The sequence below is a fragment of the Sciurus carolinensis genome, chromosome X (genome assembly GCF_902686445.1).
Source record: "Sciurus carolinensis chromosome X, mSciCar1.2, whole genome shotgun sequence".
Lineage (NCBI taxonomy): Eukaryota > Metazoa > Chordata > Mammalia > Rodentia > Sciuridae > Sciurus > Sciurus carolinensis.
Window position 1 is genome coordinate 65,679,654 of NC_062232.1, and position 121,896 is coordinate 65,801,549.

The 121,896-nt window shown below is 34.4% G+C and overlaps 2 protein-coding genes across 3 annotated transcripts; one reads left to right on the top strand and one right to left on the bottom strand.

Moving 5' to 3' along the window:
• Positions 1 to 40,045: 40,045 nt before the first annotated feature.
• Apool (apolipoprotein O like) lies at positions 40,046 to 99,806 on the top strand. 2 transcript variants are annotated; one of them, XM_047536546.1, is made up of 10 exons: positions 40,088 to 40,107; positions 46,161 to 46,282; positions 63,379 to 63,483; positions 69,016 to 69,135; positions 71,946 to 72,000; positions 75,069 to 75,167; positions 81,789 to 81,880; positions 87,558 to 87,671; positions 87,873 to 87,984; positions 95,437 to 99,806. In XM_047536546.1, the coding sequence occupies exons 3-10, from the start codon at positions 63,379 to 63,381 to the stop codon at positions 95,523 to 95,525; spliced, it is 786 nt and encodes a 261-aa protein (XP_047392502.1). In that variant the 5' UTR covers positions 40,088 to 40,107; positions 46,161 to 46,282; the 3' UTR covers positions 95,526 to 99,806. The 2 variants fall into 2 exon arrangements, with proteins under 2 accessions (XP_047392501.1, XP_047392502.1); XM_047536545.1 differs by lacking the exon at positions 46,161 to 46,282 and having other exon boundaries at positions 40,046 to 40,107.
• Satl1 (spermidine/spermine N1-acetyl transferase like 1) lies at positions 97,394 to 114,211 on the bottom strand. The gene is made up of 6 exons (XM_047535260.1): positions 112,637 to 114,211; positions 107,898 to 107,949; positions 100,477 to 100,557; positions 99,973 to 100,074; positions 99,377 to 99,417; positions 97,394 to 98,752 (listed from the first exon to the last, which is right to left on the bottom strand). Exons 1-6 carry the CDS (start codon positions 114,209 to 114,211, stop codon positions 98,582 to 98,584), a joined length of 2,022 nt encoding a protein of 673 aa, XP_047391216.1. The 3' UTR covers positions 97,394 to 98,581.
• Positions 114,212 to 121,896: the final 7,685 nt, after the last annotated feature.

The following is a 121,896-nucleotide window of genomic DNA, read 5'->3' on the forward strand; positions in this document are numbered from 1 at the left end:
AAACTATTTCTCCAGTGTATGTTTCCCAGGCACACTATCTGCTTTACCAAGATATTTAGCATTTTTCTAACTTCCAGGTATCCAAGGTCAATTTACTAAATATCACCTTTATGTGCACTATAAAAATTGTGGTGTGCCAGGTGATATGTTGGACAACAGTAAGATTGTCAGTGTTCTAGGATAGGAAGTCAATGTCTTGACCAAATAATTTGTGTCTCAGAGCAGGATAGTTGGCATATCCCTTGGATAAAAGAGGAAAGATGCACGATAAACACTGTTAAGTGAAGGTAGATTGCTTTAGTTGATAACCTAGTGGACAAGAACAGAGAAAAATATATTATCTATATTAATAACTGCATATGAAATTCAAGAAGTTCTATTAATTTTGTTCAAAAGGGAAATAATATCCAGGCTAGAAAATATAGTCATAGCCATCACTGGTTATATTCTCAAGAAGTCTGAAGGCCCACTGGTCTTTTAAAATAGCCAAAATGGAAAAACAAATGGGAAATATCATACAAATCTTTGAAAATGGATTTCCCCTGGACAGGTAATATTATTGCCTTTGTTTTTGTAGTTTTTAAGTTATATAAGTGAAATTTATTTTTAATAAATAAAAATAATGTATCACTTATAAAATGAGAGGTGAATTTTCTACATGCACTTTACCTACTATTACTCTCTCATCTCCTTTCAGCCTTGGCAATTCTTTTTCTACAAACTCTCACTTTCTGCAAGTTCACTCCTTTTGTAATATAAACTAAAACTTTCTCATGCAGGGGAAAACTGAAACTTTGCTCTGACCTTGTATCTGTGTCTAGTTATCACCCTCTCTATCTTTTGGATACAGACATGATACAGACTCTTCAGTCCACTGCAATCCAGTCTTTGTACCAATCCCTCCACTAAAACCAGGTCACCAATGTTACCAATGATCAATTATTGATTGATACACTGTTTGTTTCTCTGCTCTTGTCACACTCTTCAACTTCTCCTACGTGTGAAATTATCATTTTCAGTTTTTAATTTTTCCATCTGGTTGAGAAATTTTCATGTTATCGTATCCATAGTATTCTCTTACTACATCATGATTCTCAGATTTTCAACCTCTAGATATATGTTAATGGGAATTCCTCCCACAAAGTTATTATCAATTTTCACTAAAAATATTGAAAGATTAATTGAAAAGTTTTCACTGAAAATGAAACATAATATTTCTGAATGTAATAGCAGTTTCATATCAGTAAATGTAATTATGCATGTTGTAATATGTGATGAAAATATCTAGAACCTACAAAATTACAGATGGAGTTGCACATCAGTCTCCTTATCCCAGTTGAGTATCATTTATTCTTTCCTTTTCATGGTTACAAAGAGTACTATGTAAAAAAACTCTGTTGTAGGTGAAAAAGCATTTGTGCTTTGCTTCTTTTCTATACATGAGACAAAGTCAAATACATTTTTGTAAGGCATTCTATTTTCACTCAATCACGTGTCTTAGAGATGTTTTTAAATGTATATATGGAAGAACCTCATTTTCTTTAAATGTTTTATAGTATTCCATAATAATACTATACCAAAATAGGTTATAATTTCATCTACATTTAGGTCACTTACCTTTTCTTTGTCACAACAAAAAAGATGCTACAAGATTATATCCACTTCCTTATATCTTGTGAGAGAGCATCTGTAGAATATACACTTGGAAAATGAAACTGCTAACTTATATGGTATGAATATTCTAAATTTTACTAAGTATTGTTGAATTGCCCCTCAAACATCCATATGAATTTACACTGCCTCCAGGATAATCCTTTCTCCATATCCATGTAAGTATCCGAATTGTTATTGCAAGTATGCCATTGCTGTTTTAATTTGCCTTCCTCTCTTTACTAAAGAAAATGTTCAGCTTTTAAACATTTATATTTTCTATTTTGGAAATTTCCCATCCACAGTCTTAGCCCTTAAGTCAGATTCTGCAAATTAAACTTAAGATTAGATTCTTAATCACTTCCTACTTTATTCTTTATTTCTACCAAATCAGAAAGTCTTAACTCACAATTTATAAGTCATCAGTAACAGTAAGATGACTTTCCTGCCACTGTCAAATAGCTTTTGATATTTAGATGAAATATAACCCAAAATTTATGGCATAATTTCTCACTAAAGAGTACTTTTAGTGTCCCATCTGTCACTAAGGAATACATACATTAGACTAAAATGTTAAAAAGTTAAATGCTTAAATTTAACCATATGCAAATATGCAAATTAAAGTAATTTTAAACTATCTATAAGTGTAATGAATGGACTGGAATAATTCATTCCCAGAGCTGAAATCAGTCAGTTAATATAATATGAGAGCTTTGTCTAGCTTTCTAGAGTCAGCTCTTTTTAAAACATATTACCTCTTTCTTCTGATAGTAGTTCCTAAACATTTATTTGTAAATAAATTTCCAAAATTATTTTAAATCATATGTTTATGATATTTTGAACATTTTTATGGTACCACCATAAAATTATTAAATTATTGCTTAGTGACATTTTTTTCAAACAACCTTTACTATCATCCCCTCTACTGTCCTTATATTCCCTATATAATTGTCTCCTTTTCTATATTTAAGTTGACAAATATTATGTATATATATATGGTGTACAATATGATGTTTCCGTATATATGTGTGCACAAATATGTGTGTGGAAAGGCACCAATTAAAATGTGCAGTACCTCACATACACTAATTTTGTGTTTTGAGCACTTAAAAACCATTATCTTAGCAATATATTCAGTTTTTCTATTATTCAAGTTTGGAACTTAATAATATTCCCATGCCTTGATTTTTTGCTGTGTTAACTTTCAAAATATCTTTATGAAAATATTGCTTACTGCAGAGCTACCAAATGTTATAACTTATTGTTTCTTGCTTGTAATACTTGGTTTTTTCCTACTGAAACCATCTGTACTCTTAGCAAAATGTATACATTACCATGGTCTTACTATTCTACTCTCCCATTAATAGAACATCACTATTCCAGATGATTCTTCATAACTAGGATAATAAAATTTGCAAAAAATTTATCGTTAATTCCCAAAACTTCCTGAAAGATCCACCAATTCTTTATAATTAGCACCAAATAACAATTAACACCCATAGATTTTAATCCCCTTACCTTAAAAATCCTTACTTTGTTTGTTCACCAATCAAAACTATTATATCATCATTCATCATATATCATCCAAACAAAGCCTGCAGTGTTGAAATATTATTGACTTGAATGAAACAAAACTCTCAATAAACTTAAAAACAAGAAAATGAACAACCAGATTAAAGCAATGATCCGAATAGGCACTTCACTGAAGAAGATATAAAAATGGCAAATAAGTATGTAAAAAGATGCTCAGCATCATGTGTCATAAGGAAATTGCAAAGTAAAACATTAAAGGGGTATCACTATACACCTATTAAAATGGCCAAAATCCAAACCAAATGCTGATGGAAGTGCAGAGCAGCAAGAATTCTCATTCTTTGCTGGTGGGAACACAAAATGATATGACCACTCTTAAAGACAGAATATCGCTTTTCTTTAAAAATTACACATACCTTATCATACAATCGATTGTACTCCTTGATATGTACTAAAATTAGTTGAAAATTTATGACACACTAAACCTGTGCACAGAGGTTTATAGCAACTTTATTCATAAATTGCCAAAACTTGGAAACAATCAAGATATCCTTTTGCAAGGGAAAAGATAAATACACTGCAGTACATTCAAACAATATTGTATTATTTAGTAATAAAAAGAAATAGATATCAAGTCAAGAAAAGATTTGGAGGAAATTTTAAAACATATTATTAAGTGAAAGAAACCAATATTAAAGGATTGCATACAGTAAGATTTCAACTGTATAATATCCTAGAAAAGGCAAAACAATATAGCCAGTAAAAAATCTGTGGTTTTTAGAAGTTGAGAGAGGGAGGGATGATAGAACACGGAGGATTTGGGGGACATGAAATTCTCCTGTATTATACTTTAGTAGTGAACACATGTCAGTAGGCATTTATCAAAATTCATATAAACCTGCTCAGTGGTGCATATCTGTAATCCCAGCAACTCGGGAGTCTGAGACAGGAGAATCACAAGTTCAAGGTCAACTTCAGCAACTTAGAGAGACTGTGACACAAAGTAAAATATATAAATTACTGAAGATGTAGCTCAATAGTAAAATGCCCCTTTATTAGATCCCCAGTGCCAGAAAACAATGACAACAAAAAATAAACTTATACAGTATGCAACACCAAGGTGACCACTCCTGTGAACTATGAAGTTTGGATAATAATGGTATACTAGTGTAAGTTCACTGATGTTTATAAAAGTACTGCTCTAGTGCCAGAAGTTCATACTAAGGGAGGCAATGCATACTTTGGGGCAAGTATATAGGAACTCTTCATATTTTCTACTTAATTTTGCTGTGGTCATAAAACTGCTTTGAAAAATTAAAGCCTATTTAAAAAATTTAAATAAGCACTATGGTCTGGATATGTTTTGAGTGTACCCCCAGAGTTTATGTGTTAGCTAGCACCTTGGTCCTCAGTGTTACAATATTTGAGAGGTTGTGACACTTTAAGAGGTAGGGACTTGCCATTGGGCAGATACCATCTGCCCAAGGTCCTCACTAGAGTCAATGTGTTGCTAGCATCATGCCATTGAAGCATGAGCTAAATAAGCCTTTTTTAAAACATAAAATATCTGACCTCAGGTGTTTTGTAATAGTATAGTACAAGAAAACTGACAGTATTATGACTCTGACCTTTCCCCCTCTGATACAGTGTTAAATTTCTATTGTGGCAGTACTCTCCCTTACCTCAATAAGAAAGAAATTCAGGTTTGCCTTGTCAACAGGTGATATTTTCCATGGCAGTATTTTGAGGAGTTAACCTTACTTACAGATTTGGGAATCTCATTGAGATTCAGACAAGACTAAGACCTCCTCATCAAAAATGGTCCACAACAAACATGTTGTTTGTTCATACAAAACTGTATGTTCCTCCAAGTTTCCTTGAGCCTCCTGCTTGTGGGTTTTCAGACCTTGAGGGAAGGAGGTCTCACATTGGATGGCACTATAATTACGTCTAGTTGAACTCTCCAAATACTGAGTTCATTTCAAGATCTGAGGATCAGGAAGGCTTTTTAGGTATTCTTTGGCTTATCTCACCACATTGGAAAAATTCTTAATTCTTTAATATAAATTTAACTTAGAATGTACAACACTGCTTGCCTCTGTCTATCCTTGTCATTTTTATTGTTCATATACAAGGGGAAGAGAAACAGATGCAGAAAAAAATACAAGCCCAAATAAATCTTTTCCTCAATTGCTTCCCAGGGAAAATGTGTTCAGTTTTTTTCTCAGAATTGCATCTATTAGTCAGGCTTTGCCTTGGTTCATTCATTAAAATTTTATGAGAACTATCCTCAGTATTATCTTATCCATCAGAGGCTACTTATGGGAGAGCTATCCTTGTTAAACATTTCAGTCTTCTCTGGTAATATAAATTTGGTCAGGGTGTATGTTGGAAAATTTCAGGCATTAGATTGGTGGGTTGAGACACGAAGTGCATAGGCAAATCTTTAGATTGATTGTTCCCAGATTCTCAAGCTTTTCTTTCAGCCTAAACGTAAGTTTTCCCCCTTCTGAACTAGACTCCTGCTTCTTGTTTTTTATGTTATAATCCAAATTCATGTACTTATTCTAAATGGCATAATTTCATCAAGGATAATTTTGAATTATAGTGGCCACTTCAGAGAATTTTAGATGAATAAAATTATACATTTAAGAGGTACTTTAGAAGAAAGGAGCAGAATTTTAAGCATTAAGTGATCTATATTTTACTTGTATGAAAAAAATGTTAAAAGAGAAATTCAAATAAAAAATCACTGCCCTGAACATGGAGGAAAAGGAAGATTTTTTTACATTTTGGAAAGGCTGCTCATTCAACTTGTAAGAAATTGCCATAAAACTCCATTGTTTACACAGTTTTCCATGTGTTTTGTTCATTTTCCAAGAAAAATTTTGCATCATGCAAACTTACATTAGTAAAACAAATAACTCCTTTCACACACGCAGTAAAAATGCTGCTTTGAAAAGTACTTTGGCCAAGACAAAAGAAAAATGAAAAACTCAAAATAATCTTTTAGAATTCCCCTATATCAAAGCTTGGACATAAGAGTGTTTGTCCTACTATTCCTCTTTCTAATTCTATGATTCTCAATTTCTCTCTGCCCCTATCTCTCCCTCAAACCCACTTCACTCCTTTTTTTTGCCAGTCAGAAACCCCATAATTTAATTTCCTCCTGGAGTTCAATACCATAAGAACAGAGAAAAAAAATAGAACTCTTGAGGTTCTGGTTCCATTTTGACCCATGAGACACAAAGACTTTCCAAAGCCTAAAAAGAATGGAGGGAAAATAGCAGATGAACTTGTAGTAGTTATAGAAATATGTAGTCCGAGACTCCCAGATCTGCATGAATTAATTCATATATAATGGTGAATTTTTTTCTTCTTGTTCAAAGAGAAAAAAAAATGGAAAAGACAAAATAAGAAGGCATTAGGTTACACCAATTTGCAGTACCACCAAAAATGTATGAATGCACCTTTTTCTCCACATCCTCGGCAACATTTATTGTTACTTGTGTTCTTGATAATTGGATAATTCTAACTGGAATGAGATGAAATCTCTGTACTTTAATTTGCATTTCTCTAATTGCTAGAGATGTTGAACATTTTTCGTATATTCATTGACCATCCATATTTCTTCTTTTGAGAAGTTATTTAGCCCATTTATTAACTGGGTTATTTGTTTTTTGGTGTTAAGTTTTCTGAGTTCTTTGTATATCCTGGATATTAACACCCTAACACTTGAAATAATCTGAATTGCAGATGAAATCAGAGGAATTTCTAAAAGTTGATTTGGGGCTATGCCCAAAATCTTTCCTGTAAAACTAGATAGCTAGAAATTGATGATGTTTTAAGCAAGCCCAACATAAAATGGTCAATAGCCTCATCATCAGACCTCTAACAACTTAGCAAACATTTTCAAAAAGTCTTAAAACAATGACAAGTAAGAATTATAATAAATTGATGTCCTTATAAATAAAGCAATGTGGTGTTCCCACTCCAGAAATTAAATTCCAAAGGAGAGATTCTCTTAATTAAGATGCCAATGGATACTGTAAACAGAAAAGACACTGGAAAATGAATTGCTCTGCACTAGCTAAGGGAAAAAGAGGGAAAATTAAGTCATGTGATTGATGAAGTGTCTCCAAGGGGAATCAAGTCCACGATTTTCTATTTTACCCTTTGCTTAGTTGGAATTTTCTATGGCACTTCTACACATGTTGTGAAAACTTCATTCCATATTATATTTTCGAGGATGTTTGTATAGCAAATACACTTAGAAAATAGTCATTTGAGGGTAAATGTTAGATATTTTTGTTGACCTGTATAGTGAAGACAATGACAACCTCTAAGGAAAGGTTACAGCACATTCGTTAGCATCAATTTATAAGATTATGGGTCTCCTCAGCTGTGACACAAACCCATTTATGCACAGCATCCACCTAGGCTGTCCTCCATCATCCTCATGGGACTGTGGCAGGAGCAAAAAAAATCTAATGTGAGCATGAAGTTCATACTGCCTGCTATGCCATGAATAATAAACTCTTTTTCTCTGTCACAGGAATCTCGTACTTTGTGTCAACATCTATGAAACTGACAAGCTCACTTGTTAAATGACAAGTATGGTAAAATTGCAGACTCTGCACAGCTCTTCAAAGTTTTAGCAGTTAGGATGTGTTGCTGATAAGGGCATGAGTTACTGCAATAGGAAAGTATGAAGGCCTTCTTGTCTTCACAAGCTGAACTAAAAGAGAAGAGAAAACTCCCCAGCATTGAGAACTGAATGCCCTTACTTAAATTGCAGTGGTGGTGGTGGAAGGGGATAAAAGTTCCCACTGTCCTTGTTAATGAGACTGAGGATCAATAAGGAAGTAAGATGGAAACAAGAAGACTGAAAGATGCTTTTCTTTGTTGGTCAGTCTCCCCCAGTGAGAGAAGGAAGGGTCAAAGAAGACACAGTATTGATCTAGAAGTTTAAGTGGACCAAAAACACTAAATGTTTATTTCTTTGTGGGATAATCTCTACTGGTATTTGCCACCAGTAAATGGGTTAATATTTGGCATGACTTCCTCTGATGTCTAGAACTTTTAGATATGTCCTGAAAACATTCAACTCTGAACAGCTATTGGACTGTGTTAAACAAAGCAAATGGGATGACATCATTTTGGACTAGCTTTCTGCATGTGGTCCCAGCAGACCTGATTGAATCAAAATGGAGCCAGTGCCAAACAGACCATTTTTTCTTGACAAAAGAAGATTCCAGCCTACCTGATGTGTCAGTGTAATAGGGCAAATTCCCTCTGCTTCAACCCTTACAAAAAATAGTCTGAAGTAAATTGACATTAATTAATAGTTTCTATTTTTCTGTTTTCTTGTTCCCACCTTACAAACCCAGTGTTTTGTTACTGCCCAGCTGGAGCTCTCATTCTATTTTTTAGAATGGAGACTATCTTCATCCATGGATCATGAATAAACATCAGTTAGATCTCTAATTATTTTTGCCAATTCTGAGTTAAAGGAAAATTTTGTCCTTTGGCATGTGCTTGAAATTAAAGTATATGTGCCTTGATCATTGATGTAGAATCACTTTAACTCTCTGTGCTCCATGATCCCTTTGTCCCCCCTCTACCTTCATATCACCTATGTTAAAGATAAACATGAATACACTAGAACACTCCAGGAGGGGAATGACTCAAGTTTGTGTAACTATATTCAGTACAGAAGCTCAAGTCACCTACCCAACAGATATGTTGGTAGGGAGATGCCCCTTAATTCAGTGTTGGGTTTTGGGAAAGATTCATAGTGGGGGAGGGAAGTTAAAGAAACTTTATGTTGGGTTCTCTACACAATGTTCTAATTTTGTTGGTTTTATACCTGAATAGGTGGTAGAATTTTTTTTTTTTTTTACTTATCCATCAATGAATACATAAAGGGATGATTTGGAGGGAGTTTTGGGGATTGAACCTAGGGCCACATGCATGCTAGGCTTGTGTTCTACTATAGAATTATAACTCCAGTCTTGAAAAGTGATCATCTTGATCCATTTTGAGTTGAGTTTTGTGCAGGATGAGAGATATAATTTTAATTTCATTTTGATGCATATGGACTTCCAGTTTTCCCAGCACCATTTGTTGAAAAGATTGTCTTTTCTCCATTGTATGTTTTTTCTCCATTGTATGCCCCTTTGTCTAGTATGAGATAACTGTATTTATGTGGATTTGTCTCTGTGTCTTCTGTTCTGTACCATTGGTCTACCTGTCTATTTTGGTTCGAATACCATGCACCAAATAGAAGAAATAGTGGACCTAGGACCAGACTTACTTAAAAAGACTCACACATTGAAAGAAATAAAATCAAGAATAAATAAATGGGATGAATTCAATTGAAAAAGTATTTTCTCAACAAAGGAAACAATAAAGTCAAGAGAGAGTCTACAGAGTGGGAAAAATCTTTACCACATGAACCTCAGAGGGAGCAATAATCTCCAGGATTTATAAAGAACTCAAACTTAACACTAAAAACACAAATAAACCAATCAATAAATGGGCTAAGAATCTGAGCACACACTTCACAGAAGAAGATATACAATTGATCAACAAATACATGAAAAATGTTCAACATCTCTAGTAATTAGAGAAATGAAAATCAAAACTATCCTAATATTTCATTTCACTTCAATTATAATGGCAATTATCAAGAATACAAGCAACTATAAATATTGGCAAGGATATGCAAAAAAAGGTACACTTGTACATTGCTGGTGAGACTGCAAATTCGTGCAACCACTCCGGAAAGTAGTATGGAGAGTCCTTTGAAAACTTGAAATGGAACCACCATTTGACCCAGCTATCCCACTTCTTGGCCTATACCCAAAGGACTTAAAATCAGCATACTACAGTGATGCAGCCACATTAATGTTTATAACAGCTCAATTCACAATAGCTAGATTGTGGAACCAACCTAGATGCCCTTCAACAGATGAATGGATAAAGAAACTGTGGTATGTATACACAATGGAATATTACTCAGCCTTAAAGAAGAATAAAATAATGACATTTGCACGTAAATGGATAGAGTTGGAGAATATCATGCTAAGCAAAATAAGTCAATCCCCAAAAACAAAAGGCAAAATGTTTTCTCTGATAATTGGATGCTGATACATAATGGGTGTGGGAGGTAAGGGAAAAATGGAGAAACTCTGGATTGGGCAGAGGGGAATGAGAAGAGGGGAGTGTGCAGAGAGGTTGAGAAAGATGGTATAATGAGATTGATATTATTACCCTATGTACACACATGATTGCATGAATGGTGTGACTCTACATTGTGTACAACCAGAGAAAGAAAAAGTTGTACTCAATTTATGTACAATGAATTGAAATGTATTCTGCTGTCATGTGTAACTAAAAAGAACAAATAAAAAAGAAAAATGATAATCTGTATCAGGGGAGAACTATAGTTAGGCAAATGTGCTAGTAGGGCAAACTCTTCTGGCATTTTCCACCAATGCATGAGTCAATATTTATTATGTCTTTCTCTGATATTTAGAGCCTTTAGATAAACCCCAAAAGCATGCATGGGCCTACTTGATGTATCTTTGACCCCTCACTAGCAAACAGGAGGCTCATAACATTGTTAGTCTTTGGATTCTGATGATAATACAAGTCTTTATAACTATTGATTATGAAAATTGGTAGATCTGGCAAATTAAGGCAGTCTCCACCATAAAGTTACCTCCAGCTACACGCACTTCTTCTAATTCTCTTGTCTGATGTTTCCATTTTGTTAATGGGTCAATGAGTAACAGGGTTGAAAGGATATAAAGTGTCTTACTTATCAAATGAAATTGATATATTTTAAAAGCTGACCCTAACCAAAGGTCTTTACATAAAATTGTGACCACTATTTCTCTAGGGGAAATATTAAACCTCTCTGAATCCTGAAGCAAATTCACTGTGTCCAATTGACCTGTGAATTCACAGAGATTCTGCTAAATGCCTGGACTTAGGTTATGGATGGTTCAACTGAGTTAAATCCCAATATCCACACGAATTCTGTGGCTGTTCACCTTCAGAACCTGCTATACAGAATCAAAAGTGAATGTGGATGCTTCACTCAGAAGGCAGAATTTAGGTTTCTGAGTTATTACCAATAGTCTAGGAGTTTGGTCTTCCCCTTGGGAAACCACAGAATGGCAGATTTAAAACACACCTCACTGGTATTTTGAACTGTGAAAAAAAATTGTAGCTGCTGATAAAATCGAGTCCCACATTTGTTAGATAGGTTTTCATTCCCAGGGTAAAAATAGCCAACAAGAATAACATAGAGGAGAAAAAGTTTATTTGGGTTCATGGTTTCAGATATTCAGTCCATTGTCCATTGCTCTAGGCCTGAGGTGAGGCTGAAAATTATGGTGGAAGGGTGAGGCAGAGGATGGCTGCTCACCTCATGGCAACCTGGAATCAGAGAGAGTGGGAGGAACCAGGGACAAAATATATAATCTCAAGGGAAAAATACATAATCCCCAGTGAAGCACTTCCTTCAGGCTCACCCCACCTGCCCATCTGCCTATGTTTACCACCCAGTAATCCATTCAAATTATTCATCATTTAATTAGGTGATGATACTCTTATAATTGAATCATTTAATCTCCCACGTTGACAGAGGAGTTTGGGGGGCTACTTCATATGCAAACCATAACACTCATATAGATGTCCACAGTGGAGTTCTAATCTCTGAAAGGACTGAATCAAGTTGTTGATCAACCCTGAACCTGTTTCTGATGGAGATGCTACCATGACATGTCATATTTATTATCCCCATCTAAAGTTGACCTTTTAAATCTCAAAATATGAGAGAACATGGACATGGTCTCCCACCTGCTCCTGGCAAATATATTACAAAATATGTTACATCAGATCATAGATCTCTTCAAGACTGTTGGTGGTGCCTTACCACTGTTGACATTTTCATGTAGAGATCAATTGATTCCAGCCACACTACTGTTGTCCTTGAAATTCATCTATGTCATATATTCAGATTTCCAGGCCATTTTCAATATGACAAATTGCACCTTTTATTGAAAATTTTACTTTAATCAATTATAAACTTAGTTTACCTCTCTCATTTCCTCCTCATCCACACATGTTCATAAAACAGAGGAAATAAGCAATAAACTTGGGCTATAATCCCTCAAGGATTTCCTGAGGCATACTCCTACGTTTCATAAAAACCTCAAGGACTTTAAGTTTCCAAGGGATTCTATGAATAAAATATGTGGATGACCTTTGTTGTGCTTAAATATGAAGCAAAGTGTTGTAGTTTGGATCTTAAATGTCTCCCCAAATCTCCTGTCTTAAAATCTTGGTCCCCAATATAGTAGTGTTCAGAGGTGGGACCTTGGGGAGGTATTTAGATCATAAGGGTTATGACTTAATGAATGTAGTAACCCATTTATGGATTCATAACTTGATGGACTATTGGGAAGTGGTGGAAACTTTAGGAGGTAAAACCAAGTTGGAGGAAGTTTGTCATTGGGTGCCTGCCCTTGAAGGGTATATTTTGTCCCCTACCTCTTCCTCTATCTCTCTTTGCTTCCTGACTCCAATGAGCTGAGAAGCTTTGCTTCACTACATGCTTCCTGTCATGATGTTTTGCCTTATGACAAGTCTAAATCAATGGTGGTAGTTAACCATGGACTTATATCACCAAAAGCATGAGCCAAAATAATATCTCCTCCTTTTAAGTTGATTTGCTCAGATATTTTGTCATGGTGACAGAAAGCTGACTCACACACCATATATCTGCTCAATTTTTTAACCCAGAAAGAGCATAAGGTTTCAAAACTAAAGTTATAATTTTGTCAAAATACATACGGTTTATGTATTTTGACAAAATTATAGGATTTTATCTAGGATACAGTTTATCTCATAAATCTTTTACTTCTAACAATGTGTCAGAAATAAAAAAGAATATTTCAGGTCAATAACAGGAATAATTAATAGGATTTCTAGGTCTCACTGTGTTATTCAGCTTTGTATCACTGTGACAAAAATACCTGAAAAGAACAACTTAGAGGAGGAAAGAATCTTTGACTCAAAGCTTCAGAGGATTAAGTCGGTGGTTGGTTGGTTTCATCATTCTGTCCCTGTGGTGAGGGAGAACATTATGGGAAAAAAAAAGATGGAGGAAAGTCTCTCTTCTCATGGTAGGCAGGAAGCAGGGAAAGAAAGACAGGAAGGATTAAGGGAGAATATAATCCCCTGTGCCATGCCCCCAGTGACTCACTTTCTCCAGCCATGTACCACCTGCCTACAGTTTTCACCACTTCCCAGCAGTCCATTCAAACTATTAATCCAAAGCCTTCATGATTCAATCTTTTCACCTCTGTAGATTATTACATTGACCAACACATGAGCTTTTGAGGAATATTCCAAATCCAAACCATAATACACTGGCTATTTCAAGTACGGGGAACTTAATTTTTCTGAAATCACCAAGCTACCATGACAACAAAGTATTCAGTAACCAAATATCCTCTCTGAAAGCATAAGCATAAATAGGCTTTTGGTTATTCAAAATGAGCTCTTCGATAACTCCAATTCTGGGCCTTTCTAATTGTTATAAATCTTCATATCTACTTGTACATGAGAGAGTTATAAAAGCTTGGTATTCTGATTTTAACTTTGTGGGAATCATTAGAGATTTTAAAAAGGAGGAATAAAAACTTATAATAATCTTTCTCTGGATCCATTCTCTTCTGAACAATTAGCCATAGCAGCCAAACCAGTACAGTCATCTCCTGACATATTTAGAGCACTCTTTAAATTAGATAATTGCTACTAATGTACAGTCTTTGTTGCTCACTAACAATATACATCTGTCAGTAAGTAGCTTTATCTCTTATATCCTATTGCTTTCTTCTTCATGTGCTTCCGTTTATCAGAGTAATGAAATACTGCTTGTATTCTTCCATTGTCCAAGTAGGAGTAACTTCTTACTGTCCATATTCAAAAGAACTTGTTAGAGACCACTTTTGAAATCCTTGTTTTAACTTCTCTTCTAAACTTCTTTATTGATGGGTTATATCTTAAAACTGAGATAGGAAAATATCAAGCATGATATACTGTAGTAGATCTCACCTCATCTCTTATATTTGCTCCCTTGCCAATGGGAAAATCTTAGATGACAGAACTCACAGCACTTGCCAGGACTGGCCAGTCACAAAGAATTAAAAGCACTAGCATATATAATAAGAGTAGCTATGATTTGGGGGTAATCCTTGATTTGGAAATGCTTTGAAAGCAAGGTTCTTGACCTCAACAGGAGCCTCAACTAAAAACGTCAAGTAGTTCCTAAAGAAGTGACTATTATCCATCATAAACATATAAGTAAATGCCCTGGATGATGTATTGCGCAGCCCTCCACCAAGATCCTAGCCATCTCAGTACCTCAAAAGGCTAAATCTTTGATGAGGTTCAGAGAAGTTATCAATGAATCCTCCAAAATTCCAGATTAAGAAAAGGATGTATTGGTGTAAATTCCACACAGGTAATATTGGCCCCTTACAAAATGTTATATGTCTCATTGGTCACCATCATAACCCAAGAAAAATTATCAGGTTGTAACATGGTCCCAAATCTTAGATCCCTTTGAACTCTTCCAAATGAATTTCAGAGTGATACTTTCTGTGTGGGTTTTGAATATGTCTTGGTTACTTCTCATTTATTCTTAGAATATATTTCCTACCCACAGAGCTAGGGCTCTAATCATAGCCCAAATTTAGTCAATTTTTTTTCCTCAGCCTTGAGAATTTTACTATCACTCTAGTGATAGGTGCATCCATTTGGGGGGACTGTTATTAAAGAGCCTTGCAAACCCTTGGAACTTAATAACTTAATAACTGTCCATATCACCACCACTTTTCAGAAAAGGTAGAGAGAACAGATAGGATTCTAAAACTCAAGTCAGCAAAACTCTGAGACTCTTAAAGAATCATGGTTTAAGACAGTATTATTGGCTTCAATAATAATGAGATAAATTCTTTCTAAGGTATATCAGTTATCCTTCTATAAGTTAGTAATCATCTGATCCATGAATTTAGGAATATCAAGTCATATTCTATACTCCACACTATTGTAAGCAAACATAGTCAAATATTATAAGATTCAAGTAATAGAATTAACAGATCAAAGCAGTCTTTCATCAACATCATCATTAATATCCCTTGCATTACCTATACTCAAAAACCTAGCTATCTGGAGGAGAAATGAGATAAGGATGGTCCTCAAAGTCTGATGAAAAAGTTGTAATTGGGTATTGTTACACAACAGCAAAACCAATTAATTGATTCTCAAATTCACATCTCTCAATTTAAGGGGCATCAATTCTACTGAAATCCACAAGTTAGTCCCAATCATAGACCACTGCATTTGGTTCCCCTGTAATTTTCTCTATGATTGTATATGTGTATTCATTTGAATCCTCAACGGTTCTTTGCAAGTAATGTGGCATGTGAATTGTTATTCAGATGCAATTTCTTTCACAAAAGCTTATTTGGTGCTTCATAAGTGTTTTTTTTTCTTTTTTTTTGTACATTAATTCTTTGACACTGTTCTCTAATTCTTCTCAAAAATTGGTTTGTTTGTAGTTTCTATAATTCAGTCAATTTTGGTATACTGTTTTTCTATGACATTACACATCATCTAGATTTTCAAATTTATTTCATTGGAAATCTTCAAAGCAATCTCTTAAATTTTAATATCCTCAGTATCAATGTTAATTTCCATTGTCATTTCTTCCTTTATATTTTTGCATTTTGACCCTATTTTTCTTGATTAAATCAGCTATTATTTTGTCAATATTTTTTAAAGAATGAATATTTTGATTTACATGTGATCTACTTTTTATATTCTTTACATTAATTTAGATTTTAATATATTCTTGCTTCCTTATACTTTCTTTGAATTTCTTGAATTACCAATATGATAAAGTAAATAATTTAAGCTTAATTTATTTCTGAAATGTGTAGATGTTGATTATAACATATCTCATAGAATTTGATACTGATTGTGATCTAATGTGATCAATTTTTGTGAATATTCCATGTGCACTAATAAGAAGGTACATTATCTGTTATTTAGATGTATTATTAAGGACATATCCGAAAATATCTATGTTACTGCTTATGCTGTTCTACTTTCTATGCTGAGTAAAACAAATTAGTACAAAATTATGGGCTTAAAAAACACACCTTTATTATCTGACAATTTTAATGATTCAAGAGTCTGAGGATGGTCAAGGTGTCTTCTTTACTCAAGGCATCACAAGACTTTAATCAAGAAATAAATCAGTTACTGGCACAGAGGCATACACCCATAATACTAATAACTGAGGAGGCTGAGGCAGGAGAATTGCAAGTTAGAGACCAGTCTCAGCAATTAAGCAAGACCCAGTCTCACATTTAAAAAAAATTAAATAAATAACAAGGGCTGGGAATGTAGCTCAATGGCACCCCTGATTGCAATCCCTATTACCTAAAAAATAAAAATAATAGAAATAAGTCAAGCTAACTTCTCATTCAGAGTCTCAACTGGAAATGAACTAGTTTCCCAAGTTAATTTATTGTTGGCAGAAGCCTTTGTGGATGTACAACTGAGGAACCTAGCTTTTTGCTGGATTTTGGTTAGAGTACAGTTTTAAATTCTATATGCTGCTATGTGGCAAGATCTTTTATATCCTCATTTTTATCCATATAATCTGCTTTGTATTTCATCACATGATCTTTATCTTTTTATGTACAAGTTATATAGTACCTTTAATCTTTCTTTTGACTTACCTTTTACTAGCTGGGTACTCATTTTTAGATGTGATTCTTTGACTCTCACCTATTACTTATAAAAATCAATGATTATATTTTATTTTCTCCATTTCCTTTCTTCTCTTATTTTAAAATAATATTCTTTTTAATTTGTCATAATATAAGATTGTTCCTTTACCAATGGCCCCTCTTATGTTTTAGTGTTAATTCTATAATTAAATATATTAATATATTATTATATATATCATTATGTTACATATTATTATATATTATATTAATATATTAAATATTTATCATAAATTATCAAATTTCCATTAGTTATCTATTAGTTAGACAAGTTTCATATTCCAAAAGATTCCTCAGCAAAGGTTCATGTGTGCTATATATATTCTTCATATTTTCCTGCACTCTCGGTAGCTGAACAACCACCAACATTTTCATTCCTGGAGTTTCTTGAATGCTACTCCATGGATATGTATGTTCTTCCTGAGAAATAAGATTCTAAAACACATGAGTCATATGTGGTTTTAGCAGTACTCTTTGGATTTTTTTTTTCTCTTTGGATCTTGATATTTTTGTCAAAGATTCTGTGGAAGAAATTAGATTTAAGTGTCTTTTAATATCACACTCCAATTATTCTTTTCAAATTTATATCATAGCTTGCAATATAATTGTTAACTAATCAAAAGATCTCTACTGTGCAATACATTTTCAGTAACAGATCAAAGAATGTAGTTGAGCATCTTTCTCTTCCATTAACTCCACATATTTCAAGAAATTGTTCATGTTCAATATATTTGTTGTTTCATTCTACTATAAATTAAAATATCTAATGCTATACATTATTTTTTACCAGTTTTATTAACATAATTCATATTCCTTGGCATTTACAATTTGATTTTAGTTTATTCATAGATTTGTGAAATCATTGCCACACTCAAAAACAAAATTTGGTTCTGGACAGGGAAACTGGAGCCTTGTATATGCTAAGCAGGTGCTCTACCACTGAGCTACACCCTCAGTCAGCATAATCTAATTTTAGGGCATATTCACAAGTTCCAATGAAATTCAGTAGCTATTAGAATTACTTTTTACCCTCCATGCCTCAGTCATAGGACACCACTAATCTAGTTTTTGTTTCTATAGATTTGCCTATTTATGGTATTTCATATAAGTGGAATCAAATACTATGTGAACTTTTGTGACTGGGTTCTTTAAGTGATCATATTGTAAATGTTCATTCATGTTGTATCATAAATCATTCTTTTTTATTGCCAAATAATATTCCATTAAATGTACATAACATGATGTGTTGATCCATTCATCATTTGATGGGCACTTGTTTCCACTTTTTAGCTAGTATTAATAATGCTGCTATGAATATCACAAGTCTTTGTGTGCAGATATTTTTCATTTCTCTTGGGTAGATAACTAAGAGTCTTATGTCATATGATATAACAATTTGAGGCACTGTCAAACTGTTTTTCAAAAGATCTACACCATTTCACATTGTAATCAGCAGTTCAGAAAGATTCTAATTACTGTATTTTGACACCAATCATTACTTCTGACTATCTCTTTGGTTACAGTTGATCAAAAGTGAATGGGAAGCAGTCCTTTATTGTGGTTTGCATATGCATTTAGCTAAAGTGTTTGAACTATTTTTCATGTTCTTATTGACCATTTGCATATGTCTTTTGTAAAAATGTACATTCAGATCTTTTGTCCATTATTAATTGGGTTATCTTTATTATTGAGTTGTAAAGTTACCTATTATAGATAGAAATCTACTTTGTGATGTGGTTTCCATATATTTTCTCTTATTCTGTAGTTTAACATTCACTTTCCTGATGTTGTCCTTTGAAATACAAGAGTTTCAAAATTGGACAAAATATGCAATTGCAGTGGCACACACCAGTGATAACAGAGACTAGGGAGGCAGAGACAGGAGAATTGCAAATTCAAAACCAGTCTCAGCGATTTAGTAAGACACTGTCTCAAATTTTTTTTAATATAATTAATTTGAAGTTTGGGATGTAGCTCAGTGGTTCAATTTCCAGTACCAAAAAAAAATAAATAAATAAGATCAATTTAAACCTTTCTTTTTATTAATTTCTATTTTATCTAAGAAACAATTGTCTAACATAAGATCATGAACATTTAATATGCATGAATTCTTTGTATAACTGTTCTGTTACATTGTATATGTGTTGGTTACTATGCAGTGTCTAAGAGTGTTGTTTCATAGAGGAATTTTACCAATAGTATGTTCTCTGTAAAAATGGTTAGTATCTAGATTTACACAGTGTTATACTTTAAAGGTGTCCCCCAAAAGCTATTGTGTGGGACAATGCAAGAAAATTTAGAGTTGAAATGATTGGGTTATGAAAGTCTTAACCTCATCTATGGATTAATCCACTAATCAGGGTGGTACAGTTACAGGGTGTACAGTTACAGGGTGGTAACTGTAGGCAGACAGGATGTGACTGGAAGAAGTAGGTCACTGGGAATGTGCATTTGGAATTTATATGTTGTCCCTGGTGAGTGGAGCTCTCTCTGTTTCTTGTTGCCATGTCCTGAGCTGCTTTCCTCTGCCCCACCCTTCTGCCATGATGTTCTATCTCACCTGGGCCCAAATCAGTGGAGTCAGCTAGCTATGGTCTTAGACCTCGAAAACCAGAAACCTCTCCTCCAATTGTTCTCATTGGGTCTTTTGGTCAGAATGATGAAAAAGCTGACTAAAACACAGTTATTAGCAATAACATATCTTTTTCTCCTTTTCCTATAATACGTATAAACTTTAAAGATACCATTTTTTAAAAAATCTTCTCAACATTTAGAGAACTAATAAATTCTATTTCACAAACATTATTTTGTATTTATTTTAGAAAAACTCATTTTGTTTACCAAAAAGATGACTGTGAACATGGCACAAAAATCAATAAATTCAATCCATTATTTTCTTAATTCTCATTGGATAGCATTCCAGGGGTTTGAAGTGAAAAGATTACTGGTCCAATAAAAATCTAATTTTTCAGATACTTATCATTGTAGTTTCTAATTTCATTTTTCTTCACCTTTTCACTTTTTTAGTATTTAGGCAAAATTTTCACATCCTTTGTCTCCTTTGTTCCAAGCACATAATGGCTAACAATCTATATTTGTAATGGATTACTGACCACTGCTTTTTTCCCTTATAGCTACTGGTCTGTCTCACCTGTTTACAGGAAAAGAATTGGTTATGCTCATTTTCTCTAATTATTAATTAACAATTTCCCCTCTTATATGAATATATAATTATTAAGAATATAATGGAATTTCTGCAAGTATATTTATCTTTGATTTCAAATTAATAAAAAATATGGACAAATTATTTCTTTGCATTTTCCTTCTGAAAATTCCAAACAGTCTTAAAAGATAACTGAGAGAAATACCACTTTATGACCTCCCTGAGCAATCTCATCTATTATCAAGATTTTGAAGGGCGCATATATAAGATTTCTAAATCTTTATAGACAATTCATATTTCCCATCTGAGCTAATTCTGCACATTGCAAACTAAACTCATATTTACTCACATCTTCCCCTATTCCACTACAAAGTTTACTTTGTTTCCATAAAATCAAGTATTTGTTTTTCTGTGCTTGGCTTATTTCACTTAGCATAACATCCTCCAGGTTCATCTATTACTGCAAATGACAAAATTTTCATCTTTACAAAGGCTTCACAGTACCCATTGTATATACGCTACATTGTCTTTATTTGTTTGCTAATGAACATCTAGGCTTCTTGTATATCTTATCTAGTGTGAATAATGCTGTGATGAACAATGGGGGTGAGGGTATCTCTTTGACATACAGATTTCAATTCCTTTGTATATATACCCATTTGTGGGAATATTGGATGAAAAAGTTGTTCTTTTTTTTTTAATCTCTTTCATAACATTTTTTTTTCTGTTTGTACATGGAGTAAAGGCATACCATTTGTGTAATCATAAATTTACATAGGGTAATGTTGTTTGATTCATTCTGTTATTTTTTTTCTTCCCCCCCACCCCTCCCACCCCTCTTTTCCCTCTATACAGTCCTTCCTTCCTCCATTCTTGCCCCCCTCCTTAATCCTAACCCTAAACCTAACCCTAAACTTAACGCTAACCCCTCCCACCCCTCATTATGTGTCATCATCCGCTTATCAGCGAGATCATTCTTCCTTTGGTTTTTTGAGATTGGCTTATCTCACTTAGCATGAATGAAAAAGTTGTTCTAAAAGTAGACACTAAATATCATCTCCATAAAAAATATAAATAGATGAGTTGAAGGATTTATTAATTAACTTCATTTAGTCATTCCACAATGTAAACATCTACCCAAATATTACATTGGATTCCATAAGTTTATACAATTATCTATCGATCAAAAATAAAATTTTAACAATTTGTAGGTCATTATGAAAAATAGCATGCAGATTTCTCAAAATAATTAAAAAATAGAACTCCCATATGATCTAGCAATCTCACTATTGGGCATATATCCAAAGAAGATGAAATCAAATAGAGACATCTGCACTCCATGTTTACTGCAACACTACTCACAATAGCAAAGAAATGGAAATCATCTATGTGTCCATCAACTGAAAAATTAAAAAATATGGTGCATAAATACAATGGAATACCATTCAACCATTCAATGCAATCCTGTCATGTGATAATATGAATGAAACTGGAGATCATTATGTCAAGTGAAATAAGTCAGCATAAATAGACAAGTACAGCATGAGCTCCCTTATATATGGATTTTAAAAGTTGACATCGTTGGAAGTTGAGAGTGAAATGGTTGTTACCAGAGGCTGAGAATAGTAGGGGAAAAGGAGGGATGGGGAGCAGCTGATCAATATAGACATAAGAAGTTTTGATATGCTATTGCTCAGTATTGTTACTATAGAAATCAATAATACACTGCATAATTTAAAAATCTAGAAGAAAGAATTTTGGTGTTTTCACCTTAATGAAATGATAGATATTTGAGGAGGTAGATATGTTTAACCTGATTTAAATATACATTCATGGAAACCTCATGTGGTATTTTATTAATACATAAAATTTTTGTGTTTTATATGCCAGTTAAAATAAATTTAAGTTAAACAAAAATTAAATTAAAAAATAAATTTGTCTTAGGACATATATGTTTGTAAGAATCAGAAGTCTACTCAAAGTTGTTCAAGAATATTAAAAACATAAAGCTCAGTTGCAGAGCATAATAGTTATAGGACTTTGTTTTTGTGATTTAATACTTATTTTCTCTTTTCTCCTAGATTGAAGGACACTAATGGCAAATGCATTAAACATTTCTTCTCCCCTATTTTGAAGGAAAATTATATTTCCAAGAACTTGAGGGAAGATTTTTTTTATTTACTACATCAGGGCTTCAAATGTAGCTCACTAGTAGAATCCTTGCCTAGTATACAACAGGCCCTGGGTCTGTAAAATGAAAGATATGTAGAAGGTGAAGGAGAAGAAGAGGAGGGGGAGAAGGAAGAAGAAAAAGGAGCTCACACGAGCACCACAATCCAGAGAAGACTCACCTGCATAGGCTATACAATCTGAGTAGGAACCTTGTTCTATAGTGCCTCAAGGTGCTGCAGTCCAAATAATTACAGAACTTATGATTTCCTGTCACTAGCGGACTGTCTGAAGCTCAAAGATAGCTTTAAGAAGAATAAATGGATTTAGGAATCAACTCTACAAAATTACTAGTTGAAGTCACAGGTAGGGTGAAATTATCTAGTGTATAAGTAAAAAAGTAAAACACTGTGAAATAGATTCCTTTATTCATTCTATCTTCTGTATTAACAGAACCAAGTTTTTTCTTTCTTAATCTGGAAATATCACTGTTGCAGTTATAGAGTTAATTTCCTAGACTCCCTTGGTATTAAGTCTGGATACGTAACTAGGTTCTGGCCAACAGAATCTGAGCAGCAGCAATAAGTCTTGCACTGTTGAGAAACGCCCTTAATGTAGGGAGTGAATTCTTCTTGTTCCCCTTTTATCCTTCCAGCTTATTGAAATTCAACTGTAATGACTAGAAGTGGAGGAACCATTTTGAACCAGGAAGTAGATATATATGTTGAAGATGCTAGAACAAGAAGATAGAAGGGGTTTGGTTTCCTAAAAATCATGAAGTTCACATATCATCCCTGAACTGCCTATGTGAAAAGGAAGTATATAATAAATTATTGTTGATATGTAGAATTTTGTTACTTATAACTAAACCTAACCAAGAATTAGTGAATGGGAAAACAAGAAGTCCCCAAAAGAGAATGCAACAGCAACCAGTTTAAGTTTACTGAGAGAAGATTTAAAATAGCCTCCATATAGAAGAGAATGAGCTGTGTAAGTACACCTAAACTGAGGCAGAATGTAAGTTTATTTTTTCAGGTGGTAAAATGAAGCTGTTACAGTGAGACTGAGTAGTTGAGTTTATTGATAACAAAGTGATTGAAGAGATGTATCATGAAGTGCATGCTGGTTAGAAAAGATAAAGGATCAGTGATGATAGTAGATAAAAGATCTACTATCAGTGGATAGTAGAAAAAAAGGAAAGATGTTTAAGTCTTTAAAAGATGTATAAAATCCCTTGATAGCCCTCATTTTAAAACCAAGGGCTTACTTCCCTTCCTGACGAGTATGGGGTTTACTTTGTGACTCATTGTTAATGAATGTGGCTTAGGAGACAGCCTGTGACATCCACAATTGGGACATAAAAGGCAAAGTAGCTTCCTCATTGTTCTTTCTCTCATATCACTCATTTCAGAGGAAGCTAATTACCATGTCATGGAAACAATTCCCTATGGAAAGATTCACATGGAAAATAACTGAGGTCTCCTTCCAACAATGTTGTGAGTGAACCAACTTGGAAGTGGTTCCTGCAGATCAAATCAAGAATTCTTATAACTGAAGCTCTAACCAGTACTTTGTCTACAGATTCATGAGATCCCAGGAGGAAAAGTCATACATCTGAGTTGTTTCTCAATTCCTGACCCACAGAACCATGAGATAATAAATGTTTGTTTTTTTATATTGCCAAATTTGAGATAAATTTTTGTCTGGCCATAGATAGTTAGTACAGACTTAAGGCCTAGAGATCTAAAGGAAACCAAAGAAAAGGTAAAGGTAAAAGAACTCAAAGGATAATAATTGAGGTCTGAGAAAAATAAAAGTTTGAATTTAAATTTTCAGAGATAATCAGTTTTCTAATGAAAAGAAAGTTAAAGATATGGCCATCATTGTGGATGGTGAAGTGGAAGTGGAGTTATAGTCATTGGAGAAAAGGGGTATTCTGCTTCTCTTCCTTCATTATTCTTCCTATCATCTAGATTTCACCAGGATCCATTTTCTCTGATGGTTACCCATGGCCACTCACTTCCCCAAGCAGTTACACACCTGTTACTTTGTTTCTATCCTATGAAGAAGCAGAATAGTGCTGGGTGCCCCTATTTTGTCATCTTCTGACTTACTGTTTAAAATCTTAAACACAAGTCATTCCAAGTGCTCACATAAGATGGCAGAACTGAAGGAACCCAAGTTCTGTTTATCTTTTTTATCTACAAAATGTTTTCATTACTACCTCTACTCTTACCATACTTTGTGAACTTTTAAACACCTAGAAAGAAAAGATGTTTCAAATAAGTACTTAAGGTTGTCCGCTACAATCAGTGTATCCAAAACTGAAGTTGCCCAGGATCACCAAATAAAATTAAATGAGAGCCCTTATAAAAGCTTAGAATATCAAAGCTGGAAACAAGATACCATTATAAGTCATGGATTTAATCTAATTGGAACTGACAATTATCTCAAAATGTGATGAAAATACCCAACATTAGATATACATGAAACACTCTTTAGAACACCTCTATATAACACCAAACAAATACTAACATGTAGGGGAGGTATTCAGAAATCTGCATTTTATCAAATCATTCAGGTGATTCTTATGTACACTAACTTTGAGTATCTCTGATCTAATTTGTTCCCTTATAGAACTCCTCTTTTAGAAGTCAAAATCTTACTTTGATTCTAAAACTGCTCATTAAGCAAAGCTTAATTTTGTGATCAAAGTAATCAGTAGCAATTGGTAAATCTACAATAAGTTTATCAATATTTAAAAACATATGTCCTTCAAAATATAAATACAAATTCTTTATATATGATTTGGATCCTGCCTGACTTCTATATCACTTTCTACTTCACATGCAATGCAGTAAGTTTCTTAACACCTCAGAGTATTTGTATATGTTGTTCCCTCTGCCTGGAACACTCAGATAATTATGTGATTGGATTCTCTTTTTACTCAAAAGTCTGATCCTTGAAGAGGTTCTTTGCCCTCCTAATCTAAAGAACCTTTCCTCTCAACTCAGTCACACTCTATATTATTTATCAGTATTTAAAATTATCTTATTTGTTTTTTCATTGAAAAATGTATGCTTAGTTTGCACCAGGTTAGAGATTATGTCTGTTTTGTAGAAGAATTCGTACTAGTAGTGTACCATGGGCAGAAGTGGGAGTAGTCAGACCTGAGTGAAGGCAATAAGAGGAAGGAGTATGTGTAGAGAATTTTTCAAAAACATAATAAAATCATCCTACTTTCTATTATCACTGTGCCTTGGCAATTCTAATCAAATGTGAGTGAGAAAATACTCCTTACTTTCCTTAGACTTTCTTTGTGTCTAAATTCTAGAGAAATTTTGTGGATACTGTTGAGATTTAATCATATACATATATGTAACCTAATAACAAGTTTTATCATTGTTTAGCAGACATTTTACTCTTCATAAAGATTGGAGAATTCCCAGTTATGTATGCATTTGGTCTCTACCACATATCAATCAAACTACATGCATTCACTTGGAGAATAAGTTCACAAATTTTATTAATTGTTGGAGCTCACCTTTGGTGTAATTTGTGTCTCCATCCCTGGTGGTACTACATATCCCTGCATTTTACCAATAGATTCTAAATAAACAATCATAGCACACTGATTGTAGTGGACAACCTTAAGTACTTATTTGAAACATCTTTTCTTTCTAGGTGTTTAAAAGTTCACAAAGTATGGTAAAAGTAGAGGTAGTAATGAAAACATTTTGTAGATAAAAAAGATAAACAGAACTTGGGTTCCTTCAGTTCTGCCATCTTATGTGAGCACTTGGAATGACTTGTGTTTAAGATTTTAAACAGTAAGTCAGAAGATGACAAAATAGGGGCACCCAGCACTATTCTGCTTCTTCATAGGATAGAAACAAAGTAACAGGTGTGTAACTGCTTGGGGAAGTGAGTGGCCATGGGTAACCACTGGAAATTGACAACAGAGAAAATGGATCCTGGTGAAATCTAGATGATAGGAAGAATAATGAAGCAAGAGAAGCAGAATACCCCTTCAACTAGCATTTGGCACCTCAGTCAGAGAAAGAGTACTCTCCCTTCAAGGGGAGTAAAGGTGAATGAGAAAGAATCATGGTGTGATTCAGAAGGCTGTATAGCCAAGCAGCTTAAATAAATAAGTGACCTGGATCCTACACAGCAAGTTAGGTTTAGGGAAACATTTCAATGCATCTTTCAAAAACTTTCAGAGTGCTATAGCCAGGAACCATACTAAGAACAGTATTATCATCTGAGACCATATTGCTGTGAGGTGGGAGGTCATAAAACTCAGCATAACCATATCTCAGAGTCCATATGGACACCCCACTGCAATGACTGGGCAGACCACAGCCACAGGAGACAATCTTGTCTTGGGGGAGTGTCTCTGACAATCCACTATGAGTTTTATGTTGCAGGGAACACAGGCGGAAATGTGGAGGGAAGAAGAGGGCACTGCCTTCTGGAACCAGTGGTTAAAATAAACCTGCCATCTGTGACTGGGTGCAACATGAGTAGCATATGGCTCAAATGGGAGCAAGGTTCCAAGGTGCTGGGGTTGAGGGTAACAGACTTGTTCCCACAAACCCACTCTAGCACAAAACTCAGTGGTTCAATTACTCTTTTTGCCCTCAGAAGTTTAAACATGTGACAAGGCAAATAGTTTAAAAACCTCTGGAGTGAATTTAGGCCTGAAATTGGTCACATTATAACCAAATTCAATTAGCCTGAATATCTTGGCAACTATGGCCCTACCACTTGCCACACCACTCAGTGCACAGATTTAAAACTCTGGAGAGAGCCTACGGAGTGGGAGAAAATCTTTACCACACCCACCTCAGAGAGAGCACTAATCTCCAGGATATAAAAAAGAACTCAGAAAACTTAACACCAAAAATACAAATAACCCAATCAATAAGGAGGCTAAGGAACTGAACAGACACTTCACAGAAGTTCATCAACAAATATATGAAAAGATGTTCAACATCTCTAGTAATTAGAGAAATGCAAATCAAAACTACCCTAAGATGTCATCTCACCCCAATTAGAATGGGGATTATCAAGAATACAAGCAACAATGAGTGTTGGCGAGGATGTGTGGAAAAAGTACACTCATACGTTGCTGGTGGGATTGCAAATTGGTGTAGCCACTCTGGAAAGCAGTTTGGAGATTCCTTAGAAAACTTGGAATAGACCCACCATTGACCCAGCTATCCTACTCCTTGGCCTATACCCAAAGGATTTAAAATCAGCATACTACAGAGATACAGCCACATCAATGTTTGTAACAGCTCAATTTACAATAGCTAAACTATGGATCCAACCTAGATGCCCTTCAATGGATGAATAAGTAAAGAAAATGTGATATATATACACACAATGGAATATTACTCTGCCTTAAAGAAGAATGAAATTATGGAATGGATGGAGTTAGAGAATATCATGCTAAGGGAAATAAGCCAAAGGGAAACAACCAAGAGCCAAATGTTTTCTCTGATAAGTGGATGCTGATCCATAGTGCGGTGGGTAGGGAAGAATGGAGGAACATTGGATTGGGCAGAGAGGAGTGAGTGGAGGGGAGGAGTGTTGGAGTGGGAAGGATGATAGAATGAGACAGACATTATTACCCTATTTATATGTATGATTACATGACTGATGTGACTCTGCATCATGCATAGTCAGAGGAATGACAAGTTGTGCTGCATTTGTGAACAATGTGTCAAAATTCATTCTACTGTCATGTATAACTAATTAGAATAAATTTTTAAAAAGAAAACAAAAACCTCTGAAGAAACTATATCCCTGGTGTGGCTAATATTTTGCCTTTATGTGTTGGGCAAGAAATGCCTGGCACGGCCTACATTACACCTCAGCTAGTTTGGCAGGTACTGGGAGTAATCCCAACAAATTGTAGCTGTAACCCACTACCCTATACCTACCAGATTCCAACTTTAGAAACACATGGAGAGAAGATTAGATTGGTATAACCTCTGATCAGGTTACCTTTTATGTTTCTGAGTTCCTTAGCTAGGAAGAATTTATGACTGATTATTTTATTCATCCATTCTTTCATTTTTAATTTTTGTTTTTAATTTTTCTTTTATTTTCATTAATTTTTTTCAATTTGATTTTTATTCTTCCCATTTATCCTTTTTTCTTTCATTTTCTTTCCATTATTTGTTTCTTCTTTCTCCTTGTTTTTATTTATCTATTTTATTTTTTAATTTTCTCTCTTTTCTTCTGGTGCTAGGGATTCAGCCCAGGGTCTCATGCACCTTTGGCAGACAATCTTTGAGCTTTACTCCCAGATCAGAAGAAAGCTAAACTCCAACCAAAACCCAGTCCTGCTCAAACCCTGGTATATACTTCTGCTTAAAGAAAAGTGGGAACATAAATGCCCAGCTGTTTATCCATACCGAAATGGGCACAACTAGGAATAGGCTGAGATTAGGCTCCTGGGCAGGCACACTATAATAACAGGAGAATGAAAAACACAACAGATGTGGACACTGCATCTGTGGGGTTTCTCTACATCAACTGCAGCCATACTTGGTCTGATGGCATAGTGCTGGTAAGACTGAAGGTGAATTTCACAGGAAGGAAAATGTGATTCCAGACACTGACCCATCCCATGAAGCACCTAGATCCACACCAGTCTCCAACTGGAGGATAAAAATTTTAGACCCTTTATCGTGACTATAGCAACCACCATCAGAATCACTTTCAAGTAACTACTACTATCAGCAGTGCCTATGGAAATCCACTACTCCTGATAAGAGTCTCCCACTTCTATAATAAGAGTAACTTCAGAGGGTGCATTTCACATAATCTGCTGCCTACAAAACATCTGCCTAAATTATCAGAGTGTCTCTATCTTGCAAGGTTTGAAGAGAGCGTAGGTCTCTCAGACTCCAAAATGGTACATATCTGTGCCCTGATCCATGAATTGCAACAAAAATGACATGGAGAGTGAACAATTGAGTCAAGTTGAAAACAAATTCAGTAATACACAACACACTGATATCCTGAGTCATATTAAAGCAGAAAGCCACATACTGTGAAATACACCACATAATAATGGAAAATATATTCATCTCAACAGATGAATAAATCTCAACATAGAAGCAAAAGAAATATGAAACAAGATAGTATATCACTTCTTAAGATTCATAACACCATCGTAACACATTCTAAAGATTTTGAAATGGATTAAATTCAAGACAAATAATTCAAAAGAATAATTTTTAAAAAGTTCAGTGAAATCCAGGGAATACAAATAATCACTTGAATAAATTGAGGAGGACAATGCAGTTAATGAGCAGTTCACTAAAGAGAGATTTTTAAAAAGAATCAATCAGAAATCTTAAAAATGAGGAGTTTGGTCAGATAAAAATCTCAGTTGAATGTCTCAAAAATAGATCAAATCAAGCAGAAAAGAGAAGAGTATCAGGGCTTGAAGAAAACTGCCGTATTATTACACTCAATACAATTTTAAAAAATAAGAATGCAGAGAACAAGATCTCTGGAATACCATTAATAAATCAAATATCTAGATAAACACAGAACAGATGGAGAAGAACTACATGCTAAGGCAGATAAAATGTACTGAGTAAAATAACAGCAGAAACTTTCCAAAATCTTGGGAAAGACATGGACATCCAGGTGTAGGAGGCATTTAGAACCTCAAATAGGCATGAGTAGAAAAGAATCTGTTCACAACATACAATTAAATTGCCAAAAGCAAAGAATGAATAAAGATGTTAAAAGTTGAATCTGTATAGCACTTTAGGTAGTATGGCCATTTTGACGATATTAATTCTGCCTATCCAGGAACATGGGAGATCTTTCCATCTTCTAAGGTTTTCTTTAATTTCTTTCTTTAGTGTTCTGTAGTTCTCATTGTTGAGGTCTTTCACCTCTTTTGTGAGATTGATTCCCAAGTATTTTATTTTTTTTGATGCTATTGTGAATGGGGTAGTTTTCCTAATTTCTCTTTCTGAAGATTCATCACTTATGTATAAAAATGCATTGGATTATGGAATATTACTCAGCCATAAAGAATGATAAAATTATGGCATTTGCAGGCAAATGGATGAAATTGGAGAATATCATGCTAAGTGAGATAAGCCAATCTCAAAAAAACAAAGGAAGAATGATATCGCTAATAAGTGGATGATGACACATAATGGGGGGTGGGAGGGGTTAGTGTTAGGGTTAGAGTTAGGGTTAGGGAGGGGGGCAAGAATGGAGGAAGGAAGGACTGTATAGAGGGAAAAGAGGGGTGGGAGGGGTGGGGGGGAAGGGAAAAAAATAACAAAATTAATCAAACAGCATTACCCTATGTAAATTTATGATTACACAAATGGTATGCCTTTACGCCATGTACAAACAGAGAAACGACATGTATCCCATTTGTTTACAATAAAAAAGAAATGCATTGGATTTATGAGCATTGATCTTGTAACTTGCTACTTTACTGAATTCACTTATGAGTTCTAAAAGTTTTCTGGTGGAATTTCCAGGTTCCTCTAAATATATAATCATGTCATCAGCGAACAGGGATAGTTTGAGTTCTTCTTTTCCAATTCGTATCCCTTTAATTTCTTTGGTTTGTCTAATTGCTCTGGCTAGAGTCTCAAGGACGATGGTGAATAGAAGTGGTGAAAGAGGGCATCCCTGCCTTGTTCCAGTTTTTCGGGGGAATGCTTTCAGTTTTTCACCATTTAGAATGATATTGGCCATGGGCTTAGCGTAGATGGCCTTTGTGATGTTAAGGAATGTTCCCACTACCCCAATTTTTTCTAGTGTTTTGAGCATGAAGGGATGCTGTATTTTATCGAATGCTTTTTCTGCATCTATTGAAATAATCATGTGATTCTTAACTTTAAGTCTGTTGATATGGTGAATGACATTTATTGATTTCTGAATGTTGAACCAACCTTGCATCCCTGGGATAAAACCCACTTGATCGTGGTGCACTATCTTTTTAATATAAACCAAGAAGTGCCAAATCACATTCAAAGGCAAACCTATCAGACTAACAGCAGAATTCTTAGAAGAAATTGTGAAAACCAGGCGGGCATGTAATAATGTATTGGAAGACCTGAAACAAAACTTCTAAGATTACTATAATAAGCAAGGTTATCCTTCACTATTGAGGGTAAATAAAGATCTCCCAAGATATACATAAACTTAGAGAATTCATGACCACTAGCCCAACATTAAAGATGACAAAGGGAATCTTACACCTGAGAAAGGAAGAAAGATAAATACTCATGAGAATGCATGAAAGAAAAAAGAAAAATATTAGAAAAGGAGTCATGCAAATAAAAATAAAAAACAATCAAAAGAATCAAACATTAATGCAGTAAACCATCAAAATCCTAAAATGATAAAGGGAGGAAGAAACATACACCTAATTATTAAAACAACCAGAAGCAAATCAAGAAAATGACAGGGATCTGCACATACCACTCAAAAATAACTCTGAAATTAAATGCTCTTAATTCTCCAATTAGAAGACAAAGACTGTCTGAAGGTATTAAAAAACAAGACCCACCCATATGTTGAATATAAGAAATTCATCTCATGTGCAAAGATATACACAGCCTGAAATTGAAAGGATGGAAAACAATATTGCAAGGAAATGGAATCTGAAAGCAAGGAGGAGGAGGTACACTTACCTCTTAACAATAAACTTTAAGACAAAGTTAGTTAGAAGGGTAAAGAAGGTCACTATGTTTTTATAAAGGGAATAATACACCAAGAAGACAGAACATTATAATCATATATACACTGAACATCACAGCACCCGACTTTGTAAAACAAATTCTACTAGAGATAAAGTGAGAGAGGACCAATATAATAATAGTGAGTTATTCAAATCACACTTTTTCCAATACATAGATCATCCAGACAAGAAATTAACAAAGAAACGTGAGAGATAAATTATACTATAGATAAATTGAAATACATAGGTGTCTACAGAATATTCCATTCAACAGCTGCAGAATACACATTCTTTTCATGAACACATGGGACTTTTTACGAAATAGACCATATATTAGATCTCAAAACAAGTTTTTTTATTTTTTATTTTTATTGTTTGTTCTGTTTAGTTATACATGACAACAGAATGCTTTCTGATTCATTGTACACAAATGGGATGCAACTTTTCATTTTTCTTGTTGTACATGATGTAGAGTCACACCATTCGTGTAACCATACATGTACATAGGGTAATGATTTTTGTCTCATTCCATCATCTTTCTTTCCCCCGTCCCCTCCCCACCCCTCATTTCTCTCTACACAATCCAAAGTTCATCCATTCTTCCCTTACCCCTCCCTGCTCCCCACCCCTGTTATGTATCAGCATCCGCTTATCAGAGAAAACATTCAGCCTCTGTTTTTTGGGGATTGGTTTATTTCACTTAGCATGATACTCACCAACTCCAACCATTTTCCTGCATATGTCATAATTTTATTCTTCTTTAAGGCTGAGTAATATGCCATTGTGTATATGTACCAAAGTTTGCTTATCCATTCATTTATTGAAGGGTATCTAGGTTGGTTCCACAATCTAGCTGCTGTGAATTGAGTTTCTATAAAGAAAGAAAGAAAGAAAAGAAAGAAGAAAAACTGCTGTTCAATATCCATGACAAATAGATGCAAAAATCCTGAACAAAACACTTGCAAATAGAATTTAAAAGTATATTATTAAGATCACATATCAAGAGCAAGTTGTTTCCATTCCAGTAATGAAGTTCAGTGTATAGAAATCAAAACATGTAATGGAGCACATAACTAGAATGAAGGATGAATATCACATATTCATCTCAATGGATGTAGAAAAATATTTAATAAAATTCAACATCCCTTCATGATGAAGCCTTGAATAGCATAGGTATTGAGTGATCATCCCTAAACATAGTAAAGGTTATATATGATAAACACAAAGTCAACATCATACTGAATGAGAAACACCTGAAACCATTTCCTCTAAGAACAGAAACAGGACAAGGGCATCCTCTCTCATTACTCTTATTTAATATAGTAGTAGGAATTTTAGCACAATCAATTAGGGAAAAGAAAGAAATAAAATGTAAACAAATAGAAAAGACAAAATCAAATCATCACTGTTTGGAGATGATGATTCTATACACAGAAAATCTATACATGAAAAATCTATAGATACAAAAAGATGTTTAGGCATGATATCAAAATCAGTGAAGTTGCAAGATACAAAAATCAACATAAAAACCACTAACTTTTCTATATACCAATAGTGAACTCACTAAGAAATAATTCAGGAAAGCAATTCCATTCTCATTTTACACACACACACACACACACACACACACACACACACACACACACAGATCTAATAATAATCCTAACAATGGATGTGACAGACCTCTATAATGAAAATTAGAAAATACTGAAAGATGAAATAAAAAAAAACTAGAAGTTTGAACCATCTCCCATACTCATATATTGGGAAAACACAGTTAAAATATCTATACTACCCTGAACAATCTACTGATTCAATGCAATTCCCATCAAAATACTAATGATATTCTTTATAGTACTAGAAATAACAATCTTAAAATTGATATGGAATCCCAAAAGACATGGAATAGTGAAAGCAATTCTGAGCACAAAGAGGAATGTTGGAGACATCAAAATATTTGATTTCAAAACAAACTACAGAGCCATATTAAAAACAACAGCATAGCATTGGCATAAAAAAAAAAGACAGGAATGGTAACTGAGCAGAATAGAGGACCCAGAAATAAACCCATACGACTTCAAGCAACTGATTATTGAAAAAGTTGCCAAAAACATATTGGAGAAAGGACAGCCTCATCAACAAATTGTACTGGCAAAACTGAATATTCACATGTAGATGATTGAAAATATATCCCTAATTTCCATTCTGTACAATATTAACTAAAAATGGACTTCAGACCTCAATATAAGACATGAAACATTGAAACTAGTAGAAGAAAGCATAGGGGAAACATTTCAAAATATTGACCCAGGCAATTATTTTGGATAGTATTCCTATAGCCCAGGAAATGAAAAGCAGGAATTGACACATGGGATTACATCAAATTAAAATCTTCTTCACAGAAGAGGAAACAATAAAACAGAATGGGATAAAATCTTTGCCAGCTATTTACCTAACAGATGATTAATATCCAGAATACATAAAGTAGCCCTAAAACTTCTTGGCAAAACCAAATAATCCAATTAATAAGTGGTAATATGATCTGAATAGACCTAGACAAATGAGGGAGTATAAATGAGAACAATAAATATATGAAAAATTATTAATATCTTCAGTCGTTAGGAAAATTGAAATTAAAACAGCTTTGAAATTCCACCCCACACCATTAAGAATAACTCTTAGAAAACATCAAAAAGCAAACAAAACAGATATTGGTGAGGTTGTGGAGAAGAAGGAAACTTTATATGCTGTTAGTAGAAATGTAAATTTGTACAGCCACTACAGAAAACCTCAAAAACTTAAAAATAGAGCAACTCTATGATCCAGATATACTACTCCTGGTTATACATTCAAAGGAGATTAAATCAGCATGCAAAAGAGATACCTGCATATCCATGGGACTATTCACAGTAGCCAAGATATGGAATCAGTTTATTTGCCTGTCAATAGATGAATGGATAAAGAAAATATGCTATTTATACACAATGAAATATTACTGAGTCATAAAGAAGAATGGAATTATGGCCTTTGCATGTAGATGGGTGGAACTGGATACTATCATGCTAAGTGAAATAAGCTAGACCCAGAAATTCAAAAGTTGAAAGTTTTCTCTGATACTCAGAAGCTAGACCAAAATAAGGCAAGCAGGAAGGAAAACAAAGAAAGAGAGAGAGAAGTGGGGCAATTCCATGAAAATAGAAGACAGATCAGTGGAGTAGAGAGGGGAGGAAAGACAGAAAAAGGGAAGAATGGTGGTATGAATCTGATCAAAATTTCCTATATACATATACGATAATACCACAGTGAATCTCATTGTTATTATATCCACAAAGCACTAGTCTAAAAAAATACTCTAAGTAAATAGAAGATCAGTGGAGTAGAGGGAAGAGAACTGGGGGAAGGAGGAGAGGGAAAGGGGAAGTCCTGGGGATTAAGGGAGAGCAAATTATTTTCCATGCTTGTATAATTGTCAGAATGAAACCTAGTATTACACATAACTAAAATGAACTAATAAAAAAGTACAAAAAAATAGATGACCTGAGGGCACCCTCACTCAATAGGAATTTGGAGGAAGTTAGGTTGCAGGGGAAGGAGGTTGGAGAAGGAAATGTGAACAAAATCAAAGCTTGATATATGCATAAACAGAAATGCCACAGTGAAACCCATTAATTTCTACATTTAATATATATTAATAATTATAGTAATAAACAAGTAAGTTGTTTTTAGAACATTTAAAACAGTGGAATAATGTAACCTTAGAAGTGTAATAATATTTTTGCTTGGAATGAGAAACTTTTGATTCATACGTGAAAATTTTACTGAATTTGAAATTTTCTGTTGTTAACTTTTTAATGATATTCATCAGAAAAATATTTGAAAAACATAGCCTTGAAAAACTAAAAAAACTAAGTGGAAAATTAAGTTTTAAACTTTAAAGACTGGATTACAGAAAAAGTGGAGAAAGTCATTTACTAGGCACTAATATAATGTAAAGAAGTGAATGTTTAAATTTTAAGAAGTCAAATTTTACAGAATGATAGCAGGATGAATGAAAAAAGATTCTTATTTGACATTGGAAGAAATAAAAAGAGTTGTTATTGAATATTTTTGTCATTTACATCAAGAACTGGACCTTTTTCCTAAGTAATCTATTAAATGATGTCAAAGTTTCAGTAAGACATTTTCAATGATTTGAGGGGAGAAGGAAATTAGGTTTATTTAAAGCCAACTTTGAAGGTATATACAGGAGAGTTTTTGTCTCAAATCATTTTTGAGAATTCAATGTTGAGGAAAACTGTAATAAGTGAAGAAAAGGCAAAGTGAGACAAAAGGCAGGAAATAAGCCTATGTGGATTCAGTTAGCCAGAGAATTCTGTCAGGCTCAACTTCCAGGGCATCTGCCCTCAATAGGAGGAAGATTACATTTTAAGTATGAGGAAGTTCTGGAGATAAAACAATTTGAATCTTTATTTTCAAGGCTCTGTTTCAATTTCTTCAGAGAAACAAATTATCAAGAAGTTGCCCTTATTTTCAGAGAGGTTCTGTATCAAGTCCCCTCTCCTACCCCACCCAGTATCCTGTTCATCCTGTTCATCCCTCAATCTGTTCTTTTTTTTCTTTTTGTTTTTTATTTTGATTTGTTAGTATTAGGGACTGAAACCATGGGTATTCAACCACCGCTGAACTACATCCCAGATTTTTGAAAATTTTTAATTTTGATACAGGGCCTCACTAAATTGCTGAGGCTGGCTTTGAACTTGTGATCCTCCTGCCTTAGCCTCCTAAAGTCACTGGAATTACAGGTATGTGCCACTGTATCTGCCTCATCTCTCCATCTTGAGGGAGTTGGGGCTTCATGTCATATGACTGACAGTCCATTGTTGGATATATGTACAAATCCCATTAAGGAACTTGAACAAAGAGTAAGATGCTTACTTCTGAAGAGGCAAAGTCTGAAGTAAATAGTAGCTCCACTAAGGTGAAGGATTTTGGTGTTATTTCCTTTAAGAACTCTCTTTCCATAGCCTTCCAGCTGATTATTTTTGGTGTGTTTGACAAGTGACTCCATGTGAATTTGCTCCCAGCTTTGAGTGTTTTTCTCTGAAGATACTGCTGATTATTTTCCAAGCACATTATTTGTCCCACACTGTAGGAGCTTGTCCTGTTCTTTGAACAGTCTTTCCATAATCCCAGTGAATCAGAAGGCTGAGTCAGAAGAATCCTAAATTCAAAGTCAGCCTCAGCAACTAGCAATGTTCTCAGTAACTTGGTGAGATCCTGATATAATTTTAAGTACCCTGTAAATCTGATTTTTCTTCAAGAATTTAACCTTTGTTTTTCATTTGTTTTTTATGTGGTGCTGAATCTCAAATCCAGCGCCTCATTTGTGCTAGGTCTGCACTCTACCCACTGAGCTACAACCCCAGTCCAGCAACCTGTAAATCTTAAATTTGCATTTAGCTGAGGCTGGGTATAAAATTGACATCTCAAGTACTCAGACCAAGAAACATATAAAGTGTTTTATTTCCATAAACAGTTCATGGAGCATGCTTGTAATCCCAGTGTCTAGGAACATTGAGACAGGAGGACTGATAGTTCAAGGTCAGTCTGGAAATTTAGCAAGACTGTTAATTGCTTTTCTTCTTCAGTTACAATGCAAATTCCTTTGCCTTAAAGATTTGCTCTATTCACTTTGCTCTATTCACAGCAGTCTTATCAGTATTGGTTTCACAGGTTCATTCCATGGTCAGTTTACACCATAGCTCTAGATCCTAAATGAGGCAGAGCATCACAACACAAGGCCCCTGTATCAGAGAAAAGCAGCCCAGAACATGACAACCAGGAAACAGAGCTCACTGATTTTTAAAGAATAAAAATTTCTAAAGTTGTTACCAAGTATAACAGAATTTATGATTAATTTCTGGTGAAGATATTTTGTTTGAAATTTCCAACTGTGGAAAATTTGAATGCCTTCATATTTGATTCTAAAGAAACAACGATATAGGTGGTATTATAATTCCTGGAGTTTGGGGAAAATAGGTTTTTTTATGAATCTATCCCAAACTCATACAAATTTTTTTTTCTTTTATTGATACTAGGGACTGAATGCAGTGGCATTCTACTACTGAGCTAAATCCCCAGCACTTTTTTTTTTCTATTTTATTATTTGTTTTTTACTGGAGACTGAACCCAGGGGCATTTGACCACTGAGCTACATCCCCATCCTTTTTATTTTTTAATTTTGAGATAGGGTCTTGCTAAGTTATTTAGGGTCTCACTAACTTGCTGAGGCTGGCCTTGAACATGAGAGCCTTGAGAGTTGTTGAGATTATAGGTGAGTGTTATCACTTTCAGCTCATCAAAATTTTTAAAACTTTTACTATTTGTATATCTGTCCTTTAATGAGAAAATTAACTGATTTAAAATTTATCAAAAAGTATTCATCAGTCAACAATCATGTATGAACAAAAATAAATCAACAAAGCTGTCTAAAGTATTAAATATTCATAAGTATTAAACTTTTGATGAAGTCATTAACAAATATGCAGATGTTAAGACCCAAAACAAGAAATTACTATTATTCATTTCTCTGGTAGATATGAGGTTTTTTTCTGCTGTAAAAATGCATTAGCGCAATTTTAAATATGGTTATCTTTCCTGTATTCATTGTGTCATACTAATTGCTTTATTTTGTGTTTTATTTTGTATTGTCATTTTTATATATGTTTATGTGTACACATATATACATGAAGTTCAATAAAAGAAAAATTTGACTTTATTTTTAGGGCCGTTGTTACTAATTTAATTTCATCATTATTTCTTAAAAAATAATTGTGTCATATAAAGGAGCTTCTGTTAAAAAAGAATCTACTTTGAATATCAAATGTTGTAGGTACACTACTAATGCTTGGTATATAGTTTGTACCTAATAAATATTTGTTAGACAGCTGAATGAATTAACATTGAAGATGTTGATGGACACATTATAAATATCTTATTTATTTAGAAGAATTCACTGGAGGTTTTAGGGAGACCTTGACCCTATTGAGATTGTTGTAGCCACCCATAGTATTGTCTCCTGACAACACCCAACTCAACCTTTCAGAATGTAACAGACCATGTCACACGTTGCTCAAAACCCTCCAATGACTTCTCATCTTATTCAGAATAAAATTCGAGCCCCTTATGGTGACACAAACCCTATATAGTATGTTTTTTCTCTACTTCTGAATTCATCACTCCCCCAGGCTGAACTTTTTCATTTCTATTCTGTCTTTAGGGAACACTCTTCACTAAATTCCTTCAGGATTTTCCCAAATCACCTCATCAGCGATTCTTTATCTAATCTATAAAAATCAACAAAAACCCATCCTGTCTCCACATTGCTTTACTTTCTTTCATAGCATTTGGCACTATGCGGTATTTGTTTTCTTTTGGCTTCTGTAAGAATAAGCTTCATGAGACGCCACGAAGTTTAATTCTGTACTCTGAAGACCTGCCTGGCACAGAGTCGGTGCTCAGTGACATAGTTTTAGAATAAATGAACATGTCCCTCTATGGTAGACATAAAGTGTTCTCCATGTGACTACATAGTTATTTTTTAAGGCAGTTGGACTTCGATTTTAAGTTCTTATCTAAATATCATGTATGCCTGAAGAAAAAAAAATAACGAAAGTTATGTACCCAAGGAAACAAACTTCAAATGACCTATGGAGAATATTCTGAGAGACTTTATTAGGGATCTGGATGGTCAATTACAAGGATAAAACTTGTCTCCGGAAGAAGGGTCACAATCTAATTGCAGTAGCTGCCAAAGCGTTTGTAAGAGGGCAGAGAAACGGCGGGAGCCTGCTGACAAAGGGCAAAGCAGGGCGGGGTTCTCGCGAGAGAAATCTAGTTGAACTACTTTGTCCCTCTGCGTTCCCCGTATGAATACTGGAGCCGAGGGGGTCATAGAGATGGCGGTCGTTAGGGTGAGTGAAAATAAACTTGCTTAGTTTCATTTTACTTTTTCTTCATTTCATTTTCCTTTTTTCTTTTGGTGCCGATGACCTTCCAGTAACTCTAGAAAGGCTCTCTCTTCGGAAGGTAGTTCCACAGAAACTGGAGGGGTGGAGATGTGGGTGTGAAGGACTTGGAATCATTAACATTTGAAACTTCTAGACCCCTGCCCCTCCAAGAGTTTCCTCAGCCCGGAATACTGCCCTCTCCTTAGTCCCCTGTGATTGATTGTTTATACAGCAGCATGATACACACTGGGAACCGCTGGGTGAAAATGGCCAGGCTAGGAGCTGCTTGCAAGAAAGAGAAAAGAATCCTTGGCGTTTGTCTCGGCGCCCAGAGCAGAGCCTCATGACTTTATCGAAGGAGTTTGTTCAAATATTATTTGGGGTTAAAAATATCCAGTATAGAGATGACCCAGAATCTTTGCAGAGTGCGAGTTTGTACGTGGTGTTGTTAATCTCCGTGTTCTAATAACAACTTTATTTGAGTTTTAAAGTGAAAAAAGGTGTGTTTACTTAGGAATCTGAGTACAGGAAGTGACGCAGCTGGCTGCAGTTACTTAAGAAGGTTTCAATAACGGTAGTCTGCAAGTATTTACGTAAGATGTTTTAAGTATAAAATATTTTTGCTAGACTTGGAGATACAAATACACATAATTAAGTTCAGCTGCAGTTGATTTTAAGTTGTCCCAGTGTCATCTTGATTTACCATTCTCACTTCATTTCTGCAGTTCTGGAGCTCATACTTCATCTGAATTATCATAACATCCTCCTAACTGAATTCTACCTCTAGTCTGACTCTTGTGAAATCCATCTTCCCCAGTGCTGCCATAGTACTTCGACCAAAATGCAAATCTGAATATGCTCCTCTACTAAAAAGTCTTACCGGTACTTCTTTACCAGCCTTGTGGGCCCAGGTCACATTCCTATGTCCAGATCATCTCATCCTGCCTTGACTCTCCAGCTTCATCTCCAGACTCTTGGAAAAATTTCTGTCCTCAGTACTAAATTACTTGCTTCATCCCTCCATGTCATTTTTTTATCTCCTCTTTTCTGATGGTCCTTAAGTGCCTTTTCCCATCCTCATCCAGTTACTTTCTACTTACAGTTCATGTATTCATTTGACAGATATTTTTTGAGCAGCCTCCCCATTTGCTGTGCAAGAAGTGCCTTTTATAAGAGACTGTACCTGTTGTCATCAGCCTACTTTAAATATTTTCTCAATATGCTCTCAGAGACCCTCAGGATACTCTTGACATAGTATTTCTTACACTACAAAAAATAGGCTATTTACTTGTCTCTTCTACTGTCCTAAACTATAAATTTCTTAAGGACAGTAGTTATAGCATCTTAGTCTTTATATTATTAATAGCCAACACAGGTCTGATTTATATTTGATATTTAAAAATTATATTTGAATTCATAAGTACCAGGCAAAGAGAATGAAAGAGACTAAATTAAGCAGTGGAGATGCAACATAATACAAATGACTATGATTTCAGAGAAAGGAAAGTGCGTTATATCAAGAGAAGTACAAAGTGCTCTCAGGGTTCGAAGGAGAAAAAGCTTACACATAGTTTGAAGACAATAAAAAACAGCTTCATGAAGGATGTGCAGAGACAGAATAAATGGTCAGTGGTTACTAGAGCAAATTAGAATAGTGTGCTATTAGTGAAAACTAGAGAAAGAAAATCTTTTGATTTGACCATTAGTTCATAGTCGGGCTCTGTGCTAAAACATTTTATATATGTTAATTCATTTATTCTTAAGAAACTTTAAGTGGTAGATATTATCATTTTATAGATGAAAAACTAATGTTTAGCGAAGTCAAATAAATGCCCAAAGTCATTATGCTAATGAGAGCTAAAATGAGATGAAAAGGTATTAAAGTAATAGAAAGAGAGTCTAGATTGTAGGAGGTTAAAGAAAGGATAAGAGATGGAGAAATGGCATTCGCTTATCACCCACTTCGGCTATTTGCTTTACATGTATTTTCAATTTAAGCGTTTTGATGGCCTTCAGAAAGGGTCATTGTACTCATTCTGCAGATGAAAAACAGGCTTAGAAAAAGTGTCAGTTGCAGGTCTTACAGCTCCTAAGTGGAAAAATCAGGCTGAAACACAGGCGTATTTGGCTTTAAAGTCTTTGCACTACTCCCTACTTTTTATGGAAACAAAGTGTATGTTTAGAGAAGTTTAGTGGTGAAAGGAAGGAAAGATATCTTGGGATGGGGGGGCAAATTCCCGAAGTGTCTTTTAATTAAAAACAGGAGCCTTGTTGCAAGTTTGAAGAGAAGGACGATGTGCTAAGAGCTAGCATAGATTGAAAGATAATAACATTAATCACTGCCATTATGTTATATTTAACATTTAATATGAGGCATGTATTTCACTAATCACATTCCTGTGACTTTCTCTTTTGTATTTCAGTGGCCCTTGGAGTACATACTGTTACTTATCACCTTTTTAAAGTAAAATAATGATGTCACCTTTTTTTTAATAAAATCCTTTTTAGTTATGATACAATGCCGGGATACACCTTGACATAATTACAAAACATGGAACCCAATCCACTCCAATACATGCCCCAACACTTCACCCCTGCTCCCCTCCCTCCACTCTACTGATCCCTCTTCAGTCCATTTACTGAGTTTTTGTTTGTTTGTTTTTTAAGTATTCTGTGCATACACCGAAGGCTGGGACCTAATGTCCACATCCATGCATGCACATGTGAAAGTTTCCACTGTTCTTCCCTTACCCCATCCCTTCTTCCTCTTCCTTTATCTCCTTTATCTATTCTACAATTCTTTCCTCTATTTTGATGGAATTACCTCTCCCTGCCCTTTATTCCCCTTTCTCTCTTCCTTGTTATATTTTATCCACCCCCCAATTTTGGATTAGCTTCTGCATAACAGAAAAAAAATATTTGACATTTAATGCTTTGGGACTGATTTGTTTTACTTAGCATGATAGTCTCCAGTTCCATCAATTCACTGGCAAATATCAAAACATTGTTCTTTATAGCTGAGTAATACTCCAGTATGCATATGTACCACATTTTCTCTTCCCATTCATCTGTTGAAGGTCACCTATGTTTGTTCCATAGCATATTATGAAATATGCTGCTATGAACTGGCAGTACTGCATCACTGTAGTATGCTGATTTTAAATCTTTTGGATATATACTGAGGAGTGGGAACCATATGATGGTTCATTCCTAGTTTTCTGAGGAATCTCCAAACTGCTTTCCAGAATGGTTGTACTAATTTGCACCAACAGTGTATGAGTGTGTATTCTCAATAATTGCCATTCTGACTTGAATGAGATGAAATCTCAGTGTGGTCTTAATTTGCCTTTCTCTAATTGCTAGAAATGTTGAACATTTTTTCATATATTTGTTGACTGCACTTCTTTTTTTTTTTTTTACAAGTGTAAAGAAATAAGTAGTTACTTCTTCTGCCCATTTATTGATTGGATTGTTTGTTTGTTTTGGTGTTAAGATATTTGAGTTCTTTGTACATCCTGAATATTAATGCCCTACCTGAGGAACAGGTAGCAAAGATTTTCTCCAATTTTGTAGACTCTCTCTCTATGCTTGTTTCCTTTGCTATGCAGAAGCTTTTCAATTTAATGCCATCCTACTTATTGATTTATTTTCTTTCTTGTGCTTTAGGAGTCTTGTTAAGAAAATTGGTTCCTTTGCCAACATGTTGGAGTTTGGGGCCTACATTCTTTTCTAGTAGTCACAGGGCTTCTGGACTAATTCCTAGGTGTCTGATCCACTTTGAGTTGACTTCTGTGCAGGGTGAGAGATGGGGTTAAATTTCATTCTTCTACATATGAATTTCCAGTTTTCCCAGTACCATTTGTTAAAAAGGCTTTCTTTTCTCCAACATACTCTTTTGGCACCTTTGTCTGGTATCAGATAAGTGTATTTATGTGGTTTTGTCTCTGTGTCTTCTGTTCTCTTCCATCGGTCTTCATGCCTGTTTTGATGACAGAACTATACTGTTTTTGTTACTTTAGCTGTGTAATATAATTTGGGGTTCCATATTGTGATGACTCCTGCTTCACTTTTCTTACTAAGGATTGCTTTGGCTATTCTGGATCTTTTATTTTTTCACATGAATTTCATAACTGTCTTTTCCAGTTCTTTGAAAATGCCATTGGAATTTTGATAGGAATTTTGTTGAATCTATATAGTGTTTTTGGCAGTATGGCCATTTTGGCAATATTAATTCTTCCTAAGGAAATGTGAAGTCTTTCCACCTTCAAAGGTTTTCTTCAATTTCTTTCTTTAAAGTTACATAGTTTTCTTTGTAGAGATTCTTCACATCTTTTGTTAGATTCCTTCTCAAATATTTTATTTTATTTTTTTGAGGATATTATAAATGGGATAGTTTTCCTAATTTCTCTTTCAGCAGATTCATCATTGGAAAATAGGAACACAATTGATTTATGGGTGTTGAGTTTATATCCTACTTTGGAGGATTCATTTATGAGCTCTAGAAGTCTTTTTTTTCTTTTTTTGTGGTGCTGGGGATTGAACCCAGGGCCTTGTGCTTGCAAGGCAGGCACTCTACCAACTGAGCTATATCCCTAGCCCTAGAAGTCTTTTTGGTTCTTCTAAATAGAGGATCATGTGAGCAGTAAACAGAGATTATTTGCGCTCTTATTTCCTATTTTTATCCCATCGATTTCTTTATTTTGCCTGATTGCTCTGACTAGAGTTTCAAGGACTATTTTGAGTAGAAGTGATGGAAGTGGGTATCCTTGTCTTGTTCCTTTCTTTAGAGGAAATACTTCCAGTTTTTCTCCATTCAGTATAATGTTGACCTTGGATTTATCACATATAGCTTATGCAATGTTGACGTAAATTACTTCTATCCCTAGTTTTTCTAGTGTTTTAATCATGAATGGGTGCTACACTTTTTCAAATGCTTTTTATGCATCTATTGAGGTAATCATGTTATTCCTTTTCTTAGGGTATTTATGTGGTGAATTACATTTATTGATTTCTGCATGTTAAACCAGCCTTGCATCCCTGAAATGAAACTCACTTGATCATGATGCACTATCTTTTTAATGTGTTTTTGTATGCTGTTTGCCAGTATTTTAACAGGTATGGAAAACAAAACTTAGAAAGTTTAAGTAACTTGCTCAGCAGTAAGTGGTAGAAGTAGATCTGAAATAGTATGGTCTAAATCTAGAAGCTGCACTCAACCTTATTTCATAAAGAGATGGTAAAATTAAAAGGACAAGTGGAAGGATTAACCTTGGAAAAAAGGAATCATTGACTTTGTAGACCAGGACAGGTAGATAAAAAAATGAAGAACATACAGAGAGATTTTGAAGAACAGAGATGGGAAATTGGAGACCTCCTATTGGATGTCTGTGTTTTCTCAGTATAAGGTCATCTAAGAGAGGAAAAGTAGAACATACCTTTAAGAATTCAAGAATGTAAAAGACTTGGAAAGGGCATTATAGGCAATTTAGTGAATTTAGTAATTTAGAGATTGAACAAAATACTTGCATAGAGGTGAGGGCCCAGCTGATATTATTTTTATTGTTATGACTTTCTCCAGAACTGCTCACATCCTAGAAAAGCAAAAGGAGAGAATGGGTATGCTAAAGTTCTGAGTGTTTGGCAAGGTGGGAGTAATACATAACCTGGGGAATTTATCCAAATAGTTGTCCAAACTGGATAAAGATATAAATGAAAAAGAATAGAAGTGATTGCCTAGGGTACTAGGAGTTTGTTGGGCATAGTGAGAAAGAACAAGCTGCAAGAACAAGGGAGATGCAAATGGCATTTAATTTTAATGGGAAATTTTCAGGTACTTAAGATCTTGGAAATGAAAGCATTTCTAAATTGTAGGGTAAGTACTACATTAGAAATGACAGATTTATGGAGCTCTTAGGGCTTAAGAAGCTTAAGGAAGCATCTGTGATCCAAATCTCAGCTTAGAGGTGGACATAAGCAAGATGACAGAATATGACTCTCCTGCTCTTGTCCTTCTACAGATACATCAATTCAAACAATTGTCCATGTATGAAAGTAACTTCACCAGAGCTTAGGAAACCATAAGATACAGCATCTGAGTACAGCACAGAATTAAGAAAAGACAAATCGAAGAGGGTTGAAGGTCAGTTTTACAACACCTGCCCAATCCCTTCTCCAGTCCCAGAAACTTTTAGGAGGTGGGGCCAGGTGGGAGGGAGTTAGGTCATTGGGGGTGTGCCCTCGAAGGAGATATTGGAACCTTGGCCCCTTCTTTCTCTTTGCTTTATGGCTACCATGAGGTGACAGTCTTTCTTTTCTACATATTCTAGCCATGATATAGTGGGCTACCATAGACCCAAAGAAACAGGGCCAAGCAAACTTAGAGTAAAACCTTGAAACTGTCTATCAGTTGTCTTTAGCTTACAAAATAATTTCTTGATAATTAAGCAAATTGCAACAGAAGACCCATATCAGTCTCTTTTTTCTTCCTGGAGAAGTCAGCAGGATAACTGCCTCCTAAGGGCTTCTTTCTGTGTTGAATCTGAAAGGTGGGACAAAAGAAAAGCAGTCTTTCACTCCAAACTGTGGAGGTAATGTGTAGAAAAGTGTTCCCATTTCAGTATGAAAAGTGTCTGAATAAAAGAAGCAGGACTACCCACTCTAGAATAGAACATAGAAATATCTGTCATGTCCTGAGTTCAGAATTTTGTTTTGAGATGAATATAAAAGCACCTAAATATCAGGAAAGTGTTTGTTCTGTGTGATAAGGATTCTCGAATGGTGCAGTAGAGCAATTGGCTTCCCAGGGGCCTGCCCACCCCTGGCCCAGAGGCCAACATCCGGATGGTTAAGATGTTCCTCACTCTGCCATCTTTGCTTTTTATCAGGTTTGCCCTCCATCATGTCATTTTAGCATCCTATTCTTGTTATATATTTGTCTGAGTCCCACCCTAGAGGGTTATATTATCCTTGAGAGCAGAAACAATATTTTTTTCACTTTTATATCCCACATGTCTTAATATATCACCTGCCTAGAGTATAACCTTTAGGGAGTATTTGTTGAATAAGCTGAAACTTTGAATAACTTTTCAACTTCCCATCCATAAAAACTAAGTAGCATTGTAGAGGAAATGTGAATTTAATTAATAGTTCAGAATATGTTTAAATCTTGAATTATCCTGTGCTTTTGTAGATTGACTTACTCATGTTCTTTATAGGTAAATTTTTCCAGTACTTGAAAGTGGGAATATACTCTGTCTCTGCTCCCCAGGTAGAACAGATCAGTTTGTTCTTTGTGTCACCACAGTACATTCCTGTGCTGTGCAAGTATGCTGCTTACAACTATATTTGCGAGTATTTTTATTTTTTTTCTTACTGAACAAACTGAGATATTCCTTAGAAACACAGACCATGTTTCATTCATTTTTGTAACTCAGAATTTGGAAACATGGTATATAGCAGACACTAATGTTTGTTTAATGAATTATTGAATGAGTGCATTTTGTGATGCCAATATAAACAAATATGTATTTAGAAGGAAAGTTTATTGTAATTACAAATTTTAAAATATATTAATTTCTAAAAGGGGATAATATTAAAGTGTAATATACCTATTTTTTCAAAATTCCATGTATATAGTTTACTTTTAAAAATGGTTTTTGCTAGTGTTTTGAAATTTGAACCTTTATTTCATATTAAAAATGTCTTTGTAGGAAGAAAAACATTTGAGGAAATAATTACAATTTTTTAAAAATAATGAAATACATCATATCACAGATGTAAGAACAGAGAACTCCACCTAGAATAAATACCCCCCAACACACATGTGCACACATACATATCCTATTCCCCTTTACACATTCCATTCAAACTGATGGAAGAAAAAGAGATATTTAGAAAACATCCACAAGAAAAAGATACATTACATAAATTGGTGCAAAAGTGAGATATACAACATACTTTCAGAAACATAAGTCATATAATGTATCTGAAGGAGAGTATTCTAATTGGGCTGTGACTAAGTGTTGTTAAATTGTACTTATTACTTTTCTTTTGAACAATTGAGGTATCTTTAAAAACAAAAACAAATTCCAATATCAAAATCTCCACCTATGCTGGTAGAGGAAGTATTTGATTATGATCTATACTGTATTTTCTATAATGGTATTTACACTAGTTTTTTGTCTTCAAATAGTGGCAAATAATTACTTCTTTAGGATTTTATCTTTGATATCATTTCAAGATAGGTGTTTGATTAGTCCTGGATTGACTTATCTCTGGTATTCACATGTATGTAAGAATTCTTTATTGTATTAAGATTGAATTATCTAAAGGCTCTAGCTCTATAAAATGACTTCTTCTGTTCAGTAGTTTAATAATACTGATAATATAACAAGTACAATAAGGATGCATACATATTTTACAACATAATTTCTATTCTAAGGAAACAGTTTTGTAAAGAGGACATAAACTTATTAAATGGATGTTTTAAAATCATATCTATTTCAATACTATAACATATACAAAAACTTAGCAATTCAAGTTAAAAAGGACTTATGTATTATAAAACTAAGGCCTCAAACCTCCAATGATGACATTTAAATTATCAGTATTGGAGTAGTTAGCTTGTCAGATATGGTTTGGGGTTGAACATTGTTATAATGTATTCCAGGAATTTAAGGCTGTTAGGCTGGCTAAATCAGAAAGGTTAATTTGGACTTACTGATAGAAGATAAGATTGGATTAGAAAAAGCAAGATGGTAGAGTATTAGCTAAAATAAGTTGGAATTTAACTTTAAGGCAGTGGTAAATCCTTAAAACAAATCCAAAATGGCTTATGGTTTTTAAAAATTTAATTTAAAATGGTACAGACATACAAAAGGATATTAACAATAATACAGTGAACACTTAAAACACAGTTGAAACCTCCTTTTTACCCCTCTAACCTTGATTGTATTCCTCTTGCTTCCTGAGCTCCCACATAACTCCTTTCCTGACTTTGGTATTGAACATTGACATGCATGTTTATAGACTTTTACTACATGTATGCATATTCCTAAAGTTTATATACTATTTTGTGTGCTTTTATATAAGTTTTATTTGTGGTGCATATGTTCTTCTGCTACTTGTCATCAGTTAGCATTGTTCATGATTTGCATTTATGTTTACATGTGTAGCTCTTGTTCATTCATTTTCACTGCTGCAGAGTATTCCATTTTAAAAATATGCCACATTTATTTTTCTATTCTGTTAATGAGTATTATGGTCACTTTCCCCATCATTTTTCTTTCTTTCTAATTTTTAATTTTTTCCCGTTATTTATCTATTACAAATAATACTCTTATGAATGACCATATACATGTCTTTTTTGGATTCTTGTGAGTTTCCCTGCTTTACCATATAATAGCTGTAGACTTTAGGCACATCACTTAATGTGTCTCAACTTCAGTTTTATCTGTATAATCAGAAATAGAATAATACTTTTTTTTCCAGGATTTTAAACTAGAATGTACTCAATAGATAATACAAACGTACATAGCACTGTTTGTTCTATTCAAATGTTCAATGATTGCTAGCTGCTGTTGTTACTCTGTTGTAGAAGAATCTTTATACTCCCAGCACCTCCTGTATTTCAGTATTACTAATAATCAGATCTCAATTTAAGCCTCACATCCTTCATGCCAGTGGACTGAAAACTTCTCTCTCATAATAATGAATATCAGTAGTCTCAAGCAAGTAGAATAGAAATTTGTATATTATAAATTTTATTAAAGATTTATTTATAGCATTATTTATTTTTAAAATTATTCTGATTTCATTCAGACCCTTGTAGTTATTTATGATATTTTTCATGACAGAAATTACCTTTAAATTGTGGCATATACTGTACTTAGTTGGTTTCCATATTCCTTATGTATAAAATGTTATCCTTTCTGTCATTCAAGCTGTAAGCTAGAAATTTGAATGTGGGTGTTACCGCAGAAATGGTTTACTTAAAAACTGTCCTGTGAAGCATAAAATAGTGTTCATGGCTTAAGAAAAGTTTCCTTAAGAATAATCCCAGTTGAGTGAATGGCGTGAATATGCATTGTGTACAACCATAGAAATGATAAGTTGTACCCCATTTGTATACAATGAATTAAAATGTGTCTGCAAAAATAAAAAATATTTTAATAAAAAAGAATAATCCCAGTTGATATAGGTAAAATTCTAGTAGAGTATGAATGAGAGTCACATTTTCATTGACCTTTGTATAAAAGCTTAACTGATAACAGTGTAAATTAAGGCTTGGTATAGTCCCAAAACTTCAAGAATTGAGATGCTAGCAGGCTTTATAGTTTGGTGAAAATTTTACTGTGATAGCTTTTCTGTAGGTTGTTTTTGATATCAATATTTCAGTCCTCTGAAGTAGACTCTGAAATACTGATGTGAAAGGCCCAAATTGTACATGTATGTTTTTGTAATTTGATTATTATAGTTTGATTATTTGTTCTACTGTACTCTTTTGCAAGAGTTTCACAAGAAAATATAGGCATGATTTAAAAAAATATATCCTCTTTCAGCAGAGTATCAGCTTTTTCTATACTGGTATAATAAATAATGCTATGGCTGAAAGGCTCAACTGTTCTCTGTACATTTAATGATGGTTTATTCTCTTTGAGATGGTTCACCTACTCATTTTCTGAAGAAAATAAGCAGGTTGATATGTAGAGGTCCTCTGCTAGTGACTCACTGGTGATTAATCTAAAACAGGGCAGCCTGTGTAAGACTTTTATGTTGCTGTCAAGAAATAGCTCTTAAACTGTGTCTCCAAAATGAAGCAATAACACCTTTTCCTATTTACAATATCAACCAGAAAAAAATACAGTAGTATCTCTTTTAAAACAGAAGATGGGCTTAGTGGCATTTGGTATTATCAGAAACTTTATTATCCTTGGAAAATAGACTTGGAGACACAGTGGTGTAGACCAGAAGTCAGAAAAGGGGATCAGTATGGGTTTTCACGTGAAAGAGAGGCTGGACCTTTTCTGTATGACCCAGAGTTTTGAAACTAGATCAGTGAAGATTATATGGACATTCTTACATGTCACTCTACTGAAGAATGTTTTCATAGAGATGTTAAAAAAGGGGGGGTGATCTTTTGATAGAGCTTCCTATACTAAAGGTTACACACTGTTAGCATGTTTCAGAAAGAATTTTAGCATCAGAGAAATGTCTATATCAGATGATCTTTAAGGTTCCATTGAATTCAGATATTGAAATTCTCATACTAAGAAGTTGATATGTCTGATATACCACACTTTTAAAACAAATCTCAACATCTTATGTTAAATTTAATAATCATTATTCAAGAGCAGTTCTTGATCTTTCAGGAAAATTTCTGTTCCTCCCATCCTTACTTAAAAAGTCAGAAAAGGCTAAAAACATCATTAGTTGTATATTTATGCCCGTATGTTTGTTTTCTTCAGCAGTGTGTATACATTAGTTCTGTAGACAAAGGAAATCACCCAGAAAGAACAGTTTAATGTAATCAGTTATAGTCCTCCCTCCTCTGCTGATAAAGCAGCTATTGGGGAAAAGAAAGAAAAAATAGAGGTAAAATAAGGATTAAAAAACAATTTGGAACAAATGGTTGTGGGAAAAAATTAAATGATGGGAGAAAGAGGAAAGAAGAGAGTACAAAAAGTGTGGGGGGAGGTAAGAAGAAAGAACAAACAGAGTAATTAGTAATAGGTAAGCTAACTTTTTCCTTTAATAAGGATGGTAGACTACAAATTTCTTCTGTTCCTTACCCAAATCCAATGATCCAAAGTTTATAAATAGCTGAGATGATGATACCTTATGTATGAGTAGCTCATCTGACACAAATTCCACAAATGGAATGGAAACTTTTTACCATATATTTTTACTTCCCTCCACTACTAGATATAAAGGCCTCCACAAAATGGGGCCTCGTAAAAAATGATTTAAGCTATCATGGTATAAAACAATAATTTTCCCTAGGAAACTCAAAAATCAAAGCATTTTTGGTCATTCTTGTTAAACATACATCAATTTAGATAGAAGGTAGTATGTTTTAACTCTGCATTTAATACAAAATAATAATAATCATGTTAATTTGACCAAGAGATTTTGTTTTTCATATATAAAGTAGAGTGCTGTTTTCAGTTGAAAGAATCAGGCTTGCTTGTTGGCCACTTCTAAGTGGTCTTCAGAATGTTGAACTCGGGGCAAGGAATGTTCTGAAACTACTTTAAACCCTATTATTTCTTTGGGTGCAGTGGTGAATGCCTGTAATCCCAATGGCTTGGGAGGGTGAGGCAGGATGACCAGAGGTTCAAAGCCAGTCTCAGCAACTTGGTGAGCCCCTGAGCAACTTAGCAAGATGATATGTCAAACTATAAAAAATGGCTGGGGATGTGGTTCAGTGGTTAAGTGCCCCTGGGTTCAATCCCTGGTACTTACTACTATTACTACTTATAATAATAATAACAAATACAATTTTAAAAAAGAAACATTTTCCACAATCTAGCTATTGTGAACTGAGCTACTACAAACATTGATGTGACTGTTACTGTGTAATATGCTGATTTTAAGTCCTTTGGGTATAAACCAAGGAGTCAGATAACTGGGTCAAAAGGTGGGTCCTTTAGATGAATGGGTAAAGAAACTGTGGTATATATAGACAATGGAATATTATTCAACCATAACAAAGAATAATATTATGACATTTGCAAATAAATGGATGGAATTGGAGAATATCATGCTTAGTGAAGTAAGCCAATCCCAAAAAACCAAAGGCCAAATGTTTTCCCTGATAAGTGGAGAGTGATATATAATGGGGGTCAGGGGGTGGGGAGTGAGAGAAGAATGGGGGAACTTTAGATTATGTAGAGGGAAATGAGAGGGACGGGGGTATGAAAAATGGTGGAATGAGACAGACATCATTACCCTATGTACATGTTATGATTACACGAATGGTATGAATCTACATCATGTACAACCATAGAAACGAAATGATATACCCCATTTGTGTACAATGAATCAAAATGCAGTCTGTAAAAAAATTTAATAATAAATAATTAAAAAAAAGAAATAAGAACTTACTTCAATAAATGATGCTAATAAATGAAAAAAAAAAAGAAATAGTTTTATGGGTCCTCAAATGCTTCAGAGAATCTAGGAGTCTGTGAGCATATGCAAAATTCTCGGTGTAAGTACATTTTGGGAGAAGATAGTTAATAATTTTCATTAGATTTTCAAACATGGTTACATCACTGAATCAGTTTTAGAATTTTATATTAACCTTAGGACTGTTAGCTGTTTGCCTCCATAAATGCACATAGGCATTCAATAAATGTTATATAAAAGAGCTTAGTTACTAGACTCTATACTGTGTTATTTAAAATGGTGAATCATTTAATTACTTTGTTTTGAAGTCCTTAGACCTTCAGTGTCCTTTGGATACGAAGAGATAAAAGAATACTCACAAGGAATCTATATTTTAGTGGAAAAATAGGTTGCATGTATTAAAAATATATATGTATATATTCATAAATTTATATATGTTTATGTATGTATACATAATTAAATACTAGGTTAGTGCTTCAGACAAATAACAGTAATTTGACTACAGAGATGGCATTGAGTGATATAGTAGAAGAACATGAACTAGGCTTCAGGAAAGGACAGGACTTATGTAAATGTACTCATTTAACAGTGACTTTTTTTCAGTATCTTCTATGTGACAGGTATTGTTAGGCACAGGGTTGGGGAGGTCATTTTAGCAGTGAAGATGAAATGAGTGGAGACACTGAACAATGAATATGTTTGAAATGTTTGGGTTCAAGGAAAACTAATTTGGCTAGAATCAGAGGGTGTCAAGAAGTTAGTGAAATAAAGATTTTTGAGCTGGAAGAAGAAATCACTATTTTAGAAAGCTTAAATCAACTTCCCAGTGTAGTTTCTTTAATCCTATTTTAAGAAATGTATAGCATTTAAATTCTTCACTGAAAATAGCTTGAAAAATTGTCTTATTGGAGTTTTACTATTTTTTCAAGTAAATAGAATAACTTTAGTATTTCTCTCCTGCAATTCCACAAGGTAAATATTTTTTCCTGTATATAACACACACATGTATAAAAGTGGATATTGTATATGGGGAAAATTGGGGGGGGGGCTAGGTGTTTTTTTAAAACATTCACTTACTAATTAACAGTATTTTGTATTTGTCTGATCCTGATTAATATAAACCAATTACAGTTGAATTATGCCAATCAATTGTGTGATTTCTGGAGGATTTTAGATGTTTGTTTGTGTAACTCTACTCTGCATGTATTTTTATTTTACAATTTTTCTCCTTGAATTTTTATTTATATAAAATAAATTTTTGACATTTTTCAGGTATTAGTAATAATTACATTGCAAAATTTTAATGGCAAAATAATTTCTTTCATACAACATAATGTACTTGGTACTTGAAATAGTTTATCATTAATATTCTATAATTTAATAATACAGCCACACTGAGCTGTGTAGTTATTTGTTCAACTTAAGTTTGACCTTTAAATGCCAGGGCTTTATATTTGATGAAAATTGCATTTCAAGTGTACCTTCTAATTCCCATCCATCACTGAACCAGAATTGATCCCATCCTTTTTTTTTAAATGTTAGCATTTTTAATATTTTTTTAGTTGTCAATGGACTTTTTTTAAAAAACATTTATGCGCAGTGCTGAGAATCAAACCTAGTACCTCACACATGCTAGGCAAGTGCTCTACCACTGAACCACAACTCCAGACCTTGAATTCATTCTTTATTACTTACTGTTTTCAGTTTTTAACTTTGACATTTATAATATGCTATAGTTGTTATCAAAATGGAGACATGAATATATAGTGGGCCCAAATGAATATTGAACACAGAAAAAAAAACTTAGAAAATGTTTTCTTATAAAGGTTGCTAATGTCATTTGCTTTTGTCCCATGAATATGAAATTATTTATATATGTAAACACACACACACACACACATACGACTTCTTGGCTTTGTGGGAAGTGTGATGTGCTCAGTAAATATGAGGCAGCATTTTTCCAAGTATTTTCTTTCTTTCAAAGGTCATTTTATGAACACAGATGTCAGTTCTGGACTAAGGAAACTATGAATGAATTCATGGTTTGGTATTTTTCATGTCAAATAAGCCAATAGATGATTTCTCTGATAATTTTTTGTAGACTTTGGGTGACCATTGGTAAATTAAAACAATTTTGTATTTCATAATCCTGTATTTTGTACTGTTTCAATAAATTTCTGATTAGAGATCTGTTTGAGGTATTAAGTAGGCTTATTACACCTTTAAGCCTATAGGATAGTATATCATGATGCATACACAGAAGATAATCTTGAAATGTAAGAGTTGAGGAGAAGTGGGAAGTAAGACCACTTGTATATATTAAGAAAGATTATGGAGAACTGGAAAAGTACAAAATGGTTTTAATCTGTGTGTTAGAAAAGAAGAGGCCAATTCATTCGTTTAAGCTAGGGTAATGATCTGATTGACAAGGTTTATCTTGACTTGACAGTAGAAATTATAGTTCATTGGAATTAGATGATGCTGGAGTTGTGGCCATGGGCTAGGATACTGAGGATGAAGTAATAGTGATGATGGTAACAGCAAGTATATATTGTGTTCTTTCTGTGTAGACCCTATGAGATAGGTGATATTACATACGTGGAAATTGATACTGATCACTTGATCATAGCCATATCACCAGTACTGGAGCTAGAATTGAATCAACATCTAACTATAAAATCTGTCTTCTTTTCACTACTTTACCAAGGAGGTGGTAATGGCCTGGTCCAGGTTGGTGGTCCCTAGAGTACCTTGTGCCTACCAATATCATCAACCCTGGTGGTGGTTGTGTTATATACTTGTTTCTCCTATTAGACTATGAATCTGAGAACATGAATCATATCTTAATCATCTTTGTAATGCCAGTACCTAATATAATAGTAGATATTTGGTAGAGTTTTTAGAATGAAAGAAAAGAAAGTAAGGTGTACTACACTTCTTATATCAGTATGTAACTCATACTACAGTGACCCAGCCACATCAATGTTTATAGCAGCTCTATTCACAATAGTCAAGCTATGGAACCAACCTAGGTGTCCTTCAACAAATGAATGGATTAAAAAAATGTGGTGTATATACACAATGGAAAAGAATGAAATAGTATATTTGCTGGTAAATGGATGGAATTGGAGAGTATCATGCTAAGTGAAAAAGCCAGTCCCAAAAACCCAAAGGCTGAAAGGTTTCTCTGATATGTGGATGCTAAACCATAACAAGGGAGGGTAGGTAGGAGAAATATAGAAGTTCATTGGATTAGACAAAGGGATGAAGGGAAGGGAGGGGGAATGGGAAAAGGAAAGACAATAGCACGAATTGGATATAACTTTACTACGTTCACATATGAATATACAACCAATCTATCTCCACATCGTGTACAACCACAAGAATGGGATCACAATTGGAATGAATTGCACTCCACATAGGTATAATATATCAAAATACACCTACTGTCAAGTACATCTAAAATCAACAACTAAAAAAAAGATGATTAGGCATATACCCAATTGAAATGCCTAGCTATGTTCACTGTGTGAAAGAATTTTACAACAGCATTATGTGCAAACTGGAAACAATTCAAGTATGTATCAATAATTAAAGAAGAAATTAAAAGCCTCTTTTTTAATAAAGTGATAAACAAGAAATATAAACTGTAAGCTACTTTATTTTGGTACTTGAGAGTAAAGTCACAGTAGAATATTGAGGTCTGTAATACTAGAGTGCTTGCTTCTGCTTTTGCCATTTATTTTGATAAACTGTACTCATTCTTTCAACCAAAAATACTGTTGTAAAATTTTAATGGGATATATCTTTAAATTTCATAGAATCTTTTAAAAATTTTATATGGAAAATTTCACTCATTTTCACATAAATTTTAGAGAGCAACATGAAATATAATATGACATATTAGGCTAACTTTAACAAGTATTGAATTTTGACTAATCTTATTTCACTGATATTCTTTTAAAGCCTGGATTCTTTTGAAGCATATTCTAGACATATTTTATCTGTTAAATATCAGTGTGTGTGTCTTAATGTATTGGAGTGCTTATAAAAAACCTACAAAATTATCATACCTCATAATTAACAATAATTCCTTAATCCCAAATACCAAATTAATGTTCAGATATCCCTGAATATATCATAATATCTAAATGTTTGTTTTTGATCCCAGGACCAATAGTTTCTAAACATTGCAATTTATTGAAATTTAATCTATTTCTCCATTTCTCTCCCTCTGTTTGCTGAATACTTTGGGTCTTAACATTTGCCCTATAAAATTTCCAAATTTGAGTGTACTTATTGGATTTTCATGGAATCATTTATTGTGGTTCTCTGTCTCCTATATTTCCTTTATCATGAGTTCAACTGATAATTCTGAAAAAAATTTAGAACTACAAGATTGTGTTTTAACTTCATCAATCTTACATCTTTCCTATTTTGCATACTGAAAATCTCAGTCTTTAAAATATAAAAATTAATTTTATCCTATTCTCCCATATCCACAGAGCAGTGTCATAATAAAATGCTAGCAATACTACCAAAAATATGATTATTAAAATTGAAGGCTTTTCCCATTTTGCTGTTCTCTTTCTCCATTTGGACTGCCCATTGGGGATGGACAATTATGTGGTTGGTTCTAAATTCACTTGGAATTGTTCCTAGCTCTGTGGTCATTACCTTCTTATGGTTTGTTTATTTCATTATTGTTTTAGTTTTTAAGGTTTGTTGTTTAAATTTAAATTTTGTTTTTTAGTAATCAGAGGACTTAATATAATTAATTTTTTGCCATACAATGATATATATTAAAGAACAACAAATGATAGATTTTAGATTGCTTAGATTATGCATTGTTACAAATCAAGTAACAGAATTTCTTATAGAACTTTAAACTTCAGTTCTAGTAAAGAAGAGAAAATCCATGAATACCTACCAGGCCTTTAAGTGATGAGATGTTAATATAGCTTAAAGGATGCATGTTGTGTGGAATTAAAATAACTGACAAAAATCAATTATAGTCAGCCCTCATTATTCATTGATTGTGTATTTGTGAATTTGCCTACTCACTAAAATGTAATTGGGATTCTATAGTCAGTACTCCTGGCACTTCTTGATCATTTGGAGATACACCCAAAGTGACAAAACATTTGATCTGAGTCCTCTACAAGTTTTTAGCTGTGGTCCAACAAGGCAGTGCTCTCGTTTCTTGTTTCAGCTGTCATATCGTGAACATGGGTCCTTTTTGTGGTCTATTTAGTGTTACCTTTTTCTGCTTTTTTGGTGATTTTACTATTTAGGCTCCCAAGCATAGGGCTAAAGTCCTGTACAAGAAAGCTGTGGTATGGTATGCTTTACAGAGAAAATATATATGATGATTGGGTTCCTTCAAGCATGAGTTATAGTACTGTTGGCCGAGAGTTCAATGTTAATGTATCAATAAAATATATCAAATAAGGTATCATGAAACAGAAAGAAACATGAAACAAAGTTATATATTGATGGCTTTATTGATGGCTTTATGACACTGTAGCCAAAAGAAGCTATTCTATATTTTCCACAGAAGCAGTGGTTCACAGCTACTTAATATAACTATTGCAAATAACAAATATCAACTATATTTTGATTATAGAGCACTTGGAAGGGATGAGTCCTATGGGAGAGGGAGAATTACATGGTGTTTACCTTCAGTTTTGCTATTTTTAAATCTCTGCATGATAGAATTATTTTCTAGAACCTGTTATCTTTTGGAGGGAGCCAGTTGTTATCTACCATAGATTTTAAACAAGTCATTTATAATTTTGACTTGACAAATAATTATTTTGCATTTATAAATAGTTTTAAATCAAACTCTATCACCTCTGCTCAATTTTAATGGTATTTAATTCATGGCATCCCTGCGAGTCTATCAGTTATAGTACCCCCAAATGTGGATACTTTAAAAAATCATATTTGATTTTCTAAATTGGAGTTTGGCAATTTTTTTTCTTTAATAGTCAGATGGTAAATGTTTTAGGCTTTGCAGGACAAATAAAATCTCTAGTTGCATATTCTTCTTTGCTTTTGTTTGTTGTTTTATATTACGTTAACTCTGTGTGTGTGTGTGTGTGTGTGTGTGTGTGTGTGTTAATTAAGCTGAGTCCAGACCAGATTTAGCTTAGGGCTTTACTTTTCCAATCCTTGTTCTAAATTTTTCTGTGTTATATACCATCAGCTTCCCCTTTGATAGTATTGCCTACTTCTCTGAGGTAACCTGGGCTTGAAAAGACCTAAGTGTGCCAATCTGCATCTGATTTCCTTCTTCTTTTATTGGAATTTTAAAAGTGTTTAATAGGATATAGTATGATAATTTGATACATATCTACAGTGTATAATGATTGGGTAATGATTTCCTACCACCAAATATACATGAGAAAAAAATAGGGAGTAAGCCCAGCCACATATCTTCTTTATTCATCAATCAGAAGGAATGGAAAACTTAAATGAATTGCTTATTTATTAAATATAAGAAATTTTTTTATAATTCCTTATTTAATCCTCATGATAATCAAAAACAGAAAGGCATGCCTATTTTTTTTCATACATATAGTCTAAGACTTAAAATACAACTGACCACTAGAATCTTCTGTGATGATGGAATTGTTTTATATATATTATGGTTGTTGGGTATATGGAATGGGGCTAATGTAACTAAATTTTTATTTTACTTAATTTTAATTTCAATTTAAATAATTATGTGTGGTTCATGATTACCATTCTGAGCCGCATAACATGAGGAGCTTACATTAAGTATTATGCTCAACTTTACACAATAAATTCCATAACTATTTCAGAAACCAGATCTGTGCAACCCCTCAGCTAGTATTTTTTACATTATGCCACACTGCCTTATCAATAAAGGTCAAGGTGTTTGTGAAGATAGTAAGAAAGAATGGATGGACCTTACCCAACTAAATAGAAATTATGTAGAAGATACCTAGGCACTTTAATAGGTATATTAATTTTTAATGTACTATCAGTAAATCAATACTCTGGAATACTGGATTATAGTTGTCTATCAGTATTTAAGAAATTATTTTATACTCTACACATTGTCACATTATAAAGTAATAATGACTATACTTGAGAATATTAAGTTGTAGAAAAAATTTTCAGATATTGTCATACTTCTAAAGTGTTTTTTTTATAGCTAGGGAATAATGTCTTCAGAAGAAGATAAGAAGATCTAGACAGGTATCTTAAAAAGAGTTTAGATGTTTTAAGAATTGACATTTTCAAGCATTAATTTAGTTTTATTCATAATATCTCAGGTTCATAGGTAAAAAACTAGTTCATGCACTAGTTTTAATATTTTCGGATCTTTTAAATATAACTTTTAATCTGATTGATCATGAAATCCAACACTCTTTTCTAGAAACAGCAGCAAAAATAGCAAGACAAAGAAGACTTATGTAAATTTTTTTGTATATAAAACCAATGCAAACCAAACTGAAAAGGAGAAAGGAATCATTCTTGCCTTCAAAAAAAAAAAAAAAACCACTACCAAACAAAAAAAGATATATAAAAAACAAAAAGCTCCTTTCAGTCTGTACAGTAGAGCCAAAACAGTTTCAGTATGAAGCTAGTCACAGGGAATGAAGGTGACTAAGACTTTGGAAATAAGAGATCATGGCCTTTGAGGCCAAGCCAGGCAGGGAGATCATGAGATTCCTAGACCACTGTTAGCTTCTTGCTCCCTCCCCAGCACTTAGAGCTTTATTAGTTCACTAATGTATACAGTGCTGACCACAGGTGTGTGTGAGTTGTGGCCCTTCAAGCCCACTTACTGGACAAAGAATAGGGCAGTCCTTAAAGGACCGTTTAGTGTTAGTGTTCAGATAAGGACACTATCTGGACTGCAATTGGGATGCCCATCCAACACCGCTTACCTTTCACATGTCCCTGGGAGGATTATGGGTCTTAGGCCTGGGTAGGCAGTTGAAAACACCATCCAGAGGTCTCCCACCACGTGGACATCTTTTCTTGCTATTTCAAGTAGGCTGTGTGGGAGTTCAGGTTGCCCTCTTGCACTTGCTTTTCCCAGTTCACTGGTCAGGGGCTTCTTGCTGTTGACGTGCAACTAGCACATACACTCTAACTCTTAGAAGTTTCATTGATGCTCATGGGCATTGCTGGCCACCCTGTTCTCCCATTCAAATTTTTGCACTTGGTGGGTGAACGGGGAGGAGAAGGTCATTTTCATCAAGGCTGGGCTGCATCTGTGGGGTCATCATGAGCTCCACCTACTCCTCTGAGCTGTTGGCCCCCAAAGTATTCTTGTCCTCCCATCCCCACTTGATCTTACTGTTGCCTGCCTTAGTGCATATTCCAGGAGCATGCTGGACTGACTGGGGAGGACTGAGTGCCTGTTTAAGGGAACTGGGGCTATTTGCAAAGCTGTGCTCCTAACAGCTGCCCACCCAGTGATGTAAGTGGGGCTGTTGCTAGGTTGCTGCATGGCTATGCAGCTGCACACTGCCAGTGCATATTGCTAACCCTGTGGATGCTGTGAAAGTGGATTGCCTCATTCAGGTCTTGAATCTTTTTCTGCAGATCATATTGCAAGGGACACTAGGGGCTCCTACTTGGGGATACTGTGGTGGCCCTCCTAGCCTTACCAGGTTGTGGGACTAGATGAGAAGAAATTGCTTGACTGATGCTGGCTGTTGTCTTGTGGGAACCCGAGAGACTATCAGCCCTACCCACTGGCAGAATATTTCCAGCAACACTACTATACATGGCACCGGAAGACATACCTTGGAGTCCACTTCCTACTCAGTGCAGCTGGTAGCCCATGTGTTCAGGCTAATTCGGCCACCACTACCACCACCCATGGAATTGCTGCTGCTTGTCAGGAGAAGTGAGGGAATGATCTTCCACTCAGTATAGATCTGTATCCTGCCTGATCAGGGGGACGCTAAAATGGCTGCTGGAAAGGCTAGGCTGCTTTCTACTATATAGAAGCCAGTGGGATAGGTTCTGCTGGAAGTCTTGTCAAATGAGCTGGCGACAGAATTCCTTTATTTTCACCTAAGTTTATGGGGAAAAAAAAGGTGGAATTTCATGGATCATCTTGGGCTGTATATGGAGGGAGGCCTCTGTCCATAGCTGTCCACGCAGGGTTGCCAGTGTAGACAGTGACACGGTGTTGCTGAGAACCAGCTTGCCTTGTAAGAAGCCAGCCTCAGTCAAGTTGCTGAAAAACTGTATCTCTGTTGAAGGTGGAGTATGTGCTTCACCCATCACCCTTACCTCCAAGTCCAGGTGCTGGGTATATGAACAAAGTGTGGCTGGAATGGAACTCACTGAAGTAGGCACCTTTGCTGGAGGTCAAAAGAGGAAAGGTTCTTATTGCCATTGTGAGTGCCCCAGGAGCCCCAGCTGGGCCAGTAGTTGAACCGTGAACTTCCAAACTATGGGTAGGCTAGGGCGGTGGGGGGACAGGCCCTTCCCCTTTGCCACAGGTAGTAGAAACATCTTTCTGAAGTCCAGGAGGTCCTTGAATTCTTTGTCCATGACCACAAGGGACATTCTCTGTGACTGGTTCATTTTCTGCAGCAAAGGGGCAGGGAGGCAGGGACAAGAGCAAGAAGTCAGCCTTGGATATATCCCTGCTGTGTGTGAGCAGGGGGTGGGGGGAAAGTGGCATGAAGTGTCTGCCCCAGAACAGAGGAGCCTGCCGAGTGTGTGTAGGCTACAGCTTCAGTCCCTTCCCCCACATGACCTATGTTTGGTTGGCAGGGGCACTGGACCCACCTGTATGTGGTTCCTGGGGTGCAACTGCATAGGTCAGGTCTTGCTGGTCACCCACCTGCCATGTTAGCAGTCAGCCTCTGGTTTCATATTCCTGCTGAGGGAGCCAAGTTCCCTGTTTTAATATTTTTATTGATATCTGACATAGGTATGGAACATAAATCTTGTTATTTTATTGATGATATATTTTGGGAAGGCAGGAATATTTAATATATTTAAGGGAAAACAATAATGTTCCTGAGATGTCCCTCAAATTTATCAAGAAATGGAAGCTTGGTAGCTTTTCAGATTATAAGGTTTTTTTTGATATATCTCTCTCAGATGGGAAAGCTAACAACCATGCCAGCAAGTCTGATATATGCATGTATAAGTGTACGTGTGTCCAGAGAAGAGGAATACAAAAAGAAGCTAATAAGACCAGACCAGGTAAATTGCCTATAAAAGTTTATGAACCTTACTTTATGTAAAGACATTGCAAAATCTCTGTGGTGATTGTTTTTGTTGTTTTTCTTACCTTTATTGGTCATAAATATCTTTGAAATCTGTTAGGTATGTTTGATATGTTGAAAGAAATAGTTATAAAGTATCTCTAAATAGTATATTTAACACAAACATCTAAAACTTTAACTTCAGTGAAAAATATTTGGTGATTTTTCTTTATAAATAATATTAGTACAGGGTCTTACACCTTCTAAACAGTATGACTTTTCTTACTTGAAATACTTATATAGCTATATCCAGTATTAGGATGTCTCAAAAATCATTATATCAGTTTTAGAAGGGACCTTAGATGTATTCTAGTTCAGTCTCCTGTATGGTATTATACTCCTTTCTACAGTAGTCACACTCAATGACCACTTATCTTCCACATGCATAAAAAGCTGCATAAAAGAATCTAAGGAGCCTCTTCCATTTTTTGGATGCTCTCATTTGACTTAAGGTCTGTTAGTCAGCTTTCTTACACTGTGATCAAAATACCTGACAAGAACAACTTGAGGAAATTTTTATTTTAAGCTCACATTTCAGAGGTATCAGTTCATGGTCAGCCAACTCCATTGGTCTGGACTGGAGGTAAGGCAGAACATGGCAGGAAGGTACAGTGGAGGAAAGCTGTCAGCTCCTGGCATTCAGGAAGCAGAGAGATCTAAGAGCCAGAGACAATATATAATGGCCAGACAGGCCTGCAGTGGCCTGTTTCCTCTAGCCATTTCCCATCTGCCTATAGTTATCACCCTGTAATCCATTCAGATTATTAATCCTTCAAATGGATTGAAGGTTGAGGGTACAATTCTCATTATTACCTAGAAACCCAACCTCTGAACCTTTCTTTATTGGGGATTATGCTTTTTAACATAACATGAGATTTTTAGGGAACGTTTCTAGATCCAAATCATAATAAGTTACTTCCTTATGTCAAATACAAACCTGCCTCATAATAACTACTACCATTTTCATGTATATGTGTCATTTATTGACATCACACAGAAAAATTCTCATTTCTCTTCCAAAAAACAACACCTCAGATGTCAGTTTTCCCTTAAATGATTTTGTGTCTTAGTTCTCATCTTTATGACAAGTACCTGAGAGACTCAATTTAGAGGAAGAAAGATTGATTTTGGCTCATGGTTTCAGTGCTTTTCGACCCTGGTCAGCAGGCTCCATTGTTTTGGACCTGAGATGAGGCAGAACATCATGGTACAAGGGGCATGGCAGAGGAAAGCTGCTCAGCTCATGACTGTTGGAAAGCAGAGAGAGGAAGGGGCCAGGGATCAGATACTGTGCCCAAGGGCAAGGAACCATGACCTTCTCCTTCCAAACATGCCCTTCTTGCCTACAGTCCATTAAATTATCAAAAGTTTAATTCACTGATGAAGTCAGAGTTTGTACATTAATTGCTTCCCCACAGCTCCACCTCTGCACATTACTTCACTCGAGATCAAGGTTTCAACACATGAATCTTTGGGGCATACTTCATATCTGAACCATAACATTTTGCTTCTTAGATGAAAGAAAGTATTAATTGTTTTAATTATTCCTCATGTCATAGCTTTGAGTTCCTTCACTGCCATGATTACTCTATGCCATGTTCTGGATGGTTAATGTTTTCTTTAGATGTATTTTGACTATTGCAGGATAGAGTCAGACATTTTCTCCTGTTTTATATGTTACATTTGTATTAATGTGGCCTAAGATCATACTAGTTTCTATATTTATTTTTTGTTTGGAATTCTCAATCAACTGTGCTCTTAAACAGCCTTTGACCATGACATAGTTTTCTAAAATTCACTAACTTTTTTACACGGGCTATTGGTAAGCTGTGTCATGTCCCGATCCGTACTTATGCTTTTGGATTTATTGGACTCAGTTGCCAGGTGTATTTATGCCTGTCTAAATCTCATCTTATTGATCTGGCCCATCATGCTAACCTGTTGAGCTGCCATTCTGATTACTAATTCTGTTTATTTACTGTTCTATTTATGTCTACCAGCCTGAGGTCACACCTAAGATTTGTGTAAAGACTTAGTGGTATATTCATAAGTCAGATAGGTCTGAGTCTGAACTCTGATTCTACCAATAACAATATTGGGTAGAAATCTTAATGGTGACATAAATATTCTGTTGCATAAATGTATCACTATCAAATGTAAAACTTTCATAAATTTTTGGAAATTGAGAGTATTTCCAGTAATTTTGCTATTATACCTTGCTTATTGAACCACTTAACTAAATCTTTGTATATATCTATAACTGTTTCCTTAGGATAGATTTCTAGAAGCAGAATTAATGTAGGGCTGGTGGCATAAAAATTGTTGACAAGTTGCCATAAATATTGGCAAATTTATGTGCAAAACTGTGATAGTCACATATTCCAGAAAAGGAAAAGATTTCCCGAGTTCCTTCTGAGTTTGTGTGCAGCATGGTTTTAAGCACTGGGTAAAGTGTTATTAATTTTCATTAGCAGTCTTCAGTAGATTCACCATCCTTCTACTTGCTGACTCTGTTTTCTTTCTCTTTACTAATCTCAGAAGGATGACATTTTAAACCTTCCTTGACATTACCATATTTGGGCAGCTCAAAAATCTAAATAGGAAGATAAATAACTGATATTTGTTCCTAATAGCTAAATTTACATATTTCTGAATTCTAAAGTAAATGAGTGCATCTTTACTGTACTACGGAATATATAGGATTCCTTGATATTCATTATTTTCCTCAGTACATTTTAATTTGAATTTAATTGAATTACAAATTTTGTTGTCATCTGTGTGATAGGGATTCTTCACAAAGTCAAGATTTAATCTTGAGGAATTTAGAATTTTTGAATTAATAAAAATGTCATTTACATGCTGCATTTCTAGGTACTTTTATTGTGTAAAACTCAGTGCCTGACACGTGCTAGGCAAGCGCTCTACCACTGAGCCACAACCCCAGTCCCATACTGATAAATTTTTTAAAAGATGTTGCAACAGCATGCTGTGGTTGTAGCTCAGTGGTAGAGTGTTTTCCTATCACGTGTCAGGCACTGGGTTTGATCCTCAGTACCACATAAAATAAATAAATGAAATAAAGGTATTGTGTCCATCTACAACTAAAAATATTTTAAAAAGTTACCAGTATGCTCCTGCCTTATTAAGTGCCATATAGTGAACATAAATAAATCTCCCTTTAATAGGAAACTCTTCAGGACCACAGGGTGATCATTTTTTTAACCTTGAAAATTTCAGTGTTCAGGTCAGTAAAATGACTGGTAATTGGGTGCATGTATGTAGCCAGCTACATACATAAATTAACACTTTTTTAAAAAATCCCTCTGACATGAGCTTTACTTATTTTCTTGCCATTTGCTTCTTTTCACCAAGAAGTAACTGAGAAAAATATTGATTTGAAATTTCTAGTTATTTGGTTCAATTTAATTTTAAATGTGGTTTTATAGCTTACTGGATCTAATCATGATTTCTAACTAAGTACAAATAGATTGTGTTTATACAATAAGTGGCATTTAAGACCAAGGCTTCCAGTTTATTGTGAGAATATTCTCTCAGTAGTGATTGTAATAACATGGTAGTGAATGGTTCTTAAAATTCTAAAAAGAGAGATGATATCCTTTTATATAAACCTTTCAACTATGCTTGAATGCCCCTAAGAAGAAAATATTAGAAAGTACTGGTTCTTAACTTTTCTTACCCCTTTGAAAATCCGATGAAAATTTTAAATTCTCTTTCTAAAAAATGCATATATAAAATTTTGTTTACAACAGACCACAAATAAAGAACTTTTTTAAAACTATTAATCTAATGTATGTTAGGGTATATATTAAGAATCAGGAGATTTACATGAGGATAGGGAGAAGAATAAGAACAATTAATGATTAAAAAGTTTGGAATTGGGGAACATAAAAACAGACAAGGGATATGATGAACAAACATTTAAGTAAATAATTTTGCCTGTTTTAATACCAGTACATCCATGTACCTTTCTAGGGAAGATGAAAATATCCCTACCTATAACACATCTGCTTTTTATATGTAATATGTACTTTTAATATAAAATGTGCATATCTGACCCTCCTGTTCATACATAATTGCCAACTTGGTTAATTTAAATTCAAGCATTTGTCTGGAAAGAGAAACACTAACTCTTTAGTCCTAGTATGGGTAGTAAAGTGTCATTTAATGGTAAAACAAGACTTTTAAACCTACTACTGGAAATTTTAAAAAGCTGATACTGTGTATTGGTTTTTATTTTAATATTTTAAGTTGACAGATAAAATTGTATGTATGTACCTCATACGTGATGTTTTGACATATATACACACACATACACATCATGGAACGCGTAAATCTGATTGTTAGTATATTTATTACCTACATAATTATGATTTTTATGGTGAGAACACTTTACATCAACTCTCTGAGCATTTTATAAGAATACAATATATTATTAGCTATTATCTCATGATTGTTATTGGTACAGGATCAAATCCAAAGACGTTAATCATCTAGTTCCCTTTATGTTGATTTGTAAACTTGGTTCTCCTCGGTTATATCTTCTCCAAATTTCAAAGGAAGATGCTACACTCTGAATATAAAAGCGAATTTCTATTCACTTTGTAAAAGTAAGTGAGATTTTACCTGAAATTTTCATAGTTCTTTTATATTTATATTTGGTTTTATTGAATATTGACTAGCATCAAAAGCCTATTCATTCAATATATTGAAGGTATAAGAACCAGCAGTACTGATATGATAATGAATAACCATGTACCTACCACCCAATTTCAAGGAAAAACAAAACAGTATCCCCTGGCTACCTACCTTGGTTCATTCAGGTATAACCACTACTCTGAATTCTTATTACTTCGTTCCTTTATAATTTTACCTTTTATGTTTGTATGGCTAAACAATTTGGGCATTTTTGGTTTTGCATTTGTTTGAACTGTATGTTAATAGAAACATACCTGCAGTTTTATGCTCTTACCTTTTTTTTTCTTTTTCCTTAACATATTCCTGAAATTAGTCTAGATTTTTCCATATGACTGTTATTTTTCTATTTTCTCTAATTTATAATATTCCAGTGTATGGATATATTCCAGTTTACCTGTTTTGGTGTTGATGAACCTTGGGGTTGTTTCCAGATTTTTGCAATTAGAGTTTTGCTATGAATGATATTATACCTACCCCTAGGTGTGCAAGTATGGTAGTTTCTTCTGTATACACATAGGATTAGAGCCACTGGATCGAACTATATGTGGTATCACTTAATTTCTGGCCTCTTGGGTCCCTAGTCTTACTAACCTGTTTACCACATCATCCCTGTATTTAAGATGGTTTTAAATTTTATCAGCAGTTTTAGTTGTTTTTAGGAGGAAGATTGATAAGTATTCCTGTTCTGCAATACTACAGGAAAAGGCAGTACAACTATTTTATATTTTTGACATGAATGTTTTTCTGACTCTAGCTTCCCATATATGCTACACCACCTCTTCAGTCTAAATATGTTGAAGAGCAGCCTGGTCATTTACAGATGGGCTTTGCATCCATCCGCACTACAACTGGTCATTACATTGGCTGGTGCAAGGTAAGTTCATTCTGATAGTTGGTTTAATATCAGAGGTTTCAGGTTAATTTCCAATTATCGATTGATGTGTAAAAATCTACCCCTAGAACTGGGTGGCTTGAAACATCAAATTCCTGACCTATGCTTTTGTGGGTCAGGAATTCGATCAGAATTCAGACAGGTATTTCTTCTGTTGCATATGGTATTAACAGAAGCCATTCGTGGTATTTATCTGGCAAATGGACTGATCTGGATTGTACAAGACACCTTTATTTTTGCATCTGTGGCACCTTGTCAAGGATGGCTGGAAGACTGGGCTCAACTGGGATTGTCAACTGAAGCATCTGTCATGATCTCTCAAGCATGATGGTCTCTAGGTAGATAACTTTACGTGGGAAGTTCAGGGCTCCAAATGACAAAGTTACAAGAGGCCCTAGGCAGAACTTTCCAATTTTCTTACATATCTTCAGATGTCCAAAAACAGTCATTCATGTAACAGCATTCTTGTGTAAAGTCAAATCACTAAGGCCAACCCAGTTTGAAAGGGAGGGGAACTAGATGCCACTTCTACTTCCACTTGGAGTAGAAGCAAAGTATTTGTAGCCATATTCAACCTAATGTGCATATTAAAGTAGTTCACTTAAGGTGTATGTTTAACTAGCATATACAAAGAGGTTCTGAGATTACTTCTGAATTATTCCTTATTTGACTGAGCTAAATATTGTTCACTTGAGGTTTTCTCTTAAGTCCTTTCTAACTAGAGGCAGCTATTAGGCCAAACGGACTTCATCAGACTTTGATGCTTTAGCCTTAAATAAGCAGTGTCCAGCTGCAGAGTGGTCAAGTAAGCTGATACAACACTGATATTTCATAATTATTATATAAACATCGTTGTATTTACATGAGCATCTCCAATATGAGTTTCTTAATGATAATATTGGAATAATGTTTTTGTCATTCTGACCTAATATCCACACAATTTTTCCCAAATATAGCCTCTCTGATTGTGATCCTTTGTGCTTTTTTTAGTTTCTAATGCATTCCTGTTAAACAGGAAATTCTAATGAGCTTAGGAAATATAATTGTCCTTAGGTGAAATACCAAATCAGTGAACTCTGGGCATTCCAGATGATATTTCATACATCTGATGAATATATGGAGTTATTTTTGAAAAATTGTGCTTGTCCTATGATTCTAATGGTACTAGTTATACTACACACTCTTAATACTTTGATCTCTGAGAGAAATATCTTAAGTAATTATGATCTGAATCATGCCCCCAAGGCTACACGCCAGTAGCTAAAGGATTCACATTTAAAATCTCCTGAGACCTAATTTTCTATAGTGTTCTCAGATGTGTCTTCAGTGAGGAAAATTGTCCCTGAGAGATTTTTAAATTGCTATTGTAATTCTCAACCATTTTAAGACCGAAAGAACATTTCTGTTAATACACTAAAACAAATAGGTTGAGGAACATTTTCAAATGCATTTAATCAGTATAAATAACTTTTACTAATTTTTCCCTGAAAACATAATCTAATCTTTAAAAAATTATATGTGTCTCAAATTGCATTCTGCTTGAAACCTAAAATCACGTAGAGCAAGTTCATACTTCTCTGTAGTGTTTTTAAATTTAGGTAGCAGTGCCCCCTTGTGGTACAAATGAATTCCTAAACTCAGCTAAGGAATTTTTCCCAAAGACTTAACGGTTAAATGATTTCCAATCAACTGGTCAACAGGTATTTTAATACTGAGTGTGAAATTTTCGTAAGACAGTCCACAAAGAGAAGTAGCACAGTGGCAGTTAGGTCTGTGTTGGTTTGCATAACTTTAAACCAGGATGAATGGGACAAATCTCTGTATATCTGTTTACCATTAAACTGAGACAAAAATTACTAGAGCAAGATATATCAATACCAATAACTCCTTTTTTCCCATCTGATATAATCATTTCTGTTTTTATGCTTTGAAAATCTCTTCTCATCTTGTTTTTATCCCATGGTTTTGCAGCAACTAGTTCAGAGAAGGAGTTTGGATTGTTTTTTCTGGTTTATACAGCATGATTATGAGTAAGTCATTTTGTGACATCAGTTTTCCTCTGATGCAAATAGAATAATACCTATCACACAATAAATTATGTAAGTCTTTTCTGCATTAAAATAAGTTAGTTAAAAACAGGTAAAAGGAAAAACCTTTAATTCCTCAAATAGGTTAATATGATCCTGATTTATGGAGAATTTATTTTCCTATTTCAAAATAAGATGGATAGTAGTCTGAGTAGGATAGTTTGAAATAAAGGCCTTGTTTCGATTTTTCCCTTATTCTAATGAAAACTAAGAAAAAAGGAGATGAAGCTCTTTTCTTTAGGCTTTTTCCTGTTTTTGTTTTTTTCTCCACAAATCATTCTTTTGTTGCTGTTGTATCTTTATTAATCAGATGTTGCTTCTATGCTGAAATATACCTCCCTTCATGCTTTATTCAAGTTCCATTTATTTCTCTAGGCCATTATAAAATAAGATGATAAATCTTTATATTTTTTCAATATATTTTCTGTGAACTGCTCTATTATTTTATAGGCATTACTTTACCCACCTATATGGGAAAACAGTAAACAAATATTATTCATGTTAAATAGAATAAAAAGCAAGAAATGAAGAGAAGCTAAATTAAGCAACTATCTTCATAGTGAATAAATTAAAAAGTTGGTTTTAGATGATGTAATTCTAAGTCAACTTTTTAATATAATCTCAGAAATATAGGCTATTTCTATTGATCTATTTATCAGCAACTTCAAAAACACAGATGTCCTTTTATCTCCCTTTTATTCTTAGGGTGTTTATGTCTTTGTGAAAAATGGAATAATGGATACAGTACAGATTGGAAAAGGTAACTGAGTGAACCATCCATAATTAGAAATGTCCTATTATGTTTTTAAGATGCAGTATTTAAGTATGAGAAAAATAAGCATGGTATACTACTCCATTATCATGTTTTTACCAATTCAGAAGATATTCTGTATTTTATGATAATAATAAATCAACAAGTACCTACCATTTATTTAGCAATTACTATATGCTAAAGCATTATGTAAAGCATTTTACATATTTTTCTGTTTTTGTCATAATTCTGTGAGCATTGGTATTATAATTATAGTATTTACACATAATAATTTATGTATTTACACATATAATTATATTTTTACATATAATATATAATATATAAAATATAACATAAAACATAATTATATTTTACACATATAATATATATTTACACATAATAATTTAAGTATTTACACATATAATTATAGTATTTACACATGAAGATGCTGAGGTTTGAAAAGATTAAGTAAGTTACAAAGGTCACATCGTTAGTAAGTGGCAGTGCCCAGAGTCAAACTAAGATCTATTTTAACTGTAAAGTCCATATTATATTCTTAAAAAGTATAAATTAAAAATATTTCTTCACTGTTGCTAATTAGTTTAAATAAATGTTATTTGCAGCTGGGTGTGTTGGTACACACCTATAATCCCAATGACTCAGGAGACTGAGACAGGCATTTCACAAGTTTGAAGCCAGAGTGAGCAAGTTAGTGAGAATCTGTTTCAAAATAAAAATAAATAAAAAGGACTTAGGGTATAGGTTAGTAGTAGAATACCTCTGGGTTCAATTCCCATTACCAAATGAAAGTGTTATTTGTTATTAAAATGCATAGTATTTTGCTATCAATTCCATTCAGTCAACCTGGAATATATAAGCTAATGTGAGAAATTAATTGTATTTGACTCTTCAGCTCTTTAATAGTGTTTGGCAGCAGATATAGGTTTCTAATATTCTTTTTTTTTTTGGTTGTAAAATAATTTACTAAAGGCACTATTGTTAAACATCAAACTAATAATTTTTTACCAATAAGGTACATCATTGTACACATAACAAAATGATTTGAAGAGATACATGGCTAGTAGGCAAACATACAATTTTTTTAAGTGACAGCTTTCCTATTTACAAGATTGCATCCATTCCAGGGGCAACTCCCAGTTACCTGGGAAAGGAGCTTGGAGCATATAGTTGTAGGTCACTACTGCTAAAAAGGTCTTTGAGTTCCGAAATTCTTCCTTGGGTCAGTTTTTAAAATCCTAGGTTTAGAAATCAAAATACTTGTTTTGTATTTCCCACCAAAGCATATAAACATGGATTCAAAATCCCAAAGGAGCTAGCTGGAGAGCCCAAGCCCTACAATACGTCCACGCAAAACTGGTGAGCTCTGCTGCTTGTACAGCATCACAGAAAATGGAGAAATTATTCAAGGGTAGCTGTTACATTAGCACCATAATAAACATAGCTTTTACAGCTAAAAACTAGATTTTCTCAAAAGATAACATTCATTTATAGCTCTAATGCTGAAAGCAGCTTTTCAATGTAACAATCTAAGTACATAAGTCATAGCTTTCTCCTTAAGAGAAAAAGTTCAAATACAAACTAAACAAGCATCCCAGAGGCAATAAAATCTCATTGTGCTAAAAGCATACACAAATTAAGGCTTTACCTTGGCACATAACAATACCGAAATTATGTTGGAACATTCCTGACAAATCACATGTAAGAATTCAAGCAATAATCAGCAGTAGTGGGGTCCAGTTCAAACAAGTAAATGTTATGCATCCTTACATTCAACTTAATGCATTTAGCTGCTATAAGAAGGGCACCAGTAACCTCACTTCCTGAAATGCCAGTCTTGATGTTAAGAATCCAAATCAGCTAAGGAGCAGTGTTAGGAGCATTTGACTCACTAATGAAAAACCCTAATTTCAATTTTACCTAACTAGAACAAGATCTGATCATGGAAAGTTCTCCTGTTTTTCTTTGCTTTTGTGGCTCTAATGCCCTTTTGACTTTCCAAGTAAGCTGAAAACACTTCCCGATTAACTATCACTGAACAAAGGAACGAAATGTTGAGATTTTTTTTTACTGGATCAATGATTGTCAAGTTGGCGAAATGTTCCCATTCCTACTTACTCATGTTTCAATTAGTACATTTTTCCAACATCAGAAAAAATGAAAGGTACTAATCTGGTTCTTTAAGAGGTAAAATTGTCTAAAACTATACTGCTGAATGAAAAGATTATTGTTCCATTTAATCCACATGGTTTCTAATATTCTTGGCATATAACAGTTATCAAAATAAATATTAGACAGAAAGATCACCTAAATACTTAAAAATTAATATCTTCCTGAAGTTGATGACCTGTATTTGAATTTAATATGTTAAGAATTCAAAATTTACTTCCCTCATCAATCTTGAGGAATATGACTAAATTTATGATTGCCAATAAATAACTATGACAAAAGAGTGTATTTTTTGAACTATAAGGAATTTAAATACACAGGAACCCAACACATCCAGACTTTTGTTTATTCTTCATCTGCTTTTTGTCTTGCCTCACTTCTTTTCCTGATCGTTGGTTTTAACCAAGAGCAATGGCTGCCTGAGGTTATTGGGAAATAGTGATAAGGAAGGTGTAGTGGCAGAGCTCCTGGATATGGTTATCTATTTCATTTCTGAATGAAATGGGTCCTACCTATTGCTTGAACAGATAAGGGAAGAAGCATGTTCATTATAATGATATAATATATTGAAAATCATGAATTTGCCCTAAAGTAATACATATTAAGATGTACCCTCTAAAGCATCATATTTTATAAATGAGTAATAACTGTCATTAAGAAAATAAATATCATTAAAGATATTTTATTTTGTAATGAGTAATTATTATATAGTTTTATATCATTGCTCATATAATCATCTTATATAGCTCTTTTAAAAAGTATTTAAACCATTCACTGTTATCTTATTGTCCACTATTAATAAGCTAATCTCTTTAACCTTTCTGCATAATACTTACGGAATATCCAATTGTAGTCAGTCATTTATATTAATTTTTACCTTATTTCTTGAGATGCATATGTCTATCTGAAGAATCCTCCTCGAGATTTTCTTCCAAAAATGGGTGTGATTACAATTTCAGGATTGGCAGGCTTGGTTTCAGCAAGAAAAGGTAGGTTTTAAAAATATGCTCTTTCAATGCCATTATACCAATATATAAATTTTACGTTGATGAGCAAACCTCATAGCCTTTGTTGAACAACATCAGGATAGGTTAGTGTAGAAACTTTAGATTCCTTAGTACACTGTGTTTCCGTTTGTAAAGACTTGTAAAATATTTTCAATCTCATTAGTCATTAGGGAAATGCAGATGAGAACTACAATGAGATACCATGGCACATTTTAAAATGTCCAAAAGGTTTAAAACCAACCATATCAACAATAGTCAAGAATGAAGAGGAGCTAAAACTCTTATGCACTACTTGTAAAAGTACAAAGTGATTTAGCCAATCCGAAAAATAGTTTGATAGCTTCTCATAAAGTGAAACATACTCTTCACATGCAACCTTACAATTCCACTTCTGGGTATGTACCCTGGAGAAATGAAAAACCTGATATTGTCCACATTGTGTTATATCATGTTAGAATATATCACAATGAATTCTACTTACATGTATAGCTATATTGTAACAATTAAAATTAAATTAATAGAAGGAAGACAATAGAGGAAGGGGATTATGGGGAGGGAGGATGGGAGGCAATAGAGAAGTATTGGGGACTGAGTTGGAGCAAATTTTGTTATATGCATTTATGAATGTCAAAATGAAACCCATAGTTATGTAAAACTATAATGCACTGATGAATTCATTATAAAGGAAAGGGAAGAAGGGACATACCTTTGGAATCCATTAAATACTAACATTAATAATACCTAATAAATATCTGGACTATCTAGAATTATCTGTAGTCCATTAAATAGTCTCAGAAATTCATCAGACCTAAAATTTTATATAAAAAGGAATCTGTGCAAATTTTCCTGGGATTTTGTAAAATACTTAAGAATCATGAACTAGATATAAAAAAGAAAACTAATGAAATAAAAAAAAACTTGTACACAATAGTTTGTTGTAGCTTTGTTCATAATCTTATAAATCTGGAAGTAGTCCAGAAGTTTGTCAACATGTAAATGGCTAAAATAAATTGTGGCATATCCATACAAATGAATGCTATTCAATAACATGTGTAGCAATCCTGATGAGTCTGGGTCAAAGAAGCCAGTCTATTTATGTTTCCATTCAGATGACACTCTCAAAAAGACAAACTATTGTGATAGAAAACAGGTAATTGATTCCCATGAGTTAGGAGTGAGGAAAAGGTACAACTATAAAAGGAGATAGCATGAGGTGTTTTTTAAGAATGGATAATTATTATGTATCTTAATTGTGGTTTTTGTTACATGATGGTACATATATTAAAGTTGATAGAAATGTACAAATTTTCTTTATGATCAATTTATAAAAAAGTGTTAAAATACATAGTTGTTTCTATTAAAATTGAATCTGACATTTTTTTTCTTCCAGGTAATTTTATTTTTTAAACATCTTAACAGTTTCTTAACTACCAAAGAATATTCTTAAGAGCTTTATGTTAATGTAAAAATGTACATTAACCACTCAAACTGCCTTTTGTTAATCTTGACCTCACATTCTAGGGGCTATGTTAAGGACTTGAGATAGATATCCAGATCTCAGATAAAATTTAATTTGCTTCTAGTTTCTTCTAGATGAAGGTAGTTGGGACCGTTTTATCCAGCTCAGAATGAAGATCCTGAAAGTAGATAACAGCTCACTACTCTCATTCATCATGAGACTTAATATGTTTTATTTCTTTGTCCCCTTTTTTATCCTGTGTCTCTACCAACTTTTTCCTTTCTTACCACTATACCACTTGTGTGGAGAGTCCCTAAGACCACACCTAGATTTGGTGGTTAGCTAGAAAGACTTACAGGGTTCAGCATATGGTCATATTGCAGTGAAATGATAGAGTAAAATCAGCAGAAGGAAAAGGAAAAGTACATAGTACAAAGTTTAGAAGAAATCGGATATAAACTTTCACGAGTTCTTTCCCAGTGGAGTTACCCTGGGTGTGCTTACTTTCTTCAGTAATGAGTTGTGACAATGTGAATGAGATGTTGTCAACAAGGGTTGAGTAACAACTACAGGCTGAGTGACCAAGGTTTAATTGAGAGCTGGCTAAAGAAATAGTATCTACCTAGCATGTACCAAAATTACAAACTTCCAGAAGGAAAGCATATATTCAGCATAAATCACATTATTTGTACAGAGTTTAAGCATAGTGAGCCATTCTTATTTAGCAAATGTTTTAAATCATTATAGAGAACTGCTTATTGGTTAAGTGCCCAGATGTTAGCCAAGGACCAACCTTACCCACAGGGTTTTCTAATGATAGTGGTCTCAGGCACCTTATGTTAACTCTTTCTACACCATCAGGTAATCCTATCTGATAAGTACACAGTGAATTTTGTCTTTGGTCATTTTTTGCCTCTGGGCATGGGTATTCCTTTCAGTAGGCATTAATGTGTTGCCTCCTCCCTTAAGCCTTTATTACACTAGTGTAGTTCTCTGGTCAGTAGTCATTTTGGCCACCTTCCATCTATTCTCTGTCCACACCCATTTGCTAAACATTGTCCCCAAACTAAATTACTTGTGGTTGGAAGGCACAACTCTGAACCAGTCTGGAGTGTGGTATCATATTGTGGTTGGTTTGTACAAATATATAATCCTAAAAGCAACTTCAAATTAAGTACATCTATTTGGGTACTACAGCTTTGGGTATATGTAAGAAAATTCCAGCATCTGAACTCTAACCCATATATCTCATCCCAGTAGACCCAACGCTCTCCCTATATGTAATAATAATGCCTATGTCCCATTTCTTTTTCTAATACATGAGCAACTTCTAATTGAATATGCAGTATAAATTATTCAGTAGGAAACACTTTAAAACCAAGATCACCATATGTAAAATAATACTCAAATAATTTTTATACATCTCATCTTTTTATTATTTTAATTATATATATTTCTGTGGTATGGTTGACATTTCCATCTCCTGAAACATTTAATTTTTTAATTAGAACACAATAATTGTATATATGTATGGAGTACAATGTGATATTGCATTGTTCCTATAATATGTAATGATCAAATCATGGTAATTAATGTTTCTGTCTCCTCACTTGTTTATTTAGAGACTTCAAGCTCCTCTCTTCTGGTTATTCCTAAAATATATAATAGTTTTTTTGTAAACTTTAGTCACCCCACTGTGCTATAGAACAGAATTTAATACTTTTATCTAACTCTGTTCTGGCAACCACTCTCCAACCTCCCTTCCCACAATCTGCTCCCCACTAAATTTTGAAGCAAATTGTCCAAAATGCATGACTTAGTTTCTCAGAAAGGAACTCATAATCCTCTTAAAAGATAAATTGTTCCTTAGGTCATTCACCATATTTCTGAATGTCAGCTCTAGAATAATCTAATGCATGTGTTTTAGACTTAAGATTTCAACCTACTAGTTAATAGTGAAATAAATGTAGTAGATCTAAGGAAGCATTTTATTAAAAGATAAAATAGATTTCTTGTGCTTTGGGAGTCTTAAAATCAGCATACTACAGTAATGCAGCCACATCAATGTTTATAGCAGCTCAACTCACAATAGCTAAACTATGGAACCAAACTAACTGCCCTTCAACAGAGGAATGGATAAAGAAAATGTGGTATAAATACACAATGGAATATTACTCAGCCTTAAAGAAGAATGAAATTATGGCATTTGCTGGTAAATGGATGGAATTGGAGAATATCATGCTAAGCAAAATAAGCCAAACCTAAAAATCTAAAGGTCAAATGTATTCTCTGATATGCACACAGATGCTAATTCACCATAAATGGCAGGGGCGGGGGTGACTGGGGAAGAATAGAGTTACAGTATATTAGGTAGAGGGGAGTGAAGGGAGGGGAAGAGGTATGGGGGGGAGGAAGGATAATAGAGTGAAACAGACACTATTACCTCAAGTACATTTATGACTGCATGACTGATAAGATCCTACAGTATGTACAAATTAGAAAAATGAGAAATTACATTCCACTTATGTATGATCCATAAAAATGTATAAATGCATTCTACTGTCATGAACAGCTAATTAGAACAAATAAAAAATTAATAAAATAAAAAAATCAATAAAAAAGATAAATAGAGAAAAATAGCAAAGATCAGAGTCCTTTGTATTTAGCATGGGTAAATATCATGACACTTTTGCTTCTATGAAGTGTATGTGTGTGTGGCAGGTCATAGGTTATGATGTAAAATTTATTTCTTTATATGAGTCATAGTCAAAGGTGTTCAACAGCTGTGGTTTTGTCTAACCCTGTTAAGCTACAGATAAAGGTCCAAGGGAAGGAAATCACTTAATGGTTTCTTAGTACATAATACATAACTAGTTAATGATTGTATCTAGAGTCCTTTTGTAATTAATGGAGTAGGACTGTTGAACTTAAATTTATTTTCTTGCATACTATCATATCAGGTAAAGAGAGGACAAACCTAAGTCTTTTAATCTTTAAAATGACACATCAAGGAAAAAACACCTCCTACCAAGTTTAGGAGCAGCACAGTTGGAGACATTCGACTGAGTCAAAGGAATTAAAATTGAGATATTAGAACTGAAAAATCAACAATTAAATAATAGATACTGGCATAATAATGAATTGGAATAAAAGAGCAAAATAGTGTATATTTTAATTAACCTACACCCTGTTTCCCCGTATGACATAATAGCAGTCTAAATCTCAAGAACCCTGACACTAGAGATAGAAGGAGTTTGCCTACTGACCTCCCTCAAACTCAGTCTATAATAGACATGATGTAAAAGTCTTCATTAATAATAATCAAACCAGTCAGAAATATGCCTGTTGTTTTAACCTTCCCTAAAGTACAAAGTTGCCTGCAAATATTAGCAGATATTTCTTACCTCAGTCTTTATTGATATACCACATAAGCTGTTTCTTTTTTCCTTTAGTTTTTTGTTAATACATTTTTGTTATACATGATGTTGGGGTTCATTTTTTACATAATTATGCAAGGAATGAATATAATTTACTCTAATTCACTTCCCAGGACTTCCCCTTTTACTCCCCTCTTCCCTTGCCCTGTTTCCTTTCCTCTACTCCACTGGTGTTTCTTCTATCATAGCTTTTTATTAAATTAGTGCCTTGCAGGTACACATAAAGGTGAAATTCACTGTGGTATATTCATATATGTTGTTATGGTTTGGATGTGAGGTGTCCTCCAAAACCTCACGTGTGAGACAATGCAAGATGGTTTGGAGGAGAAATGATTGGGCTATAGCCTTAACCTAATCAGTGAATTGATCCCTGATGGGATTAACTGGTAACTGGAGGCCCATGGGATGTGGATGGAGGAAATGGTTCATTGGGAGTGTGGCTGTGGGATATATATTTTATATCTGGAGAGTGGAGTTTTTCTCTCTCACTGCATCCTGATGATCATGTGAACTGATTCCCTCTGCCACACTCTTTTGCAATGATGTTCTGTCTCACCTCGAGCCCCAAGGAATGGAGCGAGCCTTCTAAGGACTAAAACCTCTAAAACCATGAACCCTCAAATAAATTGTTCCTCTCCTAAAATTGTTTTATTCAGATCTTTTAGTTGCAGCAGCAAGAAAGCTGACTAAAACATTTGTACATAGGATAATTTTGTCAGTTTCATTCCACTGTCAATTAGGGATTGAAGAAGCTGTTTGAGAGGATAAAAAAAGTACTTAACCCCAACTTAAACTTCTATCATATAATTGCCTGATTATATTTATAGAGCCCAAGATGCCCAGACAAGCATTTAGGATACACATTATTTTGAACAAACTGTCTGGTGAAACTAAGATTTAACTTATAGTGGCAGATTTCCAACTGTTCTGCAGAACCTAGAGTTCCCTGAAAGTGTTTAGGTATGAATGGAGACAAATGAATAAGCCACACAAACAAGGTTAGCTTCTCACTCCTGGTTTAATCAGAGCAACTTCAAATTTACAAGTTTTATGTATTGAAGTTCCTAGTGAGTTTCAATTTGTAAATTTTTGGGAAGGGTTTTGCTTTCAAAAATGGTATGAAAAGTGACTCTTAGATGCTTAATTGAAGCACTTTTGGAAGTGCATTAATTATGTTAAGTTATGGAGTTACTCAGTTTTCTAACTCAGTGACATGAAGGAGCTATGTACTTTTTAAAGTCCTTAGCTGATTAATTAGTTCAGTCATTCGCCTTCCTAAGTACTTAATCAAAAAAAGAACATATGAGATCGTTAATTTCACTTTAACATGGTGTCACAAAGACAGTAGTTGATTAATTATTTTTTATTATCATCACTTGTTAGATACTTGAAAAAAGTGTGGTTACAACTTTCTTAGGACACAAAAAGCTACCTAGCTTTAAAAAAGAAGAAAATCATCCATTCCTTTTGTTTAGGTACTTATGTGTATTAGATTGAGAACACCTTTATTAATTGGACAAAACAGCTAAAAGTTATTAATGGAATTGAGATCCTTAAGAGCATTTTAGGTATCATTTTGATTGGTATTAGGACCTAAACAGCAATTTAAAAGAGGATGATAGCTTAAGGAGAGCAAAGGAAATGTTATAGTATAAGATTCAAATTTCTTGTGGCATCTATTTGGAATTTTTTTTTTTAATTTTATAGGTTCTGGGTTTAAAAAGGTTGCTTATCCACTAGGACTGGCCACTTTAGGAGCAACTGTTTGCTATCCAGTTCAGTCAGTAATAATTGCAAAGGTAAGTTCTTTTTAAGTGACAGCAGCCTTTCACAATTTTTTAAAAATTCTCAATGTGATAATACTTTGATGTTTTACAATAACTGCAGCATTTAATTTTCAGAGATATATAGTTGGTATCAACTTATGTAGGCAAAATTGCTTTAGCACCTTGACCTGGTAAATGCTATTCTTAAATTACATGATCATCAGAAACAGTATGAATTTTTTAAAAATATATTTGAACAACATAAATGCAGGTTTGAGGACTATATTCAGAGATGTCAAATTAGAATTTTTGAGCAGAAATACTCTTCCATTGCTGCTACATGAGATTCCGGTTTTTTATCAGTAGAAAAGTACACTTTTTAGCAGCTGTTCTTTCAAGAATATTAACATAATGCAAGAAATAATCAATTGATTACCAAGTCTTCTGAATGTTAAAAAATATACATAGACATAGAAAATGAATTCTGAAACCACATAGAACAAAGAAATACCTTCCAAAAATGCTTATTACAGTTGTTTCATAATTTTCTTGTGAGCTGCCCTATAAAGCTAAAGATTATCATAATGATTTGAAAAGATTTTGTAGTATTTTATTTTTTTAATACATATTCAGATTGAGAAGGAGAATTTTGGGCTATACATTTTCCCCTCCTTTCCTTCCTCCATTAATTATCAACATTTAACATTTCCTTCTCACACTTGATGCAGTGAATAGTGTTAGAGAAGGACTTAATGTATTTATATTCTCATTTGTACATCTCTTTAATTATCTATGTAGATAAAACTGCCTATTCAGTATTTTGAAAATGTCAAGGATATCATGTACTGTATAATTTATAATGTGATCAAGCTATAAAAGTTTATAACAAAGGAAGAGAGCATTAAGTCTAGTTATACTTGAGAGAATTGATTAAGAAAAACAAATTTATTTTTAAAACTACCTCATAAGAATTTATGTTGGAATTAGCCACTGAAATTAATAACATGTTGATGCTCAAAGAAAACTTTGAGGATGCTTAATTCAGTGTCCATATTTTCTCATTTACCAATAAGGAAACTATGACCCAGAGAATTTTCACAGTCACTGACTTGCCCAGTATCACACTTAGCTGCAGTTGCCCTGGTTTCCTCTACATTAACGTTCCCAGTGGATGATGCTACCACTGATTGTACATTTTTTCTTTAATTGCTTTTTATTCTTCTTTTAATCAAAATGATACCTACTCATCTCCTTAAATAATACAAGCATTATAGAAAGAAAAGCTTACAAGAAAAATAACCACTCACAATACTTCTGTCCATAAAAATAACAGTGCTAAAATTTGATAAAACACATTTCTAGACCTCTTTCAGTGCACACATAGTTAGAAAAAATCGATGGGTGAATGCCCAGATAACTATGAGAGTATAGTATGCATCTCTTTTTGTTTTTAAAAGTAAGATATTAAATTTAATTTTATTTTTACCAAAGGAAAAACAAATGAATTGCTGAACTTAAAATAAATTTGTATAATACAAGATATTAATGTTGATTCCCTTAAAGTTCTTCTAGGATAAATAATGATTCCTAGAGCTAAAATGCTTGTGTTTCCTTTGACTGTAACACATCAATCTTATGTGTAATATTTGGCAAAATATATTATAGAGGGAAAATGGTTTCTTAACCTGAGATCCATGATGGACTTGAGTCTTTGACTCCCACCATTCATATTTGCATGAAAAAAATGTGTATACACAATAGAACCCTTTCTATTTGATATTATCAGGATCAGTAGTTAACAGTAGAAAATACTAAAGCAAGTAATTATAAAAAATATATAACAAAATATAAATATAAAATATGTATCTGAAATTTTATTTCAAATTAAAGCATGAATGTTCCTTTTTCTCTATTTTAAAGGAGGATTTTGAGTACCAATCTCCTTGTTGAAGATATACAATATCTTTCTTTCAATGTGCCATGTCTATAAATTCCTGTTTACATTTCCTGAAAATAAAAATCACCCTTAAAAACAGTTTTAAAGTATATGAATGCTTAATAATTCTTTTAAATTTTATTATTTTTCCCAGCCTTTTACAGTTATCTTGCTAACCTCTAATTTCACAGGAGTTAATTTTTAGCCATTTACTTTGAGTCTTTATAAAACTTTTAATTTTCCTAGAATTATTATTTTATATATAAATGTATCTCATTTATATAATAATGAAACATTTTTGTAATTAAGCAAACGGATGCAAGCCAGGTTTTCAAATGGCAATGTGGCCCTTTTCTGTCAGAAACAATGTTTAAAAGAGAGCATTTACTGGTTACCTTTCCTGTAAACCTATATTAATTTTATAAACTTTTATAAGCCTCAGACAAATATATTTAGTTCTCAGATGTGTATATATATGTGTGTGTGTATGGTCTCATATATTTAGGATGTTAACTATCTTGCAGTTACCTAAAATAGCAGTTGTTTATTAACCAGTTATGAAATAATCATTTAAAAGACTTTAAAACAGTTAAAATCCTAATTTCTTTACGACTTAGTTTCTCTAAGTAATAAAACCTAGAAGACACAAGAAATCATCTTGATAGATAAGAGGAGATTAATGTTTTAAGAAAATCTTGATATTTTTAAACAGAGAATTAGACTTTGTTTTATATTAATGTATTAACAGTTGACCTTAGGGGAAAAAACCCTTAAATAAGTTTATCTGATTGTGATGATTATAGATTACTTCATCACACACAAACTATTTTATATTTACCTTCTATGAACCTTTTGTAGTTTACTTAGACATTTAATAATCAGTTTATATCATTAGTTTTGTCCTCACTTTTATCTTGAAGTTTAGGACAAAAATATTATACTACATTACAAGATACTTTTTCATCCAGAAATATTTTCTTTTCCCTTTAATTATTCTTACCATAATGTATTTTCATACCTATAGCTTTCTTACATTTCTTTCCTAGTTACTGACATTTTAAGTTTACATTTTAAAACAGTCCTTAACAATTTTATGAATATATACAAAATACTTTTTAATGCAATAAAATAGTTTTCCTTATAGATTTTTTATTGACACTTTTTTTCTTGTATGTAGAGCAATGTATGAAAGTAGATTTTAATGCTCACTCTTCTTATTTTTAGACCCAGAAACAAAGCAATCTTAAACTATTTCTTTTTTTTTTTTTTTTTTTTTTTGCGGTACTGGGGATCGAACTCAGGGCCTTGTGCTTGCACTTTTTTCTTCTGGTCTCAAATCAGTTTGGGCACCTACTTATGCAGCTTACATTCCAGATGGCTATCAGATAGGCAGCTAAAAGCAAGGAAAGCTGCCATTTGATCATGAGAGGCAAAAAGCTTATACATATGGCACTTTTTATCATTATTTTCCTAGTCCCTTGGTAGTTTTTTTTTGTCTCTTCTTTCATGTGCTAGCTACTGCCTAACAAATGTATATGCCATAACACTACCCACTTGTTAGTCACTTGGCAGCCATCTCGGTTATCAGGTCAACCATAACAATACCTCACTACTTGTGTTCAAGTAATTCTTATTTACTTAATGATGGTCCCAAAACAGAAGAGAAGTGGTACTGGCATTACTTAGATGGACTAAAGAAAAACTAAAAAGTGCTTCCTTTAAGTAAAAAATGAAAGTTGTCTTAAGGAAAAAGTAACCATTTGTTGAAGTGCCTAAGATTTACAGTATAGTAAGATATTTTGAGTTAGAGAACTTCCTTATAACTTCTACATTTTGTTGTTATAATTGTTCTGCTTTATTAATTTTTGTTAATATTTTACTGTACCTAATTGAAATTAAGCATTATCAAATATTTATTTGGAAAAAAGTATAGTTACATAGGGATGTATATATACATATATGTGTCTGCATATGTATGTGTGTGTATATATATAAATATATATGTAAATATAAATGTACATATATAAAATATATAAGGTTCAGTTTCATTCATCCACTAGAGATCTTGGTACATATCCCCCACAGATAAGGAGGCAATTATATATATAATGTATATATAATAGTAAAACTTCAGAAAGTCTACCTATATAATTGTTAACAAAGGTTATATTGGGAGAGAAAGAGGACTTTCTTTATACTAATATGTTGCTTAATTTTTTAAGTATATGTATATACTTAGTGAAAATAGGAGAAACTTTTCTACATGAGGAAGAAAAAGAGAACTTTAAAAATCATGTTTATAGAAAGGGTAATACTGGAAATCTCCCCATGAAAAATCAGTAATTCTTGAATTTGCTTTAGCCACAAGGAACAAAAGGATGACTAAGGGATAAGAAGGAATCAGGAGATTATCAAAGGGAAAGTAATATGAATGGAAGGAACAGCAACTTTAGGAATTCCAGTCTCTGCTATAGTGTGTGGTTCATTTATTTTATCTCTCTACCCAAAAAATATTTTTCTTTTCTAGAGAAATTAGTTGCTTTCTTAGTGAATGGAGAAAGTACCATAAAAATTTAAGAAATGTAGTTTCAAAATCTCATTTTTTTCATTCAACTGTTTATTATGTCAAATTATTTCCCCCAAACTTAAGGCAGATAGACATAGTTTTCACTTAGCATTAGGTTTCCCAAGATCAACCACATTGTCACAAATGTCGGGACACAGAAATACAAATTTGTATAGTATCACTTATATGTGGAATCTAGATTAGTTGATCTTACAGAAGCAGATTGTAGAATAATGGTTGCCAAGGACTGTGGGGTTAAAGGAAATGGGGAGATGTTGGTCAAAAGACAAACTTTCAGTCATAAAATGACAAAGTTTACCAGCAAATGCCATAGTTTCATTCTTCTTTAAAGCTGAGTAATAATCTACTCATTACAAGTTACAGCATATTCTACAGAGCCAATTCTTTGTGGTTTTCTTTAAATCACTAAAACATACTAAACATTTAAGTGATGGGAATTGACCATTTTTCATAAATTTTTTCTAGGTGTTTAGATTTTTAACTTATCTCACTTGCCATAATTTTTTCTTTCTTATAAGATAGGTACATAATCCATGGACATTAAGTAAAAAAAATGGGTGAGAAAATTCTGGAGATCTATGTGCAGCAGGTCAATTAGAGAATAATAATGTATGTAATACTTGAAATTTGCTGAGGGAGTAAATCCTAAGTGTTCTTCTCCACACACATAAGCACACAAAAGAGCACATGCACGGAGACTCTGTGAGGCGACAAATTAACTAAACTGCAAGAATCATTATAAAAAGATATATCAAAACACTGTGTTGTTTATCTTAAATAGATATAATTTTTATTTGTCAATTATACCTCAATAAAACTTGGAAAATAATTTTAACATAATAAAATAGGTCTGGGGATGCCACTTTGTGGAGTGTGCAACTGCTATGCACAATATCTTGGTTTCAGTCCTTTCAATGTTACAAAAATAATAGTAAAATACACTTAATTTACAATTAACATGTTACAGTATACATGCAAATTTTATATTAATTAGCCTTTATATGAGAAATAATTTTTCATATAAGATTTGGAAAATGGTGCTTTGTGTTATATGATTTAGATTTTTATATTTTTGCTATTGATTCTTTATAACCTGAATGTTCATATAAAATACCTGATATGAATTTAAAATATTTTTATTTTAACTTTTAAAAATATGTTTTTGACTCACCTCTTGTTTAAATTAGGTAACTGGAAAAAAGGCATATGCTACTAGCCAGCAAATTTATGAAGCATTTAAATCCTTATGGACAAAAAGCAACAAAAAGGAATCACTCCCTGAACCTAAGGAAAGAAATAAGGTAGAATTTAAATGGGACCAACAAGGTAGACATGAGTTTTGTTTGGGTTGGTGTTAACTTATAATGGGGATATTGGACAGAGGTAAATGATAAAATGAAAGTAGGTAAAGGAATCATAGTACATTGCCATAATTCTTTGGGGTATTATATTTTCTTAGTAAAATGATCTACTTATGAAGGAAAAATCTTTTTGGTAAACAGCTAGGCAACTCTGATGAAATACCTGCAAAAACAACTCACGTCCAGAAACATTCAGTGCCTTTGCCAACAGAACTCAGCCCTGAAACAAAGACCAAATCAGAATCTGTCTCAGGTTTGTTTGCAATAATTCAATTTCATTTTCTTTCTTTTATTAAATAATTTCATAGCATTATAATTGGTTTGAACTTACGTGGTTTTCTCATACATTTTTTTCTCTCTCATACATGTAGTTTGTATTTCTTTTTAGGTTATGGGGACCTGTTTTGTTTTAAATCACCTCTTAGTTCATAATATAGATCATTATATGTGGGCGCATAGAATAGCACTGACAAGTTGATTGGGTGAAGCATTTAATATCACTTTATAAATGTAAGCCATTTTGTCAGGAGAAGGAAAGTGTAACTTTCTGGGTTCTATCGGTACATAGGTATGAGTCATGCCTACATAAAGAAATATCAGTTTCTATTTCTTGTGCTACTTGCCTGTCAGTCTTTGTCAATCTTAGATTCCACCACCTCTATTTTAATTATGTTTAGGTGCCAAGAGAAATTACAGCATCAAATAATAGAGATGGTACAGATTACAATACTTGTAATGTTGCTAGTATTCAATATTGGCAATCAATACTTACAATTATAATTTGTAAACAAATACTGCCATTTTTGTTGTGATTGAAAAGAATGTAGCAGAGATTTTAATACTATTTTGACTACATTCACACAAATGCACGTGTAACTGATTTGCATATCTGTTTTTCTGTGTGTACAATGTGGATAATTCAACCCATTAAGGTGTCTTATTGCTAATAAAATATGACCCAACTCAGGTGGAGAAGTAGAAAGTACCAGTAATATCTACCCTTTATCAAGCATGTACTGTGATACAAAGCGTTTTAAGTGTACTGTTATTTGATCCTCACCCACAAAGAAAAGCAAAACAAACTCTAGTGTAGCAATAATTATTCCCATTGGTTGATGAAAAGACTGAGAATCAGGGAGCTTAAATATCTTGTTCCAATAAATATAGCTTGTAAGTAGCAGAGCTGTGTTTATAGCCTAGATTTTCCTGATAACAAAGCCTAAGCCCTTTCCATTGTATATTTTTTCTAATTTAAAACCAGAATTTAGTTTCTAATTTCAGCCCCCTCCTTATACTTAATCTTTATAAAAACTGTCACCAAATACCAAACCTGATTTGAGTTTTATTATTTTCCTCTATTGCCATTCTTTTCTAATCAAGATAAGTTTTAGTTTTTAGACTTTTTCTAAATAACTCACAGCCAACCATATTCCCAAAGCATATAATGTATCCAGTCATTTTTTTAAATGCCTGTCTATTCCCAAGTATCCTGGTAAAGATGAAACATACTCTAACAAGTGGGACTAAAATTGTGCCTAGCTAATATCTTTTCTTTATTTATCTGGATTTCGGAATCCTTTAACCATCTGTTTTTGCCTGTGTGGTATATGACACATATTCTTAGGAGATGTGCAGAGGCAGAGAGTGATGCCAGTGCTATTCATCCTTATATGTCTTAGTGTAGGTTGCTATAAAAAGAAGTACCATAGACCGTGTTGCTTGTAACAGAAATTCATTTCTCACATTCTAAAAGCTGAAGTTCAAGACTAGGTTGCCATCATGGTCAGGTTCTTGTGAATGCCCTCTTCTGTTGATTGGTAGTATTCTCTCTGCCATTTGAGGATACTACAACAAGTCAGCTACCTACAAAACAGAGGGAAGCAAGCTTTCAGAACTCTTACGAAGACATTAATTCTATTCATGAGGGCTCCACCCTCAACATCTCATCTAATCCTAATTACCTCCCAAAGACATCACCTACCAATACCATCACAATGGTGGTTAGGGTTTCAACATGTGATATTTGAAACCCAAACATTCAGTCATTAACAATATATGATTCAGAGTTGATTTTCCTACACTTGAGATTCACCATTTCTACATTTCACATGTAATCCCAAAGTTCTGTAACATGGGAAAAAGTAGTGACTGTGATTATAGGTTTTAGAATAAGACTTTAATCTGAATTCCACAAGCAGCTTTTAATTGTTTTGTTACCTGGGGCAAATTCACAAATGAAAGAGGGACAGTAATAGGTCTCACATGGTTTTTTGTGAATATCAAATGAGATATTGCATGTAAAGCACCAAGCATAATGTTAGGCACATACTAAGGTCTTAATGAGTATTAAAGGATGTCATCAGCCGAGCTCCATGGCACATGCCCGTACTTCCAGCGACTTGGGAAGCTGAGGCAAGAGGACCCTGAGTTCAAACCAGCCTTAGCAACTTAACAAGACCCTAAGCAACTCAGCAACACCCTTTCTCTAAATAAAATAGAAGGGCTGGGGATGTGGCTACTACTACTAATAATAATAATAAAGAAGAAGAAGTCATTATCATTTGTTTAGAGTAATTAATTTTTTGCCATTAAATAAATTTTCATTTATTTCACTACACCTTAGTGATTGCTAGCTAATGAACCACCACTTAATACCATATGGAACAGATTGGGTGTATACTGATTATATTATTAATTCTCTGAACATGGGTTCACTTCCCTCCCATCCCTTACACATTTAAGGTGAAAATTACACTATTTGAAGAATCACAAATTTGGTAAGTTGATATCATGGACCTCTTCAAGAATGTAGTGAAAGCAGTCTGAAATCTTCCACAGTCTTACAGGATAATGTTCCCTAAAGCAGCATTTGGCAACCTATGACCCATATACCAAATGTGACTCCCTGCCTGTTTTTTGTACGTTCTACAAATTAAGAATGTTTTATATATGTTTTAAATTCTGAGAAAATCAAAGGAATACTACTTCATGACAAGTGAAAATTACATGAAATTCAGACATTGGTGCGTAAATAAAGTTTCAATATAATATAGTCACATTCATTTTTGTATTTTCTATGGTGGCTTTCATAAACAGTGACATAGTTGAGCTGTTCTAGTGGATACCATGTGGTTCACAAAATCAAAAATATTTACTCGACTTTTTGCATGAAAGGTCTGCCATTTCCTGTTCTACATGGAGAGGGTGTGCACATATACACAACTTACTCCCCCTCATGATGTTTGCCAGACTTTTTTGTGTATCATGAGATTAAAAAGCCAACCTCAAAACCTCTGAAGGACAAAACCAGATTACCTGCAGTCTTTTAGTGCTAAAGCAATAGAAACTTGTCAGGCTGTCAATTAGAAGCCAAGGAGTGCCAGACCTAAAAAACAGGGAGGAACCAGAATTCTGACTCACTTAACCTACAACCCAGCCAAACCCAGCTCAATGCCTAGGGGGATTGAGATGATACATGCTTCACCATTCTTCAAAGAGGAAAATTAGACTCCTTTCTTGTAGATGATACCATCTGGAACTTTGTCAGTTATTTTATATACAGTGTCTGCCATACAAACAAACAACTAGTAGTCATGCAAAAAGATAGGCATATATGACTGACAAATGAGAAAATAAATAAAGCAATAGTATCAAATCTGCAGGTGACTTAAACATGGAAAGTTCACAGAAATCAACTTTATATTAATTGTAACTAATATGTGAATTGGAAAAAAATGATGGACCCAAAGGATGAAAAGTTATAAAATTTCACAGGGACTTGGAATCTACTAAAAATTAAGTTTGTATTCCAGAAGTGAAAAAAAAAATACTACCTGAAATGAACTCATTAGCAAGGTTTAATAGTATTCTGTATACAGAAAACAGCATTGATAAACTCAAAGATAAGTCAACAAAACCCAGCAAACTGAAGCACAGAGGGAAAAAAAGAATAGAAAGTATAGAACAAAGTGTGAGAAAGTACTTTTCACAACTACTGTCTTTAAATGTTGAATTACTGAGAAGCTGAATGCTGAATATCATCCTGGTTTTATATGCAAGAAAGAAATATAGAATTACTGGCAATCCTTAACTTCACTCAGAAATTTATTGGTGGTCTGTCCAAAAGTTTGCTAAGAAACTTTAAGTAGTAAATAAAATTTTATGAGTGATCAAAATATAAAATACAAGTAAAGTGTCATAATTACTGGGGCATTGAGATTCAAGAAGAGTTTTATTATGACTCCATCCTTTTATTGGGAGAGTCTTTGATCAGTCCAAGGATGAAGAAACTTCTAAGAGGAAGGATATATTCCTTAATTCTTCAGAAGAGCATGAGAAAAAGATTTTTAAAATGATGGAAACAAAATAACTTAGGCAAAGTGATTCTAAATCAGAGTGATCTATATCACAATTACTTGAGATTTTGTTTTGTTTTCAACATTCCCAGACACTACTGAAGAATTACAAGTCTGAATCTCCAGAGGTGAGATCTATAAGAGGATACATTTTAGGAAAAGCTCCACAGAGAATTCTGAAGCATGTTTTCTAATTAGTAATCTCTACCTAAGCTATGGATAAATTAAAATCTTGAAGCCTTTTAAGAACATTTAAGGGATGAGATCTAAATTTAAAAGGACCTTTCTAATTCAGGAAGTTTGGTTGAGGTGAATATTTGAGAAGACTTTGGACAAGAATATAAATTAAGGAAGTGGGTAGAAGTGCTAGAGGACTTAGTCAATTTATGGGTACTAGTAAGCAGATTCAGCACATTAAGACACATAAAATTATTTGTCGCATGCCTACTGATAACTATGTTAACTTGATAAAAAAGAAAACAATTTCATAGCACACTATTTACTTATACTGAGCAATGATTTCCACCAGGTGGCAGTAAAGATACTTAAGAAAGCCTTTCTAGCAGGTTCTTAACCATTTATGTACTAAGATTCCTTCTCAAAATGTTTTCAAATGACATAATAGAATATGTAAAATATACAGTAATATATGATATTATTTAAAAAGTGTTGAACAATATTTAATATAGGTTATTAGTACAATTTTCAATAGTTGTAAGTGTAAATAATTTTTAGATAATCTGCAACTATAATGTGATACGAAAACATCTGTGATTTCTATTGGTGACAAAATGCAAAGTACTGCTAATGCTGTCATCTTTTTTGCCTGTGTCCATTATTGAAGAAGAATATGTCTATTTTGAGACATTAATGAAAATAAATAAAAGTTTTCCCCATTCCATTTAGTAGATCACATAAGTCATAACATAGACTCCCAATGAGACCTCAAGTTAAGAATTCCTAATCTACAGAGAACTGTATTACTATTGTGGATAATGGTTACTTATTATCTGGTTGTTTTTTTAAAAATACATTTGATGAAGAAGTTATAGATAGGTGTTTCTCACATTATAAAATAGAAAATGTTCCTAAAAAATAGGAGTAAGAGAAATCAATGTATCCAAATCTATTTCTCCACTTTTTCATTATAAAATTGAAATTTAATTGTCCTATAGAAAAAATATGTGATTCCCAAATGTAATAAAATATTTTTAAAACAAATCACATTTTGAAGGAAAACATTTAAATAGAACAGTGCTCAGAAGAAACATTTTAGTATTATGTAATTACTATGCCCAAGGTATTATATGTAAAACTTTGTACCCATTATCCTATTTAATATTAAAAATAATTATATGAGATTGTTATTACTCTAGTACCTATTTTATAGAAAAGCCAAGGTTGTTGTGTTGGTGTTAAACATACTTGGATTCAGTCTTGGGTGTATCACATTATCAGTTGAGTGACATTGTTCAAGTTACTTAACCTCTCTAAATTAAAATTTCCTTATCTATAAAACACTAATACAGTTATATATTGCTTAACAATAGGAATCTATTCTGAGAAATGTGGCATTAGATGATTGCACCATTATGAGAACATCATAAAGTGTACTTATATAAACCTGTCCTCTTACTTAAACGTGTCCTCTTGATACAATCAAGGGATATGGTAAGTGCAAGACATATGAGACTACTGCTGCCACAACATGTCATACTGTTTTACAGTAAACATTTTTATGAGTTCACTTTAAAATTATGATACAGTATATACCACTTTGAGTAAATAACGTTATCAAGTATTGGGTATAATTTTATATAGCTATGCTTTTATTTGACCACCAGAAGGTAGATTTGTTTACATCTACATCACCCCATATGTGTATAATGTGTTGTACTCTGATGTCACTAGGTGAAAGAACTTTTTTAGCTACAGTAGAATATTACAAAACCTTTATCAATATGTAATTATATGTGAATGACTATAAAAATGGCATCTACCTCATGGTGATATTATGAGATAATGCATGAAAATAGCTTAGCATTTTTGCATAGTACACGATAAGCTTGTTATAATCACTGTTAATCTACATATTGTCAAAAGCAGGAGTTCTGGCTCCAACTGATGCAGTCTGTCAGTACAATTTATACAGGTTAAACTCCCTCCTCCTTGAAATTATCTCTTCATTTGGCCTGCAGGATAGCATTTAATCTTGGTTCTCTTACATCACTGATTAGCTTTTCTTTCAGTCTTCTCTGCTACATTCTCCTAATCTTCTTAACCTCAATAAGTTGGAGTACCAAAGGACTCCTACCTTGGACTTCTCTGATTATAGATGATCTCACGTAGTCCCATTGTTTAAAATGCTATATGTAGGCTATGACTGTAAAATTTATAAACCAGTCAAGGCCTCCTCTGAACTCAGTAGATTCACAGGTTTATCTGCCTAAACAACATTTTTACTCAGTTGTTTAGTAAGCAAAATCAAGTTCAACACATCTAAGACTACATTTCATTTGTTTTCCTTCAGACCTGCTTCTCTCACATTTTGTCCTATTTTAGTAAATGTCAACTTCATTCTTCCAGTTTTTTGAGATAAATAAACCCCTCTCATATAACATATTCAATCCATTTAGGAAACTGTCCATTCTATCTTTAGAATCTAATTCCTTTTCACCACCTCCATTGCTTTCACCCTAAGTAAAGAACTCAGTATTTTTCCTGGAGTACTGCATTTGTTTCCTGACTGATCACCCTCCCTGTACCCTTTTTGCCCATGATCTCTTCTCTATAGCTAAAAGTGTTCTTATTAAAAACATAAGATTGTATCTACTTAAAATGGTCCTCTAGTTTCTCATCTCATTTAAAATGAAAGCTGAAATCCTTACCGTGGCTCTTTGTGACCCAATCTGATCATGTCTCCTATCATCCAGTGTCCCCCACCCACACACACCACATCTTTTCTGCGGATCCAGCTGTCTTGGTTCCTCAAATGTGCCTTGGGTCTATTATGTTTGCTGTCAGCTCATCCTGGAAGGCATTCCTACAGATATTTTCAGGGCACACATCCTTTAGTTCTTGACTCATATATCTTTCCAGAAGACTTTCCCTAGTCATTCTATAAAATTGCAAATCACCCAGATATTCCATATGTCTCTCCCTGCTTTATTTTTCTGCATAGCACTCACCACCATCTGATATATGTTTTACGTAAGTTATTGTCTGTCTCATTCAACTTGAATGTTAGGTCCATGTTGGCAGAGAGTTTTGTCTGTTTACTTCATTAACATATGGTCCCAAAATTTAATTCGCTAAATGACTATTTTTTTTATTGTTTTAATATTTATCAGGTGCTACACAATTTATGCCTGACCCCAAGCTCATGGATCACGGGCAGTCCCATCCAGAAGATGTAGATATGTACAGCACTAGAAGCTGAAATAGACTGCATAGAGAGACTGCATAGAGAACTACAAGATGTGTGAAATTGCAAATAGTGATGAAAAATCATATAATGGGTAACGAACAAGTAGAGTATGACTTTAATCAGGTTTTTTTCTTGACATCTTAAAATGTACAGTTTGACCAATCACATAAATGATTAAAACACAAACTCTTGAGTGCAATCAAAATAATATTAAATGAATGATTGAAGCAACACAGAAATATGAGGATGCATTTGATGATTTGTAAGGACTTTTATTAGAAAGCAAACCACAGTAAAGGTATGATTACCATTGACACAAAAATCTAAAAATATGTGTATATAAAAATATATGCACATATTTATACATATATGTGTATACATATATATATGTGTGTGTGTACACACATCTCTAGATTTTTCAAATTAATGTCAGTTAAATTAGAATGGTATGTGGAAGGATGTGTTCCCTCCCTACCTCCCCCTCCCTCCCTCTCCCTCCCTACCTCCCCCTCCCTCCCTCTCCCTCCCTCTCTCTCCCTCTCTCTCCCTCTCTTTCCCCTCTCTCTCCCTCTCTCTCCCTCTCTCTCCTCTCTCTCCTCTCTCTCCCTCTCTCTCCCCCTCCCTCTCTCCCTCCCTCTCTTTCTCTCTCTCTCTTCATTTCTGAGACCTGGAATAAAATATCTATATTTCATGACACAGTTCTTTTGGCTTTGTCTTTTTGTTTTATTAAGGTTAAATTCTCTTAAATGTCTGAAGATGTCTCTCTATAAAAGGACCATATCCTTCACAGGCCCCTTAATGCTACTTAGCAATCCTTCTACTGGTCCCTGGGCAGTTTACTTTTCTGTTCTTGAGAAGTATTAAAAACCTTTTATTATTCTCAAGCCTCCTATACCATCAAAGTTGACTGCATTTCCTATTTCATAGAGCATAAAATATATTACTAGACATAACCATTTCCAACTACTTTCCATCTGCCTTGCAGGTTTTACCTTTTTTCAGCCATGAATCCCCTTTCCTAAAGCTGATGCTTCTATTTGTGTTCCTGATCTCATTCCTTCCTGTCTTTAACTAGAACCATATGCCATTCTGTTGAATCTCCAGTCTTTGTTTTCTCTTTCCTCTCAATTCTTTTCCTCAGCCTCTAAAAATATTTAGCTCTTCTTTATCCAAAAGGAATAAAAACAAAGAAATTTTCTTAACTCTACCTTTTCTATGAAACTTTCTTTTCTTGAACTCCTTTCTGTTATTTCCATACTTTTTAATGTGTAATTAAAGTCCCTTTCTGAATTCCCCACCTTCAATTTTTTTATAACTTACAACATCCTGAACTCTATACCAACATGAATTTTTATGCAATTAGACTTCACCACTCCATCTTTGAAACTCACTTCTCCTTTTGCTTCTTGTTTTTCCTGCTGCTCTTTCTTTATTCTTATTTTCTTGCTCTAAATTCCTTAAATGTTAAAACTCCTCAATCTGCATCCCTTATGATCTTTTTTCATTCTATATGCCCTCTCATTTTCATTCAACCAACTTCATTGACTTCTTTCATAGTTCAGCTGTCATGTATCTCCAGTGTTGTAGACCAATATTTCTAATTATTTATTAGTTTGTAGATCCATATTACTAATTATTTTTAGTTATATCCACCTAACATCCCAAAGATATTCCAACATAGTTATAGGTCAGTATACCTAAAAATAAATTGTGTCTGTCGCCTTCTCCTTATTTCTTGTTAAATTTGTTCTACCTTTGTTATTTTCTAATCCTATCATTGCTCTCATGCAGGTCTTCATCATTGATCTCCTGGGTTATCAGAGTAGCTTCCTGGTTTATCTGCTCACTATCAGTCTGTTCTGCTTTCAAGTTAACCAGCTAGCAGGAGCTTAAACAAATATCTACTTAAAGCCTGGAATTGAGCAATATAGGGTTGGTACAGTGGTTCATTAGTGCCAATCTTCTCTTCCTTCTTCCTATTCACCTACTACCAGTAAATGTTCTATTGTATTCATTGATGAATATGCTGTGTAATTTATACCTCAGTATTTTCTGCCTTTGTGAATGTTTCCTCTTCGAATGCTCTTCTGTTTCATCTTGCTCGACATTCTAACTCTGTACCCATCCTCCAAATCCAATACCAGTGTCTCCTTTCTCAATTCTCCAAGGTAGGATTTCAATGTTCTTTTTCTACATTCCAAAGTACTTGGTATTTATAGATATAATAGCCCACCCCATTTGTTATTAGTAGTATTTTCTCATAGACAAGGCTTCTTGTGGGTGTGGCTGAATTTTTCTTCTATGCCCATGAAATGCCTAATACATAGAACTCTCATATACTGCCATGCTGGTTGTTGCTAGTTACAGGATAACAATAATTATAATTCAGTAAAGAACTTATACTCTATCAGGAAGGAAAGAAACATACAAATAAGAATGTTATATGTGATATCTGCCCTAATGTATGTACAACCAAAAAGCTATAGGTGCTTAGAGATGAAATGTAATTCTGGGATAATGTCTAGGAGGTAGTGATGCTTAAAGCTTAAAACTTCTCAAAGACTCAGTTCATTTGCTAGTTTTTCACAAGAAAGCTCTTTAGGATTTAATGTCAGTATGTGAAATGAATATTTTAGCCTGCTCTTTCTATTCAGAAGGACCTTTATTTCATCAAATGTAAAACACATCATAGAACTTTAAGAAGAAAAAAATGCCAGTTGATAATTACACTATTCCAATTTCAAATATGTTAAAATGTGAAAAAATTAGCATTATAAATTTGATGAAATATGGTACGTTAATAATAAATATGCCAAAACCAAGCATAAGTGATTTTGAAATCACTTGTTCGTTTGGATTATCAGCACTGCTTCTAACCATTATTATATTACTTTGGATAAAGGATAGTTAACTGTATCTGCAAAATCTGTTTCAAAGTAAAAGATTTGCTCAAACAAGAATATTATCATTTGTTGTATTTTACAACATTCAAAGTCAAACTGCTGTTTGACTCAGGTGACATTCAGATGTTGGAGCCTATGTTGGGATGAGTTGTTATGAGGCCACTTTCATTCTTCTTCTGCCATGTCCATGAGTTCTTCTCTGTTAAACCTGAATAAATGCCAGCCCTCTTCAGAAGAAAGGTCTAAAGCCCCTCGACTTGTGTAATACTCAATAGAAGCCTGGTTCCAAATGACAACAAGAAAGTGCATGCAGTTACATTGGCTCATGATGGCTATCTGTTTAAAAACAAATAAACAAAGATTACTTTTATTTGAAATATAGTATTCATTAACATTATTTTATTGAAGGTCCACTATATGCAAGACATTATATGTGCATAATATTTGGAAATAAGAATATAAGCATTATCTTTTGGACTTCTGTACAGCTATAAAAAGAAAAAACTTCCACTTTTTGAAGCATTACAACCCCTCTCTTCAAAAGCCGCAAATTGATTGCAGAGTCTTTGTTCTGTAGAAAAAGTTACCTAACAACACACATATTCTCATATCTATTTGCAAAATGAAAAAGTTTGTTTTATATTGTTGTCATTCACATTGCAGACATTTTGTGGGTAAAGTTGCCTCCTTCTAATCTCTATCATGCTTACTTCTACTTGATAACAAAAAAGGTTTATGGTGTGGTTGTGGATTACATAGAAATCAAATTTAATTAAATATAACTCATGTAACTTTTTAAGTATTCAATTTGAAAATCCAGTTTAATTCAGATAAAAACGTGAAGTACATTAGGTTTATGTTTAAGTACTGAAATTAATTTCCTAATTTGTGCCATGTTAAGTAATATTTGAAGAAGAAAAGGATAACGTTTGGAACATTAGTACTAATTATAATACATACCTGACTTAGCCTCTTCAGCATTTGAGCTCCAATACCTAGGCCTGTTAAATAGATAATGCCAAATGAAAACCATAAGATGAAAAATTCCACTTACCTTTAGTTTAAAAGGGATAAAATATAAAACCGTATTATCAGGTTGTTACATATTCTTAAGAGTGTATATTGAAACTCAACTCATGAACGTATATTATATCTCTTTTTTGTAATTGGATTGTGGTACCAAAGTTAATGTAAGAGAGTTTAGGATTATTTTAAAGATCAGTGAAGAAGAAACAAGTCTCTGTCACCATTGTTTTATAACAGGCCGTTTTTCTAATCTATGAATACTAAAAACCAATCTAAAATTTATTGTTTTTAAAAATAAAAGCATAGCTATGATAACATGGCTTATTCAAACATTAATGCACACTAATAAAATGGTTTTCTTATTTGTGATTGAGTCTTCACTGCACTAGCATAGTGATCAGGCTCATGAAATAGAAATGAGTTACATAAAAAAAAGTATATTTATACTAAATTCTGTCTCTGTTCCACAAATTAATATATGCTTTTTTTAGTTTTCTAATTATTTTTAAGTAATATAATCCTAATTTTACCTCGGTATTCTTCAATGACATAAAAATCCTCTAGGTAAAGTAACTTGCCAATCCAGGGGTCATACGTGAAGTAGTACATGGCAAATCCAATGGGCATTTTGCCTAGGAAGAGAGAAGAGGGATCATTAACAGGTTAATGAATTTAGAAATATCTTTTCCCCAAAATAGAATATTTTGTTGTTTGCTTTAACTATTAAAGTAATAGATGCTCATGGGACAAAATTCAAACAATACATAAATGTATAATACAGAAAGTTTAATTCCTCTATAATACAACCTTTAAAAGACAAGTACTCTTTTTTATAGTTTGCATATGTTCTTCCAAAGTTTTAAATGAACAAACACATGTACAAAGCATACATTTTCTTTGTAAAAAAAAATAAACTAGGCTTATACATGAATATTCCTAATTAGTATAGGAGTTTGTGCTATGTAATGGTACTTTGTTTTCAGGATATAGAAAATATGCTTCAGATTAAATTGGAAAAGGAAGGTTTACTTTACCTGATGGTGTTTGTTGATTGGTTACTTCAGCAATCAGGCAGTAGAAAAGGGGATTTTCCCCAAAGCCATCCCTCAATAAATCTGAAATATCAATTTAACATACAAAGGAATTTTGCATCTGAGAGGGTGAGTAGAAAGCTCCAGGAATTTGACTCTTTATATGGATGAAAATTGTACTAGTAGTAGCTGTCTGAACTAAATATTTTGGAGCTCTTTAGATTATTTGAACACTTTCAACTTCTAGGAGACAGGCTGAGTGGTAAACCTCAGTTAATTTAGGAGGAATTCAGCCATCAGTGTCATGCCAGCTTCTTGACCTTCATTACTGTCCCATCCAGTTGCAGACAGCTGTGGGGAGGGCAACATGCATTTCTGGAGCAGATTGCCAGAGGATAGGTGGGGAATAAGTATCTTGTCTTGCAAGTGTTGAGGTTTCATCAGACAAGTCTTTAGGTAGTGGGAATCTGTCAGGTGTTAGTGGTAAACTAAAGTTCCAAATTCTAATTTCTGCTTGAAAGTTTGTGTTTTATATTAGCAATAAATATTCTCAATTGTTTTCATTTTAAAAATAATGATGTTTTATATCCTAAAGGTGGACTGCCACTATGACCACTTAGGTGAGGACTTAAGGTTGGTTGCCATTATTCCAGCCCCCATGATCTGAAGTGGTTTACAGGAAATTTTAAAAAGTTACACTGTTGGACAGTGAAAGCAAAACACAAAAGGTATTTTACAAAACCACCACGAATGACTAGGGAAATATGTGCTCCAACAAAACCTAAGATCATAATAAGTTTTCAACTCGGGCCAATCCCTTACAGGGACACCCTATAGCAATCAAGAAACAAGCAAATCCTGAGAAAGTGCTTCACTAAAAAATCAATTAAATACAAAGGGAAATGAGAAATTAAAAAGATACATAACTTTTGGCATAAGACGCAGGTCAATCTTATCAGTCATTTTTTTCCTTAATTTTTGCAGTGCTGGGTTTCAAGCCTGGGCCTCACTCATGCTAAGCAAGCACTCTACCACTGAGCTATACCCCATGCCATCAGTAATTAAAATGTTAAAGGATCAAACACTCCAGTCAAAACACAGATTAGCAAAATGGTTGAAATTTTTAAAAGACATGATCCAATGTTATCTACAAGTAACATATTAGATTCAAAGATACAAATAGTTTGAAAATACGAGTCTCAAATCATGAACAGAATGAGATAGGAGGTTACATTAGTGGACATGTGGGGTGAATAAAGCATTGTAAGTTGTGTTAACTTTGAAATATTAGTAGACATTTCATTCCCCAGGTACTTTCCCATTCTGTCTACTACAGTTGTGTCAATTGTGCAGCATATGGAATTATAAAGGTATTTTCATTTCTAGGCTTTCCAGATTTTTAAATACACTCACCAGAAATTAAATATTAAAGCAGGAAAAAAACAAATCATTTGAAAATGGAATAAAAGAAAAAAAAGAGAATTTTGTGCAAATAACCAAAAGAGCTGGGGTGGCTATATTTAACATCAGGCAAAATAAAGTTTATGTCAAAAACTACTTTAAGAGACCAGGCATGGTGTCAGACACCTGTAATCTCAGCGAGTTAGAGGGCTAAGGCAGGAAGATCGCAAGTTCAAAGCCAGTCTCAGTGACTTAGTGAGACCCTGTCTCAAAATATAAATATGCAATGGAGAAAAGATAGCCTCTTCAACAAATGGTGCTGGGAAAACTGGAAATCCATATGCAACAGAATGAAATTAAACCCCTATCTCTCACCCTGCATAAAACTCAACTCAAAATGGATCAAGGACCTCCGAATCAGACCAGAGACCCTTCATCTTATAGAAGAAAAAGTAGGGCCAAATCTTCAAAATGTCAGCTTAGGATCAGACTTCCTTAACAGGACTCCATAGCATAAGAAATAAAAGTAAGAATCAACAACTGGGATAGATTCAAACTAAAAAGCTTTCTCTCAGCAAAGAAAACTATCAGTAATGTGAAGAGAGAGCCTACAGAGTGGGAGAAAATCTTTGCCACTCATACTACAGATAGAGCACTAATTTCCAGAATATATAAAGAACTCAAAGAACTCTACACCAAAAATACAAATAATCCAGTCAACAAATGGGCTAAGGAAATGAACAGACACTTCACAGAAGAAGATCTACAAGAAATCAACAGAGCTAAGAAAAAATGTTCAACATCTCTAGTAATAAGAGAAATGCAAATCAAAACTACCCTAAGATTCCATCTCACCCCAATTAGAATGGCGATTATCAAGAACACAAGCAACAATAGGTGTTGGCGAGGATGTGGAGAAAAAGGTACACTCATACATTGCTGGTGGGGTTGCAAATTAGTGTAGCCACTCTGGAAAGCAGTATGGAGATTCCTCAGAAAGCTTGGAATGTAACCACCATTTGACCCAGCTATCCCACTCCTTGGCCTATACCCAAAGGACTTAAAGTCAACATACTACAGAGATATAGCCACATCAATGTTCAGTGCTGCTCAATTCACAATAGCCAGATTGTGGAACCAACCTAGATGTCCTTCAATTGATGAATGGATAAAGAAACTGTGGTATATATATACAATGGAATATTACTCTGCAATGAAGAATGATAAAATTATGGCATTTGCAGGCAAATGGATGAAATTGGAGAATATCATGCTAAGTGAGATAAGCCAATCTCAAAAAAACAAAGGACAAATGATCTCGCTGATAAGCGGATGATGACACATAATGGGGAGTGGAAAGGGTTAGTGTTAGGGTTAGGGTTAGGGAGGGGGGCAAGAATGGAGGAAGGAAGGACTGTATAGAGGAAAAGAGGGGTGAGGGGTGGGGGGGAGGGAAAAAATAAATAAATAAATAAAAAGGGCTGGGGAAGTATCTCAGTGGTTAAGCATCCCCAGGTTCAATCCCCAGTACCAAAACAACAACAACAACAAAAACTACTGTAAGATGCAAGGACATTATGTAATGATAGAAGGGTAAATTCAACAAGAAAATATAGCTATTATAAACATGCAGCAGCTATTACAGCTTCAAAATATATGAAGGAAACATTGATAGAACTGAAAGAAGAAATATACAGTAATATAAAAGGAGGGGACTTCAATACCCCGTTTTCAATAATGTATAAAACAATTAAACAAGATAAATATGGCAGTAGATGATGTGCACAACACCATAAACCTATTGGAACTAGCAGACATGTAGAACACTACCTGTAAACAACATCATTAACATTTTTTTCAAGGTAGATGTAACTTATCCAGGAGATGACATATGTTAGCACATAAACCAAGTCTTTATACATTTAAAAAATTTGAAATCATACACAGTATCTTTTCCAATTACAGTGTACTGAATCTAGGGAAAAAAACAAAAAAAATTGAAATCAACAAATATGTGAAAATTAAACAACATTCTTGTAAACAAATCACAAAGGAAACACGAGGACACTTAGAGATGAATGAAAATGAAAGCAACATATCAGAGAATGCAGTGAAAGCAATGCACAGGGAAACATCTATATGACATTATAAAAAGAAATAAGATCTCAAACAATAATCTAATTTTATGCCTCAAGGCATTAGGAAAAGAAGAGCAAATGACCCAAAGCTTGCAGAAGATAGGTAAAAAGAATTGACAGAAATAAGATGGATAGAAACAATGGAGGAAATTGATGGAATCAAAAATTGGTCATTTGAAAATATCAACAAAATTGACAGCTAGATTTTAAAAGAATAGAAAGAGGTTACAAATATTAAACCTTAGAAAAGGAGGAAATTCCTATATTGAAGTGGGGGTATACCCTTGCTGTATACGCTACCTGCCCACTGGTCACTTAGAAGATGTCTTGGTACTAAGATCAGTTTTTGTGGTACTTCAGTTCTTATGTTCACAAAACCCTTGCTTTAATTAATAGCCGCAAAGCACAAGAGAAATGATGCTGAAAATGTATTATTATATTGTAATGATTATGTCACCTCATTATTATTGTTAATCTTTTACTATGCCTAATTTATAAATTAAACTTCATTATACATGTGTATAGGGGAAAAATAATATATCTAGGATTTTGTACTATCAGGCACCAACTGAGGGTCTTGGAACGTATCTTTGGATAAGGGGGACACTACTTTATACTGAAAACTAGAAATTTTTGTGAAAGAAAGTAAAGAAGACCTAAATAAATTGAAGAAAGCCCATGTTTATGGATAGAATACTTAACATTTTTAGGTTAATATTACCCAAAGTGATTTACGTATTCAACACAGTCTCTCAAAATTCCAAGATCCAGAAAGACAGTAAAATGAAACACAGTATTACCCTATGTATATGTATGATGACATGAATGGTGTGAATCTACATTGTGTACAGCCATAGAATGAAAAGTTGTACCCTATTTGTGTACAATGAATCAAAATGCAGTCTGTAAATTAAAGAACATTTTAATAAAAAAATATAAATCCTGACTGCTACATTTAATAAAAACTATATAACCATTAAAAAAAATTGAAAATCTGATCCTTGAATTCATATGGAATTCCAAAGGCCACAAATAGCCAAAACAACTTTAAAAATAAAGAACATTGGAGGATTCACATTTTCTGACTTCAAAAATTTCTAAAAGGTTATAGTAATTAAAACATTATAGTACTTGCAAAAGGACAGATAGATAAATGTAACAGACTAGAGAGCCCCCAAATAAACACACATCTGAACATTTGATTTTCGGGAAGGATGCCAAGATCATTCATTAAGGGAAGGACTGTCTTCAACAAATTTTTCTGGGGAAACTGTGTATTTATATGCAAAATAGCAAATTGGTATACTTACTTCATGCTATGTACAGAATTTCATTTAAAATGTATCAAAGACCTCTATGTAAGTGCTAAAACTATAAAACTTATAGTTTGGAAGCATGAAAGATCCTCATATAATTGAATCTAGCAACAATTTCTTAGCTATGATGCCAAAAGCACAAGGCAATGAAAAAAAAAATCATCAAATGAAACCAAAAAGAATTTTTTGTATGATAGGATAATATCAAAGGAGGTAAAGCCACAGAATTGGTGGAAACATTCGGAAATCTTATAAAGAATGAATATGAAGAATATATTAAGAATACCTACAACTCAATTCAAAAATGGGTAAAAGACATAAGTAGATATTTCTCAAAGAAAATATACAAAGGAACAATGAACACATGACAAGAAGCTCAACATCATAAATTAGGGCAACACAAACCAAAAGCACAGTGAGATAGAACTTTGTACCCATTAGAATGATCATTATACAAAAACAAAATCAGAAAAAAAGAAATTAAGTTTTGGTGAGTATGTGTAGAATTTGGGACCCTATGTGTTGCTGATGGGAATGTAAAATGGTGCAGCTGCTGTGGAAAACATTTTGATGGATCCTCAAAAAAATAAACAGAATTTTCATATGATCCAGCAATGTCACTTCTAGCTATATGTATGCCCAAATGAATTGAAAGCAGGAACTCAGGTGCTTGCAAAAGGACAGAGAGACAAATAGAACAGACTATAAAGCCCAAAAATAAACACATGTATAGTCAATTGATTGAAACATTGTACATCAATATTTCAGAGCAACATTATTCACAATAGTCAAAAGGGAGAAACAACCCAAATGATGACAAAATATGGTTTATACAGACAATGGAATATTATTCAGTCTTAAAAAGGAATGAAATACTTATAAAGGCTACACCATGATGAAAACTGAAAACATTATGCTAAGTGAAATAATCCTGACACATAAACACAGATATTGTATATTTCCAATTGTAGGAGGGGGTACCTCAAAGAGCAGAAGTCAGGGGCTAGAGGGGAAGGAGAACAGCAATAGAGAGTCGGTTTTATTATTACAGATTTTCATTCTGACAAAGTTCTGGAGATGAATCACCATAATGGTCATGCCACATTGTGAATATATTTAATATCAGGAATTGCACACCTAGGAATGGTTAAAAAGGGAATTTGTGTATATTTTACTACAGTTCATAAAACTTTACAGTAATAGGTAAGAGAAAATATCAAGTATTTTACCTGCAACTATACAAATACACAAGGACTTTGTACAATAAAAAAAAGGACTGAGGATATTATGAAATTATTACCATTCAAAGGAATACTGAATCCTAAGACTGGAATATGGAGTATATAAAATATTTTGTTGTTGTTTTTTTAAGACTAACTTTTATAGCCAGGTGTGGTGGCACACACCTGTGATCCCAGTGTCTGGGAAGGCTGAGGCAGGAGGATCACAAATTCAAAGCCAGCGTCAGCAATTCAGCAGAGGTTCAATTACTGAGACACTGTCTCAAAAAAATATGGGGACTGAGGATGTGGCACAGTTGTTAAGCATCCCTGGATTCAATTCCTGGTATCCCACCCAAAAAGGAATAGCTGTTATACATTACCCTGAGCAAGCAGTATTTTCCCTAGCCACAAAGAAATGTTATGTCTCAACATAGTAATACTTTTTTAGTTTGAGTACTACTTTCATGAGTGCCCTTTACTTTCAACTTTGTGTTTCTTAATTTTTCCTTTAAACCAACAAAATTACTCTTTAGTTAACATTCTAATGATGTTTATTATCAAGTGTAAAAACGTAAGAATCATCACATGAGATGACATCCACGATCTGTGCAACTCAGGGTTCTATTTTTGACCAAAGCACCCAAGGTTGGTTAGTTAAGGCATGGCACCAAAAATCCCACAAGCCATTCTAATGTCCTTCTGAATCTGTCACACATTATTAGACTGAAACCCATTATCTTCTTGGTATAATGTTCTCAATTGATTATATGCATTCTCAGTTATTAACCTTCAGGGAGTTATCCTTCATCATACTCTTTTATGGTTTAGTAAATAACTCTTTAGTCTCTTCCATTTGTAATTTTAAATGCCTTAATCATCTTTTAATCTTTATGTTTATTACCTTAAAGTTCTAATTCATCATAAATCACTAATTATCCCATTATTGCTGGCTATCAAGGGTAGTAAATACTTTGCAAATATTTTAAATCATTTGCTTTTGTCCATTGAATCACGTCAAGCTTCTTCCAACATAGTGAGTTTTAAATTACATTCTTTTTTTTGACCAATAATTTTTCTTGTTCTATGTTTTGAAAACCAGTTGAAATCTATTGGACCTGTAAAGGTGTAAGTGCTGTTAAATATCAGTCTCATGCTAAAAACAGGAAAGTATAAAACAGTGGAGCACTGGTGAAACTAGCAAATTTATGTCATGTGCATGTATAGTTTACTAATGGCATCATGTTTATGTACCAATCACATCAGCTTCCATATATCTAAGTACTAGTCCTGTGTGCATACATTCATGTTTACTTTTCTTGCCCCCAAAATACCACAAAACATCTTACCCATTGCTGTTAACTTCACTGCATGTAACATATTTTCACAGGCAGCCAATTCCTGTCAAAGTAGAGAAAACTTTCAGTTTATGATTTAGTGATGAATTCTTAACATGATAATCATCATGGAGTTTGTATTGAACATTTATGGACATGATGTCCTGGGAAGTGCTAAAAGTGAGTCAAACTTAAACCCAGTAATCTAGAAACTAAAAATCTAAAGAATCGATGCAACAAAAGAATAAAAATATAGATAGATTAGATAGATGATAGATTGATAAATATAGATTATACATTGGTAGGTAGGTAGATAGAGTCAATTCCTCATGAATGAAGGTCACAAATTTGTGATATGAAGGTCACAAAATTCATGTTGTATGAGGCTTGTAGACTTTACAGAAAAGTTGGTCAGGTGTTTGTCTGTGAGGGGTTTTTGCCAGATTAACTTTAGACTTTTTTGTTGTTGGTACCCAGGGGTGCTTAATCACTGAACCACATCCCCAGTCCTTTTTATTTATTTATTTTTTTGTCTTGAGACAGGGTCTCACTAATTTCCTTAGGGCCTCACTAATTTGCTGAGGCTGGCCTCGAACTTACAATCCTCCTGCCTCAGCCTCCTGAGTTGCTGGGATTATAGGCATGTGCCACCATGCCCAGAAACTTTAGATATTTTAATGGGGATATTTACTATTATCTCATTTACATACTCAATTCCTTCATGATTTGTATCTCATGCTTGGAAAATTATAAAAGTAGATATTCTTATTTTCTTTTTTATTGGTACATATTAATTATATAGAATGATAGGTTTCATTCGGGTATATTGATACATGTATATAACATTATTTGGTAAATTTCACTCCCTAGTAACTCCCCTTCCCTCTTCCCTCCCCCAGACCCTCTGCCTCTATGCTAAAGGTCTCACTTCTACTTTCGTGATGTCCCTTTATTTTCTTTTGTTTTTCCCATTAGGTTCCACTTATGAGAGAAAACATGCAATACTTGTCTTTCTGTGTCTGGCTTGTTTTGCTTAACATGATACTCTCCAGTTCTATCCATTTTCCTACAAATGATATAATTTTGTTGTTTATGGCTGAAAAAACTCTGTGATATATATATAGATATATATATATATATTTCTATATATATATCACATTTTCTTTATTCATTTTTCCATTGGTAGACTCCGTAGTCTGTTTCCATAACTTGACTTTTGTGCATTTATGCTATGATAAACATGGTTTTGCATGTTTCTATGGAGTATGCTGACTTCCTTTTGGATAAATAGAAAGGAGTAGTACAGCTCAAGAAACTAAAATCTACCATATAGACATTTTTAGGTTGAAGAAATGAGGTAGAATTTCACCTTTATCTTTTTCCCCCAGTTGTCCTTAATGCCATTCATTGAATAACCATCTTTTATTCACTGACTTGAAATGTCCCTTTTATCATATACCATATTATCACATATAATAAAGAGGACTTCTCCATTAGATCCTACTGATCTACCTCTGCACCAATGATCATAACATTCTAATTACTTACAGCTTTATAATATATGGTAGGGATCATCTGACCTCATTACTCTTCATTTTTGCATTTCTTTTCATGTGTAACTTGAGGATATTGACTGAATTGTATGAAATTTATGATGGAAAAGGACTTTAAAATATGTGAATAAGAGCTGACGATGTAGCCCATCTGGTAGGGTTTTTGCCTCACATGCAGAAGGACTGGGGTTCGAATCCCCAGCACTGCGGGATGGGGGAAAAGTAAAACGAAAAATATGTAAATATGATGTATACATACTTATATACTTAAGTAGCATAGCAAAGGTATTATGGCTTACATATTAGGTGTCCTCCAAAAGCTGATATGTGAAACAATGCAAGAAAGTTAAGAGGTGAAATGATTGAGTTGTGATAGCCTTAAACCTAATCAGAGCATTAGTCCACTTGAGTGGATTAATTAGGGTGTAACTATAGGCGGGTAGGGCATGGCTGGAGGAGGTGGGTCTCTGGGGGCATGTCTTTAGGGTATGTATTTTGTCTCTGGAGACCATTCTCTCTCTGTGCTTCTTGGTGCAACGTCCTGCGATGCTTTTCTTGGCCATGCCCTTCAGCCACATAGTTCTTCCTCACCTTTAATTCAAAGCAATGAAGTTGGCCATGTGTGCACTTAGACCTGTGAAGCCATGAGTTTCAAATAAACATTTTCCTCCTCTACAATTGTCCTTGTCAGGGCTTTTGCTCACAACAGTGAAAAAGCTGATTGAAACAATGGTCTAGGTTATGTAGAGCCTTGGTAAGAAGTTTTAATTTTATTCTCAATACAACCAGAAGCCAAATTGGGTTTTGAACAGTTTAGCTTCTATCTATCTGAAGAATGAACTTGGCAGAGAGTACAAGAATTATTTATGTCCATACCTTCCCTGTTACCCTTTAAATTCCTTTAGGTAAGAGATAGTAATTCAGTAATCCCTGCATCCTTTAAAGGACTTAGTACATGATCTTCAATGTTTACATTATGAACAAAATTAAATCTTACTACTACTCAGTAGTCATCTATGTATCACCAATGGACCAAAACCACACTTTGAGAACCACTACTTTAGATGGAAAATCTGGTAAGCAAGAAGTTATATCTGTCTATAACATGACTAGATCCATAGATAATGTTGTGATGTGGTTAAATTTAAAATGGTTGCATATAGGAGATATTTTGAGGACTTTTTGTGGCAGGACATTAAATAAAACCTCTAATATATTCAGCAAAGAAATTACTGTGATGGAAAACTCTAAACTTCTTTGCAAGACAAGAGTATTTTGAAAATTTAACAATGAGCAGGATTTAGGGGAAATGGATATATGTAAAGAACATAAAGCTCAAAACTAATCACTATCCATATTTCTGTGATGCATAGAAAGTGTTTAACTTTTCTATTATTTTTCTACATTGACTACACATTTAATTACTTCCAAGAAACTTATGGTGTATTTCAAGAACATGAGGCAAATTAAAATATAAATATAATAAGGAACTTCAGAGATACAGTTTCATTTAAGTGTGGAGTCCAGTGGTGTGTTTTCATCCAGTGATGTTAATGGGCATTGTTGGGAAAATAAGAAATGAATTCTGTCCTAGTGGAGAGATTCACTGTCATGCAACAATAAATTTATTAATGACCAAACAGTTGTCAGATACTGGAACCACAAAAGCTCTAAAATTATTTTCTACTATCTGGAAAAATGTAGATCTTATGTGGAATAACTAACCTGTTGGCCATAGTATTTTGATTCCATGAAGATTAATGCCACTTAAGAGAAATGATGTGGGAACTTATGAGGATGGAGTATAGTGGAAACCTTGGAAAGATATATATCCAAGTTCTTACTAACCTATGCATGGGCCTAATATCACTTTGACAGATGGATTTCACTAGAAAACTGGATATTTTATTTTGGTCATTAGAAAATATGGTAGCCACACAAGAGTCAGCTATAAAGAAGAATGGAAACGTATTTGTAGAAAAATTGATGGAATTAGGGGGTCCTTATGTTAAGCAAAATAGGCCAGACACAAAAAGACAATTATCACATTTCTTCTCATTTTCTCCTGTGTGGAAACCAAGAAAAAAAAGACCTGAAAGTAGTTAGGTAGTAGGGAAAGGAAAGGTAACAGGGGATGAGGAGAGAAAAGGGAGCACAAGAGAGGGTAGTTTATAATAGAAAGGGTGAATACAAACAAAGCAAAACATGCACGGGTGGAAATACCACAACCCATTAAATTGTACAATTGTATGAACTAATAAGTGAAAAAAAATTTAAACATTGCTCTCTAATCAGAGGGAATATAAATGTGACCTGATTTAGATAAGATTTAGTTATTATATATAATGAGAAAATGGAATCACTTTCATTACAAAAACCTTCATATTGTTTCCATATGTATAATTGGTTCCTTATTTTAGCCCTATATTTACTCCATAAAGGGTCTGGGCTACTGCTTTTTTATATATCTTTATATGGAATTGTTTTGCTTGTGCATCACATAAATGATTGCCTTAAGTGGTGCAGAACTTCAGCACAGAACTATGGCTATTAGATTTCTCCCTTTACTATATCAGAATGATTTCAAGAAAAGCCATTAAAATAAATGTTTACACAAGAAATTTTCAACTCAGCTCCTTGATTCTGGGGGTTGTGTGTGAATGAACTTTTGGTATCAACTGTCTCAAATTGTATGGAAAATCTTTTGAGTGAGAATATTGTTTTTAGGAAGTCAATCATCAGATTTTACAATCAGGTATAATCTTAGAAGAAACAAAACTACCTACTCCAAAATATTAGTAATTAATATCTGAAATCCTATCATTGATTTGTTTGATTAAGCATTTCTCTTTTCTGAGATCCTCTTTTAATGTTAAAATTTCCCCAGGAGAGACATCATGTTTGGTCTGTAAATTATCCATGATTCTTTGAATACTTTACTATATGACAAGTAATATACATGTAATTATATTGTTATTGAATCATTACAGCAATCTTTTTTGATGGAAATTATTATATAATATTGACTTTATATGTGGAAAAATGAAGATTAGAGAGGTTTAGTGACTTCCAGAAGGTTGTGTACATGTGTCATAATTAGCTGAGCCAGAATTCAAACCCAGATTATGCTTTTCTTGCTCTCTTGCAGCCCTACACTAATGCAATGAAGTTACAAGGAATTAGGAGAGACAGGCTTACTTTAATCAGCTGCAGAATTTCTGGGCAGTCTCGAGCCTCTGCAGGTCTTATTCGGAAAGAAGTCATGATTGGTTTCCTTGGGGGTGATTTACTCCTTTCAAATTTGCTCATACCTGACTGGCTCCTTCCTGATGAACTCCTGACTAAGTGGATTGGCCCTATTTGACTGGAACTTCGTCGGCTCCTGCCTGGTTGGCTTGTTCCTGGAAAACTCATGTCTGGTTGGCCCATGCCTGGTTGACTCATATCTGCTTGGTTTATTCTGAATTGGCTTGTGTATGGTTTCCATGTGCCTGTTTGGTTTGGAAACTGTTGGCTTATACCTGGTTGCCACGTGCTTCGTTGACCCAGGAATAGTTGCCTGGTGTCTGCTTGCCTCATGCCTGGTTGCCACATGCCTGATTGGTGTGTGTCCTGTAAATTCAAGCCAGAATGGCTTGGGCCTCGTTGCCACATACCTGGTTGCCACATGCCTGATTGTTTCATGCCTGCTTGGATTGTGTCCAGTAAATCCATTCCTGGTTGGCTTGGGCCTAGTTCTCTCATACCTGGTTGACTAATGCTGCGTTGCAACATGCCTGGTTGCTTTGGGCTTGGTTCTCTCATACCTGGTTGGCTCATGCTCGGTTTCAAAATGCCTGGTTTAAAAACGCCTGGTTGTTTCATGCCTGATTGGTTTATGTCCAGTAGATTCATACCTGAATAGCTTGGGCCTGGTTCTCTCATACCTTGTTGGCTCATGCTCGGTTTCAAAATGCCTTGTTTCAAAATGCCTGATTGTTTCATGCCTGATTGGTTTATGTCCAGTAGATTCATACCTGAATAGTTTGGGCCTGGTTCTCTCATACCTAGTTGGCTCATGCTTGGTTTCAAAATGCCTGGTTTCAAAATGCCTGGTTGATTCATGCTTGATTGGTTTATGTCCTGTAGATACATACCTGAATGGCTTGAGCCTGGTTCTCTCATACCTGTTTGGCTCATGCTTGGTTTCATAATGCCTGGTTGTTTCATGCCTGATTGGCTTATGTCCTGTAGATTCAAGTATCTTTGGCTTGGGCCTGGTTCTCTCATACCTATTTGGCTCATGCTTGGTTTCAAAATGTCTGGTTGTTTCATACCTGATTGGCTTATGTCCTGTAGATTCAAGTATCTTTGGCTTGGGCCTGGTTCTCTCATACCTATTTGGCTCATGCTTGGTTTCAAAATGTCTGGTTGTTTCATGCCTGATTGGCTTATGTCCTGTAGATTCAAGTTTCTTTGGCTTGGGCCTGGTTCTCTCATACCTGGTTGACTCATGCTTTGTTGCAAAATGCCTGGTTGGTTTGTGTCTAGTAGATCCATGCCTGATTGGCTTAGGCCTGATTGATACATGCCTGATTGACTGGTGCCTGATTGCTTCATGCCTGGTTGACTGACCCTTGAATATTTCCTGTCCAGATGGATCGCATCATGTGTGCTTATTTTTGGTTGGTTCATGACTATTTGGTTCATATCAAGTAAACCTGTGCCTGACTTACTTGTTCCTGTTTGGTTCATGTTTGATAAGCTTGATTGTTTCATACCTGATTGATTCATGCACAGTTGATTGTTGCCTGGTTGGCTGAAGATGGGTTGGCCAAGGGCTGGTTGATGTTTGACTGGTTGGCAGATGACTGGCTGGCCAATAACTGTCCTGATGGAACAGGATCTTTTAAGTGCAATGCTATGATGAGAGGCTGTGAGCTTCTTCTAGTTTTTCTCCTCTTGAATTATGCTTCAAGATTAGCCTCTTGGGAATTGGATAAAGAGGTGGTTACCTAAGGAAGATTATTGTTGCCTCAGATTTATTGGAGATGTATTCACCAGTGATCACAGCTACAAGCTTAGCTGGGTTTCAGCTTGGCATTTGGCTTTTCCCTGCCAGCCAGCTGGAAGGGGAAGAAGAAAATGACCCTAGGGAATTATCACTTTACCCACCTTATACAGTCACCTTATCAAAACGATGTCATAATGATGCCATCACAATGCCTACAGTGGCCCCACCCACTTATGGTAGGGGCGGGGTAGGGCAAGAGGAAGAGCCCCCTTGACTACTACTTTTTCTTCTCTAAAATTTTGAGAGGGTGATACCAGGGGCAAGGTGTCTCAGAGTATGTTCCTGGCTATCCCTCCAAGAAGTCTGCTACTCTGAACAACCAATTAAAGATACTTGCCCCCACCCACTTCCCTTTCCCTATGTCTCCAAATCCTTATAAAATTTTCTATTTCTTTTTTTTTTATTGTAAACAAATGGGATACATGTTGTTTCTCTGTCTGTACATGGCGTAAAGGCATACCATTTGTATAATCATAAATTTACATAGGGTAATGTTGTTTGATTCATTCTGCCATTTTTTCCCTTCCGCCCCACCCCTCCCACCCCTCCCCTCCCTCTATACAGTCCTTCCTTCCTCCATTCCTGCCCCCCTCCCTAAACCCAACTTCAACCCCAACACTAACCCCTCCCACCCCCCATTATGTGTCATCATCCACTTATTAGCGATATCATTCTTCCTTTGGTTTTTTGAGATTGGCTTATCTCACTTAGCATGATATTCTCCAGTCTCATCCATTTGCCTGCAAATGCCATAATTTTATCATTCTTTATGGCTGAGTAATATTCCATTGTATATATATACCACATTTTCTTTATCCATTCATCGATTGAAGGACATCTAGATTGGTTCCACAATCTGGCAATTGTGAACTGAGCAGCTATGAACATTGATGTGGCTGTTTCTCTGTAATATGCTGATTTTAAGTCCTTTGGGTATAGGCCAAGGAGTGGGATAGCTGGGTCAAATGGTGGTTCCATTCCAAGTTTTCTAAGGAGTCTCCATACTGCTTTCCAGAGTGGCTGCACTAATTTGCAGCCCCACCAGCAATGTATGAGTGTACCTTTCTCCCCACATCCTCGCCAACACCTGTTGTAATGGTGGTTCCATTCCAAGTTTTCTAAGGAGTCTCCATACTGCTTTCCAGAGTGGCTGCACTAATTTGCAGCCCCACCAGCAATGTATGAGTGTACCTTTCTCCCCACATCCTCGCCAACACCTGTTGTTGCTTGTATTCTTGATAATCGCCATTCTAATTGGGGTGAGATGGAATCTTAGGGTGGTTTTGATTTGCATTTCTCTTATTACTAGAGATGTTGAACATTTTTCCATATGTTTGTTGATTGCTTGTAGATCTTCTTCTGTGAAGCGTCTATTCATTTCCTTAGCCCATTTGTCGATTGGATTATTTGCATTCTTGGTGTAGAGTTTTTTGAGTTCTTTATAGATTCTGGAGATTAGTGCTCTATCTGAAGTATGATTGGCAAAGATTTTCTCCCACTCTGTAGGCTCTTTCTTCGCATTGCTGATAGTTTCCTTTGCTGAGAGAAAGCTTTTTAGTTTGAATCTATCCCAGTTATTAATTCTTGCTTTTATTTCTTGTGCTATGGGAGTCCTGTTGAGGAAGTCTGGTCCTAAGCCGACATGTTGAAGCTCTGGACCTACTTTTTCTTCTATAAGATGCAAGGTCTCTGGTCTGATTCCGAGATCCTTAATCCATTTTGAGTTTAGTTTTGTGCATGGTGAGAGATATGGGTTTAGTTTCATTCTGTTGCATATGGATTTCCAATTCTCCCAGCACCATTTGTTGAAGAGGCTATCTTTTCTCCATTGCATATTTTTGGCCCCTTTGTCTAGTATGAGAAAATTGTATTTATTTGGGTTTTTGTCCGTGTCTCTATTCTGTACCATTGATCCACCTTTCTATTTTGGTACCAATACCATGCCGTTTTTGTTACTATTGCTTTGTAGTAGAGTTGAAGATCTGGTATTGCGATACCCCCTGCTTCACTCTTTCTGCCAAGGATTACTTTAGCTATTCTGGGTTTTTTATTCTTCCACATGAATTTCATAATTTCTTGCTCTATTTCTGTAAGGTACATCATTGGGATTTTAATTGGAATTGCATTGAATCTGTATAGCACTTTTGGTAGTATGGCCATTTTGACAATATTAATTCTTCCTATCCAAGAACATTGGAGATCTTTCCATCTTCTAAGGTTTTCTTGAATTTCTTTCTTTAGTGTTCTGTAGTTCTCATTGTTGAGGTCTTTCACCTCTTTTGTGAGATTGATTCCCAAATATTTTATTTTTTTCGAAGCTATTGTGAATGGGGTAGTTTTCCTAATTTCTCTTTCTGAAGAATCATTGCTTATGTATAAAAAGGCCTTAGATTTATGTGCATTGATCTTATATCCCGCTACTTTACTGAATTCACTTATGAGATCTAAAAGTTTTCTGGTGGAATTTCCTGGTTCCTCTAAGTATACAATCATATCATCAGCAAATAGGGATAGTTTGAGTTCTTCTTTTCCTATTCGTATCCCTTTAATTTCTTTGGTCTGTCTAATTGCTCTGGCTAGAGTTTCAAGGACGATATTGAATAGAAGTGGTGAAAGAGGGCATCCCTGCCTTGTTCCAGTTTTTAGAGGGAATGCTTTCAGTTTTTCACCATTTAGAATGATATTAGCCATGGGTTTAGTGTAGATGGCCTTTACAATGTTAAGGAATGTTCCCACTATCCCTATTTTTTCTAGTGTTTTGAGCAAGAAGGGGTGCTGTATTTTATCAAATGCTTTTTCTGCATCTATCGAAATAATCATGTGATTCTTGACTTTAAGTCTATTGATATGGTGAATTACATTTATTGATTTCCTGATGTTGAACCAACCTTGCATCCCTGGGATGAAACCCACTTGATCATGGTGCACTATCTTTTTAATATGTTTTTGGATGCAATTTGCTAAAATTTTGTTTAGAATTTTTGCATCGATGTTCATTAAGGATATTGGTCTGAAATTTTCTTTCCTTGATGTGTCTCTGTCTGGTTTAGGAATCAGGGTAATATTGGCTTCATAGAATGAGTTTGGGAGAGTTCCCTCCTCTTCTATTTAATGGAATACTTTGAGAAGTATTGGAATGAGCTCTTCTTTAAAGGTTTTGTAGAACTTGGCTGAGAACCCATCTGGTCCTGGAGTTTTCTTTGTTGGTAGGCTTTTGATGACTTCTTCTATTTCATTACTTGAAATTGGACTATTTAAATTGTGTATGTCCTCCTCGTTCAGTTTAGGCAATTCATATGTCTCTAGAAACCTGTTGATGTCTTCGAAATTTTCTATTTTGTTGGAGTATAGATTTTCAAAATAGCTTCTAATTATGTTTTGTATTTCAGTCGTGTCTGTTGTGATATTTCCTTGTTCATTCCGAATTTTAGTGATTTGTGTTTTCTCTCATCTTCTCTTTGTTAGTGTGGCTAAAGGTTTATCAATTTTGTTTATTTTTTCAAAGAACCAACTATCTATTTTGTCAATTTTTTGTATTGTTTCTTTCGTTTCAATTTCGTTCATTTCAGCTCTCCGTTTAACTATTTCCTGTCTTCTACTACTTTTGGTGTTGGTCTGTTTTTCTTTTTTAGGGCTTTGAGCTGTAGAGTTAGGTCATTTATTTTTTGAGTTTTACTTCTTTTATTAAATGCGCTCCATGAAATAAATCTTCCTCTAAGTACTGCTTTCATAGTGTCCCAGAGATTTTGATATGATGTTTCTTTGTTCTCGTTTACCTCTAAGAACTTTTTAATTTCCTTCCTAATATCTTCTGTTATCCATTCATCAATAGTAGCATATTGTTTAATCTCCAGGTGTTGGAGTAGTTTCTGTTTTTTACTCTTTCATTAATTTGTAACTTCAATCCATTATGATCTGATAGAATACAAGGTAGTGTCTCTATCTTCTTGTATTTGCTGACATTAGCTTTGTGGCATAAAATATGGTCTATTTTAGAGAAGGATCCATGTGCTGCTGAGAAGAAAGTGTATTCGCTCTTGTTTGGATGGTATATTCTATAAATGTCTGTTAAGTCTAAATTATTGATTGTGTTATTGAGATCTATGGTTTCTTTGTTCAATTTTTGTTTGGAAGATCTGTCCAGTGGTGAAAGAGGCGTGTTAAAATCACCTAGTATTATTGTGTTATGGTCTATTTGGTTTCTAAAATTGAGAAGGATTTGTTTAACATACATGGATGAGCCACTGCTTGGGGCATAGATGTTTATGATTGTTATATCTTGCTGATTTATGCTTCCCTTAAGCAGTATGAAATGTCCTTCTTTATCCCTTCTGACTAACATTGACTTGAAGTCCACATTATCTGAAATGAGGATGGATACTCCAGCTTTTTTGCTGAGTCCATTTGCATGGTATGTTTTTCCCCATCCTTTCACCTTTAGTCTATGGGTATCTCTTTCTATGAGGTGAGTCTCTTGCAGGCAACATATTGTTGGATCTTTCTTTTTAATTCAATCTGCCAGTCTATGTCTTTTGATTGATGAATTCAGGCCATTAATATTCAGGGTTATTATTGAGATATGATTTGTATTCCCGGTCATTTAGTTCATATTTAAAATTTTTGACACATTTTGGTTTTCCTTTATTTGACAGTTCCTGTAGGATAATTCCTCCCTTTGCTGATTTGTTTCTTTGTTTTTTATTTCTTCCTCATGAAATATTTTGCTGAGAATGTTGTGTAATGCTGGCTTTCTTTTTGTAAATTCTTTTAGCTTTTGTTTATCATGGAATGATTTTATTTCATCGTCAAATTTGAAGGTAAGTTTTCCTGGGTATAAGATTCTTGGTTGGCATCCATTTTCTTTCAGAGCTTGAAAAATGTTGTTCCAGACCCTTCTAGCTTTTAGGGTCTGGATTGAAAAATCTGATGATATCCATATTGGCTTCCCCCTGAATGTAAATTGGTTCTTTTCTCTCACAGCCTTTAAAATTCTGTCTTTATTTTGTATGTTAGGTATTTTCATTATAATGTGCCTTGGTGTGGGTCTGTTGTAATTTTGTGTATTTGGAGTCCTATAAGCCTCTTGTACTTGGTTTTCCATTTCATTCTTCAGATTTGGGAAATTTTCTGATATTATTTCATTGAATAGATTGTTCATTCCTTTGGTTTGTTTCTCTAAGCCTTCCTCAATCCCAATAATTCTCAAATTTGGTCTTTTCATGATATCCCATAGTTCTTGGAGATTCTGTTCATGATTTCTCACCATCTTCTCTGTTTGTTCAACTTTGTTTTCGAGGTTAAATATTTTGTCTTCAATATCTGAAGTTCTGTCTTCCAGCTGTTCTATCCTATTGGTTATGCTTTCTATGGAGTTCTTAATTTGGTTTATTGTTTCCTTCATTTCAAGGATTTCTGTTTGGTTTTTTTTTCAATATCTCTAACTCTTTATTGAAATGATCTTTTGCTTCCTGAATTTGTTCTGTTAACTGTCGATTGGTGCGATCGTTCAATGCCTGCATTTGCTGTTTCATCTCATCATTTGCTTCCCTAATCATTTTAATTATGTACATTCTGAACTCCCTTTCTGTCATTTCTTCTGCCATGCTGTCGTTGGATTTTATTGATGTAACATCTAGATTTGTTTGGGGCATTTTCTTCCCTTGTTTTCTCATATTGTTCAGGAATCAGTGGGTCATTAAGATATTGCAGATTTCCTCTATCAACTTATAATGTCCCTGAAGATTGCTAGTATATCCCCTCTTATCCTTCAGTAGCCTGAAGTCTTGGAGGAAGTTGATAATGCAGAGCTCCACGAAGAAGCTGCCTCTCTAGGGGTGGTGACCCTCAGGTGGCGTATATTCCCTGCTAGTGGGCAGAGGTGCCTCCACTTGTTGACCAATGGTCATCCAATGGGGAACTAGGCTGCAGGCTGAGGCAAGGCCTGTTTGTGCCTGTGTCTCTGGTTTTACCGTTCCTGTGGGAAAACCTCCCCGGCCGGGAAGACTCACTCGGTGGGGACGTCTTGCTGGTCAGTTCCCCTCCTAGAGGTTCCCCTCAATCTACAACTACCACCTGGGCTGGGCTGTCTTCCTCTGCAAGGATCCCAGGGGCCCAGACCTACGTCCTGGGCCTGGGAGCCTCACCCTTCGCAGGCGAGTCTCCTTAGGCTGCCTCTCCCAGAGAATCTGCCCGCAGCCCTGGAATCTTCGCTCCGCCCCTAGGTGTGTCTCTGTGCGGCTCTTCCAGCAAGAAGCCACCTAGCTCCTGGGACCCTGCTCTGCACCAATCGCCTGGCTATGCAGCCCCTCCCGTGAGCCACCACCTGGAGCCCCGTACAATAGCTCCAAGACCCAGAGACCCGCCACACACCTCCTCCTCCGGACAGCTGCCCAGTTTCCGACACAGTCACTAGGAGCCCAAGCAACTCACTTTACGTCTCCTCCTCCCGCCAACCGCCTGTAGCCCTAGGCAGTCACTCCAAGTCCAAGTGACCCGCCCTGTTCCTCCTCCTCCTCCTCGGGTAGCCCCCCAGGTGTTCAGGAGAGGTGGCTCCGAGACCAAGTGACCCACCACGCTCCTCCTCCAGGCAGGCCACCGGTGTTCAGGAGTGGTTGCTTTTAATCCAATCAACTCACCACTCGCCTCCTCCTCTGGCAACCATCTGTGGCTCTGATGCAGTCACTCCTAGACGAAGCGTCCTGCCGCGCTCCTCCTCTTCCTCCAGGCAACCTCCCAGTGTTCAGGAGCGCTCTCTCTGAGTTCAAACAGCTCACCACGCAGCTCCTCCTCTGGCAACTGCCTGTGGTTCTGATGCAGTTACTCCTAGACCAAGCGACCCGCCGGGCTTCTCCTCTTCCTCCGGGCAACCCCCCGGTGTTCAGAAGCGGTCGTTCTGCATCCACACAGCTCGCCACACAGCTCCTCCTCAGGCAGCCGCCCGGAGCCCCAGTGGTTGCTCCGAGTCCAAGCGCTGTGCTGAGCCGCCTCCAAAGTTTTCTATTTCTGTTCTAATTTTCACATATAATAGAAAATAGATTGCTTAAAGAGGTTGTCCCAATGGGGTACTCAAGACCTGAATGCAGAAAGTATTCCTTTAAAAATTACATAGTTACAACTACTATTTATTAAATTATTTTATGACCTAGACTCAATGTGAGCCACTTACATATTCTAATTTAATCCTATAGCAATGCTATTATTCCCCATTCTGAGGAAACTGTCTCAAGAGACTTGGCAAACTTTAAAAGGACTCATGACAGTTGTCAGAATAAATTTAAATTAAAGTCTGTTTGATTCCCTGTCCAGGATTTTTGCCAGATACACTGTCCTGCCTCTTATTCTCTCCTCATTCTCCACCCCCTTATCTCTGAGGTCAGCTATAGTGTACTCTCACTCCTCCCTCTCC

Excerpts from the sequence above, each read along its gene's own strand:
- Apool (XM_047536545.1), top strand. The coding sequence starts at position 40,063 with ATGAATACTGGAGCCGAGGGGGTCATAGAGATGGCGGTCGTTAGG. Across the intron at positions 40,108-63,378 it reads TAGAGATGGCGGTCGTTAGG|ATGGGAAAGCTAACAACCAT; the intron begins GTGAGTGAAAAT and ends TATCTCTCTCAG. Across the intron at positions 87,672-87,872 it reads AACCTAAGGAAAGAAATAAG|CTAGGCAACTCTGATGAAAT; the intron begins GTAGAATTTAAA and ends TTTGGTAAACAG.
- Satl1 (XM_047535260.1), bottom strand. The coding sequence starts at position 114,211 with ATGAATCAATCAGGTATGAAACAATCAAGCTTATCAAACATGAACCAA. Across the intron at positions 100,558-107,897 it reads AGTGAAGTTAACAGCAATGG|ATTTATTGAGGGATGGCTTT; the intron begins GTAAGATGTTTT and ends TTGATATTTCAG. Across the intron at positions 100,075-100,476 it reads CAATCAACAAACACCATCAG|GCAAAATGCCCATTGGATTT; the intron begins GTAAAGTAAACC and ends CTCTCTTCCTAG.